The sequence below is a fragment of the Saccopteryx leptura genome, chromosome 2 (assembly GCF_036850995.1).
Source record: "Saccopteryx leptura isolate mSacLep1 chromosome 2, mSacLep1_pri_phased_curated, whole genome shotgun sequence".
Classification (NCBI taxonomy): domain Eukaryota; kingdom Metazoa; phylum Chordata; class Mammalia; order Chiroptera; family Emballonuridae; genus Saccopteryx; species Saccopteryx leptura.
The window spans coordinates 148,209,148-148,353,326 of NC_089504.1; the positions used below are offsets into that span (position 1 = coordinate 148,209,148).

The 144,179-nt window shown below is 38.9% G+C and overlaps 2 protein-coding genes across 5 annotated transcripts; one reads left to right on the top strand and one right to left on the bottom strand.

Annotated features, from left to right (window-relative positions):
- Nucleotides 1-8,455: 8,455 nt before the first annotated feature.
- On the bottom strand, nucleotides 8,456-71,298 carry SLC38A4 (solute carrier family 38 member 4). 4 transcript variants are annotated; one of them, XM_066369031.1, is made up of 18 exons: nucleotides 71,125-71,298; nucleotides 48,254-48,393; nucleotides 47,160-47,217; nucleotides 33,792-34,017; nucleotides 31,665-31,755; nucleotides 31,069-31,184; nucleotides 28,201-28,274; nucleotides 27,644-27,736; nucleotides 23,708-23,789; nucleotides 23,535-23,617; nucleotides 23,377-23,435; nucleotides 21,995-22,270; nucleotides 21,783-21,862; nucleotides 20,403-20,503; nucleotides 18,924-19,048; nucleotides 13,406-13,550; nucleotides 12,142-12,239; nucleotides 8,456-10,703 (listed from the first exon to the last, which is right to left on the bottom strand). In XM_066369031.1, exons 4-18 carry the CDS (start codon nucleotides 33,908-33,910, stop codon nucleotides 10,602-10,604), a joined length of 1,644 nt encoding a protein of 547 aa, XP_066225128.1. In that variant the 5' UTR covers nucleotides 33,911-34,017; nucleotides 47,160-47,217; nucleotides 48,254-48,393; nucleotides 71,125-71,298; the 3' UTR covers nucleotides 8,456-10,601. The 4 variants fall into 4 exon arrangements, with proteins under 4 accessions (XP_066225128.1, XP_066225130.1, XP_066225127.1 ...); XM_066369033.1 differs by having other exon boundaries at nucleotides 33,792-34,022; XM_066369030.1 differs by lacking the exon at nucleotides 48,254-48,393.
- LOC136391599 (basic proline-rich protein-like) lies at nucleotides 71,184-77,553 on the top strand. The gene is made up of 2 exons (XM_066363360.1): nucleotides 71,184-71,333; nucleotides 76,549-77,553. The coding sequence occupies exons 1-2, from the start codon at nucleotides 71,184-71,186 to the stop codon at nucleotides 77,551-77,553; spliced, it is 1,155 nt and encodes a 384-aa protein (XP_066219457.1).
- Nucleotides 77,554-144,179: the final 66,626 nt, after the last annotated feature.

Sequence of the window (144,179 nt, forward strand, 5' to 3'; positions counted from 1 at the left end):
AACTTCAGCTTCGGGACACTTAAACTTAATGTCAGACTAAGTGTAAAAACTGCTGCCCAGGAGCCCATTGCTGACTACAGACATGGAACTTAAAAGACCAGAAGGCCAGTTGCAGTGTGATGACCATTTTGCTATTACTCCTTTGTTCTTGGGCTCTCTATTTCCCTTTAGTGAAATGTATATCATGTTTTCTTCCTATGAGTCTACTAAGCTAATCAGTTAAACTAAAATCAGACTTCCTGGCCTGTGGTGGTGCAGTGGATAAAGCTGCAACCTGGAACGCTGAGGTTACTTATTCAAAACCCTGGGCTTGCCCGGTCAAGGCACATACCAGAAGTAACTACTATGAGTTGATGCTCCTGCTCCTCCGCCACTTCTCTCTCTTTTCTCTCTCTTCTCTCTAAAATCAGTAAGTAAAATAAAATAAAGACTAACTTGGATAAAATAATTCAGATTGCGGTGAGTTCATGCTATATTTGGTCACCTTCTTTAGCTGTCCTTTGGTCTGGCCTGGCCCCCACAATCCCACTTCCAATACACACACACACACACACACACACACACACACACACACACACACAAACACACACACACACACACTGCTATCCTAGAATTAGAGTGGCATGTGGTGACGTTTACCATACTATTTTGTACTAATGTGCAGAGAAATTTTAGAAAAAATGAGCCCCATATCCTTTTGACAACAAACGGCTAGTAAATTTGTTAGTTTTTTACAAAATGTATACTCTAATGAATTTAAAAATTTTTTATTTTAAGAGGAACCATTATTTTATATACCACTGGAAGAGGAAAACTGCTGCCAATTAAAATAAGACACAATGCTTTCTTTTCTCTTTTTATTTTTTTTTCAGTCTTGCCGGAAGTTTATCAATTTTATTGTTTTCCAAAGAATCAGCTTTTGCTTCATTGATTTTCTCTGTTGTTTTCCTAATTTTCTGTTTCATTGATGTATACTCTTCCATGTATTATTTTTTTTTCTTCTGCTTCCTTTGGCTTTATTTTGTTCTTCCTTCTCTAGTTTCTTAATATAGGAATTTAAATTATTGATCTGAGGCTTTTTCTCTTTCCTCAGGTAAGCATTTAGTGCTATAAATTTCCCTCTCAGCACTGCATTAAATGCATCCAACATGTTTTGATACATAGTTTCTTTCATTTATATCTAGGAATGTATGTAAAATTTTCCTTTGATAGCTTTTTTTTATCCTTCTACTCGACCCATGGAGCATATGATAGTATGTTGTTTAAATTCCATGACTTTCTGCTACAGATTTCTAGTTGATTCCATTACAGTCAGAAAACATATTCCATATGATTTCAGTTCTCTTAACTCTGTTGAGATTTCTTTTATCTACAGGACATGATCTATCTTGATGAATTTACCACGTGTGTTTAAAAAAACTATGTGTTCTGCTGTTGGTACTGGAATGTCCTATACATATCAGTTAGCACAGGGATCCCCAAACTTTTTACACAGGGGGTCAGTTCACTGTCCCTCAGCCCATTGAAGGGCCAGACTATAAAAAAAAACTATGAACAAATCCCTATGCACACTGCACATATCTTATTTTAAAGTAAAAAAACAAAATGGGAACAAATACAATATTTAAAATAAAGAACAAGTAAATTTAAATCAACAAACTGACCAGTATTTCAATGGGAACTATGGGCCTGCTTTTGGCTAATGAAATGGTCAATGTGCTCCTCTCACTGACCACCAATAAAAGAGGTGCCCCTTTCGGAAGCGCAGCGGGGGCCTGATAAATGGCCTCAGGGGGCCGCATGCGCTCGTGGGCTGTAGTTTGGGAATCCCTGAGTTAGCATTTGTTGACTGCGTTGTTCACATATTCCCTACCTTTGCTGATTCTCTTTCTGGTAGTTCTATCAGTTTCTGAGAGATAAGTGTAGCAGTCTGCAACTCTAACTGTGGATTCAACTTCCTCCACCAGCTCTGTCAGTTTTTGCTTCGTGTATGTATTTTGAGGCTGTGCTGTTTGACGTGTGTACACTCAGGACTGGTACGCCTTTCTGCTGGACTGCTCTTCTTATTGTTGTGTATGTAAGAGGGGCACCTCTTTGTCTCGAATATATTTTTCTCTGAAGTCTTCTTTATCAGGTGATACAGCCACTCCTAATTTTCTATTAGCATGGATAGCTTTTTCACCCTTTTACTTTCAACCTACCTATGTCAGAATTTGAAGTGAGTTTCTTGCAGTCAGCATATAGTTGGGTCATGGTTTTTATTCATTCTTCCAATCTCTGTGTTTTTTTGTTTGGTTGGTTTTTTGGGGTTTTTTTTGTATTTTTCTGAAGCTGGAAACGGAGAGGCAGTCAGACAGACTCCCGCATGCGCCCAACCAGGATCCACCTAGCACGCCCACCAGGGGGCGACGCTCTGCCCACCAGGGGGTGATGCTCTGCCCCTCCGGGGGCGTCGCTCTCTCGCGACCAGAGCCACTCTAGCGCCTGGGGCAGAGGCCAAGAAGCCATCCCCAGCGCCCGGGGCCATCTTTTGCTCTAATGGAGCCTCGGCTGGCTGCGGGAGAGGAAGAGAGAGACACAGAGGAAGGAGAGGGGGAGGGGTGGAGAAGCAGATGGGCCCTTCTCCTGTGTGCCCTGGCCCGGAATCAAACCCGGGACTTCCGCACGCCAGGCCGACGCTCTACCACTGAGCCAAACGGCCAGGGCCTCTGTGTTTTTTTTATTGGTGTATTTACCCATTTACGTTAAAGTAATTATTCATAGGTTATTGCTTATGTTTACCATTCTATTATTTGTTTTCTCTTTGTTTCTTCTAGTTCTCATTTCTTGCCTTCCAGCGGGTTAAACATTTTTGAGAAATTCATCTTGATTTATACATAGTGTTGTTCTCTCTCTCTCTCTCTTTCTCTCTCTCTCTCTCTCCCCCACCCCTCCTCGCTTTTTCTTTCTTTCCCTATATCTCTCTTCTCTGTTGCTCAGATTAGGTGAGTTCTATTGGTATTCACCCGAGTTCACTGATTTTGTCCTCTGTCCTCTCCATTCTACTACTGAGAACAGCCAATAAATTTTTCTTTAAATTTCTGTTATTACATTTCTCAGTTCATAATTTCCAGTTGGTTCTTTTCTAAAACTTTAGTTTTTTTTGTTGACATGGCCTTTTTAAAAAAAGTTTTTTAAGAACAATTTGTAATTGGTCATTGAAGCATTTTTATGACTGCTTTAAAATCCTTATCAGATAATTTGAATATATGATTTGTCTCAGTGTTAGCCTCAGTTGATTATCTTTTCTCTTTCAAGCTGTAATTTTCTTGATTCTTGGTATGATAAGTAATTTTCAAATGTGTGTCAGTCATTTCATTTAAATCTGTTATTATAGCAAGCAGTCATATTGTTTAGGTTTGGCACATAGGTAATGGCCTACTTTGTGACTGTAGCACTAATTACAGATTAATTTTAAGAATTTTTGTTGTTTTACTTGGTCAGTTTGGTTTACACGGTTCTGCTGGGGCTTCTACTGATCCTTACTGGTGCTAATTGTAAGATAATATAATGTGTTCTTCTTGAATCACCAAGTGTGTGGTAGTTTGTTATACCAAGAAATGGAATCTGACATAGAGTGTGTGGAAGTTATATGCATATATGTATTTGAGTGTATGTGTGGGGTAGGGAATCAATGAGGGTAATCATGTTTTTGTGCATGCTGCTTACCCTGCTTCTCCCCCCCTTTGCCTGACAACTCCAATGTGTCCTTTAGGATTCAGTTTAAGAGACATATGTCAACTCCTTTCTCCTTCAGGCTGACTTGGGCACTCCCCTTAGAGACTCCATGAATCCTAAGTATATAATATAACATTATTCATTTTATATTGTCACCATCTGTATACGTGTACTCCGTCCTCTTAGATGGTGAGCACCTTAAAGATAAGTATTACTCTGTGTTCTTGTACATAGGGAAGTACCTGGCAGATGGTTATCACTGAATAAACATTCATCTATTAAATTACTCAGTCTGACCAGCAAGACAGAGTATTCCTCAGAAGCATTTGACTTTTCTGCTCACTTTCAGGACCAAGCTATTAGAATCACTACTGCAAGGTATTCTTTGTACCTCTCTGATGATCCCTTATTTTGACTATTGCTAAGCATTTGTACTAGAGCTCTGACTATGATACAAGGACCTTCTGATATGTCCAGTGATCCCAAGCTAAATGATCTTAGGAACTGCATTACACAAAAATTACTGCAACAAAAATGAGAAAACTAAAGCTCAACGAAACTGAATGACTGGCTCGTATCTTGGATCTGAGACTCAAGTCCTTGTCTACTGGCTATGCTATAGCATTTTTATCAACAAGTCATCCCTTTCTCTTTCCAGACCAACCTCTGGCTAGGGTCTACCCCAGCTGTTCATCTTCTGCTTCAGTCACTGGTGACTGTTCACTGACTGTGAATTGCACTTTTATCCAATTCTGCCTTTACACTAAGCTGAAAATATAAAAATGTATAGGATTTGGCAGCATGCTTTAGCTCCTTTTCCGAAAATATAAATTAGCAGAAAAAATTTTTTTCCTGAAAAAAATTTTCTAACTATAAAAAGAATATATATAGTCTGTGGAAAATAACAAAAATGTATGAAAATGAAAGCTAGTATCACTCATTATTTTGCTAACTACAAGTATCTACTCTCCACCCCCCAGTTTATTGGGGATTTATTGACATACATCACTATATAAGTTTAAGGTGTACAACATGATGACTTGATTGACATATATTGTGAAATGATTATCCCAAAGGTCAGCTAATGCCCATCATCTCATACAGAGACAACAATAAAAAAAAAAGAAGGCTAGCATCTACTTTTAATATTTTAGGTCTATTTCCTTTTTTCCTATTCCTATTTTTTTATTCATGCATTTTTAATATGTGAAATGGGATAAGAAAGTATTCTTTTTTTCACCATTATACATAGTTTTTTATTTAATTAGTGATTATTCAAAAGCATTTTATTCTCTCCTATGATAATGCTAGAATTTATTCAATTATTTTACAGTTTTGGACACTTGAAGTATTTCCAAATTTTAACCTGTTATATGTTGAAAGAATACATTAATACATAATGATCAATTTACTTCTCTGATTATTTCCTCAGACTAGATTCTCAGAAATTAGTGGATCAAAGAACATGAACATTATATTTCATAGTTCTGTTTTTTCCTTTTTATTGAATGTATGGGGGTGACACTGGTTAACAAAATTATACAGGTTTCACGTGCCATAATTTTACAACACACCATCTGTACACTGTATTGTGTGTTCACCACCCCGTCAAGTGTTTGTCTATCACCATTTATCCCCCTCTACCCTTCTATACCTCCCCATACCTTCTTCCCCTCAGCAATCCCCATACTGTTGCCCATGGCCACGATTTTTTTTCTCTTTTTCTTTTTTGCTCAAACCCTTCACCACTCCAGCTCCTTCCCCCAACAGCTGTCCGCCTATTATCTAAAATGAGTCTGTCTCTATTTTGCTTATTAGTTCATTTTGTTCATTAGATTCCACACTTGCCTTTCTCTGCTTGGCTTATTTCACTTAGCATAATGTTCTCCAGGTCCATCCATGCTGTCACAAAAAGTAAGATTTCCTTTTTTTTTTTTTTTTTTTACTGCCAAATAGTATCCTATTGTGTAAATGTACTACGCTTTTTTATCTACTCATCTACTGATGGCCACAGGCTGCTTACAGATCTTAGCTATTGTACATAAGGCTGCAATGAACATAAGGGTTCATATAGTCTTTCAAATTAGTGTTTCAGTATTCTTTGGGGAAATTCCCAGAAGCAGAATTGCTGGGTCACAAGTTCCATTTTTAATTTTTTCAGGTACTTCATACACTTTCCACAGTGGCTGCACCAATCTGCATTCCCACCAACAGTGTACAAGGATTCCCTTTTCTTTACAGTCTCACCAACACCTGTTATTTGTTCATTTCTTGATGAGCACCATTCTGACTGGTGTGAGATGATACCTCATTGTGGTTTTAACTTGCATTTCGCTGATTATTAGTAACATTGAACATTTTTTTATATACCTATTGGCCATCTGTATGTCTTCTTTGGAGAAGTACCTATTCAAGTCCTTTGCCCATTTTTTAGTTAGGTTGTTTTCTTTGGTGTTGAATTTTATAATTTCTTTAGAAATTTTGGATATTAACCTCTTATCACTATCGATGAATATGTTCTCCCATTCAGTGGGTTCCTTTTTCATTTTGCTGATGTTTTCGTTTGCTGTGCAAAATCTTTTTAGTGATGTAGTCCCATTTGTTTATTTTTCTTTTGTATTACTTGTCGTATTGCTAACAGCTTAAAACTGCACTTATTATCTCACAGATCTGTAGGGTAGGTCAGAAGTCCAACTGGCTCAGCAGCCAGCACTCTCCTTAACCTCAAATCAAGGTGTTGGTGCCTTGGGCTTCTATTTAAAGGCTCAGAAGGAGAATCATCTTGGCTCATTCAAGTTATTGGCAAAATTCGTTTCCTTCTCACAGTTTTCATGTGGTATCCTCCTTCTTCAAGGCAGTAATGACACATCGAGTCCCTATCATGCTTTAAATCCTTATAAGTTCAGCTGAAGAAAGTTCTTGGATTTTTTAAGGACTTGTGTGATTAGATTATTCAAAAAATCACCATATTTTAAATTATTTATTTATTTGTTTGTTTGTTTATTTATTTTAAGTGAATAGGGGAGATACAGAGACAAACTCCTGCATGTACCCTGACTGGGATCCACCTGGCAACCCCTGTCTGGGCTGATGCTCTGCCCATCTGGGGCTGCTGACAACCAAGCTGTTTTTAGTACCTGAGGTGGAGGCTCCATGGAGCCATCTTCAGTGCCTGGGGCCAACATGATCAAATCAATCAAGCCATTGCTGTGGGAGGGGAAAAGAGAGAAAGGAAGAGAAGGGGAGGGGGAGGAGTGAGAAGCAGATGGTCACCTCTGCTGTGTGCTCTGACTGGGAATCGAACCTGGGACTTCCAAATGCTGGGTTGATGCTCTACCACTGAGCCAACCAGCCAGGGCCTAATAATCTTATGTTTAAGATCTGTATTTAAAGTACATCTGTGAAGTCCCATTTGCTATGTAAAGTATCATATCCTCAGGTTTTAGGGATTCTAGTGTTAACATCTTTGTGTGTTGGGGGGGCATTCTGCCTGCTACAAACATTTTTAGGGATCCTTATACGTATTGCCAGAATGCTGTGCAGATAAACTGAGCCAAGCTTTCTGCCACTAGCATTGAGTGAGATCACTCAATCCCCATACTCATTAGCATAGAATATTATTTTTTCTTTATTAATATGACAGACAAAACATGTGTTGTACTTGCATGTCTTTGACTCATAATGAGGTCAGACTATTTCAAAATATTCATTTACTAACCATTTTTCTTCTGTGATCTCACATCCATTGCCCATTCTTCTATTAGAGTCTTAGTATTTCCCTTTCTAATTTTTATTATCTCTTCATGCATTAAAGATATATTAGCCTTATTTTGTCATAGCTAGTTTTTAAAAATTATTTCTTCTCTAATGTACAGGATGACAATCTACCGTTCTGCAGTTATGTGCACTCATCACTGCTTTTGCCTGTTCTTCTCTTATGTTTTGCTTTCACAGGCAGCTATCCAACAGCTCCTGCTAACATGGCTACCGCTTATGTTTTGGCTTTCATATTGCAATCTTTCATTTTAGTGTGTGAAATGAAGAAAGTCTCTAAACTTATTTTTTCTGATTGATTTCTTCAATACTGTCCATTAAATAATTAGTGCAAAATCTTTACTGGGAAAAATCTAGTCACGGGATGCAAGCTTCAGAAGCAAAGGCTAGACACGCTGCTCTGTACATGAAGCAAAATGCAGAGCCAAGAGAACATGGCAGAACTGAAAGAAAGAAGACTCTTATCCTTCAAATTTGAAAATCTAAACATTAATTATGACAATACCATATTTATTCTTGGAAGTTAATATTTGATGACATAAAATAAAGATGAGTTAGAACTAGCTCTGCATTTTGCCTAAATAAGATGGCAACTACTTTTAACAGCTATAGATATTAGTTATATGGCTAGAGCAGTGGTCGGCAAACCGCGGTTCACGAGCCACTTGCAGCTCTTTGGCCCCTTGAGTGTGGCTCTTCCACAAAATACCACATGTGGGCGCTACCTTGATAAGGAATGTACCTACCTATATAGTTTAAGTTTAAAAAATTTGGCTCTCAAAAGAAATTTCATTGTTGTACTGTTGATATCTGGCTCTGTTGACTAATGAGTTTGCTGACCACTGGGCTAGAGTAACAATGAAAGTAGGACATATATCAATTTAAGAAAGACAATATTTATATTTAAAATTTTTTCTTGTACAAATAATTCAGTCTTCAACAATAGAAAGAAAATCACATCATAGTCATTTGAAAAGTCCATTTATTATATACCAATATACACTTTCTGTAATAAAAAAACACCTCCCAATACATTGAACCATCTTATAAATGAAATATGAAAATAAAAGTTTTATCTATTTATAAATGGGATTAAATTAACCAGTACAAGATACCATATGTATGTCTGCCTTGCAGTCTATGTGAATTCATCCTGAAAATGGCCATGAGAAAGAAATGGGGCTTTATTATTTGGCATTGTAATATTGCTCATGAATATTTATATAATTTCACATGTTGATATTTTCAAGTTAGTCATTTCAAAGTAAAACATTCAAAGTATATATAGATTTTACAGTTTTCCTTTTTTTGGATTAATCATTGATATTTACATTTAAATACATTCAGATTAAACATTTTTTAACACTGAGAAAGTACTTTTCCCACTTGCTATCTTTTTAGATGAATAAAAATATATCTTGTTAGGTGCTATTTGGCAAAATTTTTTTCCAGTAATAGTAACTTAAAAGTAATGGTAGTTTCTAGTAATGCTCAATTTCCTTAACAAAGTGCACCATTTTACAGTATTGTGCCCTAGAAAATAATACATAAAACAAATACATGTTTTCTTAAAGCACATTCCAGAAAAACAATTGGACTATCATTTAACATTATCATACTTGTATTTCACACTTGGCTTTACTAAAATATAAAATATATAATAAATGTTATTGCTACTTATTTGAAAAAATAAAAAAGTAGTAAACTCCAGAAATTCCAGGCGATAAGCACTAATTTTTAAATCCATTTCATGTATGTTGTAGAAGTGAGCAAGAATAATAGTTTGCTTCTCTTTGTAGTGTTAGCAATTTTATTTTCATGGAGAATCTCTCAACATTGTATTAAATGACAAATGAATGACAGCAAACAGCTATGTAAGGTAAAATGAACTAATGTTATGTAAGAGATGTTAAATTTAATGACCATTGGTATTAATAATTATTTGCAAATAACTTATTTTCTTAGAGATAATTATGATATTATTGTAAACACTGAAGAAGAGCATTACTGAACTATATATAACTTAGGTTTCAAATTTAAAATATTCCCATTAGACAGATACATACAAATGGATTTTTGAGCCCATCAACTTAATTCCCTGGCCCCACCCCCCAAAATATAAATGTTTTGACTGTAATGAGAGAAAAACTACACATGTAAAAAATAAAAATCAAATGTATCATACATTAAAATTCTGATGACTACAGAATAAGGTTATATACATAAACATATAGCAATCACAGTTTCCTGCACTGAATGTTTATCAAATAAAAATGTATCAAACAATACTGGGTAGTATACCTCCACATGAACTGTGGTCTTCTAAAAATTCTGAATGAGAATGGAAGACGAGAGGGAGAGCATTGTTCAATGATAAAAGTATGACGAGACAACTGGGAATCATATTAAAAAGCAAATGTTTCCAGAACAAGCAGTTTAGCTACAAGCATTATTTTTGTTGTTGCTCTATAATTTAAATAAAACCCCCTCTCTTAACATTTACAAAAAAATCTAGATGAAGAAGTCACTAATTCAATGTCACAAACAGGATGGGCAAAATATTCTTTTACTGTTGGCAATAATTTATCCTAACCTAGTGTCAGATTATTCACATACCTTAACAAGGATAGTTCATAAAGACATGCCTCTTGCCTCTGTTATTAAATAGGGCTAGAGTATTTAATGCAAGATTAAGGGAAGGCAGTAAGTGGTGATAGTTTTGCCACCAGGGCATTTTGTTTGATGTTCTAAGAACATAAGTATTTGGTACTTGGGAAAGAGGAAGAGAAAAGGGAGGGGATTATCTGATGACCATTACACTCAGCTACCCTTATTCTGCTTGAACAGCAGCAAAAATACATCATCTTATACTTCGCTAGCAAAACTTGGGTAGAAATGTGAACCACAGATTTTAAACACATAAACAGCCATTCTTGACAAAATGCTGGCTTTCTCCTCTGAAGATGCTTGATGATGTCACTAGTAAATGTCTTTGGAATCTTCTTGTTATATCCTAGGAATAACATTCCAATCATTGGGGTAAAATAACTCTCATGTTCTTTGGAGCATAATTTGCAACCCCTTCCAGTAGAAAAAAATTTTTCTTTGCGTTAGTGATGCTTGGCATTTGGAGGATTGTAAATCCAGTCAATTATGATGAGTGCCATGCTTCCACTCATGAAGATGATGCCAACCACAAGGAAAATTAAAGCCTGTAAGTCAGAGAGAACTTGTTAGGGAACACAGAAACCATACTTAGCACAGTTTATGCTGAGTAAGCAAACAGTAAATTGTTTACCTAAGCCAGTAACATGATTTGCATATTGAATTATATTATTCTTTTTTTTGTATTATTCTTATAGCTCAGATATCCATGACTAGCAGTTCAGTCAATTTAGAATCCTAGTTGGGGAAAGAGGGTGAATAGATTGGAGATTCAACTCAAATGTTTGAAATACAGTAATGGTTCACTAAGCTGGTATATCAGAACGATGGCATACTGTGAGAGCACTAGAAATCAAGTAACAGAAAAGAATTCAATGACGTAGGGAGACCTCAAAATCCTTTTAGTGAAAAGGGGCAGGTCATAAAAGAGTAGTATGTATGATATTATTAAAATTTATAAAACAGGCTATGATGTATTGCATATTCCCTTAAAAAATAAAGTGTATTTGTATAATACAATATTTTGACATTTTAACACTAAAAATGGGCTTAATAGTAACAGATCAAGTTCATAACTTTATATATGAGGAAGCAACAACTAATTTTTTTCACTAGAAAATATCTAGGATATAATTTTACTTATTTCTATATTTGATAAAGCTGAAAATGGTCACAAACAGGACAGGAAACTTGCCGAGGTCATGCTGCTATAAAAGTCCAGCAGGATAAACTACATAGAGTAGAAATTTGGGGGTGAAAGGATGGCAGGAGCCTTTGTTACCAGGTTGTCCTGAAACCCCTGAACAACCCAAGAGGTAGAACAACCCCAGACAAAATTCATGATAATTGAATAAAAGGTATTCTTTTCAAGCCTTAAGATAAGACTTCATGAAGCAGTCACTGATAATATTTAACTATTGGAAAAGCAATTATTTCTAGTATATTTTTCTGTAGTTCTATTACAGAAAAGAAATACCTGCTGTCTAGTTTAATGAAATTATATTTTATATCTGAAGAGGTTAACTGGAAAACGAATGCTTCTGTTCTAGAGACCAAGGTGACTAGGGAAGGGAAAACAAAAAACAATACATCTTTTCTTACAAAGCTAACAAACATGGCTAAAATGTTTAAATTATTTCTTAAGACTGGGAGGAAGCTAATTCCTTCCTGTGTAGTTACCCATAGACAGTGCGGTAAAAGCTGAGCGACGGAGACTGGTATACATACATGTGTATGGGAAAACGCCATTGGCCTTTGACGAGTAGGAAGAACGCAACACAAGGTGTTTCACATTTGAAGACAAGAAACCCTGGGGTCATCTGAGTGCCCGGAATCCACCCCCTTTTTCTCCACTAGAGAATTCTAGCTCATCTTTGATTTTTCATTCTTATTCTTCAATTCTTTTTTTTTAAACTATGTATATTTTCTGATTTATTCTAAGTCAAAGAACAACTTACAGTAGGGGAAATGGCAAGCCTTACTTACCCCAATCTTTTGGGGTGACCGAAGAGGTTCTTTCTTGACAAGTTTAAGATAAAAAGCTGCTGGGAGAATGAAAATCAGCATAGTGGCTGAAGAAGCCCCTGAGGAGAGAAACACAAGACAGGTCAATGTCTTCTGAGGCAGGTCTGACTCAGCAAGACAGGACCCGAGGGCATGCATTTTAAAGACACCAAATCTAAAGCTACCCTAACCTTAGCACCAAAAACACTGTAAGATCCTCTTTTTCAAGGAAGATAAATTTATAAAAAAAATAAAGTGTGTCTAACATCATAGCTGCATGCTAAGTATACATAACTTACGATCAGTATGAAATGACTGAATGTTACAAATTTACAGGAAATTAGTAATACTATAAATACCTACTAAGGAGACTGAACTCATCATATGCCCTTCTTATCCACTTCTAACTTTTCAAGTTGTTTACTCCTCATTTTTAGAAGCTGTATATGGTATTTCATTTAAAATTGGAGTAACTCTTCAAACAGCAGAACAACAACAAAAAAAATCAAATACATTAATGGGCCACACAGTAAGGGGAAATAATATGCTTTACAAAATCAATCTCCTCCTCCTCCAAAGATATCCTAATGCTCAGCTAACACACTCACAGAACTGAAAGAGCATCCCATGGTAAAATCTATCTTCCTTACTTTTTAATGCAGAGTTAAGAAGACCTAAGTGCAAATCCTGGGTCCACTCCAAGGTACATGACCACTTCTATGGGGCTCCGTTTCCTTGTCTGTCAGAAAAGGCAGCTGGACTAGGTGACTTATAAGGTAGCTTTTGATACTAACATTTTCTGATCCTGTGAATAACTTTTAGGGTCACCTGGGAGGGAGGGGAGGTGACAGCTGGGGCCCCGCTGGACTAATGAGAATCTGTGAGCCTTAGACAGACGGGGATCCTTCGCCTCCCACAGAGACTCCCTGTCTGCCATTTAAGGAGATATCAGCTTGAGTCGACTAAATAAAAAGGTGAAGGGATTAAGAAGTACAGATTGGCAGTTAGAAAATAGTCACAGGGATGTGAAGTACAGTATAGGGAATGTAGTCAATAACTGTAATACCTACGTATGATGTCAGATGGGTACTGAAAATACCAGGGGGAGCACTTTGTAAAGTATATAATGGCCTAACCACTGTGCTACACACTGAAAACTAGTACAAAATAATGTGGAATGTAAACTGTAATTGAAAAATAAATTTTTAAAAAAAAGATGAAAAATGAAATCCTTGCTAAAACTTACCTATGAATCCAAAGATGTATTTTATAGTTGGCACAAGGATGACCAAGATATTATTAAGTGCAAGAAGTATGGCTGCAATCAGGAAATGCCTTACCCAGCTGAAGGGTTTTCTGGGAAATAACAGTGTGGTGACGGACGTACGAATCTGCAACAAGAAAGGCAAGGTCACTGCTTTGCTTCTGACTTTGTCTATTATCTTACATATTCTCATTGCTCTGGAGCATTTTCTTTGTTTCTCCTTTTTCTCCTAGAAAAGATCTCAATGCTGAGTTTTTTGTTTTTGTTTTAGAGGGGTTTTTTTTTATTGTGGTAAAATACACATAACATAAAATTCACCATCAACCATTTTTAAGTGTTTTTGTGTGGTGGTTTTTCATAAACTCGTATTGTTGTGCAACCTTGATGCTGATTTTTGATGTGTTATTTCTCCTTGGAGATATATTTATCATCTGCTCACTTTTTCAGCTTTCAAAATTTTTTCTTAAAAATAATTGCAGTCAGAAAGAGATAAAACAACAGAGTAGAGATAGACTGCAGAGATACCATAAAACCCTTGTTGATTTCTAACTGTGTCTCCTCACACTGAATCAAGTATGTATTAAGGGCAAGCACTGAATTGATTTGCATGGGTTGCATATGGAATTTTTACAAACCTGGGTTTTCCTTAATTTTGCATTGTACTTAACTTTTTTTTCCAACTGATCATATTTTTTTAAATGATGCTCTTTGTGTTTACTCCTTTCTCCCAACTGTTCCCCCCACCCACCTACCCAATTATAAATTATACATGCACAAAAGATAAGAAACAGGACCTAATAATGTTAACACTTCCCAGAGTTTCTAGCCTCGGGTCTTGAACACAGCAGGCACTTAATAAAGGTTGAATTAAGTTGAACAAAACCAATCTCTTCCTTCCCTTCAGGATCCTTGACAGATTTCAGCCCTACTTAAATGACTGAAATAAGTAGGTGGAGGGTCAAGAGAGGCTCCTTTCGCAGCAGCCACTCGAGTTACTCTGGTGTAACTGGAAAAAAGATCCTTGGGAGTAGAGGGAGTGCCAGTTTTGTTTGGACAGCTTAGCAAAGTTGAAAATATTCTTATCTTTGAACTCTTTTAGAAGATACTTTTGACCTAGTGGAACTGGTCTATTGGCTTTTCAATCAGTGGGCACTTCAGTTAAGCTGGGACTTCACATTTTCAGAAATGCTGGGATTGATTTTCACTTTAAAATTTTACTTCTGAAGTCTCTGAACAGCGTGGAGATGGGAATTTATTTAAAAGAGAGAAAAATGTAAAATATATTATTTTGAAACACATGTACGAACGACAGAAACTTCGAACTGAATTGCTTGCAGTTTCTAATGTGACATTCCTTTCATACCACTGCACCAAAAATTAAAGCCATCTGTTCAGGTTTAAAAGGCAGTTTCATTTCCAGAATGGCAAAACAGATAGTCTCTGGAAATGGTTTAAGATCGACTTTGTAAGAGATTTAAAAAATTGGATTAGCAAACATTATACAAGTCGTTGTGAAAAGGACTGAGGAAAGCAAACGCCTGGGTTTTGTTTGCCCTGGCAGCCTATGAATTCTACAGTGTCCTACCATTAGTGCTTGTTTCATATTGTCCAGACTGGTCTAATTAGTAGGCTTAAAGTAAGCTTTCTAGGGGCATACATAGTGCTTAATTAAGGATTTATTTGTCTGAAAGTGCTAAATTTATAGAATAAACAACTAGAATATAGGTCATTCTTAGGCAGAGGTCACATCTAGGTGCTCTTTAGGCTTTTGTTAAAATAATGCATTTAACTCAGTAAGCTGAGTTAGAGGCAATCCTATGTGTATAACATAAATGGTTTCTTAAGGTCATGTGGGTTCCAGAAAGATGAAGGTTTAGCCCATTGATGAAGGAGATGGAAAGTTCACACGAATACGCATTGGAATAAATGGTGAGAGCTTGTGAGAGCTAGCTCCTCATAGTGAGTAAGTAATAACAAAAGCCCAGGCAGAACTGAAGGTATATAGCATTGCCAGGGCATTCCGGGAAGGGCAGCAGGACAAACAGGGGGACAGCAGGTGCAGCTGGGAAAGAATGGAAGGAAACTTGCTGGTCATTCCATGCTGAGCTGCTGCCTTGAGAAGTGAGCCTGGGATCAAAGGATCCGCAGCAATTCTGTTTACTTATGTTAGGATCGAGGCCACTTGGCTTATTACCCACAAAGCATTGCCTGCTGTTCCATGTATCTAAGTGCCCTTATCTCCACAGACACAAACTGATAAGAACCTGCAAATGTGGGTCAGATGCTGTGGGTGGGGGAAGTCCCCAGCAACAGCCATAGCTTTCAACTCAGAATGATTCCAGAAAAGTCTGTTCAGCTCTAGAGAAAAACTGTTATTTCCAGAGAAAGTGTTCTGAACAGAAGGTGCTATGTGCTAATGTAGGTACTCAGTATGAAAGTCAGACACGTGAGGAGACAGTAGAAAGTGGAGCCTTCGGGCTGAATTCTATTGCTTAGGAGTAAATCATAGTTTCACTTTGTAGGATTGCTTAGGACAATACCAGTGGATCACAATTCTATTCCAGTTTTCATAGTAATATCTGTCATATTTCTATGCCCATATCTCCACACACTTAAAGACAGGAGATCTAAGGGCAGAATACATGAAAAGAATGATATTACTACAGTAAAGTGAAATAGAAGTGGCTAGAGAATCTGAGACATGGTCTCTTTTTGTAAGGTGTGGCGGGTGGAATTTGATTCTCTGCATTCTTGATAAACCTGTTGGAAGGGAAGCGTAAACTACTATGGCAGTGTCAGTCCTTGGGGACAAGGTGCGGTCCCATAATAGACACCCTGCCCCATGTCATCTCCCTCCTGTTACTAAGAAAGAGATATATTGGACAGCTTGTGAAAAAGGGAGAATCTTTATTTACTTCACTTATTCATTTGTTCAACAAACATTTCAAGCTGCCATTATGTGGTTTTTACTAAAAAGGAAAAAAACTAACTTAAGTGGAGAAAAGAAAGATAAATGGATTAATCAAAGGAAAAATCACCCAACAGCAACAAACCCCTTCTTATATCTTCCTTGGTTTCTAAGAAAGAGAGCCCAGTTATATACTGAAAGAAGGAGAATACAAAAAATACCTATAACTGACATATATTAATCCAGATTAGGGTTTTTTCTCTTTCTTTCTTTCTTTCTTTCTTTCTTTCTTTCTTTCTTTCTTTCTTTCTTTCTTTCTTTCTTTCTTTCTTTCTCTCTTATTTTTCTTGTTTGTTTTATTATTTGTATAGGAATATCAAGACAAAGTAAATAAACTTATTGGTCAAGAATTTCTTGATACAAAGAAACCTATCCTGAGAACCAAGCTGTGACTCAGCATTCGACATATTGAAAATCTTCGCTCTAAATTGTAAGAAACAAACAAAAACACTTCTAACAACTTTTCTGTCATGTTGTGGGGGTGATGTCTGAATGTAGCCTTGTGTCACTTGACTGGAACAAGGAGGCTGGACCGGCTTTTATGTCATCTGCCACATTCATGGAAGCATGGTTCATTTAGCTTAGATCCTCACCCAAATTGGAATTTTTGACAAATGTCATCAAGGGGAATGGCCTATGTGTTTGCTAGAAAAGGGAGTTTGTACATCTCAAGAAAAGGCAAGATTCATTTGGAGACCGTTTTTTTTAGTAGGCATTGCTGAGATTATCCTATATCAGTCATTGTGGATATTCTCTAACCTCCAGGGATTTACAAAAGAAGGGGAAGGTGGATAAAAGTACAGAGACCACTTCAATGTAGCATTGTAAGGGCAAAACAGAATTGCATGCACGATGTTTCATACATGCTGAGGTTGATTGTAAATGCATAATGAAGGCTAGCGGCTAATTACTTTTCTGAAATTTGTTTCTAATGGTCAATTTTTGTTCTAATGGGGGATATTTTCAACCTACTGCCATATCTGATGGTCAGATTTGTACAAGTGCCTTATCTATCACAAAGCAGAAGAATTTCTATGGAGATGCTGGGATTGTTAGTGTCCAGATGAAATGGTCATCGGTGAATGAAAGGCTGACTTTTACTTTCCATTGTCATGACCTGGCCATCAGTGTCACACTATGAACACTGCATCTGTTCAACTGCTACCAACTAGTTGTGTGACCACAGCCAAGTCTGTTCATCTCCTGAGACCACGACCTGAAAGCACTGTATTTAGGGTTTATGAATAAAGCAATAGAGAAGCACATACCAGACTTCTTTTATAAAATGCTCTAACTCAACAATGATGTACTTCCTGTGTACCAACATTTAGTGAATGATATCTTTGCATACCAAAAGAAGGGCTCCTGATATTCTTTGCCCAGTGATGTTTGCTGAGAAATTTTATTCTATAGTACACTTTCTGTCTACAGCTATCTTTTTTCTTGTACCCATGATGGAGTTGGTTTTAGGCTAAAGCTGTGTGCATGTCATTTGAAATACTTTCATATATCTGAGAGGCAAGACATTATTTAACAGTAAATACTAACCAACATAGAAAATAGGAACTGATTTTATGCCCTCATGAGAAAGGAATGTGCCAAAATATATTTCAGTACACAAACTGCATTTATAGTGACCACAGAGTCATTCTATGAGTAGTCCTCATATGCTTGGCCCTGTATGGGACATTCTGTACAGGACAGTGCTGGTTACTGTGTCACTTATTTTTTCCCCTAAAATGAATGAGTAAATTCAGTGTTTATGAAAGGAGAAGAGTTGGCAGGAGAGTGCAGCCCTATGTTTATCCATAGGTGGTGGTTTTAACTCACGCAGCCCAAATCTCCACCATCAGCCCTGCTCTGTGATCCCGGAAAAACTGACGCCAATGGAAAAATGCCAAGAATGAGCAACCCAGTGAGGACATGTGTCAGGTTTGGGGACAATGCGAAAGCTATATGATGGATAATATAACTTTTTTCAAGAAGTTTGGTTTTAAGGTGTAATTTACTTAATATGAATTCCTTTTCACTAGTCCCCAAGGAATTAAACTAAATAAGGCCACTTGTAGATACTATTGTGGCACAGTAGACTTGGGGGGAAATGAAATACCTTCCAACTACGGTGAAAATGGACTAGGACCTAAAAGTTATGTGGTATTGGCTTTCAAGTTTCAGAAGTTATATGAATTCTTACTCATTTCTACTAATTTGCAAGATAGAAGCTCAAGATATTTTTTTTCAAATTTGAGTTTAAAAATAAATTTCAGTCTCAAGACTGGAAAATAAACAAAAACAAATTTCATGATTTTTTCCCCCTACATTTTAAAAATACTTAACACCTAAATATACTTGCTCTATCTACATATAAAATAGTTCATGTTAAGTGGCTCCAAAATGCTATATAAAAATAGTAGCATCCTCAGGCACTGCAATTAGAAGCTCACATTATAATTAAGTTCATATCAAGTCAGAATATATGTATTGATCTAAGGAGTCAACCAGGATTCTTTCATCAAAGCTCCATGCACTTACTGGGAATAGGACGATAGGCACAGTCAGTGTTACTGCCACAAGGACCGCCAGGCGGACCATGAGGAGAGGGGTGTCAAACGTGTACACTTTGATGTAAGCATGAAGTAATTCATCTTCAACTTCTCCTGCAAAGAGAAAGAATAGAAAGAGTCTGTTTGGTGTTGTCAAGTCGGCACTGGTTACCTATGGCAACCACAGAGGGAACATATTACCATAGGAAAAAACTCAGGCCTGGGAATCCAAACACTTCTGTTTCTACCATGCCATTGAGCTTATTAGCTGTGTGATGGTTGAAGAAAGCGGTCCGGAAGCTTGTAAGTTGCAGAGCTGTTATGAAATTGCTGAGGGGCTTCTCTAGCTCATTGGTATGGTGATATATCTCTGCTCTACAGAGGCGTCACAAACAGATGACAGACTGAGGTGCTCTGGCTGAAGGGCATGGAAGGCCCATACCCCACCAGTCGTCCCTTACATCCTGTCACCTCTCCTCTGCCCCCACCTGCCCAGCCAGCCTTGAGGCAGCTTCTCCTAACCCAGTATGGAAACCCTAGAACAAATCATCTCTAACATGTTTTTGAACTCAACAGTTATGATTCTATGACAACACTGATACACATACATTTGAGCTTTTTCATATTTTTTGCTTGTCTTACGAAACTCAGAGGCAGTATAAGTACCATGCAAGGATGAATTAGTATGAATTTTATAGGGTCTCACAATGAATATCGCTCTAAGATTAAGTTACACATTCATTCAGAATTCCAGGCTCAAATGACAAGAAGATACTGATAGAATCAGATGTAGTCTGGTTTTCTCATTACTCCCCTCAAAGTTAGACAAAAGAGAATAAAAAATATCATCAGTGGTATTGACCTGACTTTCATTAACTCACAACCAACAAGGAGTTAATGCCCAATCTAAAGCAAGTATTTGGTTAATAGCCAAATATTAGTCAAATGGAATGAAATTCAATCAAATGATGCTTCCCCTCCTCAGACTTTTCCTCCCCAACTTGTCTTACAATCAATTTTAATTTACCAAGTCACTCAGAAAAATGATAACTAAAAAGCAGGTTTCAACTCAGCAATGTTATACTTTTCCTGTCATTTTCTCAGTAGTTATTCTACCAGAAGAGCTTAACAGCATGCATCTAGATTTACTCTCATTGTTGCTAGCCTAAGATGGACTAGGAAGTCACAAAAGAAATACTATCTATCCCAGAAGGAAAATCATGAAATTTGAGGGATTTAAAAAATAGAGATGTGTGAATTTAGAAATAGTTGTAACCTGTTAGCCAAGCTGGTTCGGGTTCCATTTATTAAGGTCAAGTGACATGGCTAAGACAGCAGGTTAACCGAGTACTTGTATCTATAGTTCACACTGCTTAAGAGGGTAATTTTAAAAATTATCCCTACCCAGGTCAATGATCTGTTCAACTAGGATTTGCGCAAGGTGAATGACTTTGACAGAGTGACCTACCATAAAAGGTTAGGTAACCGAAGAGGGCAGCAAGCAGGTACATGATGAGCATCCCCGTGATGGAAATATTTGACACTGTTTGCATCTTCCTCCGGGACCGACTGAAAAGGAAGAGATCACTGAGTTTTGTTTTGTTTACATATATGAATAGATCACATTTTACAATTAAAATAAGAAAATAATGAAAGAATACATATGTCTGTGCTGCTCATTAGGAAACCTCATTTCTCATGCAGAAGCAAAGCTTATTTAAATTTGTCTTAGTCATGAAGGATTTGTTTCCATATTTCTAAACCATTACTTCTTCAGTCTTAGAAACAACCGCTTTCTTAGAAGAGGACTAGTTTATTTTGTGTTGATAAGTAAGCTTGTCTACTGAATATTTAGGAAAGTAATTAACATAAAGACCTTATTATTTCATAGTGAGGTGGGTTTAATGAGGGTAAGTACCTATTAGAATCAACACAACCCTGCTTTCAGAAGTTCTGATATTATTACCAGGATGCTTGATATTATTACCTGGTCAGTTTCTAGTAACCATTCTGGAAGGTACCCAGAGGCTTACAGTCAACTGTCAGGCCTCTAGAGTGACTGTACATGTGATTTTCCAAGTAAATCAAAGACATAAAAACAATTAAAAATTCCAAAAATTGTTATGAAGTAAATCAGAACTTATGGGGGAAGTTATTTACTGAAAATGAATACTGAGATCACTGATGTCTGGGTTAAAGAAGTTCAAAATTATTATATGACATTGTCCCTTAAGAGTAAAGAAGGGAGCTGTTAGAGTGGGTTCAGATCTATTTATCCTCAAGTGGATGTTGACAACCTCAAAGGGAAAAGAGTATAATGATTCACAGAATATCAGCTGGAAGAAAGAACATTGTTTAGTCATTGTCTCCATGGTACAGACGAGACAACGAAGGTCAGATATTAGCACATTTCAGTGGTGCGTGTCTTCCAAACAAGGGTTCGGGACTGACCACAAGTAACATCAGTGGCTTAGTAAAGTCACCCTAACCACAATTTTTGGTCTTTATGAATGAAGTAATTTCTAGTTCAGGTGACATCACTTCTTTGCACCAAAGTTCAAATTCAAATTCTCCAAGCTTGCCAAAATCCTTACATCTGTTGGCTCCTCCTCCCCCTTCCCTGAACCAGTAGGATGGAAGAAGAGAAGAGAAGGAAGCAGAGAAGGTAGTGAGTGCAGTGAGGGGTCTGACTCACACCTTTTTGGTTAAAGCGCATTACTAAAGAGTGGGTGTAGCACAGACTTTCTCTGAAGAGAAAGCTATACACCGTGCTTCTGAATAAAGCATCTTTGAATATACGAGGCTATTGTCAAAGCAAATTAGAAAGCTAAAATGATGGCTGCCTTACTCTTTCAGTTCACTGTAGATGGGAAGGACCTCAGGGTGGCATACAAAAGCAAATGCTAGGATAGGAATTGCATAGGCCGTCTGGAAAACAAAGACAACACCGCATGTTTAGCATTCCAACACAGCTGGCAAGGCCAGGCTGTCTCAGCTTATGAACTAAAAACTCAGAAGCCATGTTGCTAGGCCCATCAGAGGCCCAGGGCTCACACTTACCCGCGAGTTGAACACAAAGTATTTGGGTTGACACTTGTCATCACTGTGTGCTTCATACTCTACTCCACTGCCATGAAGAGAGCCCTTGGCCTGGTCGTCATCTAGCCCTGCAGGGTTCTGGTGGGCGTAATCCATCATGAAGTTCACACCACTACTCTCAGAGTTGTTGGGTAGCATTACCATATGCATTGGAATTGTATTGTTGAATGTCAGGTTTCCAGCATTGTGATCCAGAACGGGCAGAGGGCAGGGGATTTGGAATTTCTTGTATATCACCTAGACCCAGTGTTTAAAAAATGAAAGTTAGCTTTTTGAGAAAAACAATGAAATGACAATCCATATGTATGCCTTAGAGGATGAAGGGGAGGGGCCCCTGCCGAGGAGTCCTGTTAGACTGATGAGTGATGGAGACTCCCTCTAGCCTCTGTCCTAAGGAAAGAGCTGGAACTATGGTTGGCAGTCCTGCCCCCTAGAGTCAACAGGACAGTATTTTGCACAAATCCATTCTAAGCTTCATTCCTACTCTTCCTTGAGAAAGATGATCATTTCCTTGCTCTATTGCATGTTTTTTATTTCCTTAAACTAATAATAATATGGGTTATTGAAAATTCCCCTCTCTTCTTTTACCTCTTAGGAGAAATGCTGTATAAAACTTGGTATCCTTGATCTTACAAGAAATTCCCTTTGGCCTGACCTGTGGTGGCGCAGTGGATAAAGCATCGACCTGGAAATGCTGAGGTTGCCAGTTCGAAACCCTGGGCTTGCCTGGTCAAGGCACATATGGGAGTTGATGCTTCCAGCTCCTCCCCCCTGTCTCTCTCTCCTCTCTCTCTCTGTCTCTCTCTCTCTTCCCCCCCCTCTCCTCTCTAAAATGAATAAATAAAATAAAATAAAATAATTTAAAAAAAAAAAAGAAATTCCCTTTGGTGAGGAGTGAGGGGGGTGAGGAGAGGCATTTCTTGTTTAACCTCACTTTGGTCGCCCTCTCCTCATGGGTAGAATGTGTAAGAGAAAATGGCTGAACATGTGGATACGGCTAATTTGGTAGGCTAATTTCTCCTCTGGGACTCCAGTCTTCTTCCCCCACATTTCTCAATACTGGGTTATTGTCATGTCCCTACTGGACGTGTTCCTTTTGCCCCAAAATAAATTGTCTGCCTAAATCATACTATTAGCAATGGTCTTGACATTCTAATTAAGCTAATTTAAACTTGTTACTATTCTTTTCTTGTTCCAGATTAGAATAAAAAAAAAAAAATTGTATGTGATGCAAGAACTATTTCATACTAGTGAGGTTCTTGGACAAAAGAGAATACTAATTCAGGCTTTAAATGCATCTCATGCTTCCCAAGCTACAGGAATCACATCAATAAATCACTTACCACACTGACGAAAAACACCATGCAGGTAAGAGAAAATCCACTGGTATAACCAAGGTAACCTAGGAGTCAGCAGAGAAATTTTGGAAGCTAAATATGGTATCTACAATCAGCTTACTATTACAATATAAAGTGAAAATAAAAATTTTAAATGACTTTACCTAAATTTTTAAGAAGGGAAAGTGGAAGAATGATTCCAACAGACACAAATATGACGAGGTAGTTGCCGTCAAGGTACCATTCTCTAGAGGAGAAAAACCAACCACAATGATGGAACTGGGAAAGACCAACTAGGATGTGTCACTTGACATTACAGAGAGAACACAAGACATACCCAGTACTTTCTTCAAGTCCCATAAATGCTTTGATTACTTCAGGTAGTTCGTATTTTATGATAAAGAGGTAGCTTGACATTGCTGAAATAAAAACACAACAGCTTAGCAGGGTACGAAGCACTAAAGTCACAGGCAAGTTGTGAGAAGTCCTTGCATTTGGGATATATGGTCTTCCCAGTAAGATGAGCATTACTCAGCCAAACAGCAAGCAGAGTCACCCACTGTGTATTTTGTACTGCTTCCAAGTCCTTCTCAAAAATAGGCATTTGGCCTTCTGGCTCTTGCAGATGGAACTTCACAGAGAATATCAATGACGATTCTGTGTTAAATCCTCCTCTGAGGTTTTTGGTGGAGCTGCACTTTGGATGTTTCCCCATTAGTTGTAAGTTATTGCGGACTGTACTGAGTGCACCTGTTTTAGTGTCTATAACTTGAGGAGGGGTCTGGCAGCAAGAGACATGCGCCAGAAGGGAGAGGCCAGAAAGGCCTGGGGAAGCGGGGTAGACTACCTGTCGCTCTGACTCCCCCCAGGTAGGTGCCGTCTAGTCCTCTGTCATCTCCCTGAGCGGCACACAAGACTCAGACCACTGATTATCTAACTTGGAGTCATACTGGACTGATAACAGAATAAAGGAGAGGATGGCTTCTTCCCCCCTTTGTCAATAAAGTTTTTTCTCTACATCTTGGTTTCCCTTTTGCCAAATAAGAAATTATATATCCTTCTGGCAAATTTTTGCTCACAGACACTTTAAAGTGATACTAAGTTGTAAATTGATCTATTAATATTAAATTAATGAATATTAAGAACAGTTCCTTAACCTTGAGCAAAACTAATAATGGTAATAATAATTCTCTACATTGTTTAGTTCTGCACAGTACTCCATTTAAACAGTGAGATGTACATTATTATCTTCATTTCGCAGCTGAGGATATAAAGCTTGCATGACATGTCCAAAATCATAACTTAAAAATAACAGAACACATCCAAATATATAAGTTCCCTGGTTTGAGGCCAATGTTTCTTCTCTATTGTGAAGTAAAATGATTCCTATAATACCTGATGTGTCTTCAGCAAACATTATTTGGTTAATTTTTACAAAGACCTGGGCTACAGCAGAGCGTAAACAGAGAAGGTATTTCTGATTAACTGACTCCGTAAGGTACCATTCAGTTTTAAAGAGCTATTATTGCTGACTTTCATTGATGTCACCACTGTTAATGTGTTTGGTCTTCAAAAATTCAGAGTGATCCAGACCTGTCTGGGTAATGTCAACATTGTCCTGCCAGTGGTGAAATATCTCTGGTAAATGTTCATTTTTCAGGGGACTGAGAAAATAAAACGTTCGAAATGTGGCATTGCTAACTACAGAAATACAAATGATTTCCCATAAGACAAAAAACAAACAAACAAACAAAAAAACCCCACTAATTATGCAGAGTAACCAAAGCAAGAGCACTTCCAGGGGCAATACATAAAATTTCATCTTACTCCTTTAAAGTTATACTGCTTTTCATGTGTGTGGCTTGATCAAAAAACCACTTTATAGTTTATAGCATTATTTAGAAGCATAATAGTTAACTATTCTCTGAGCAACAGACAGTGTTATTGTCACTCAGCCTGTTGGATTCAGGGCTATAAATATGTGTAAGGTTATTTCAGTTGTCCAAACAAGAAAAACAGATCAACTGTGAGGGGATCCTATGAAATGCTTGATACTTTGAATCATGATAAGGCTGAAATTTGAACCAAATATAGAGCAGTCTCTTTGGTGGAGGATGGGGGTGCATAAATGCTTATGGCTCCAAACCAGAAAATTAATGAAGCAATCCTCATGTTATTGCCAAATTCTGCCCAAGATTATAGCCATAATGTATAAAAATATGAGAAGAAACAAATGCAAATCAATGTATGCTTAGATTTTATCTGCTTAACAACTCTCCACTATCAGAAGCAGGTATAATTAGATAAAGGTTATTAAGAGAATTGCTGCATTCCATAAATCCTAGCTAATTCCAGTGATTTTATTTGTCAGAAAATATGACCTATTTGCAAGATCTCTGTGCAAGTTTATTTATTGCAGCATTGTTTGTAATAATGAAACACTGGGAATAATCTACCTGTTCATCAGGAAGGGATTTGGTAAACCAATTATGGTACATTTGCACAATGAAAAACTCAAAAACCATTAAAAATGATATGCAAATATATTCAAGGCATATTGTTAATAAAAAAAAAAGCAAACTGCAAATCAGTACTATAAGACAATCCAATTTAAAAGAAATACCTGTAATATATTTGTTAAATGTGGCATAAAGAAAAGCCTGAAGTTGTTATTTTTAATGGTGATTTTCATAAACAGTTCTTTGTTATTTATATGTGTACATAATGTTTTAGTTTTTTACTGTTAGTATTTATTTGTCTTTTTTTTTTTTTTTTTTTTTTTTTTTTTAGTGAGAGAATGAGAGAGAGAGGGACAGAGATGAGAAGACAGAGAGGGGATGAGGGACAGAGAGGGGAGAGAGATGAGAAGCATCAACTCATAGTTGCAGCCCCTTAGTTGCTCATTGATCGCTTTCTCATACGTGTCTTGACTGGAGAGCTCCAGCAGAGCTAGGGACCCCTTGCTGAAGCCAGCAACTATAGGGTCATGTCTATGATCCTGTGCTCAAGCCTGCAACCCCACACTCACGCTGGTAAGCCCACGCTCAAGCAGGTGACCTTGGGTTTTGAACCTGGGTCCTCAGCATCCCAGGCTAACACTCTATCTACTGCGCCACCACTTGGTCAGGCAGTATTTATTTGTCTTGTAAACCCATTTTTAAAAAATAATCAGAAGGGCTCCAGAGACATGGATCTAGAATCCGAGATCCAGGGAGAAAGGAAGCATGCACTGAATCCTTATTGTGTGCCAAATGTTGTCTTATTTCATTTTTACAATGACCTCATGAGGATGGAATATTACTCTCATTTTCATGGATGGAAAATTAGACTCAGAAGAGTAAGGTGATTTTCCCAAGGTCACAGATAGTGACAGAAACAAATTCAAATTCAGGTACATCAGAATCCAAAAGTCTATTATCTGTGCAAGGGTTTTAAAATACCTTTTAAAAATAGTAACAGACAAGACACCTACCAAAAGGACTCAGGGAGCCCAGAGGAACTAGGGAGAAAGAGAGAAAACGAACTTATGTTATTGTGTGTTTGTGTGTGTTAGGGTAGAAGACTACAAGAATAGGGGAACTGAGTATGGTTTGCTATGGTATGACACAGGACACATATCGGGTAGGTAGGTAGGTAGGTAGGTAGGTAGGTAGGTAGATGATGATAGATAGATAGATTTGAGGGTTGGTAGTAAAGATATCAGAAAGTTGGGCGGAAGAAAGATGATGAAGACCCTGACGTGTCAGACCAAAGAGTTTAAATTTTACCTTGAAAATAATGAGGGAAAGAAAAAAAAAAGAAAATAATGAGGGAGAATTTTATGCACAGGAGAAGCAAGAATAGATTTGAATCTGAAAATGTTAATCTGGGGGATAAATGAGAGATGGGAGCAGGGGAAACTCAAGTTCATTCACCTTATTGAGAACAAAATGAGAGGAAAGACTGAAGTAGTAAGAGACAGAATGAACAGGAGCTGGTTGGTATTTGATTGGATGTTCAGGATTAGAGAGAGTTCAAGGAAAGTTTTACTCTATTATTTTAATTCTAGAATTCAATTGGCAGGGTTTTATATGATATTTTTTTCTTACATATTGCTATTTTTAATAAAAGAGGGACAGCAAGTCTATTTTTAAAACTCATTTTTTAATAAAAATACTGCAAAACAGCTATTTTTCTATACTTAAAGTGCTTGTGTATTGCTGTAAAGGTTTTCTTATATGGTAAACATTCTTTAGAAAGTTTAAGTAGCCTAGTGAAAGCTATATCCTCTTACCTCCAATGTTCTGCATTGTAATAGAAGTAAAAGCTCCGATTTTCCCAGGCCATCCGAATGCCTTTTCCCCTAATTTTTCATAAATTAAAGACCCTACAGTTAAAGATAAAATTATCTTGTTAAAAAAGGTTGCTTTAATGAGTAAAATATTTCTGCTATATAATTCTACACTGGAGTCTCAAACATGGGAATGAACACCCTATACAAATTATAAACTCAAACAGTGTGATCTTAGAAAACAATACAAAACATGTTAAAATAGTCTCCAAAGAAGAAGCAAAATGGCTTCATTCATGTGAGCTCTTGCAGCAAGTCAAAACTCTTATTTGTGTTATTCACTAAAAATCTCTATCTATTTGGCTTCAATTTGAGCCAGTTGACTTTCACTCCTCTCAGTTGTCCAAATAACTAAAAACATTGAGAGACCATGTCATTGGGGTCAGAAGAAAATGAAATGTAAAACTGACCCAAATCATCCTACAGTTATAGAGCTATAGACTGAAATACCCCTTAATGAGAATCAAAATAGAACATTTTGGACTAAATGGACAGCATACCTCCTTCCTTTGAAGTCTTTAGTAAGAGGTGAACTGAATAGAGTGATAATATTGCCACAGCAAGCAGCATGATTCTGTGAAGAGAGTAGAGAGTAGAAGGTAAAGTTTCTATAATAAATAAGACGCAGTAACAGTAATGATCACATTGGTCTTTTCAGTCATTAACTTTCCAAAGGAATGTGAATTTGGGGGAACCTGAGAAATTCTTTTCAGAATTCCACACGTACTCTTTAATGTCACAGAACTGGAATTTGCTATTATTTATGTACCAACGCCTAATGCCTGAAGTTCCTAATATATCTCTTTCTTTTTTTTTTAGTGTTTCCCAGTACTAGAATCTGGTTCATAACTTAGATGCTAAGTATATAACAAAATTAGCAAATACCATGTCTACTTACTCAGCACATGGGTCTACGCACATCATATTTGCACAATAGTTATACCAATATTTATAATTGAAGGCCTATTCAATAGTCTGACTAAATCTTAACCTAAAATCTAGAAACAGAGATGCCAGAGCATGCAGTCTGAGCTCCATGGCTCCCGACGTGGCATGTTAGATGATCAGTGGGTGAACCAGAGGCCAGGCAATCACCTGAGTGACGGAGAAACAGAGAAAGACAAGTAAAAGTGGCAGGAAAATTGCTTTTTTATATTCTGAGAAAACAATTTCTGGTTCAGGAGCTTCCACATGTCCATATGCATGTGTGACTACTTTATGTAGATAGTGATCAGTGTTTCTCCAAAAACAAGAATTCAAGAGCAAAAATAAGATAGAGGCATTTAAATAAGAATTTAAAAAAACTAAACTAAACTTTACCTGACATTTTTTAAAAATCATATTTTTTGTCTGTTTTTACATGATGAGAACACACTGAATATTTTTCCCAAAGTTGATCATATTCTTTGGTAATTCCTCCTGAAGTCAGTGTTGCAACTGTACATTTGGAACATGAGTTATTAATTTTGTAACTACTCTAGCTATATTGGGCCAGAACTGACTAATCAATGACTTGTTCATATATTTTCCCATATGCCTTATGAACTTACCTGTTTTTAAAGAATTATGTAATTCAGATTACATAATTTTGTTCCTTGGAAAACTACTGAGCATTCACTGTATTCTAAACACAGGTTTGCTTTGGCAGGAAACACTAAGGGTAAAACCAATGAAGTCCTGTGTCACTTGCTGTGAATTAAGGGATAGAGCTGAATCCAGGCTGTGCTGCTTAGAAACACAAAACATACCCACAGTGCCTAGCAATTTAATTTCTCTGGCCAAATTAATCTGCTACATGTTTGTAAGCCTGAAATGAGATCCTTAGTTTTGAAAGTGGAATATTCTCCTCCCATGAGAATGATCTGTGGTTCTAGGATTGGGGGGAGCATTTCTTTTTTCTGTTCCTCAGTGATTTATGCTAACTTCCTAATTATTTTGATAGTATGTATAATTAATGAGAAGACAGTGTGTATGTGTATATATATATTATATATATATAATTATATATATAATTACATCTCTGGCCATTAAGATTCAGAGGATTTAAAAAATGAGTTTATTTCAAACATGGCTTATGAAAGTAAGGTTGATATAAAAACTTATTCAACAAAAAACTATTATAACTAAAACACTTCAATGAAAGCACTAATACAATATAAATATGTGTAGTCCTACCTCAATCTTAGCCCTCAAATAGCTGTGTGATTATCTAATCACAAGTGATGTTCAGAACACAAATAGCATATATTTGTAATATAAATGTGGCATTCATAGACAGTTATTTAATGTGCTAGCATTGTGTAAGAGATGGTGATCTGCATTCACACTGATGCCTGGCTAACACTAGACTTTATTCCTGTAAATAACTCCAGTGCTGTCAACTGTGTCTTGGAAAATAACAGGCAATACATAATGTACACAAACATCTGTGGCTGTCTGTCACAGACAATGAATGCAGTATCCATCCTCCAGGTCAGCTGTGTGACATTACTAATGTCAGGCAGCATCTGACCACAATTGACTAAATTGCATAGACTTAGGAGTAAACTTGGGCTACTCCACAAATATTCCCTATACTATACCTTGGAAATATAGACATGCACTAGGTCTTGGGGATACAGACATGTGATGAGTAAAACAGATATGGGCTAAACTCTCTGGAGATTATAGTGTAGCAAGGGAGATAGAAATTAATCAAATGAATCATACAACTATACTAGAATATTAAAACTGGTGTATAATAAGGTGGTTTGTCCTAGTCATGGAGGTCAGGGCAGGCAACACAGAGGTGAAGCTGAGTTGAGATATCAGGAATTAACTACATAAAATGGAATGAGGATTTCTAAGAGCATGTGCAAAGGCCCTCTGGTGAGAGGAAACATGGCACCTTCATAGAAGAGAGAAAAGGATAGTGTGCCCAGTAAATCTGGTGCCCAGGGACATGAGGGGTGAGGTGTAACATAAAACTAAGGCATGCAGGACTCTGGTTTGGGGTGGTTCTTTTTCCTAAGAGTGTTATAAAGTCAGATTTGCTTCTGAGAAAAATCTTTTGACTACTAAACACCAAGTTATTTTAAGCATCCACTGAATAATAAATTACTTTTTTAAATGGTCCATAGACTGGGATGAGGGAGGTCTCCATCACATAAAGTTTCTGCCATTTAGACAGGGATGGTTGATTAAACAAGTACTGTGATTTGCTACTCTGATTATTCCTCAGATTGCTGTTATATCTAAAACCAAGAGGTTTATGCTAATAATTTCTCAGATTATTTCTGTTCACAAAGATCCAACTTCAGATTGTTAATGAAAAGAACACCAAGTATGTGTGGGCTTCAAACCAAATGTCCACATGCCCATTCACTTACATAAAAAGTACGATCCCTGTGTTGGCCATGGCATAAGACAGGCCCAGGATTCCACTGCCCATGATGGCATTACTCAGGTTAAATGAAGACATTCCAAACGAGGTCGTTCCAGGATGCTTCAAGAAAAAGGGATGCATTATAAGCAAATATTTACCAGAGGATGAACCTCTTTGGGATTATTCTTATTTTCTCACTATCTTTACTAGAGGATATTGTCATCCAAGATTGAAGACTAAGATAAAATCACAGTGAATTAAAGCTTTTTATTGACTCAACTTCAATAAAAACATGTAATTTTCAACAAAATGCAGTGCTTAGCTTTAGGTTGAGTAACGTAAATAAGGGAAAGCATGTATGACTGCAGATTCCATTTGGGTTAGAATAATTTCTCCAAAAAACAAATGAATTTCATAAATGATTTATGTAGCCATATGGCGAACAGGAAAAACAAGCCCTTATTCCAGTCAGGGCCTGAATAAACACAGAATGTGCTGATGGAGGCTTGGAAAATTTCAGTCACTGTTTTCCTGCAGAGACTGAGGTAGCTCAGACACCCTTGAGCCCTGTTTATTGCCAGAAAGCAGAGATTCACTTACATGTTCATCGCCATAATCGGCCAGCTTCTTTTTCCCCAAAAATCCATTTGTCAGGAATTTCTGACTTTCAGCATCTTCGTTAGCAAATTGACTGAACATACATATAAAAAGGAAAATAAAAAGTAAGTACATCTAAGTAAATGCTGTGAATCATACACACACACACACACACACACACACACACACACATACACACATACATATATCTCAGACTGGATCGGGGAGGAAAAACAAGACACTAAAATTCTTTCTCTTTTCCTTCATAACTAGTGTTCCTTCCAGACAAATGACTGAGCTCCAGTTATGGGAGGGAGAGAGGAACTTATGAAGGAAGAAAATAATGGTTTTAGTTAGAATTTTTAAAGCCATATTTCTTCTCCCTGTATTAACAATGCACGAAAAAGAATACTTAGAGCTCATTTTGTTCAAGCTTAGTGCCTCTCCAAAGAAAATGTCAAGTTATAACAGAGGTTTCTTAACTGCTACCACACAGGAATCAGATAATTTTATTAATTCAATAAATGTACATGTTAAGTGCCCAGGCACTGTGATCCTCATCTCATGTGATGCGCAAACATCCCTAGGAGTGGGCTTTCCATAGGGGACTGGCTCATTAAGGGAGGTAGCATGTCTGCGCCCACCAGACTCCCACTCCAATGTCGCCCATGTGCAGGCCCAGCATGTATTGAAAACATAAATATAGTGATTCCAAATAAATGCATGATGCTGAATTTCTCACTTAAATGATCAATTTAAGCCAAAAAGAAACAAAACCAGTTTTAAGGTAATTATAAAATTGGGCAATGATGACCCATGTTTGAGCCAGAAGTGGAAAGGTAAGGCACTGTGAGCAGTCCAGAACACGTCGTAGAAAGCTTAACAAAAGCATCCTTGCTCTTAATTTATGGCTTTTAGAGGCAAATAAGCGGCTCTATAGGACTGTTCTTGGGACCGTGTCTCCTTCAGCTGGGCCACCTCCAGACGGAGCAGAGTGAGTGAAGGCACAGGGAGCTGTGAGTGGCTCAGCAAGGACAGAGCAAAGGGTAATGCAGGGAGCAGATGAGAGATAGGACAGGAGATCTAGGTAAGGGACAGATCATGAAGGGGCTCACATGCCAAGCAATGTATAGTCTCATCTTTATCTTGCAGTTAATGGGGAGCCACTGAAAAACTTTACCTAGGGATGGAACAGGAGTCAATTTGCGATTGTAAATGACTGCATCTGCAAAGAGGTGTAGGGCTAGTTGGAGAACACAGTGTATGACAGGGAGATAAATCGTGGCTGTTCTAATAGCCAGGAGAGAGAGGATGGGGGCCTAAAGTAGATGGCAATAGAATGGATGCAGAGAAGAGAGTAGATCTGAAACATTAATGAGGTAGAACTAACTAGATGTGTGGTTTGACAACGGGGTCTGTCGGTTGAGTTGTTGAATGATAATGGTGACTTTTACCAACATGGGAATTACTGGAAGAGGGGCAAAGGTTGAAGGGAACTATTGGAGCTCCATATTAGACAGAACAACTTTGAGTTTATAAATAAGGCAATTCATGCCCCCATGCTAAGAATGAGGGGACTGGATGACATAAGTCATCCAGGAGAGACATGTAATAGACAGGAGATATAATGATTTGAAATTCAGTTAAGAAGTCTAACAGGCTAAAGATCTGGCATGTATTTAGCGGATGAAACCATGATAGTTATGAATGAGCTTGTTGACGGGGCACTTTTATTGAGAAAACAATCTCTACAGAACTCTGGAGATGGAGCAAATTTTAGAGGGTATTCAAAAGAAGAGGACTCTAAGAGAGAATGTTCCAATAGTCAAGGGAAGTGTTTTCTATATTATATATTTCTATATTATATCTATATTAAGTTTTCTGTATTAATGGGGATAGAAGCACTGTAACTTCAACTCTAAATTAGTCACAGGAAGAATGGACATATAAAAACAGTAGAATCATGTGTACTCTTTGTTAATACAACAAAGAGTTGATGTGTTAACATCAAGATCATTATTATGTCTTAAATAAGTAATAAGTCCAGTTCTCCCTAACAAGCACCTTGTTTTCCATGTCCATAAACCTGTCTCGCTGTTCCAGGGGACCTGGCTGTGCTTAACTTCATACCTGCTCATTGCTGCCTTCTCGAGGTTTCCCATCCCGGTGTAGGTGTCTTGAGCGCTTTCTCCGCTGCTGCTCTCGTTATCTGGTCCCATGTTGACATTTCGCAGTTCCACAGGATCCATTTGAGCTGTCAGCACTTTCTTGTCCACACACAAGCTCCTTCAGGGCAAACAATATACCCTACCTTCAGCTTAAGGCTCTTCCACTTTACGTTGATGTTTAGGACACTCTGTTCTCCAAACAGAACAGAAAACAAATCACTGTAATTTTCTTTAAATGAGATAAATGAATAAGAATCACCTGCTTTGTGTGTGCTCTCTATAAAAATATGAAAAGGAAATAAACTCCTGAAAACTTTACATAGATATGTCCAGAAAGATTGAACTGAATTGTAGGAAGAAAGAAAAGTGTTAATAAACTTACAAATCAGTACATGTTTATAGAGTGCCTGTGTATGTGAACATGGCGGGTGCTTTGCTAGTCACCATTGGAAAAAAAAATCTTAAGATGTAGTGACAGTCTTCAAGAAGCTTTAGGTATGTTTTATTGACTTTATTGGGGTGACATTGGTTAATAAAATTATATAGGTTTCAGGTGTATAATTCTATAATACATTATCTATATATTGTATTGTGTGTTCACCACCCCAAGTCAAGTCTCCTTCTGTCAGCATTTACCCCCCCCCTTTACTCTCTTCTATCTCCTAGAAGCTTTAGATATTTGTAAGCAGATTGTGTGACTTAAAAGAAAGTGAGACAAAAGTAAATTGTTGGCAAAGCAAGATCTACCAATACAGAATCTATCAGAGACTTTACCAGCAGTAACATACAACAGTTACTACTTTAATTTACTAATTGTGCGTGAAAGAATTAACACCACCAAAGTGCTTGATAACCTGCAACAGAGGGTAGAATCAGGTGCAGGGAGCCCCTTTCCAGGCACTTGGATCATAAAGCCAAAGAACAGTAACAAAAGGAACTACAGGTTTGTCTTTGAATCAGCATCAGTCACCATTTATATAAAATTAAAATACAGTTTAACAACAAAGAAATTCAGCTTTTAGACTCTTCTCTACCTTTAATTCACTAGATCTCAGCAAATTATTTAACTATTTGCCTTTTATTTTCCTCAATTGTAACTGAAAAGGGGTTGACTGGAATTGTAAAAAAAAAATTGGGTTACGACTCAGTTCCAGTCCTACGACAGTAACATAACTGGAATTTTGGTGTAAGTCAAAACACACTCTAGCCTAAGTCACTTAACCAATCCTAACACAGTTTAAAATCATAAGCTAGAATATAAAAACACAACACAAAAAAGGAAAAGGACATAAGTATACCATACTGTACACTGTACTGTAAAAACAGAAAATAAGTATATAAAAAGGTATGACACTAACGGTATAAGCTGAAACATTCATGTCTCAATTTTTTTAAGTTTTTATGCAAGTGAGCATCATAAACTTGAGATGTTGTATGTTGACACTGTCATAACCAGAGGACCCCCTGTGTTTGGTTGGAATCTATCATGTTGTTGATACAATTTCTTCTGAAATTTTTACAATTAGAATCATTTAATTTGGCCCTGGCCAGTTGGCTTAGCCGTAGAACATCACCTGGAGTGTGAAAGTCCCAGGTTTGATTACCAGTCAGGGCACACAGGAGAAGGGACCATCTGCTTCTCTAGCTCTCCCCCCTCCCCTTCCTCTCTTTTTCTCTTTCTTCCCCTTCTGCAGCCATGGCTCATTGGAGCAAGTTGGCCCCATGCACTGAGGCTAGCTCCATGGCTTTGTCTCAGGCACTAAAGTGGCTCAGTTGCCAAGCAACAGAGCAGCGGCCCCAGATGGGCAGAGCATCAGCCGCAGATGAGGGTGCCCAAGTGGAGCCCAGTTGGGGCACATGCAGTAGTCAGTCTCTCTGCCCCCCTGCCTCTCACTTAATGATAAAAAAGAAAAAAGAATCATTCCATTCTTTTCAAACTCAGTTGAAGGGCGAGTAATGAAATTGGTTCTGGAATGTGCAGCAGGTAAGGAAATTCTGAGCAGAGAAACTAACAAAAACTGCTTCAGAACTCATGTAATTCATAAATCCTCTAACAAAAATATACATATAAACACATGGAAATGTTTACACAATCTAGTGCTGCTGCAACATATCTGTGGAAGGCAACTGACACTCCAAATTACAAAAGTTACAAAATACATATGGAAACTCAGTAGTATGAGTGTCAGTAGTCATTAGAAACAACAAGATTCATACCTGAGTAACTATATAGATAGCAGAGCAATTTAAAAAGGACTTAAAAATTCATATAATACAAATAATAAAAACATTTAAAAGAAGTAATAGCACTATAGAATAAAAACATTATAAAGGAAGAACAGCTAGATTTAAAAGGAGCCAAAAAAATAATTCTAAAAATAAAATATAGTCACTTAAATAAAGAAAACTCAGTTGAAGGGCGAGTAATGAAATTGGAAGATAGATCTGTGGAAATCACCCAAATTATATTACAAGACGATAAAGAAAAATATGAAGTTAGGGGACATGAGTGAAAACAAGAATAAGAAGTTAACACACACTCTAATAGTTATTCTAATATGAGAGAAGTGTGAGATTAGGGAGAGACAAAATAGGAAGACATAATGGAGCACACTGTCTAGAACTGCAAAAGAAGATGGTAGTTCTCAGGCTTCTAAAATAGCACACAGTACTTTAAGCAGAAAGAATAAAAATTAAATATCTATTAATATGAGTATTAATAAGGTAGTGTAAAATATCAAAAATAAAGAGAAAAATCTTAAAAGTTGCCAGAGAGAAGTCAGACATGCATATGGTTAAGAGGAAAAAAAATAAAATCCTGTATTAAACGAGTACAAAGATTTCTCCCACCCATCACGCAAGCCAGCATCACTTCTCAGCAGCAACCACTAATGACAGTCTCAGATTTTAGTTCTTCATTTAAATTTAGTCATTCTAAATTTAAGTTATTCACTAAAACCTCTCTGACTTGGTTTACTAACTCTAGAGTGCTACGTAGGAGAGATAGGGGAATTACATACTTCTTTCTGTCCTTCCTTATCACATACTTCTAACAGTTTTAGTTTATGAAATACTGTGACAAAGTTGAGATTCGTATTTTCATACTCTTCCATAAAGCAAATGAATTTCTTATAATTTTCCATACATTATTTCTACACACTAAGGACCAGTAATTAGGATTTACAACATTGTGATTGTGTAAATAGTATGCCCCAAAGAACTGAGTGGTATATTTGACTAGATAATAAATGAAATATAATCCTCTATTACTCAAATCTTGTAAGTAAACTTGCCATACGTTTTCCTTTCTGAATGGTTTCCTCCTCCACCCTCTGTGCCTCATTCATCTGCCAGTACTTCCTGAATGCCTTTCCATCTTCTTTCTTCAAGTTTGTTCAGTGTGGTAAAATACTATTTGGAATTTTTTTTTTCACACAACATGTCCAAGTTTATAAACAAAATTTCTGACTTGCTTTATGTTGGAAAATGTTTTTTACCTTGCCCTAAAACTCAGTTGAATGAATTCTGGATTCAAAATCATCTCCCTTCGTAATGTTGAAAACATTTGCCTCTGACTTCCAGTTTCTGCTGATGTGTCTGATTCTGATTTCTTTGATTTCCATCTGACTGATTCTAGAATTTTTCTCCTTCTTATCTGAAATTTCTCTAGTCTGCAACTAGATGTGAATAGTTTTAAAAATTCATCTTATTCAGTATGTGTAGAGTCCATTTTATTAAAAGACTTGTATCTTTCTTCTGATCAGAAAAATATTCTGTTATTTTAAAACTGTTTCTTCTCCCTGTATTTATTCCTTTTAAAACTTGTATTAGTTAATATTAGACCATTTGATCTATATCATCGAATTTTCTCCTTTATTTTCTCCCTCTTAGTCTTATTACTCAGCATTCAGGGACATATCCGTGATGTTATGTCTAAAATAATATATTTGATCTTCTGATGCACGATATTGTGATGTAGTAAGAAATATATATTTGGTCTTCTTCTCAGGTTCCCAGGCACAGAGCTCCCAATGAATTCAATACATTAATGTTTGTTTTTTGTCTCCAGTTCCTGAAATAGTTCTGAAATAATAAAGGTGAAAGGAATGTCTTTTGTTACTCCTAGTAAGTCCCTTTGAACCACACTTGAGTTTATGTTAATGATGTGACTTTTGGAAAGCCCTACGGATGGGGCGAGTTGCCAGGGAATCAATCTTGTGACTAGAAGGCTGAAACTTCAGCACCACTCCCCCAACCTCCTGGGTGAGGGGAAGGGCTAGAGGTCGGCTTCATCAATGATTTCATCAATCATGCCTAAGTAATGAAGCCTCCATAAAAATCCTAGCAGAACTGGTGCACACATGGAATTTTGGGGAGGATAGCACACCAGGAGAGGACATGGAAACTCTGACCCCTCCCTTCTTACCTTGCCCTATGCATCTCTGCCATCTGGCTGTGTTATAAATTCTTATAATAAACCAGCAATCTAGTAAGTAAACTGTTTTTCCGAAGTTCTGTGAACAATTCTGGAGAATTATTGAATTCTATTTATAGCTGGTTGATCAGAAGTACAGGGATGTCTGGACTTTCGACTGCATCTAACGTGGGGCATTCTTGTGGGATGAGCCCTTAGCCTGTGAGATTTGACAGTAACTCCTGTAGACAGTACCAGAATTGAATTGAATTGTCAGATACCCAGCTGGTGTTAGAGAATTGGTGAGCGTGGAGAAAACACACACACACACACATTTGGAATCTGAAGGAAATATTGAGAGTAGAGTAGATAAACATTGTTTACTTTAAAACTGTATCTATTATATTTTTCAACCTGTTCACTAATTATTTTTCACAGTCATATTTTTAATTTCTAATTATTTGTTCCTCTAGCTTCCCCTTTTTCTTGCATTACCTTTTTTTGTTTGTTTTCAGATGCACTATTTTCTCAACTCTCAGAATGCTCATTGGAAGTTTTCAAGCATTCCTTTTGTTCTTTAAATTATGTATTTTTTTTTCTGGAGTTAGTTACTCTGTTCATTTTGGCTCTTCTCTTTCATGCTGCTGATTTTCCTTAAATTCTTAGTGGTCCTTGGTTGTCTATTCATATTTATGAATGAAAAGTATACCGGTTAGCTTAGACAGCTGGTACACAGGGTTTCTCTGAAATCCTGCAGGCCCATGTCACTGATGTCACCCTGTAGGTCCTATGTCAGTGGCTTCTCTGCACTTGTGTGTGTGTGGAGCACCTTGGAAGAGCCCAGTCCCAGACACAGCTGGCACTGTGGGAGAGAGAGATTCCTCTGGGAACAGAATGCTGTGATGTATTTTCCTCTGGTGCTTCCATTCCTGCTGTTGCCCATCTGTGTCTGCTGTGGAGACCCTTATACCTATTCTAGCACCCATTCTCAGGTTTTCTTCACAAACTAGACCACAGCCTTATCCTAGGGGCAAAAGTAGCAGGCCAAACTGACCAAGACGTCCACACTGAGGTTGCTTGGTAAATACATGGTCGTTGTCTGCCTGTGACCCAATCCTTCTCTTGGTACAGGGTGGGCAAAAGTAGGTTTACAGTTGTGAATACTTAAAACACAGAGTTTATTCTTGTATTATTATTTATTTATTATTGCATTATTTTCCATACAAACAACTGTAAACCTACTTTTGTCCCACCCTGAATATTGACTTTACTCGAACCGCTACCAGACTCCCTCTGGTACTCCCTCTACGTACTCTGGTTCTTTCTCTCTTTCACAGATTGTTCTAGCCCTATTTGTTGGCTAACTTCTAGAAAGTCTTCAAAACTTCTGTTTGCTAATAACACCACTATTATTTTTCAGAGCTTTTATCTTTCTTTAAAATGTATATTTTGTTGGAAGTTTCATTGCTTGAATTCCTCGAAGTCCTAAGCCTCCCTTCTTCCAATACACTCCTAAGGCTCTCTACACCACGACTCCTCAAGTTCATCTTTAGCCCGGGCCTTGACTCTGGTCTCCAGTTCCATGTGTCTGTGGCTTAACTGATGTATATATACACTTGCATATTTCAAAGGTTGTTTAAATTTAGCCCTTTGAGTAGTAAAAATGTTCATGTACCACCTTCTGCCTCCTGACCATCCAGAGTATGATCATACAAAAATTTTTTTAAAAAAATGTGTAAGGTAACATTAAAAAAGGGAAAATTTAGGCCTTAGCCCAGGGGTACGGAACCTATGGCTCGCGAGCCAGATGTGGCTCTTTTGATGGCTGCATCTGGCTCACAGACAAATCTTTAATAAAAAATAATAATAACATTAAAAATATAAAACATTCTCATGTATTACAATTCATTCATTTCCTACCACTCATGTTCATAGTTGCGGGTTCATAGTTGTGTACAATCACAGCTGTCTTCTAGGGCAACACCAAATTTTTATGCATAATGTACATGGGTCATTGTATGGTTCTCATGGAATTACATTTTAAAATATGTGGCATTCATGGCTCTCTCAGCCTAGCCGGCTGGCTCAGCAGTAGAGCCCAATGTGTGGAAGTCCCGAGTTTGATTCTTGGTCAGGGCACACAGGAGAAGCACCCATCTGCTTCTCCACCCTTCTCCCTCTCCTTCCTCTCTCTCTCTCTCTTCCCCTCCCACATCAAAGGCTCCATTTCAGCAAAGTTGGCCCAGGCACTGAGGATGGCTTCATGGCCTCTGCCTCAGGTGCTAGAATGGCTCCTGCCACAATGGAGCAACACCCCAGATGGGCAGAGCATCACCCCCTGATGGGTATGTGAGGTGGATCCCAGTCTGACACATGTGGGAGTTTGTCTGACTGCCTCCCCACTTCTAACTTCAGAAAAATACAAAAAAAAAAAAAAGGCAAATGTGTGTTCTTCTTGTTTCCATAAATCAGTTATCAAACAAATGTGATTTTAAGTTAATAAAACTGTAACTGAAACATTTCATTTTTTGAAAAAATACTCACTCTCAGGGATCAGCGAGCATGAAAAAACTCACTACTCAAAGGGTTAATGTGTCCAAAATCTAACTTGTGACAGTCCTCTCCTCTTTCAATGTTTCCTATCCAAAAAACATTGTTACCCTTTGTCCACTGACTGGAGCAGAAATATCAGTCTTCTATTACAATGTTTTCTTTCTTTTACCTGGCATCCAGTCCTTTACCAAGTCTGGTTGATTTTACAAGTGACTCAAGTATTTCTCAAATTAGTCTACTTCCATTACTTTCACTAACACTCTTGTCTAAGCCATGATCATTTCTTACATGGTCAATTATAACAATCCCAATTGATGTCCTTCAATCCTCCCTTGCCCACCTACTCAGTTTTCACACAATAGCCAGAGTGAACAAACTTAGATCATTTGCTTAAAACCCTTTATTGTCTTCCTTTTACCCTTAGGATAAGGTCTGAAGTTCTCAACTTGCCCACAAGGTTCTATGTGGTCCGCCTACTTTTCTGGTCTTACCTCCTTCCACATCCTTCCCACCTTGGTTTTCTAGCTGCCTACTCTTCAGAGGCTCACCTTGTTCTCTACCATCTCAGGCCATTCTCAAAATCGGATCGTGGTGCCTGCAATATTCTACCCCTCCAGTGTCCCACACTTTATTTAGTGAACCCCTCTAGAAGGTTCCAGTAGTACACATGTTGGCAGTCCTGGGGACTTCAGTTAAAGTCTCTTTCACTTTGTACTTATTCATAGGAACCATACTGAGTTCATTCACAATAAGCTATGCTAACCCCAGAATTATAAAAAGAAAGACTATCATCAAATGATCACGTGGCACTTACTACACACCAGACATTGTCATAGGGCTTCATGTCTAACAACTGATTTAGTATTCACAGCGGCCCTCTGACGCCAGTGCTATTTTTGTTCTTATTCTCATTTTACAGATGAGGTAATGGAGGCACGGAGAGGTTAAGTAGCCTCCGTGACTTGCCACCTCTGGACAGCTGGCTGTCCCTGCCACTAAGAACTAAAGCCCAGATGGGGAACTGAAACTATGGGTTTGGTGATAAATAAAAGTGGGTAGAAAGCCTGGACAAATTAACTATCTTCTTACTTGTTTGTCTTCCCACCTGTAAAATGAGGAAAATAATCATTTATCACAAAACAGTACTGTGAGAGTTTAAATGATATTATAAGTGTCAAAGTTCGGCATCTGGTAGGCCCTCGATAAGATTAAATCAGTATTTTATATGCATGTCTATACATGCATATAGTTTACTTCAGGCAGTTATAAAAGGGGACTTTTTGATTCTCTTAAAATTTATTCATTGATTTTAGAGAGAGAGAGCAAGAGGAAAAGAGAGAGAGAGAAACATCAATCTGTTTCTGTACACGCCCCGACTGGGAATCAAACCAGCAACCTTTCTGTATCTGGATGATGCTCTGAGCCATCTGGCCAGAGCTGAATTTATAGTTCTCAAAACTTTCACAAACATTGAAGAAAGGTAGGTACCCCTTCACAAATAAGGAAATTGAAACCTAAACTTATGCTACTTTACCATATATAAAATACTTACTCCACTCTCTTTTGAGGTAATATAATATGATAATATGCCCCATGTAGTGGTTTAAGACCTTGGCCCCTAACTCAAATTTTGCCAAGTCAAGAGACATCTTTTCTCACAAAAGTAGAAACACATTTTCAGAGCTCACATCTTAAGTTTTGAAGATTGTATGTTGCCTGCAGCACAAAGTACCTACTTTGAAGCCTTTACACAACACCATAATTCCTAACATTTAATCTCATGATTATCCTTACTATTCTACTTCAGTTTAGAAGTATTGTATAGACTGTATTTATTTATTCACTCAACAAATACTGAGAATGAACATGAGCGAGAAACTATGAACAATAAAAAGTATGAATAACATAGAATCTTTGCACCTGATGAATTTATTTAGTAGAGAAAACAGATTTTTGAACAAACTATTATAATGTAATTTACACTTTTACTTTTTTCTCTGAATAAATACTTATTGAACTAATCAGTGATTCACTGCCTAGTTAGACTAGAAAAGAATGATACTGGCAAACACCATGACTGAAAAGTATAATAGACTAATAGGATAATCATATGTTACATAATAGAATTTTCACGGGCATAGATTCTGTTGCCCCTGCCCATGTCAGTGCCAGACCTCCCTTCACCCACTGCTCACAGTGGACTCTGGCCATCACTACTGACACCTCTGACTCTCTATCCTGACCCCCCCTCAAATCCAATCTATCACCAAATGCTATCAATTCTTCTTTCAAGATTTAAAGAAAAATTTATTTACTTCTCTCTTATGACCATTATTGTTATGCCAAATAACTACCTGCTCAATGTCTTTTTTTTTTTTTTGTGGTGACAGAGACAGCGAGAGTCAGAGAGAGGGACAGACAGGAAGGGAGAGAGATGAGAAACATCAATTCTTCGTTGCGGCTCCTTAGTTGTTCATTGATTGCTTTCTCATATGTGTCTTGACAGGGAGGCTACAGCAGACCGAGTGACCCCTTGCTCAAGCCAGCGACCTTGGGCTCAAGCTGGGAAGTCTTGCTCAAACCAGATGAGCCCGCGCTCAAGCTGGCAACCTCGGGGTCTCGAACCTGGGTCCTCCACATCCCAGTCCGATGCTCTATCAACTGCACTATCACCTGGTCAGACCCTGCTCAATGTCTTAAAATGGTTTTTTCATATCTTTTTAAAATAGAGTCAAATTTCCTAATAGGCTATAAGGCTCTACATACTTTAACCTGACCTAGCTTTTTAGTCCCCTATTGAAACTCACCTCCCCTCACTCACTAGATACACTGGACTCTTTCATTTCTGCACTGTCACCCCAAGACCTTTTAACATGCTGTTCCCTCTGCCTAGAATGCTCTTCCCCACATTCTTAACCCAGGTGTCTCCCAGAGTAACTGAAAGAATCTGAAAATCTTTAACTGCCATGTGCTCAGAGAGGCCCCACATTGAAACTCACTCCCCTGTTTCCTGTTCCCATACATGTTCTCCTCTGCCTCCCAGTGCTTGTCATACTTTGCGCCACGCACAACATGCACAACACACTTTGCAAACATGCACGTGTTTAGTTGGGACTGTTTCATAAATAACTATCTCTGCCACTAGGCAGAAAGCTTCATGAGGGTGAAAACCATGTCTGGTTTGTAGACTCCACATATTCCCAATATCTAGCACAGGGCTTGGTGTGATAGTCCACTAAAACCAATGCATCTTTATATGATGTCATTTTTAGAAAAAAGTATGCATTCTTATTATTCATTTATAGGCTAATATTTCAAAGCGAGATAAAAAGTTTTCCTCTGGTAACCAGAATAAAGAACAGCTTTGTTGCACAGTAAATGTTCAAAATTATTCTAAAAGAAAAATCAAATTTAATTTGACAGAACTTTGTGTAGTCTCGCCTTCCTTTCCAATGAAGTTAAGTTGCTCTGTGACTTAAAGACATTTTGCAGAAATAGACTGGACATTCCAGTGCAGTAGTCTGCATTGTTACTTCAATCACTTATTCATGAAGATGCAAATTGAAACTTGCGACAAAAGTATTTAGAATATTATCATCAATAGAAGACTTTGTATCATCACATTTATTAAAAGATGTCAAAATATCCTAACTAGCTGATTCTTTATATTCAAATTCTTGTTTTTGAACATTATAATGTCTTGTTCTTTAAATAGACTAAGACACTGAGGATCAAAGATTCTCAAAAAAGCAAAATTTCTCAAATTTTTACTTATGTTGTTCAAAGAACATCAACTTTGGAAAGCAAAAGTGTTCTTGAGTCAAGAGGCAAAAGTTATGACCTTCCCTGTTTACTGCAAACATTTATTTTACCTGATAAGCGGAAGTGGAAAGGGAACTAGCATGGCCAGAGCACTTCCCACCACCCCTATCTGTTTTGTCTTTCATGCCAACCTAGTTCTACAAATCTACTCTGAAATCTAGATTAAGGTAGCAGATAGCCTCACTTGTCATTCACCCTTTGGCTGAGCAAGCAGCAAGTAGCTGGCCATGCAACTTCTAAACGCCAGACAACCTGGGATCCAGGGAACTGATTTAAATCCACATACAAAATGTATCTGAGACCAATGAGTGAGCTTAGCTTTGATGATGAAATCAACTGAATATTATTTTTATGTTAAATTCTCTTAATTTCCCAAACAATGCCATTCTAGTCACACATTGACAGGCAGATGGCTTGTTAGTCTCTGGTATGATTTCTCACAGAAATTAACTTCCATAAGAGCATTCACCACAGTCAGTCTGGAGTACATTTTAGGAAAGAAACTGCCAGTAACAGCAGAACTGTGTGTACTTGACTGCTCCCTATTTATTATTGGTGCTAATATTGTAGCATTTTCATTCCTTTCCTCTTCTTAGAGCTTAGAAATAAGATCTAGGGAGAACTGGAAAAGTTAAAATAAATAACCCCATAGCCCTGGCCGGTTGGCTCAGCAGTAGAGCGTCAGCCTAGCGTGCGGAGGACTCGGGTTCGATTCCCGGCCAGGGCACACAGGAGAAGCTCCCATTTGCTTCTCCACCCCTCCGCCGCGCTTTCCTCTCTGTCTCTCTCTTCCCCTCCCGCAGCCAAGGCTCCATTGGAGCAAAGATGGCCCGGGCGCTGGGGATGGCTCTGTGGCCTCTGCCTCAGGCACTAGAGTGGCTCTGGTCGCAACATGGCGACGCCCAGGATGGGCAGAGCATCGCCCCCTGGTGGGCAGAGCGTTGCCCCTGGTGGGCGTGCCGGGTGGATCCCGGTCGGGCGCATGCGGGAGTCTGTCTGACTGTCTCTCCCTGTTTCCAGCTTCAGAAAAAATGAAAGAAAAATAAATAAATAAATAAATAAATAACCCCATATTGAGGTCTTCTGCCTTTGCTAAAAATATTACATGCTTGCTAATATAAGAACTAAAGCAATCATTTGATGAGGTATAAAGGACTATTCATAAAATCTGAATATGTTATTTTGCTTACAAACTTTCTAGATCTGCTCTGAGGAGACATAGATTCTCTAGTCATCTTAAACATTAAAAGACATCTTAACTTTGTGCTTCAATTTTAGTCCCTATTTCCCCAAACAGCAGTTTCCATCAATGTACAGGGATATGTAGCATATATGATATTAACATAGAGAACTCTTTATGCTACACATGTTAATGCATGACTTTAATAAACTTACTGAATTTTGGATACAGTAAATTCCAAAATGTCTACATTTTATATAAGCAATAGTAAATCACCTGTAGAGGTACTTTTTTTTCTGAAAATAAATTAAATAACACAGTTATAGAAAACTCAAGAGTTTAGCTCTCAAAACTATAGGTGCCAATACTTAAATGTTACTGATACACTTCTCAGAAGTATAAACATAAAGACTTTTAACAAAATACCATAACATTATCTTAATATAAATCTGAACGACTTGAAGAGGTCGACTTGTAAAATAAATGACAATCTTTTCTAGAACACACACCTAAATTTTTTAGTTCATCAAAAATAAAACTTTCAGCCAACTGTCCGTGAATATGATCTATATCCTCAGTTCATATGTTTTTCTCAGTGAATTATAAAACACTCTTAGTCTCCATATACTCTGTAAGATACGCCAAATACAAGGATACCTAAATCCACTGAGAATTCTCCCCTGTCTAATTAATAAATTTGAGTGTAGCTCTATATTTAGATAATCGATTTCAGTCCTTCAAAATCTAAAACTATGTTTATATCCTATTCAATTACTCAGTTTCTTCTGGTAAATTTGCTCTAAAAATACACCATTAAATTGATCCCACAAGAAGACAAGGTGAGACACACTCTTTTTCACTTGACAATGATGCAGCTCAAACTCTTAGCCTTTTCACATCTGTTGCATATGATGTTCCTTCTTTAATTACTCCTTTTGTTTTCAAGATAAAGAAAATTTTCAATGTTATAAATTGAGACTGTACTTCTAAAATTTATATTTTTTCTTAAGACAAATTATGTCTACCCTTCACTCTATTCAGCAATTAACAGAGAGATATAAGTAACTAAACCCTTGTTACCTGCCAGCTTTGCAATGTTTTCCTTCCCTGTTATCCACTGTCCTGATTTTATGCTCAAACCTAAAACTATCTGAAAAAAACAACCCCAAAAACTGCAATCAGGATCTGGGTAAATAATTCAATGTCTCACATTATATTAAATTGATCTTTTTTTAATAAGAAATATGTTACCCAGGTCATATTTTCAAACTTTTAAATTTATAATGAACAATCAACACCATACAAACAAGAAAGGAAGCACTATTTTAACACTGCACATATTTAGGTAAAAACAGCTTTACCTTAATTATTCATCCAGTCCTGGTCAGTCTTTCCAGAATTGTTTGGAATGGCAGAGACCTGAAACAGAGTTGACTTAATATGAACCTCTGGGCATCTAGACAATGATTTAAAGACCAGTGGGCGTAAAGGAGACAAGCCAATCACCACCACCACCTTGCCCCAACACCTCCTCTGTCCAACTTGCGTCAGTTCTTAAAAAAAAAGAAAAGCTAAATCAGTTTACTGTTTCTCATTTGGATTAAACATCGGTTACACCAATTTCTATTTGCTTTTAGAATTTTGGCTTATACTCAACAAAATACTCACTTACTGAAAGTTCTACCTTGATCGGTGTCATTCTGTATCAAGATTCTATACTCAGGTTGACTGATAAATCTAGAATGTTAATTTTTCAAAATGTTTATGAACTGAAGTCAAAGTAGTACTACACACTAATAACAGAGGGACTGTTAGAAGAAATATTAGAAACAGAATGCATGGAACAGCAGGAGAATTATTCTAGTTTGGATTGTTGACTTATTTAAGGAAAACGTTATAAGGTATTGGATACTTTCAAATCGGACCAACTTAGTCAAGGTGCCATGAGGTTGGGAATCATAAGCCCTGTCACCACAGCTAACATTCCAAAGGAAGTGCGCTGGGCAAGCAAAACTATTTGGAGTTTTGTAAACAGACATTTTTCCCTTTCAAAAAATAAAACAAAACTACTTGGCTTTCCACAGATCAGAGGAAGAATTAAAATGTGTCGGCAAATAAATTTTTCTGTTATGAAAAAGTATCACATAGACTTATCCTGAAAGTGAAGTGAGAATAACATTTTAAAAATCATCCAGAAGGAGTCTTTGCCTTTTCACCATTTCTTTATATAATGACAATTTCCACATATTTTCAATGTTAAAAATTGAAAATTTATAACTAAAAGTCAATTTTTATAACATGAATAAACAATCTGATAAATATCAAAAGAAATGCTAGATTACAACAGTTGTGTTAATTCCCTATTTCTAGAAAAAAACAACTAAACATTGTTCTTAGCGTAAGAAATTCTTAAGTTGATTCAAGACATTAAACATTAAACAAAATGTCCAGTTACCCATTTCTCTTTTCCTTATCAAATGTGCTCATTTGGTCTATTAACATTAATATGGTGTATTTCCCTGTATTGTCTTTTAGTTGACTTGTTCTTTATCCTGTAGTTTTGTTTGTCCTTTATCAGATGAAAATCATTATGGTCTATGGAAAAAATAATAAGAAATATACTATTTTAATTTCAGGGAAATTTAAAGAATTTTTTTTTCAAATAATTTTCACCATTTAATTGTGAACTTTCCAATTTAAAATATCTTTCTGTTTGCAAAGTTATCAGTTGAGGTAAGATTAAGCAAGTAAAAACTGAAACAATTGTTAGAAAATTAATTACTTGTATCCTAGCAAAATCCCACTAGATAGTGAGTCAACTGAAAAGAAATGTACTACAAACCATGAATTTCATACTATGATATCATATAAAATAGGGTGGAGATAAATGTATAAATGCCCAATCTTTTACTTTTTTAATATTTTACAGTTTTGGATTTCTTATCATTCTAATCTTCAAGTTTACTAAATAATTACAATAAATCAGCATGTTGGATTAAAATAAAAAGCTCACAGAAGAGACTTCTATAAAGGGCATTATATTTCTTTTGAACCTACTTTAATTGCAAAACTCTTATCCTAAATCTTCCCTACCACTGACTCAAAAATCAAATATATACATAAGAAAACTAATTTGACAAAAGCTAGCTGATTAAAATAGCTTAGGAACTTGTTTTTTGTTTGACTTTTTCCCCCTAGATAATCGACATGTTTAGAGATGCCAAATTAATTTTTAAATGTATGGTTTGGTCTTGACAAAACCCACAGTAACTTCCCTTTCATAAAAGAAAAAACATGGACTTTAATATAGTTTACTGATCTGAATATTTCTTTCTTTCTTTTTTTATTAAGTGAGAGGCAGAGAGGCAGAGACAGACTCCCACATGCATCCCTACCAGGATCCACCGGGCAAGCCCCCTACCAGGTGATGCTCTGCCTGTCGGGGCCACTGCTTTGTTGCTTGGTAACCGAGTTATTATAGCTCCTGAGGCAGGCCATGGAACCATCCTCAGTGTTCCAGACCAACTTTGCTTGAACCATTCAAGCCATGGCTGCAGGAGGGGAAGAGAGAGAGAGAGAGAGAGAGAGATTCTAGAGCGGGAAGGGGAAGAGGAAGGGGAAGGGGGAGAGGTGGAGAAGCAGATGGGCGCTTCTCCTGTGTGCCCTGACCGGGAATCAAACCCGGGACTTTAACACACTGTGCAGACACTCTACCACTGAGCTAACCGGCCAAGACCTGAATATTTCTTAATATCATATCATAATGTAATTTCATATACATTTGATAATAGGTGTTTGCTCTTTTAACATTTAAAACATGAAAAATAAAACATATTTAATAGCTAGGCTCCGATTTGCTTTAAGTATCACTGTAGAAAGAGATAATGGACCAAAATATATAGATTTTATAAAATGAAAAATATGTGGGTAGTGAATAATGAAGGAAGTCTGAGCAGTAAGATAACAAATAGTTTACCTGATCCTTCATATAAGAAATTCATAGAAGTGTCACCAAGAACAGGTATAGAGAGGGGCACAGGGCGGTGCCAGGGGATAAGAGATATCCACATAAAGGGATACCTACCTTTTTAGACCATAAAATAATTAATGTTAACTTAATTGAATAATATACCCCTGGTCACCAAAGGAATCCCCAGCGACTGAGGCCACCCAAGAAGCGTTCAGGGAGCCCGCGTTTGTTGAGGAAGGCCTTACAGTCCCTACGAGGTTCCAACAGGTGGAGAGAAAGAGAGAGGCATCCCGGATGAAAAATGCAGACATGCTGAAAACATATTCTGGCAACAAAGAGAACGAATCAGGCTGAAGTGGAGACCTTCTAGAGCAAAATAGAAAAACAGAATGGAATAGTCCAGACTGTAAAAGGCACTAAGTCTAGGAAGCCCATATTTTTTAGTACTGAGGATCTCTTGAAAGCTTGTAAAGAAAATCCAAAAATCAGCAGGAAGGACATGCAGATGGGATGATGGGGTAGAGTTCGAGGCTGGGACCAGGAGGACATGAGAAGGCTGACTGAGAGTGTGGCTTTGGCGATATTAGCCTATCTAAGAATGATGGCAGAGAAAAAGCAGATGAAAAGGATTTGAACTGGGGTCAGTGGTAGTTTGCCTCTTTCTTGCACTACTGTTTCTGTTTATCACTTCCGTTAGCTAACAATACATGCTATAAAAATTTTTAGTGCTCATTAATTCAATGAGAAACAGAAACTTACAAAGAAATCTTAATTTTTATTTACATAGGGAAAGAGAATATATGGTGATACTGCTTGCCTTTCAGCACCCCTTTCATCAATCTGTGCCTATTGCTTTCAGATAGTACAGAATATATATTCCAAAATGTTGTCTACTGAATGTACAAATTTGTTGGCTCATAATAAAGTAAGTGACTCAGATCATACCTATACATTAAAGTAGAATTTTTCTTGCTCATATTTTAAAAATCAGTGATCAACCACCCTGGCCCCATAGTTACAGGTTGATTAGGGTGTTGTCCCCATAAGCCAAGGTTTCAGGTTTGATCCCTTGTCAGGCGTAATCAACCACTGAATGCATGAATAAGTGGAACAACAAATCAATACTTCTCTCTCTTTCTCTCTCTCTCTCTTTCTCTCCCTTCTTTCTCTCTGTAAAATCAATTTAAAAAATTAAATAATTGATCATTTCACTTAAAATTTCTAACTTCAACGATGTCCTCGGAGAGAAAGTGCCAGCTGGATCAAGTCAAAATTGGTCAACAATTAAAGAAAAAGCCCTTAGCCAGACCATCATGGCATTTTGCAATGACGCTGGGAACGATAACCTCTTGTTTTAATCTTGACTGAACCCAAACTTCTAATTTTAGTTATAGAACAAAATAATACTGGTTATAGCAAAATTAGAAAAAAGCGATTAGAAACAGTGATGACTAAGAAACCAAATTACCTAATTTTTATTTTATTTTGCCTTTGTACCTGCATTCCTTTGCTTTTTCTTTTCTTCCACTTCATACTCCCTTTACGTCGCCTACCTTTTCTTCTTGTTTCTGTTTCTTTTTAACTTTTCTATACTACACTGTTTTTATGATGCCTTACTCTCCAAGAAAGGTTAGTTACCTTTTTCATTTCCAGCCTTAGATTTGAAGACTTAAAATCTAATAAAGTGGATCAAATCCCAAGATTATATATGTCTTCATCCTACAGCCTATGTTAGTGCTCCCAAATATAAAAATCACTTAATATTAATCTATTTTTGTAGTATTATAGGTAAAGGTCTGTCTGACCTACCAAGTCATAACTAAAAACAAAAAACACTAGCACAACTGCAGTTAAAAATAAGATTTTGATTACTTCTTTTTAACATAGGATTTAGCCTCTGGCTTTTGGGTTTTAGTCTTACAGTGAGTGATGAAGAGAATTTGTGATCTTTTTTGATGTCACGCTTTGGCACTCCAAATTCTTTATTTCATCTCTCTTAACCTGGGCATATGCAAAAAGAAGGCAGAGAAGGAGAAATCCATACAGAAATGTTACAAAAATCTTCCTAAATCATTCAAAGAATCGAAGCCCATGTTATTCTGGAAGCAAAATTGTGGTCTTACCTGTGTTAACACATCCCTTGCGGAGTGATGAAAGCTTAGCTACACTTTAGGTATCTCTCCTCATAATTCTGTAATTATTAACCTCAACTTACATAATAAAAATATCCAAAACAACATGACTAGATTGTAGTACATTTTCAATGTTCCTACAAAACAACACCTTAACACACATACAATATGAATGACTTTATAAATAACCTCATTTGATGATACCTTCAAAATGTCTAAATCTGGGACCCTCCTGAATAGGAGGCCCCAAAGGGCTTCCCTGCCCAGGCCCCTGAGAGAAGCCTTGCTTTTCTGTTCTAAAACCTTTCCTGACTAAGAGAAATGCAATGACCCAGGTGTGCTGAGGACATTGCTTTCAGTTGGTGGCATTCCCCTCTCTTTAGCCCAGCCTACACCACCTTTACAGTTATACAAAGGTGCATTTGGGAAATGTTTGAATAGTCAATTACTGTGTTACAAAACTAACAAACAAGTTTGGTGCAGGGTGACAACCTTACTGACTTTTCCACAGACCTAAATAGAAAATTCCTTTCAGCCTCAGCTGAACAAAAACAACAAACAAAACAAAATAGAAGACAGCTCATGTTGTTGATAGTTAGTTTTCTGCTTTTTCCTTTTCAAGCAACTCAAATCTTTCTGGCTGGTTTCATTTTTTGATCCCACACTGAAAGGGAGCAGGGGAAAGAGTATCACAAGGTCATTCCCGGCTTCTGCCTGAGCAGATAGATCATGGTGAAGAGGAAAAACATGGTGAAGGAAGAAAGAAGGTTTACGGCCGAGTGTATCTTACGTAATGTACTGATTCCAAATGTTAAATTAGAGCTTTTAGAAGCTTGCTTTAAATAATGAGTCTTCCTGTTTAAAATGCCTGCTTGAGAAAAAAGCACCGCTAAGAGATGTGTAATTACAATGATGATTATAACAACACTTCCTAAATTACTAAATCATCTTGTTAATTTAAGTTCTTCATATATAATGCCGTATTAATACAGTGCTAGGTTGAGCTGATAGTTTTTCTAATTCATGATAGCAACCGATGATTTTTAAAAATTACATCCTTTTGGGGCCACAGCACATTAATTTCTATTGCTCTCTTTCATTTGCTACTCATCTCTTTCCTTTAAAACCAAATTCCCTACTAGAACAATGTTGTAAGGCCAGGGGCTGCTGCCGCAGTTATAACCATTCACGTGCAGGTTCTCATTGAATTCAGGCAGACAGTAAAGAAACAGCAGAGTTGGAGGATGGTGGGCCATTCTGTTTTTGGTGTCTCACCAAGACAGGCAAGCCACAAAAAAAGCCTGCTTTTCCCATGGAGGGCAAGGGATCAGGGAGGAGAGAAAAAGAAATCCTCCTGCACCTCTCGATGGTGGTGGTAGGGGCAGAATCTCCCTTCTAGTAAACATTAGCAAGACACTGGCCCCTCCCAATCAGGAAGGCGACCTGCAACCTCACAGACCGCTATATCTGGCATTGCCCAGCCCCCAATGCAAACCACAAGCGAGCAAACAAAAATCATATTTACAAACTTATTTGACCAACAAATGTCTATGCATTTTGATTTTGTAATTTCATCAGGGATTGCACTTTGTAAACCTGTCATCTTGCTTGAACGGTATCTTGGGCTGTGTGACCCCATAGGCCGAGTGGCTAGACCAGGAAGAGAGAGGGCGCAGGAGAGGGAGAAGAGCACTCAGCAGGATCTGTCAATGGGGAGGGCTCTCTTAAAAGGCAACAGCACAAACAGATGCTGCAAAAGAATCAGTGTCCCTAATAACAAATGATACTCTAGGCTGGCCTTTTCAGGATCCTATTCAGAATGCTGAAACAAGGAATGGATCTCCACCAAAAAATAGTCTTCAAAGGAATTTGAACAGAGCAAGATACATAATAGATAGTTAATATGTACATAATGGACATTAGCATTTCCTAATGGACTTTTTGGTGTCCACAAAGGATTTCCTGAATCATGTCTGGTCAGTTAATGAAGACACAGGGTCCTGCCTGGGACACCATCTCTCCTGCTGGGCTCTGAGCAACTCCAGGGCTGGGCCACCGTGTAGGTGAGGTCAGAGCGTCTTACAGGGCACTTTGCTGCAAGGGTTAGTTAGAAATGCCCAGCGTGGCAAGAATAGCTGAGCTTTTTGGTCTTAATGGGTTGCATGAGAGAGGAATTATAATTCCTGAAGGGGTGGGTATAAAATTGGTAGCACCTCTCTTTCTTTAAATATAGGGAAGCTGACTCAGAAAAAGTAAATGTCTTGACCTCATTTAGGAGGACAAGGGCAGAAGGGGAACATTTGGGCAGTTGGTATATTTATAAGTTTGGGATAGAGTCAAGTATTCCAGACAGTCAACTTAGATTAGTGGTTTAAAAAAGTCTCTTTTGTCTGTTTACCTTGATTAATATTAGGCCATGCCTGGTTCTTAGTAGGTACTATATATTGTAAATATTGAATAAATGAAAGTATTTATTAAAGGTACTGATTCAATCTGTGCCTCCCAAGCAATTCTTTAGAATTTATTTAAGGGTTGCAACAAGAAATATTCTAATACATATTCTAATTGATGGACCCTGCCTTGTATTAAAATGCAGTAGTTCCTTCTATGGTCAGAGCTGACTGTGAGATGGTAAAATGGATGTTCGGGCCATACGCAAGGAGCCATTTGACCCTTTACAGAGAGCTGCATTCCCAAATACTAAGCAATAATTACCAGTCATGTGTTCAAAGAATATTCAAAGCATAATAAAAGTATGGTAAAATTATAATTATAAGGTTTTAAAAGCAAAATACAAAATCAAATAGTAATATTGAGGAGCCCTGAGGAGCCACTGCGCCACCTCACCCGCAGGTGTTGTAAAGTACCAAAAGCTACAAAATCAATATTAATATTTTAAGAGGCTTAAAGAACATTTTATTAATTTGGGTTAAGGTGTGCAGAGAAATTGTGAGAGTAGTCTCTGTACTGTGTGATTGGCATAGTCAGGATGGCCCTTGGCATTGTATGGTAAGTGCAAAGGGGAGGAAAACATGGATCCCCAGACATTCCATCACACCTGTGGGGAAAGGGGTGAATGGCTAGCCAGGTGCAGGAAGAGAAGAGCCAAAATAAACCTTTTCTTATAGTAATGAGCCATTTGCCGGCATTTGTCCCCACGGAAACTACCTCTCCCATCTGAATGCATATAGTTAATGTGTGTGACTCTGGACAGAGAGATGGCGGATAAACATTAGAAAACATAGGAATGTCTCTTAATATGTAAAGAGACATCTTTCTATCATTGTGTTGACTTGTAAATTTTGTTTTCTCCAAAATGATGTATGGTCCTATCATGTTAAAGGGCATATGACTATAACCAATAGTGGTAAAGGGCACCTAATTGCAATTTTTGCTTCCCCGCTTGCAAAACTATAAAAACTAAGTAGAACAAAGGGCCGGTGCGCTCCCCCTCAGATTTCTGTCGGAGTTGCCACTGCTTGGCCAAGCTAGACAATAAAGCTTTGGTGTGTAATCGACAGAATTTGTTCGTGTCTCCAATGTTTCAGGTCCCTCTGGATTAGGCTTAACAATATGATCCTCAAACTGGGTGTGTGTGTGCGTGCGCACGCTTGAGAAACAAAGACAGAGACAGAGACAAGAAGGGAAAGAAATGAGAAGCATCAACTTGTAGTTGTGGTACTTGAGTTGTTCACTGATTGCTTCTTATACGAACCTTGAGAAGGGGCCTACAGCTGAGCCAATGACCCCTTGCTCAAGCCAGTGACCTTGGGCTCAAGCCAGCAACCATGGGGTCATGTTGATAATCCCATGTTCAAGCCAGCAACCCCGTGCTCAAGCTGGTGAGCCCGTGCTCAAACCTGCTACCTCAAAGTTTTAAACCTGGGACCTCAATGTCCCAGAGGTTGACACTCTATCCACTGCATCAACACTGATTAGGCAGCCATGCTACTTTTTAAATTGTGCATATACTATAGAACAACATTTGCAAAGGAAAAATGTCTGAAAGAACACATATCAAAATATGAATAGTGATTATTTCCAGATTGTGGAAATGTGGATAATTCTTTTTTCTCATTAATAGTTGTCAACTAACTTTTAAAAAGTATGAATTACTTTCACCCTGAGAGAAACAATAAATGTTATTAAAAAGACAAAAGAATGAAAATCAAAGAATTCCTCTCTTAGGTTTTATAACAATTTTGTTAATCCTAGACATTAGCCACTAGTTAAATCTCTATTTTTAGACAGAATGTGTTGGGTGCTTGGCCAGCAACAACCAACTCTCTTAAAACATCTCTAATCCTGAATGGACACTTATGAGTTATTTAGAACTTACATGAAATAATGTATGTCCAGTTTGTTCTGGAAGGATAGATTGTTTTTTCCATCAACAAGAGCTCCTCAAATAGATCTCAAAATATTGTTGAGAAAAATGGAGATTTTGCATTTGGGCCCTCAATATTTTTTTTTTTCATAATGCTGTGAGATAGTCAAATTTTATTATAGCATGATAAGGAGTCACCTTCATTTATTCATTCAATAAATATTATTGACTGCCTATGTGCCAGGCGTTATGGTGGAGGGGCTAAGGCAAGAGAGACAATTTAAAAAGGACAGTCTCTCCTGTCAAGCAGCTCTGGACGCTCGTGGGAATGCATTGCTTCCGTAGGCCACAGTGCTATCCTGTGGTGGGTGAGATGCTGTGGAACTGAGCGGGAGGACGTGTGGCACACAGCTAAGACTAATGGGTGAGATGACTTCCCCGGGAAGGTGACAGCTGGGCTCAGACTCCAAGAATAAACAATGCTAGCAAGGAGCAAAGGGGTGGGGTGCAGATCAAATGTTAGAGGGACAGCAGGAGCAAAGGCAAGGAGGAGGGAAGTGGCTCCTGGCCACCTGGTGTCCTTGGAATGCTGAGAAACACAACTGGAGAGGTCACCGGTAGGATCACAGGGCGTTTGGGTGCCATGTCTTTACTTTGTTCTGTTCAGTTCAAATGAGTTCATAAAAAGACCAGCCCAGTAGTGCCACACAGAGCTCAATTTTTCAGATATGTGATGAAAATGTACTTTGTTAGCAACTGTGATAATAAAAGATACTGCAAACAGTAAACACCTCCAGGGTAGCTAGCAAGAGGCCATTCTTGGCTGCACTGAGTGGTGGGAGAGAGCATTTCTGTGGGCTGGGGTCCGCACTTTGTGCTTGGACCACTGGGATTGTTGTATTATATTTAGCTATAAACAGAAAAGTTCAGGTGCATGAGGTACTTTGCTTCAAATAATGTAAAATATAAGAAAAAGGGGCAATTACAAGACTTACAAGAACTGAATTTTTAACTATAAAAAATATTGACTCTTTCTCTAGCCCTTCCTAGATATTTGAAGATTATTTTAAAGTTAGACTCAAAGATTCAACATATTTAAACTTTCCTGAGTTGTTTAAAAATACATCTAAGTAAAGATTGACACTGAAATAAATGAAAAGTAATTTACTGAGTAACATTAATGTCTTAACTTGGAAGCATTTATAACCTCTAATTCTTTTTTATAATGTTCCAGTGTATTGTGATAGTAACAATTGGAAAACTGGCATTTGCTTTATAATGATGTATGATTTTTACGTGTGCATAAGACAATCATACTGATGTACATAATTTTCCTTGTGCCCTTGCGTAGAATTTGAAAGGCTCATAACATGTTCTTTGAAGCTTGCTTAAGATTTTTAACATTAGCTTTTTCAAAAGAAGCCTGAGAGCTCACTTTTTCTTGTAACAGTGTCTCTTTTCGTCCGTCTGATCTATACCTTCCAATATCCAAAGGATCCAAATGGCTGAACATGGTCTTCTTCCTTTGTTATGCTAACACTTAGCATTAGATTTTTGATTCCACAGATTTGGGTTCAAGTTCTAACTCTGTCACTCACTAGCTGTGGAACTATCAATAATTTACAAATTCTCTGGGCCTTCATTTTCTCACTTGTAAACAATATGTAATCCCTGGGTTAAAACAGGACCACTGGGAGAACGAAATGATATTCACTCATTCAATTATTGAGAATCTACTTGTGCCAAAAATATACTTATAAACACTATATAGTTCAAACTGTCAAAATAGTTATTTCCTTCTTCACATGGAGCTCTTTTTGACACTGTTTGGACTATAAAACTTAAAAAATGGAAAGAGTTGGTAACTACACTTAATAGCAGTCAAAGAAACAGCTAAGTGGTTGTCCAATAGAGACACATTGTACATATAATTCTGGTATGCTGCCATACAATTCTGATTACAGTATTTCAAGTTAACTCATTCTCCTCAGCAAAATTTTTGCCAAAGTGAAAAGGTGAACATGGAGTGAATTGTCTTTAGTCTTTTTCTCTTTCCCTTTTCTGTTTCAATCAGTCAATCAAGCAAGTAATACCTGCGAGTAGACACTGAAAATCTAATATGTGTCCAGAATGATGGTCACAAGTGTTTCCACTTTTTTAAAGTTTTCCTTCTACTTGCAAATATCTGGCTCTGTGTTTTCTGACTGGATAAGCTTTAGAAAAACTGGGGAGCTTTACAGTTGCTTTGACACACACGAGTTTTGTCGATATCTACATATATATATATCACATTACATATTATATGTTACATATATGAGGAGAGAGATCAACATGCCTGTATTGATATCTATATCTATATCTATATCTATAAGAGTCATAGACTTTTTCCTATGCAAAAAAGCTTAGCTTTTATCCTTTGGTTCATATGCTATGTTTCTATAAATGCATTTTTTATTTTCTCTCTGTAATTCCAAATTCTTTTTATCAAACATGGGTTTGCCCATTAAATGGAGAACACACTAGAGTTCAAATTCAAGGATCCAGTTCTGAACCTCATTCTGCTGGCTACTCCCTGAGAGACTTTAGACAAGATCAAGTTAATCCCTCCCTCCCCTGTGTTACAAGCTTTGCTGTTGTGCCTACAGTGCTGAACTAACATAACTGTCTATAGGTCTTCCCTTCCAGGCTTTGAATTCCTCAGGACCAGACACCGTGCTTTATTCAGTATGGCACAGGGTCAACTAGGATAGATAGTGGAGCTCAGATGCCTAGACTTCAATCTGATTCCCGTCACTTACTAGCTGTCTGACTGCAGGCAAGTTGTTTGCCATCTCCGTGCCTTAGTTTCCTCATCTGTGAAAAGAAAACAGTAATAGTGCTTATAACTCACACTACTATTATGAGGATTAACTAAGTTAATATTTGTAGAGCATTTAGAAGAGTGTCTGGTATATAGTAAATATTATCGAAGTATATGTTACTTGTGTATATATATTTAAAGAATTGTCTGTAACTTCAAAACCTAATTATACTACTGATTAAGTCTTTATTGAGTAAAGTCATGTAAATATTCTGGAACTCAGTTTTGTCTTTAAAATTAGATCTAATAAAACCATTATACAAAGCTCCTGTGAGGGTTAAATGAAATCATGGATATTTAAGCATTATAAACATAAAAGATTTTTATTACCGTTCATTCATAAGGGCAATATGACATTAACAAAATTGGTCATAGAATTAAATTAGCTTCAACACCTTTTGCCTTGGAAGTATATTGTCACCATTCATTAGACCATTATTTTATTTGTTAAACTATTGATTAGTGCTGTAGAAAAGCTAGAGAAATGACAAATTTTGACCCTGACCTGTGGATTCTCAGATAACATCCACGTAACAAGACATGGTTTGCAATACATGTTTATTTAACATTAACCAAACTCTGAAGCTGAACACACCAAAGTACATGCTCACCCCTGAACCTGTCCTCAGAGCCAGTGTTTACCCATGCAAATGTACTGGGAGATTGAGGAGCTTTGGTTTGGCTTTCTATGGGTTATTTTTCTTTTCAGTCAGACTGACAAACATGAAGACCCAAAGATGCATCAAGGCATTTTTTTTCAAAATGCCAAAGTGACCCACATTTTGCTTACATTCTAGGATTTTAAACTGCTTGCCATTTTAGTACTCATTTTCAAATTGGCCAGCCACAGATTTTTGATCTAATCATAGTTGACTTAAATTAAAGACACTTTTAATCGACTGGCTCTCTTTGAGGAAGCTTGTTGATCAAGTAGAGTTGTGCAATTGATGGGCGTCCTCCATCTCTTAAATACAGGGGAGTCTTGCAAGCATCCATATATGTTACTTCTCATTAATTTGAGGTTAACCTGGATGAGATTGCTTCGAATCTGAGTTGACATTTGAAAATCTGCAATGTGAAATCCTTTATTAGGTCCAGCCAATTCATATTCTTAAGATTTAGAAATGAGGAAACACATATGCAGGTGTTTTCAAAAGAAGGCTTTATAGGAATTAAAAATAACATTAACTAAAATCCCTTAGTGTGGTTATAAAATATTCTTATGCTATTTGAGAAATATACCAGTTTATTGACCTATTAGGTGGTACAGGTACAAATGGGAATAAATATAATGCTAGTAGAAATTGGTGATGGCCACTCTGGTATTTTGCATCCTTTCTATCTCCTCTCCTATCAAACAGTTGGTCTTTGAGTTGCGGATATATTGAGTTGTTCTCACTTGAGTGTAAATATCTGACATGAATGACTACCTATTTTCCTCCTAAACAAAATAATATTGAAGCATATTTATTACATAATGGATGTCTTTAAGCATAGTGCCTATCCAGAGTACTAAGATTCATGGTCTCAACAACCCAGTTTAATTTTTATAAGGCAGATTTAGTTTAAAAGAAAAATTAGTAGCACTATTTGGTGGTAGGATAATAATAACTAGTCTGCTGAACTATTCAGTTTGTCCAATATGCCGTCATCTAGACTAGTTTTCGTGAGGCAATGGGTACGTAAACAAGATTTTTATCACAGCCATGCTCAATTATGAAAAGGAACCAATAGGAGCAAGAACTACAACATGAAATAGAGAAAATGAGTTTCAGTGAGCAGTTGAAAAACCTTCTAGGATTTTACTCAGTGTTTCCCAGCCACAGTTTAGTCACAAGAAACATTATTTAAATACTTCTTAGTAGTCAGTACAACTTATTTTTATCACACTAATATAAGGACTTAGAAATATGTGGTTAAAAAAAGGAAAACATTTTTAGATGTCATCTCAACAGAGCAATCTCCTTACAATGACCTCAATACACTAAATCACCCCAGTTATCGTGAAAACATTGAGGCTCTGAGTATTATTTAGCCCCTAATATCTCAGTAAATAAAGGTATTTATGTGCATTACTACAGATGTTCAATATACCCATGAGAAATATATATTTTTCTTCTATGTGCAGAAATAGATGAGGTCACATGGCTTTGTGACACACAATTTTTCATCTAAAAGCTTTAAGAAACAAATTCTTTCAAAGCTTTGCATTATCTAATCACTGTTATTCTATGCTGTGACTGCTGAAATTCAGAATAATTGACACAAGATGTACATAAGATAGTATGAGTAGATTTGGGGATGGAGTGAGGAGTATAACTTTTCAAGAATTCTAAGTAGTTAGAAGGTACTTATCTCACTCTCTGTTTAGCTCTATGAATCATATGGAGATGGACTTCATTTTATATATTGAGTAGACTGATAAATTAAGACTTCTTTTTTTATTCTATTACTCTTTTCTTCTTCTTTTCCTCCTTCACTCCCTCCCTTCCTCCCTTTCTTTCTTTTTCTTTATTTTTGCACAGAAAAGTACCATATTAAAGAATCCATGTGTATTCTTTATTTCCTTTCTACAAGTCATATAATATATGTAAAGAGCTTAGAACAGGGCCTGGGATATGTAAGAACTAAAATTAATTGTTGGTAGCTGTATGTATATTTCTAAATCAGTGAACTACATAGATTAGCCTAGGTACTTAACATTTTTATGAGAACCTACTCTTAACAGTATATTATTTTTTATTCAGAAGAATAATTATCATCTATTAACTAAACCCCAATTCAAAAATTTCATTCCATATTCTTAGCTGAAAACTAGATGGTAAATTTAATTCTGAGGCCTACGGCAAACATTCCAGAATGGCCCCCAGACTTGTTATTTGCCGTGTTCACAGATCTCCAGGAGATACCACTTCCTTTAGTAGGCCCCTTAAAATATTCATCCACATGAACATTAGCATTTGTTGCCTTGTGTTAACATTTCACACATAGGGAACCCTGAAAATATACATATTTATAACAGAAATAATGACACAGTCTTCACACCTCCAGCACCACCTCAGTCTGATACGAGATTTGTTTACTCTGGTCTGGTATTCAATAAAATATTCAAACTTGCCATAACAGCCACTGCAACATGTATTTTAAGATAAGGAGAACTATATTTTTACATAAACATACAGAAATAAGTTAGTTTTACAGGTACAGATTAGATTTTCTGCAAAATGAAAGTATGTATGATAATTATATTTCATATGAAACCATAAGAATAATTCTAAGTATTTATTATTATTTACAAAAGGAATATTGAAGGTGTAGTGTACTGTATTTAGGTGGATAACAGTGACTCTGGCAAAGAATACACAACCATAGCAATGTAAGAATTTGGGTTAATGACCATCATTATATTTACATATAATTTTTAAAATTTGCTTATTTTTAATTTGCTTATTATTTTCTGAATATGTTTGTTAAAAGTAAACCTTGAGAAACCTGAAACAAAACCACTCTAAACACCTGTTTCTAAGGAACCAAGTATAAAACATTTCTTGTATTTTTATTGTGAGAAAGTGATTTGTGCTTTATTGTCAGCTGGGAGGTGACTGGCTTCTTTTGCCCTCAATATTTGGTATATTTGGTGACCTAAATCCTGTGAAATTGGAAACCCATCACACAGTTGACTATTCCCTTGCTTTCTCTACTCAAAAGTTTGCTACCTTCATTTATTTTTCTCAGTTAATTTTGGTGGAGAATAATGGAGTAAAAAAAAGTACTCACATGGGGTTTTGAATCGTTTTTCTAAATTTTCTGCAAAACTTAAAATATTTACAAATTTAGAACCTCAGAAATATATATTATACATGTATAATATTAGTTTTATTTTAAAAATACAAAGGAGTGCCAATTGGCTTTTTATTTCAATTCTGATCAAAAAATTTAAAAAATAACTGTGCAGGAAATAACAGCTCAGAGGGAAAAGCGGATCTAGAATAGCCTGTCACCAGCTGAGAGGATCCAGTTCCTGAGAGTCCAGGACAAGGGAACTCCAGGTTGAGTAATTTAGCAGTTTATGGGGCGGATATGGCTATGCAGTTGGCGCCAAGCTTGAGTGAATCTGTACAATAACTTCACTTTCATAGAAGTAAAAATATCACCAATGATATTGCTACATATTTTAAATAGGTAATGAGAAATACAATTACATTTCAATTTTTCACCTTTGGTTTACTAACATGTTTGTAGAGTCTTAAATTTTACTGTTGCATAGCTAATTGCAGCTAAAAACTAATTTCTACTAAATAAATTACTTAAATATAAAACTAATGAAGTAATAGAAATTATTAATAAAGCTATAAAGACCCTTTAAAAAGTATTTTCTAGTACATATGGCTAGTGTAAGCATAAGTCATTAAATTTTCCTGTCTTTTCAAGTTGAACAGAATAAAGAGAACTCAGACCAGAGTTAAAAGATGGTAGGCTTTTGGAAAGGTTTACTATCAACTTTCACCTTAGAAAATATGCCCTGCATGTTCATCTGGCAAAGTAGCAGGAAATGCTTGTAAGTGTGACCTTCATAAGGCATCCTTGCATCTTCTCTATGGGATAATGGAATGGTTTGGGTCAGTCATTTCCATTCTAGAAGTCTTTTGTCAGCTATTGGTAGACTACACGGGGCATGTCGATGAGTTTTGCCACAATAGAGCCTTAAAGGCAGCTCAGATAAATCACAAAACTTTAAAGCACCTCGGTATGACTTGTATTTTCAATCATTTCAAACCATGTCCCCAAATATTAAATATTTAATAGAAAATAATGAAAATATTTAATATAAAATACTATTTTAATGCTGATTATTTTTACTTTAAAATTGACTTGTTTTTAGGCAAACCAGACTTTGCAGAATGAGAAAATCAAGTGTTTTTTGTTCTTCAGACATGATTTTTTTTTTGATGACCTTTGTCAACAGTGTTACAATATAGACCCCAAACTACAATATTTCATTACTTAGCTTAGGTAAAATAGTAAATTGTATTTTTATGTCTTATAATGGAGAACTTCAAATTTATAAAGTGTAAATGGAATAGTATAGTGAAACCTCACATATGCATTATCTAGCTTCAAAATCATTAATCATGGCTAATCTTATTACATCTGATTCTGAACTACCACTCCTCCCACCTATTATTTTAAAGCAAATCCCAAATATATAATTCTCTAGTAAATATATCTGTATCTACCAGGAACAGAAAAGTACTTTTTAAAAAGTGGTCATGTTCTCTATGGCCAAGTTCCATGAGTTTAGTACCTATGTTTTCTTCTATGTAATTTATTGTTTCAGGTCTTATATTTAGGTCTTTGATACACTTCGAATTAATTTTAGTACAAGGGGACAAACTGTAGTCAAGCTTCATTCTTTTGCATATGGCTTTCCAATTTTCCCAGCACCACTTATTGAAGAGACTTTCTTTTCTCCATTGTGTTTTTGGCTCCTTTATCAAAGATGATTTGCCCCTATATATGTGCTTTTATATATTTCTGGGCTCTCAATTTTGTTCCATTGGTTACCAGGGGGAGGGGGAAGAGAGGGGAGGTAGGAAGTAGGGGAGGTGGAGGGACAAATATAACATGACAGAGGATGATCTGACTTTGGGTGATAGGTATACAACATAATCGACTGTCTAAATGATGTGGAGATATTTGCCCAAAATCTATGTACTCTAGTTCAGTGATCCCCAACATTTTTTGGGCCACGGACCGGTTTAATGTCAGAAAATATTTTCATGGACTGGCCTTTAGGGTGGGACGGATAAATGTATCATGAGACCGAGACAAGCGTCAAGAGTGAGTCTTAGACGGATGTAACAGAGGGATCTGGTCATTTAAAAAAAATAAAACATCGTTCAGACTTAAATATAAATAAAACAGAAATAATGTAAGTTATTTATTCTTTCTCTGCGGACCGTTACCAAATGGCCCACGGACCAGTACTGGTCCGCGGACCAGGGGTTGGGGACCACTGCTCTAGTCGACAAATGTCACCCTGTTAAATTTAATTGTCTAAATAAAAATTTTAAAAATTGTCACATGGCACAATTGTTAAAATCAAAACAACCTGTACTGTTTACTAGTGATGTCTTGCAATCTTGGAGAAAGCTGAGTAAGCAGCTTACAGTTGGGTAGAACAGTACACGTTTTGAAACATGATTAAAGGGGCACTCCAGGTCAGTCAGGTTCTATCAGGAAGAAGTACTAGATGAGTCATGGAAGATTTACTTAGGAGGAAGGATATTTGGGCAAAATTGGGCAGAATGTAAACTGGAAGATCCTAAAAGAAAGAGGCAAAGTAATAAAAACAAGGTGCAATTTTTCCTTAAAAGGAAAACACTTTTATGGGATTGAAGAAGCAGAATACTGCAGTTTGAGAATGACATTTTAAAGGTTTAAAGGTTGTGTAAATCAACAAAATTCAGAATATGAGAAATTCTACAGGACACACGATGGTTTCATCATCAAATAAATTATAAAAGGAAAAAAATATGAGGGTGGTTGAACTTATGGATTAAGATAGATTTAAGAAACATATCAACCCCTGAGTATGTGAACCCTGTTTGAACTCTGATTGAAACAAAGTAAGGGTGAAAGAGAAAAGAGAGACAATCACAGATATTTGAACACTGACTGGAAATGTGAAAATATTAAGGAAATGTCGGTTTATTTATGGTGTGATGACATTTTAAGTTATTCTTAAAAACTTTATCTTTTTGAGATACACACTGAATTATGTATGGATCAAACTATGTAGTGACTGGATTTACTTGGAAATAATCTAGTAATGATTGTGGTAGGGGTAGCAGGGAAGAGAGGTGTGGGTATAGATGAAATACAACAGACAAGTATTGTGGAAGCTGGGTGAAGATGGAATTTCGTTATTATTCTGTACTTTGAAATATGTTAGAAATTTTTCATATTAAAAACACTTGGGCTTCCTAGTTTAGAACTGCTACATTTATATTTCTTGATATTCCTCCCAAAAGTTTGAAAGCCGAAGGAAGATTCTATATATTCCTTCAGCCGACCACAAATTTCTATTAGCCAGCACATTTGAATTTTGCCATTGTAGCTAATGTTAATAATGGTGAGCCTTAATTACTTTGACACATTAAGAAATTAAATAATGGGCAATATAATTTTAATTTTCAAAAGACTTGCTGTATTCTAATTCTTTGAAAATTGACAATCAATGGCAGGTATAATTTCTTCTTAACCAATGTACAGTGGTCTTTCGTCCATCGCGGGGTTAGGTTCCAGAATCCTGCCCCATGGTAGGTGAAAACCCGTGAAGTAGCGACCTTATATTCATTTTATTATTTATATATATTTTAAGGCTTTATAAACCCTCCTCACACTCTTATAAACCTTTCCCACACTGTAACTAACCTTTCCCACACTCTTATAAACACTTCTTATGCTCTTAAAACACTTTCTGCATTCTTAAACCTACATAATTTTAACAACATATAAAAACCTACATGGGTTCTCACCAGTGAATATACAGTAATATTCTTTTAATATTTTTTATATATTTTAAATATTGTTTTCAATTTTTTTAGGCTAGAAAATGCTTATTTTAACACAAAAATAATTAAAATAATAAATATATGAAAATATCTATATACCGCAAAATTCTGTGATATAGCAAAACATCCATGATACAAAATTAGATATATACAACTTTTATATTCACGATACAGTGAGACCTTGAAAAGTGAACCGCGATATGGCAAGGGACAACTGTATTGCATTCCCTAATTATGTAAAAAAAAAAGCTTTTCTATATTTTTTAGCTAGACAAGTGAGACTTTTGAGCAACATTTCCCTCTTCTGTGCCTGGGAAATTTATATATATTCATGTGCACATGTGCATCTCACCTAATTTTTGAGGACATCTTCAAAAATTTTGGAACACTTAAACACATAAAGCTCCAATCACCTAACAAAGAGTAATTATTTAAGGTGTGGCCTCAAGACAATAAAATCAGGATCTATATGAGACTGCCTCCCTTATCCCAAATCCAATCTACCTTATTATTTATTTAAAGTATTGCTGTTCTGTTTGTAATTGCATGCTGTGGTCTAAACAATCATTTTCAGATCTGCAATTCAAAATACAAAATGGGTTTGTTTAGACATCAGTGTAACCAAAAAAAAAAAGTGTTAATGGTTATGACCTTGATTTGACTGAAGCCACACTTATGTGAATTATCAACCAATTTGTAGAGAAATATGAGAAAACAAATGATTTTATATTTATAGATCCAACAACCAATTAATTTGTTGAAATTCTCACTTTTCTAAGGAAATAGGTTGTGTTTGTAAATACTTCAGGATAGATGACTCATCATCAGGCTATTTTAATTACTCTTTGAAGCTAATATCTAGCATTTGTTCCCTTCTTTATAAAAATTCATTCATCATTTGACTACCTTTTACTAAAATAAAATCTCTGCCAAGCCACGCATATTTCTATTAGATCTAAGAAGGAAAGAATCGTTATGTTTCCATTTGTTCGTGTCCAGTCAGTGGGTGGGTGACTAGAGATCCTCTCTTCCTGGTTGATAGGTACAGAGGCACCCTGCTCCTTCTTATGACAGCAATTAAGGGTGAGAGACACAGAGAAGCCTAGACAATCAAGTTTTGTGGTCTGCACTCTCCACTCAGACCATAATTCTGTTAATTTTGTAAAGTCATAAATCTCATTTTTTGAAGTTCTCATTAGTAATAATCGCATTCATGATAGCCCACACTGTGCCCAGCACTGCACATGCAACAATTCAGTAATATTCTCACCTTTCAGGTAGGTATTATTATTGTTCCAATTTTACATGTGAGGCAACTAAATAATACTCAAAAAGACTGAGTAACTTACCTGGAGACCAAAGCTAGTGAACAAATGGCTGAGCCAGGACTCACACCCCATATCTGACTGCAGAGCCCAGCTTCTAATGATATTCCATCACCACTGAGAACCTACTTTATGTTGGACATTATTCCTAACAGGATCATCATCTTCAAGACATACAGAAGTGAACTGGAGAGCTCAGCATGAGAGCTGGGGCAAATATAGCAGGCTTTATGGAGGAAGAGAGAAGAGGGTACCAGGCAGGAGAAACAGGATCAGAAGTTGAGCCGGGTGCTGAGGATGGCTCCATGGTCTCTGCCTCAGGTGCTAGAATGGCTCCAATTGCAGCAGAGCAACACCCCAGAGGGGCTGAGCATCACCCCCTGGTGGGCATGCCGGGTGGATTTCGGTCAGACGCATGCAGGAGTCTGTCTGCCTGCCTCCCCTCTCCCCCACTTCTCATTTAGGAAAAATTTTAAAAATAATAATGTAAAGCAATTGTGTTTGGTTTCATTCTTTCTAGTGTAAATACTGCTATAGTATTACACAATGGTTTGGAAGTAAAGCTGGTACTTGATCTTTGTCACCATTGATATAATACATGAGGCATTTCTAGTATACTTTTTTTTTTCAAATAAAACTCTATTCTCTTTAAAGATAAAGTTCAAGCAGCAAACCAACCTTCCCATCATCCCTTAAAAAAACAATGCCTACAATGTTGGGAGCCATAGTCCATATGTTTACATTTCCTATCACACCCCGCTAGTGACTGTCATCATTAGTCAAATAAGTAAACAGTATAATGTCAGAGAAGTAAACAGAAATCAGTGGACCTTTTGTTCAGTCTCCTGATTTACAGTGAAATGTGCAATCCCTCAAGATTACGGGCTGAGGTATCTGCCCCACCACATGCTGTGGTACCTCACCATCCACACACAAGGAGGTAGGAGCCAGAAGAGCAGCCTGCAAAGTGATGTGAGGTGTCTGATATTTGCACAAACTAAAATAAATCATTAAAACAGCACATTTTATCCCATGTCAAAAGATTCAGAAAAACAAGTTTGCCCATCAAAGGAGATATAAATTATTTCGATTATGTCAGTTCTTTGCACATTCAGGCTTCAGACCAGTATCCCCTACCTGCTCTATTTTTTGGATAACAGAAATGACTAAAACAAAAACTTAAGGCAGTGCCTTCAGTTTAGATCTGGGTCTGGTCAGGGCTCCAGACTGACAGCTTGTGCTTTTTCGTGTACTGACAATATGTCTTTGAAAGCCCCAAATGTGATATTCTAAAGACTCAGAGGGGTATTTGCAGAGAGCAGTGGCTATTTTGTTCTCTCCTCTGCTTGGGAGAGGGGAGTGCTCTCCAGTGGGAGCTGGCTGAAGGGAGGCGTCGCACCTGACTGTTCTAAGTACTGTTCACAAGTGATGCACTTCCCTTAGCGGGTTATGGCCACCAATGTCCAGGTTCCCCACGCTTGTGAGAATTCAGGTAAAGAATACCATTGTCATTTTAAAACCTGACTTAAGCCACCTCTGGGAGAGGCTTCTACCACCAGCAGGTGGGTTGAAAGGACAGAAAAGTACAACACTGACACTCTCTGGACCCGTGATAGATGCCCTGGGGCTAAAGATGCTGTTTTGACTCTCTGTGACCTGTGTCAAAGTGAATAGACACTTGTCGTTTCCTGCTTCTGTCCCTGACTTCTCATCTCTGTGACTGAACGTAGACTGACAGGGAATTTCCCATAGCAGAAGCATTGTATTTATTAGTTTCAAAAAAATCTGAGTTGTCTTGACTAAAGGTAAAATCACAAAACAGATTATCATATGAGTGTAGAAAATTTTAAAGGTGCCAGATTATACACCTTATTGTCTAAATCCGTCCTATCTCTGCCGTATTCTGTCCCTTCTTTCCGATTCCCCAGTAGCCTCTGTTTCAAATGAAGATGTAGTTTATACATCGTTTTGCACTTTCACACACTAATTGTCATTTTGAAGAGAAAAAACATATTCAAACTTTGTCCTTACACTTTTTACCTCACCAAGTGGCCTCAGCACCTCTTTAATTCAACTGAAGTTCTGAATAAGTATATCAATGGAGAAAGAAAAAAAATGCCATTAAATATAGTCAAGCAACTGGGATACTACTTGACAAAAAAATCAACAACAACTACTGATACAACTTGAATGATTCTCAAAACCATTATGCTTAATGGAGGAAAAAACATCTCAAAAAGATTACATACAGTATGGTCCTATTTTTGAAACATTTTCAAAATGATGAAAAATATAGAGATGGAGAACATCTTTTTGTCTTTGAAGGGAGAGGGAGATGGTTGTGACTCAGGGAGGGACCTGAGGGAGACCCCTGTGGTGGTAGTTCTGTGTCTTGGTTGTGTTGGTGGATACACAAATCCCTGTATGTGATAAAATGACATAGAAGCTCTACATACATATCGTACCAGGGTCAGTTTCCTGGTGTCGCTACTGCAAGAGAATTTTGTCCTAGTAATCGTTAGAAGAAATTGGGTGAAAGGTATTTGGAGCCTCTCTGTTACCTTTGCAACTTCCTGTGAGTCTCTAATTGCTTCAAAATAAAAAGGTTAAATGCATATGTCAACCAACAGCATGGACTCCTCTGTATAGCAAGTGTAAATATAGCATAGCAACACATGTTAAAATGTGTCAGATATATTTTTTAAGTGTGCTTCCTAAAAAATTGCTTCAAAAGACAACAAGTAATAAAATAATGATGACATGTGTTCTCAGGACTATAATCACCCCATTTATGTAATGCTCTGAACCATTTGATTGCTTTCCAGGCATTCACAAAATGAGGCTTGAAACACAAACCCTTCTAGGTAGATCACTTATCAATCAAGGTCAGTCTGGTCATAGACTTTACAGGACCGCTCGCATCCATACACCACATTCCTCCCATGTGGAAACACACCAGAAAATGAGACCATAACCTGCATAGCGATGCACAAAATGTTTCTTAAAGCAGAAAAGGCCCACAGTCTCCTTAAGGACTCCCTCCCTCGTCCCTCCTTTCTCATTCTCTGCTGCTTTCCGTTCAGGGTCATCCCCTCACCGGGCCTCTCTAGCAAAGCCAAACAAAAGCAGACAAACCTGTGAGCGTAGTGCTGCGTCCCCAAGGCGTTGGCCTCCCGTAGTCCTCCCTGCGCCCCATGCACACCCCAGCAGCTGTGCAGGACACGCGTGTCACCCAAGGGCCAGGAGCCACGAGCCACGAGCCACCGCAGGGATGCTGCTGGCGGGAGCACCGACACTGCAAACAGGACGGCAGCCCGGCCAGCTATCGGCCAATGCAGCCTCCGGTCCGGCACATCCTTCTTCTTTTTTTTCTTTAACATTTTTATAGTACCGTGAATGTACCCGGTGTTATAAAATAATGCCAAAACAAAGAGCAAAGTCCTTGTCCTGAGGAGTATGCAATGTAAAAGCTACCAATGACGCAAAGCAAAATGACAGGACAAACACAGGGTAGGGAGACAAAATTAAGCGTGAAAGGTAAGACAGAATCAATAAGACTGTCATTGGATCCAAAAGGGCCCCAATCCTCATAGCAGAAAGTAAAAACAAAGGTTTACGATAATAGCAATAGTAATAGTAACATTTTTTTGAGTGTTTATTATGTGTCATGCAGTATCATTGAACCAATTCTGTAAGGCGGGTAGCATTATGATATCTAATTGGAAAACCAGAAAAGTGTTTAATTTAACAAACATCTCTAATACTCACAAAGTACCAAATATGAATCTAAATGCTTTACATAAAGTAACTCATTTAATCCTCATAAAATCCTTGTGAAATAGAAACTATTTCCCTCATTTTACAGATAAAAGGAATGAAGCAGCCAGGTTCAGTGACTTGCATAAGGTCACTCAGATAGAATGTGGAAGAGCCAAAGTTTGACCACAGGAAGTCCAAGCAACAGAGCCAAAATCTGAATCCAGGAAAGCCAACTTTATGATGATACTAGGATTTGTATCTATACATCCTGACACCCAAGACTACTCACTTAATCTTGTGCAACAATGCACACTGAATAATTTAATTTAAAAATATTTATATTGACTATCAGCAAGGCAAAAATTCACTTTGCAAAGGCCTTAAACAATGCAATGAAAAGGTGTTTAGTTGAAGAATAAGTACTGTTAGGGGAGAAAATAATGAAATATGTTTTTCTTCCTCCATTCATTCAACAAACATGCACAAGTGTCTGTTTATGCCAGGCATAGTAGTGCCCTATGAGGCACTGGGGTGACAGCAGTGACCAAAAAGACAAAAAGGAAACTAGAGATATGTTCATTTTAATGATGGATACACAGTAGACTTATCAAGAGCAATAGGGGCAAATAGGCAACAGGAAATAAAGGAACATTTCGATTTTATTATGTAGGAAATGACATTATTCTGAGTTGGACTGTTCTACATATGTATTGTGTAGTCCTTTTTTCATTTCCTTTCTTATGTTTTCTTTATTTTAGTTATGACAGTTACAGGAAAACACATTATCAAAACACATGGACATATGTTACCATTTCAAATAATGCTGTGGGTAGCAGAAGCAATAACATGAATAATAACAGCTATCACATATTGAGTGCTTACTATGTATCAGACATCAGTCTAAGCAGTTTACACGTGTTGAGTCATTTAATACTTTTAAGGATCCCATGGCATAGATGCCATTATGATCCTGATTTTTTAGATGAAGATATAAAGCTCAGAAAGATTAAGAAACCTGGATATAATATCAAGGACATACTGCTAAAGAGTGGAGGATTTAATCTATTAACTAAAATTAGGTTTGGGATTATTTGCATATTTACCCTTTGAAGTCCCTCCCTAATAACAATAAGACTGACAGTATTTTACACATGTGGAAATGATGAGGCATGCAGACCTCTGAGGCTGGAATGAAAAATTGGTATAGAAGGTCCCTAAAAAAAAAAAGAAACATTGAATGTTAAGTCTTCAAAGTCTATTATCAAAAGCCAGAATCTTAACTGGCATTAGCATATATCTATTATTCCTTACTGCTATTCTATTCCTCTTCTCGCTTTATTTTTTTTAAATACATTTTTACTTCATGATTCCTCTATAATACATTGTGATAAAAACTAAAGTCACTAAAAAATAAGGAGGGAAATTTTCCCTCCAGTTATTCTCCAAGAAAAACACAGCTCAGCATTTGTTTAGAAGGCTTTTTCATGATTGTGTACCTTGTATCTATGCTAAAATAGAATGTCCCCCTAAGAACAAGAAAAATAACTTGCTTTTTTCATACAGAGGACAACAAAATATAGTCTTTCCATTCGAGTATGGCTTTTAATACACTAATATTATAAGGAGTCTGAATAACTATCATGCTCTACTATAGGGCCATAATAAAATGATGAAATAATAGAATGTATTGCTAATTCCTGTACAGCAGGTCCTCAAATAATGTCTTCATTCAATGTCATTTTGGAGGAATTGAACTCTTGTTTATATCAACTAGCCTATAGTAAAACTGGTTTTTTTATATGTCCTTTTGCTTCAAGTTGCAGAACCTATTGACCATAGTAAATGAGTACATACTATATTCTGTTATTTTGTTCCCTATAGCACAGTTCACATCAGAACTTCCTGGGAGGGACAAAGCAATGGGACGCTTGCAGAGAGAATGAGTAATGACCTCCTAGACCAGCCCTCCCTTCCAGCCTCCTTCCTTGAATTCGCCACTTTTCAGTACTGAACTCCTATATTCCCAAGAACTAGAAAGAGAAAGGCAACCACCCTCTCCTTCCTCTGTTCAGACTGGTCTCTCTGTTGAGAATCCTCTCCCCCTTTCTTTGCCCAGATAACTTTTATTTCTGTTCAAAACCTAGTTCAGGCATCATCTAGTCTTTAAATGTTCTCTGACCCTTTTCTAACCCAGATTCAGTGGCAGAGTACTCAAATATGATTTCTTGCTGGCCCTTAACATGCTGTTAGTGCAACTGTTTATTTGTTCTTTCCCCAACTAGACTAATCCATTTATTTAACAAACATTTCTTGAGTACCTACTATTTGCCCAGGACTGTGATAGGTGTTAGGGAAGGAGGGATAAAAGAAACTCCTTAATGCAGTTTTTGGAAGATAATGATACTCAATGATTGTTTGTGGAATGAATGGATGAAATTAGGTCATTATAAAAATCGTGGAAGGAAGACCAGAGGAAGATTAGCAGTCACATGAAAGTGATTTATTTTTTCCATTCTCCCACCTCTCACATCCTACTCTGTTGTGCAACACCTTTCTAAGCCTCTTCCTTCCTTAAGTTTTCTTTTTCTCCTAGTAGTCTTTCTCTTACTGCTGCTGTCTTTACTGGAAGTAAGAACTTTGACATAAGAGGGGCATAGTTCTGATGCCAGCACTGTGGTTTACACGCTGTATGACCCACGACTCCTTCCTAAGTTTCTCTGAGCTTCAATATCCTCCTCTGTGAGAGGGAGAGAACCAGCACACAGAGCATGGAGTACTGTGTGAAGCTTAAATGTGAATTGCATACGTATAAGTCTGACTTAGAGAATCCTCCTTTCCTTCTTAGGTCTCTGCCTTCCACCCCTAACCTTTCCTGCGAGATGTCCTCAGGGCAGCAGTGGCCTGTGAGATGATTCCAAGTGATACATGGAAGCACCTTTTTAAAAACTGTATTATTATTTTGATACATTTTAAAATACGTAGTCATTAAACCCCATTAAATATTTGATTTTTAGAGAAATCATTGCATTAGATGTGCAAAAAGTAAAAAGAGTAGTTTAAGCTTTTTAAAATAGTTAGAAAATATCAGTAAGTCATTATGAAGGATGTGGGGGGGGGCAGGTGCCTGAAAACATTGATGTAAATGAACAAAGGCAATGACAAAAAAGAAGAAAAAAAATTTAACAGAGTCCACATGCTGCTATGTTTATTATGCTTGCTTTCAGCATTTGATAAACTGACCAGTAATCACAGTTGCACTATGCATTTCTCAAGTATCCATTGTTTATTGTTTAAAAGACTTTAATCCTGGAGCTGCAAAGGTTTAGTTTTAGCTGAATGATTATGACATTAGCTTTCTTAAGATAAGATTAGTTTGTAACAGACCACGAAGTCAGCTTTGGGTCCTTAAGAAGTCACTTACTCACTTTTACCCATGAGATAGCACAAAATGAAAAAGAATTGTTCATTTACATTTAGGAATAATTAATGTCCAAGTAGAGCATTCAAAGATGTTCTATGTTCCCCACACTGTGTATCTCCACTTCCTGGCCTTTAAAATAGGTATTATAATGGAAGCCATCTCATAAGGTTGTTATGAGGGTAAATGTGAGCATAAAAGAAGCACTCAATAATATAGAGAGAATATCATACATATATATATGAGCCACTCTGGTTGTTCGTCTAGCAGAGTCTAGCCTCCCTGGAGCCCAGAGCACTGCAAACTCTGGCAGAAGAGCTCACTTCCTATCCCTGCAACCTGGAAAGTTATTTATCCCCTGATGCCAGTCTTCCTGCTGTTTGATGTTTGTGATAAAATCAGCTGAATAAAAGCTTCCTGTCTCTGAACACATACAGTATTCAGTAATTTGGGGAGAGCAGATGTTTTATTCCGTGTCTCTGTCCTTTTAAACTTCTACCAAGAACAGAGATTTTTCTGTAGCTTCATTTATTAAAATTTGAGTTTCTCTCTCTCTCTCTCTCTCTCTCTCTCTCTCTCTCTCTCTCTCTCTCCTCTCTTTCTCTCTCTCCTTATGCTCCAAATGAGAGAGAGTCCACCAACCTCACTGACTCTTTTAAATTTGTTTGCGGGAGAGACAACCTATTGCCTAATTTCCCCACTCCAACCACCCAAAAGTTAAGGTCTACAGAAGAATGTAACCAAAGCAGAAACAAGCCCAAGCTACAACCGCAGCTACCCGGCACTGGGAATGGTGATCTAGGTGTGGGATGCTCGCTTTACAACAGAAGACATTTCAGTCATAATGATGGTCTGCAGTGCGCGGGGGAAGCAACTCACGATGAAAATCGGAAATCAGGAAATCGGAAAACAGGCCGTCCTTGGTGAAAGCCTGGCCGCTCTCCCCTTCCCCTAATTAAAAGTGAGAAGCTACACTTCTCGCAAGTGGACAACAAAGAATGCAGGTCCACGAGCCTTCGGGAAAGGGGCACAGGCGAGGGGACAGCCTTGAGCAGGGCCTGACCCGTCCGTTTAGCTCCAGGGACACAGCTGCCACTTCCCCTCCTTCTGAGGACCCAAGGTCCCCGAGACAGGTAGAAAGGAACCTTTTGCCCTGAGAAACTGACAGCAAAAGGCAACCCCTCCTCCTCGGGGGAAACTAGCTTCAAGTTTCTGCAAGGCTCTGCGGAGGGCTGCGCCCGGGTTCTCGGGTCCCGGCCAAGGATCTCCAGGCTCCCGACCCCTGGCCGCCCCTTCCCCGCACGTGCCCGGCACCGCGGCGACACTGTCTCCCGGCCGGGTTCCCCGGGGTCAGTCCATCCCCTCTCCTCTGACCGAGTCAGCCGCTCGCCGAGCTGCCCCACGGTCCCGGCGCGGCGCGCACAGAGGGACCCTCTTCCCCCCACCTTCCCGCTGAAGCGCCAAGAGGAACGGGGGGCTCGCGGGTCCCCCTCCCGGCGCCTCCATCCGCGCCGGCGCCCACCTGCACCTCGGACGGGCGGAGAGCCCACCCCGCGCGCTGTCCCCGTGAACACCCGGTGGGTCCCGCCCTGCCCTCGGCCTCCGGACTCGGGGAGCTGCAGCTCACCCTCCCGGGGGCTCCCTGCGTCCGCGCGCCCTTCTCTCTGCGCTCCATTCATTCTTTCTCCAGGTCCTTCCCACTCCGCCCTCTGATTTCTCCGGACTCGGATCTTTCTGGCCTCCTCCCCTCCTCGCTGATCTCCTTCTCCACACCCCGAAGTCCTCTCCGTCCACAGGCTCCCCACCGTCGCGCTCGCCACCGCGCCCACGCCGCTTCCTCTCCGACTACGCGCGACGCCCCCTCGGAACCGACGAAGGGCTCAGTCTCCCCACCCGCCCGGCCCCGAGCCGAGGACCCGGCACCCGGCGCTGCTCCGGCCGGCCCCCTCCCTCGGAGACCCCCGGGACCCCCTGAGCCGAACCCCCACCGCACCCGAGAACCCCGCTGGCCTCCCGCGTGGCCCAGCTGTCAAGGACGACGGCTCTATTTTAAGTCCTGCACCCAGTGCCCCAGCCCTGAGGACGCGGGCACGGGTCCCGCGGCTCGGGTGACACCTGGCCAGCTCCACCCGAGGGGCGCGGAGCCAGCTCCCGCAGCGGGTCGGGCCGTGGGCCAGGGGGACGGGGCGGCACGGTCCGCCGGATCGGGATCCAGCGCGGAGGGAACTCTGGCGCCCCGCGCCCCGCCGCCCCCTCCCCGCCCCCAGGACGGGCTGTCCCGGCACAGCCGCCTCTCCTCGCCAAGGGTGTCACTCGGATTCTCCCAGCAAGACTTCTTCACCTCCGTGCGCCTTGGTTTACTTAATTTCTATTCAATCGGTCCTTAGCCTGCAATAACCCACCCAAAGTGTGGATCCTTCGGATAATAAGATAAAGAATTTGTGACTGTCAACAAGTTACGAAGAGCCTCAGGTCTTAACCCAAGTCCCGGACGGTTGGGAGACAGGCTGCACACGTGTGCACGTTCCCCGTGCGCGAACACACACGCACCCATCCCGGCTGGGATGCAGCCACCAGTCTGCACACTGACAAGCCTCTAAGTCTAACAGAACATACAAAAACTTTCACTCACCCGCCTCTTTCTCTACCCTCTCCGTATTGGGATCCAGGGGAAGTATCGGGAAAGGCTGGATTGAGAGACCCTTCTTTCTTTTCTTTCGCCTAAGAGTGGAAATTTCCATCATGTGATAGGGGGCAGCATCCCCAGTGTCGCGTTTCCTGCGGACCCTCCCTTCCAGCCTAGCCACCAATCGCCAGGCGGCAACCTGAGATGCGGACTGGAGCATCCTCCCAGGTGCGGCTGACTTGTCCTCGTCCCCCAGAGCGGAGCCTGAGAACTGCGAGCTCATGCTTCCTCTTTCCTAAATCCCCCCAAACAGGGAAGGTCTTTGTGTGACTGGGTTTTTTTGTTTTGTTTGGACGATGACGTTTCCTCATTAGTCAAGGTTGCACTTATTGGATCTGTCCTCTATGCGGGGATACATGTTGATCTTCATTTTGAAGTCTGTAAAGGAGTCTTTCTGGTAGGTGGCTACACTTCCTCTGGGTTTGAGGATATCACACCAAAACTTAACAGAAAGGAAAAAAAATAAGCTGATGGGGAAGAGTACAAATGAAAAACCTGTCACCTTATGCAAGAGGGAAGTGGGTATAACTTGCTAACACTTAACCATGCATGGGTAGGGGGTTTTATAGGAATGATTTTTTTTTCCCTGGGAGCCAGTATAAGCATAAACCTCATTATATATGAACAAGGAATCAGGATATAATAAATGCATTTCAATTTGAATTGTTTATTAAAGGTATTACCTACCATTTTAAGAAAAAATGTTTATATTAAAACCGTTTTCTATGTTAACTTAAAGTCTTGATCCAAGAAAGCCCTTGTAACAAATACGTTCACATTCCCTGTTTACTTAGTACTCATTTGTCATTGTTTAGGGGGGAATGTTCTCCTGTGGAGACCTGAATACATAGTGCAGCAAACTCACCAGGCACACAGATTACTTTCTGAATTCTCAAATGTTCAATTTAACTTTTTCAGAAGGGTCTCACTCTTTGTTCATAAAATGAATTCCTAGAATTCTCTCATTTTACATTTCCTGTTAACTAAAATTCCAACAGCATCTTAGTATTTTAAGAAATAGGGTAACAACAACAAAAATCCATTCAGATAATGCATAATAGAAACATTAAAAACACAACTAATACACACATCAAGTTGTACTAAAACCATTTGACAATGCAAATTCAATGGAAGGATGAGGAAACAAATATTTTCACTGGAGTTACCATTTTGGAACCTAAAAAACAAATTAATTAATTATTAAAAGGAATATATAAGAAATATTTGTTTTATGAAAGCTGATTATCCCCGATGACTGAACACGGTATATATCTTTAGTTTGTCATAATGTTTCCATTTTGTAAAATTAGAATACATCAGAATAATTTTGAAGTTCCTTTAAACATTTTGAAAGTAATTTCTCTTTCTACTATCACACTTCTACATTTAATTCTTGTTTAATTAAGAATCTTTTATAAAGATTATATAAAGCTACTACAATGTCAAAATTGATAGGCTTGGGAGAGGATTAGTAAGAGCTCAGGACAGATATGTATTTCTTCCTGTCCCAACTGAAATTTAGTAAAAATAAAACCATAATTTCTAGAAGCCCTTCCAGAGAAAACATTAATAAAGATGGAATCTATGCAATTGTAAGACAAATTCTAGTTTACTGTACAATGGCTCAACTTTTTGAAGCACTGCTCATTTAATCAGTTCTTGGTATCTCTATCTTAGCTAGTACAGAAAAGATCAAAAACGGGTTCACTGACTAATTTCCCAGAGAACTATGGTCACTCATCTATATATGATGTTAATATTAATTATTAACAGGTTGTGGGATGAGGTGAAATGAATTGAATTCATCCAGAAAGCAATGGAGTGCTGAGCAAAGTTCAAATTCACCATCTTTTGTAGGTACATCAGTAGAGTTTAGAAGAGCTATGTCTGGGTGGTATGAGACAATTAATAATCCATTATCTTCTGCACTATAATAAAAAACTTAAGCCATTAATGACTATGGTGAATCTACCCAACAATCTTCAAGAGTTTGTTTCAAACTGGCATTTGAAAGAATGCAAAGCAGCCCTAGCTAGCAACATGATTGTCTATGCAGGACCACAATGTGAAACACATTTTGATTCATCATCAGATCATTCTCTGGCTCTGGAGCAAATAGCTTCAGTTTGAACCTCAGAAGCACTACCTACCAACTATGTATCCTTGGCGGGACTCAGTTTCTTAACACATTTTTTTCCTGACTTACTTTCAGAGAGTACTACAGACTCACATAGTAATGGAGGAACATATGTTTGCAATCGAGAGAAAAGCTTACACAGCAGTTAGAAGTTATTACCATTTTGACAAAGCTGAATTGATTGAGCTTTGTCAATCTAAAAACAGCCATATTAAAACACTGGTCCTCGAATTGGTTATTGATTTTGTTGTGGATGCTTTCATTTTAAAAGAAGTTTATATTAAAAATATTCTTAAAATATACATTTTTAAACTAAAGTTAACACTTGAAAACAGTTCTATGGGCCAAGATGTTTGGAAAACATTGTATTAAATGTTATGGGGTTCCTCGGGTTTTAATCAGGCTCTTTAAGTCGAGTGGGCATGTGCAGTATTTCTCTCTGATCATGAGCATTTTTTGGAGGAATACCTTTAAGGTCTAATGAGCTACAGAACAGCCATTACTAATTTTAGGATAAACAAATACCTCAGGAAGGAAATAGAACACAGTTATTATTCAAACACCATATGTGTGAAGTTCCTTGGTTTATGGATTATCATTACAAAGTTTTATAGCAGTGATTTTAGTAGGCTTTATATAATATTTTTTCTTTGATAATAACTTGTAACATGGATTATCTTTCCATTTACTAATTATTACCATAATTAGTAAAATGGCTTTCAGTTATAAAGCACCTTAACATATACTATGCTACTTGATACTGAAATAAGCCAACTATGTAGGTATTATTACTTTTCCTATTGAATGGGACAAGAAAATGAGTTTCAGAGGAGTTAAGTGACTTCTCCAATGGCACAGAGCCAATAAATGACAGACTAGAGCATGAAAGTTTCCTGGCTTCAAATTCAATGTCTCCTTTCCATATATTACCTCTCTTTTCTTTTGAGCATTTCTTTATTAAGATTGATGACTTTTTTTCTTCCCACAGTGTAGCCAACCTTAAATAGCATGCTTCACTATAAAATTATGATTTTTAAAACAATGATTATAAAGTAATTATCTTTTTATAATTACACAAGTCTTTATAAACTTCTAATGTCAGTAAAATGATTTTCTTTTCTCTGAATTTGAGTTTGATTTTTGTGAGAAACTGAGGAATACCATGACTTATGGTTATAGTTGAATGGATGCTCTCTAAATGGGCTATTTCTTACTGACGCAAGGAAAAAGGTACTTGAATAGATCACTCATCATCTCAGTTTCACACATGACATAGCAACTAGATACTGGATCTCAAGATAAAAATATCAACCTAGAATTAAGATGTTAGAAGACCCAACTGTAGGGTCTGAGATTGCTATGTCAAGGCCCAGACTCTCATCCCATCCAGGAGGTGAAAAGGGGGAACAGAGCCCACACCATACCTGATATGGCTCAGAGAGGGGAATGTGCTTCCTATGCAACACTTAGCAATACCAGGTTCCGGGAGGCTGGTTTTTGTTTCTCTGGTCTGGAAACGGCATTACCTGTGGACAGCTGACCAATCATATCTACCTTTATTTTCCATCTTGACACTCACGGCATCAGTCAACTACTGCCCTCATACAGCCCATATTTTAAACCACTCACCATCCCGTGCTCCCCATGACCACTATCTTCAGGGCCTTCATACTTTTGAACACACTGTCCCCACTTCTGGAAGTCCTTGCTACTGCTTCTGCCTGTCAGCGTCACCTTTTACTCATCTTTCAAGCCCCAGCTCACATGTCACCACTTAAGTGAATGAAACTTTCCCCAACTCCTCCAGCTATTTTTTTTCTTGGTAGGCTGGGGACATGGAGTGATGGAGAAGTTTGAAGAAGGGTGGAAAAGAGAACTCGGAGGTATTGGACATGGAATGTAGTACTTACAACTACCCTATGAAGTGGGTATTTGTATCCTCACTCTTTAGATGAGAAAACAGAATGAATGAGTTAAATAGCTTGCAAGAGGCAGAGGCAGAATTAGAACTTAGGTTTATGTGAGTCCAAAGCTCTCCCCATTCTGTCCCATTATTAGAGTTATCCTTGTTTGGGCTCCAGAAGCACATCAAAATACATGATTTTGGCTCCCATTTGACTGGAAGTCCCTCCGCAGCCAGTACTCTGTGTTATTATCTGTGTTCCTGGCATTTGCCATAGCATTTAGCACATAGGAACTTCATAGACATTTGTTGAATGAGTGAGTGAATGAATGAATGAAGAACACCCCTATGATTGGCATATTGTAACACATTCTCTCTGTGCCTGAGTTATTTGTTAAATCAAGTGATTGATCCCTAATGATGTTTTGTATCTTCTCTCTAGTTTTTTCTCTAAGGTTGAGGCACCGTGAGTAGGTGGCTAGTTATCACTTTGGTACGTAGGGCAATAATCTGTGGTGGAGTCTGCCAGGCTACAGCTACTCCGACTCGCTTTGCACAACTGGTGTTTGAACAGAGCTGACATTGATTTGATATTGCCCGGTGACGCAATAGCATGGCAGCTTTCAGAAAATAAAATCACTCTAAAGGCAAGTTTTACCCTTCGTGACATTTCTCTGAGAGGAAGAAGCTTACTCTTTTTGATATTAATTTTATATTTCCTTTATCTGGAAAAATAAAATGAAAGGACTTATCTCCAAAACTAGACACGTGTAATAAGAAATTACTGCATTAAATATATATTTTTTTATTTTGTTTTTTCCAAATGTACAAGATATAAAACATATGAAGTTAAACACTAGGTTTCTGAGTTCCAGAATCAGACTCACTGGGTTCCTAGCTCTTAATTAGTTGTCAGTTATATAATAATAATTAGGCATATTATTACTTCTGTATGTCCCAGTTTACTCATCTGTAATTTGGAAATAACAACTGTACCTTGTTAAAATCTGTATTTATAGATTTGTTTAAAGAAATTAAATGAAATAACTTGACATTGGCATTTAAACTATATATCCCCTTTCAAGTGGAAAATGCTGATTATAAGTACACTATTTGTTAGTGATAAATTCTTGTAATTGCCCCCCAAATTTCATTCTATTCCCCGGGCCCATTTTCTAATTCTTTTTTTTTTTTTCTGAAGCTGGAAACTGGGAGAGACAGTCAGACAGACTCCCGCATGCGCTCGACCGGGATCCACCCGGCACGCCCACCAGGGGCGACGCTCTGCCCACCAGGGGGCGATGCTCTGCCCCTCCGGGTCGTCGCTCTGCCGCAACCAGAGCCACTCTAGCGCCTGGGGCAGAGGCCAAGGAGCCATCCCCAGCGCCCGGGCCATCTTTGCTCCAATGGAGCCTTGGCTGCGGGAGGGGAAGAGAGAGACAGAGAGGAAGGAAGGGGGGTGGAGAAGCAAATGGGCACTTCTCCTATGTGCACTGGCCGGGAATCGAACCCGAGTCCCCCGCACGCCAGGCCGACGCTCTACCGCTGAGCCAACCAGCCAGGGCCCATTTTCTAATTCTTAATACAAGAGAGGAGACTATTTGATCTCGTGTCCCGTGTAATTTTGGCAATTTGCAATTACACAGCTTCTGAATTTTTATTTTTATTCCCTTGTTACCATACCAAAACCCCATTTTCCTATTATTTGTAGTCTGAAAAGATGGAGAACAGGAAACTATTATTAATCTATTTCCTAATATTCACAAGACTAAACCTAAAATAAAACAAGACTTGCAAAGTTCCATGAAAGCACTGAACTGTTAGCCTTCCAACAGAGGAGATGGGACAGTGAGAAGGAGGTCAGACCATGTGCGGATTTCCCCACGTCCCCCGGATCTGGCTGTCTCAGAGCTGCAGCGCTGTTCCGTTCTTCCTCACTGGGTGACCTGTTGTTTGCACGGCTCCTCTTGAGACTGTAAGTTCTGTAGCTACTTTTTCAAAATATATTTTCTGAATAAATGAATGAATGAATAAGTTAGTTGAGGAGTCTCTGTTTTTCAAGAAGTTGAAAAGCTGAGTAATAGTTGTCTTAAGATAGGGATGGAATTTAATCAAATGAAAACATTTCAGATTGAAATACTACTGTGAAGAAGATTTTGGAACTTATTGGCTTTAAAATTATAACTTGGTGTCAATGGGGGCCTAATCTTAATTCAGTCTGGAGGGGGCTCTTGCTAACCTAGATGGGACATTGGGGAAGTTGAACCTTCTTGAGGTCTTCTGTGCCACTCCGTGCAAGAGAGGGAGACTGCCCCTGACCGAGTTGAGGTCCACCTTCTGTTCCACCTAGGAAGCCAGGACTCTTCCAGCCTCTTCTCTAATAAGGCTCTCAGCAAAGCAGGAGGTTCAGGCCCTTCTCTTTCATGCTACCTTGCCTGGTCAACCTTCAAAAGCCCAAAAATGCAGGAATAGAAAGATATGTTGTCAAGTTCTGAAGAGTGAGGCAGAACTCAAAAGGACATTCCAAGGTGTAAGGTTCAAGATTGAAATTCTAACTAATTTAATTGTACAGAGGAAGGCTCTGACACCTTCTGGATGCTACTTCATTTGAGACATCTGCCCCCCACCCCGGACTCTGCATGCCCACAGGGAGCCCCTATTCAAACCCAGTGACTTCATCTTCTCCCTCAGAAAATCCAGTTCTGTCCACATATGTGCACCCTCTGATTTAAACGGGTGTTTTTCAGGTACCACCTAAGAGCTAGATCCTTCCTAGGAACAGAACCATGAGCAAAACCAGACATAATCCCTATCGTCATGGAGTTTATAGTTTGGTAGGAGAAAATATTTTAATCAGAGTGTGACACTGACAAATGTAAAACGACAAGGACTGCAGTGAAAGAAGGATGCACTAGGCAAAGCTTCCCTGAAGATGAGCGAGAGGAAAGTTTTGTTTTTTAAGATAGTAGTGACTTGAGCGTATTTATACGCCTACAGAAAGCCCAGGCCTGCAGTTGAGGCAGGACATGCTGGTGCTCCTGAGATGGTAGCAGGGCTGGATCCACCTCGGGTGGAGGGATTGCCTTATGTAGCAAGCCCTCTTCCCTGCCCAGTGTGCTCTACCCGTTCTTTCCAGATGGGATAAATACCGCAACCTGATTCTAGTTCTGTCTCCCCACCAGTGAGAGCCGTGGGCTGGCTGGTCTGTGTTACTAGGTCTGCTGTCAATCAACACACATGCAGAGATAGCTTCTGACTCTTCCTGTCCTGCCTGAGGCCAGCCACAGGGCACTAACCATCATAATGCACTAGTTGTCCCTGTTTGCTCCCTTTACAGTCTGGAGGGAATGATCTAGCTCAATGAAGTCTTTTTGATACTGGATCTTCTGCTAATGAGCAAGTTTGAGGAGGGAGAAATCTGTTAGTTCAACTTGCCACAAAGAGTTTGGGGAAAAGAAGGGCCTGGTTCTCATAATAAGCCAGATTGTAAGCGGGAGACGGCATCTGAGTGAGTTGGTGAGGAGTGAGCCTCACACACGGAGACAGTGAGTACCGTCATTTTGAGCAGGGTCTGGTACATGAAACACAGAGGGGTTCCTTTAAACCTTAAACAAACAAAAAGTGGGAAAGTCCATTTGAAGATGAGATTTACAGTCAGTCCCCTCATTTTTTTAAAACTTGCATTGATATATTGCAGCATGTAGTGTGTTAGGAAAGATATGTTGCAATATTTAGTGTGTAAAGGACAAAGTCACACCTCGATCCCAGATTCTGGGTCTTGTGTTGTTTACTGTAACCAGCTTTCATGCTAGCACTTTCACTTACCGCATAAAGGGGAAATCCGCCAGATAAACTTGGTTGTCCTGATTCAAGGGTATGAGGTGGTGCCCAGGTTTGTCAAGATGATCATGACATTTGGTTTCCAAATATAAATTCCAAATATCCTTATCAAATTGAGTCTTCACTCATAAACCTAGTATTTTTGCTCACTCTCACTTTAAAATCATCCTATTTCCTAAGGCCCCGACTCTTCACCTAAGCACGCCCCTCTTGACGTTGGCCTTAGGTAGAAGAGTAAATTGGATGGGATGTGACTGTGCACACTGGCTTGTCTCTCCTTGGCGTGTCCTCTGGCCCCTGCATGCCTGTTCACTGCCCTATTCCGATTTTTTGCAGGACTAGCAAGAGTATTCATACAGAAAGACAAACTTCCAACTTTGCTTTCTGGTGTAGTGCCCCAATCTCTGGACACTCCATCAATTGTAATGTCTTTTTTTTTCCGCATTTTATCAGAGGCTTGTTATTATTTAGACACCACCAGACTGAATATTTAGGGCAAGCTAGCCTTTAGGTACAACCTAAACTAAAACCTACAGAGAGTTAACCCTCTGCTTGCCTACAGAGATAGCCCTGGAAAGAGCTCTATTATAGCAGACTAGGTAAAAGGTATCCTAGTACAGGGAAGGCATCATCCATTCTAGAACTGACCTCACATCAAAGACAACCATTTGATGTGTTTAGCATGTTTTCAGCAAAAGCTCTATGGGAAGTGGTGTGGATGTGTGTGTGTGTGGGGGGGGGGTTTCCAGAGTCCTCACAGTCTCACCCTTCTCTGTATCAAAACCTGCTCAGAGGAAAAGGCCTGGTAAACTCACTGGTGTTGAGGTGTAAGGATTTAAGGCACTATCTTGTGTTCATTAAGCAAAAATTTATTGAACATTTACATGCCAGATAATGTCTAAGATACAGAGACAAATTAAGCATTTGCAGTTCAGTGGTGAGGAGTACACATGTGAATACTATGGTAATTATTCTAAATGAGAGTAATTTTGGGGTTGGGTAGAGGACAATGTGGAGGAGCAGTATGAAAAAACGTAGCACTAACTGGCCTGGTGGTTCCAGCTGGGACACTGTTAGAACGCATCCCAGTACCCTCCTCAAAGCAACTTGGTAGTGCTTAATGTTAATTATTTGTATTCTTTAGCATTTGAAGGAGTCCCTTTTTCCTAGAGATGTTTAATATCAGCAGAATAATAAAACAGCCTTCAGGCCAAAAGGCTGCATCTCTAATTGTGGGATTTCAGGTGCCAGGAGGAAACTTGCCGTGTCCCTTACAGTCCCTGTGCACTGACAGGTGCACGCACAGGTTTGTACACATCCATCTGGAGCGTGGGGTAACAGAGAAACCCCCAGACTCTGTTCTGGAGAAGGTGATTCAGTAATGTCGGGCTGTGGCCTTTAAGTCTATAGTTAATCACATACCCAAGGTCATTTTGATGTGTGAGCAAGTTTGGAAACTACTATGGTCTCTCTTGAAATGCCTGAAATTATACCAGGTCTGGGCAGGTCCATTCGGAAGGCCAGCTCTCGCCCTTTCCTAGGACCATCCTTAATGCCAGAGGATGACTTGGGCCCCAAACAGATTGGGTTCTCTGTGTTTCAGGGTCCATACATATTACATGGGTCTGCTTGATCCAGAATCCTGGTCCGTGAACTTCAGTGGGGTGGGGCCAACTGGCATGGGACCTGGACCAAATCAATCTTTTTCAAAGCAGGGTCTCTAGATGGCCACCTGAACAAAAATTCCTCAGGTTACTTGTGAAAAATTCCTTGATTCCACTGCAGGCCTGTTGACCAAGAATCTCTGGACTGAGCAGAAATCCCTACTGACAGATTCCTCAGGTGGTCCTTGCTCCGACTAGGCCTGAGAACATCTAGCCCAGGCTCCCCAACCGAGGAAGCGGATTTGAGGGCTGTGGGAGAGGGGCAGCTCCAGCCGGCCAATACAGCCCCGGCAGGATTTGATGATGACTCGCTGTGGTGTGAAGGGGCAAGAGGGCCAAGCGAGGGGCGTCACTGTGGAGGGAGTCCTGGGGGTGGCGTGAGGAGGGTGGAGAGAAGCCCTGGTGTAGGAGATTCTGGAAGCCCTTTGGTTATGAGGTTCTCTGAGCAGAAGGACCTTGGTTATGGCACTAGGAATGGGAGACAAGACACCAGTCTCTCCAAGGAAACTGGAGTCCACGGCAGTTCCCAAGGCGAAATTTAGATGGAAGAAAGAATGTAGGAATTATAGTCGCTCTGGGTACACAGGTGACTGGAGAGGAAGTCCTTGAATATATGCTTCCTCTGAACTGTGTTAAAAAAATTATTTTATTTTATTTTTTAAAAGATTTTATTGATTCAGGCCCTGGCTGGTTTGCTCAGTGGTAGAGCGTCGGCCTGGCGTGCAGAAGTCCCGAGTTCGATTCCCGGCCAGGGCACACAGGAGAAGCGCCCATCTGCTTCTCCACCCCTCCCCCTCTCCTTCCTCTCTGTCTCTCTCTTCCCCTCCCGCAGCCGAGGCTCCACTGGAGCAAGGATGGCCCGGGCGCTGGGGATGGCTCCTTGGCCTCTGCCCCAGGCGCTAGAGTGGCTCTGGTCGTGACAGAGCGACGCCCGGGAGGGGCAGAGCATCGCCCCCTGGTGGGCAGAGCGTCACCCCTGGTGGGCGTGCCGGGTGGATCCCGATCCGGCGCATGCCGGAAGTCTGTCTGACTGTCTCTCCCCGTTTCCAGCTTCGGAAAAATACAAAAAAAAACAAACAAAAAAAAGATTTTATTGATTCATTTTTAGAGAAGGAGGAGAGAGAGAGAGAGAGAGAGAGAGAGAGAGAGAGAAGGGGGGAGGAGAGGGAAGCATCAACTCCCCTATGTGCCTTGACCAGGCAGGCCTAGGGTTTCAAACTGGTGGCCTTAGTGCCCCAGGTCAATGCTTTATCTACTGCGCCACCATAGGTCAGGCAAACTGTGTTGAAATAGATTCTGCAGGTGGAAGATCAAATGGCCACTAGGAGTGAAGGGTAGTGTAAAGCGAGGAGGGCAGTGATTGACAGCGCAGGATGAATGCTGAGGCCCAGGCACAGGGGAGGGTGGGCGGTCAGAGCGTCAGCTGCTGCAGGAGAATCATGGACCTGAAGTCTGGGGCAACCATTCTATTGTACCATTTGTTCACAATATTTCATTCCTACAAGAAAATGATTATAAGAAAATAGAACCTTGAGTAGTTGCAAAAAAGCATTCATTTCTATTTTTACTTATGAGAAAGCACTGCTTTATATAGCCAGTAAAATTAATTTGCATAACTTTTGCCTATTTAATAACAAAATGAAATGAAATAAAAGAATATATAGGAGAGTATATAACTAAAAGAAGTTCACAGACTTTTGTTAAAAGTTTTATTCTGGAGGTGCTTTAAAAAAATAATATTTTACCACCAATTTGTGTTATGTAAATTGAAACAAATAAAATTTTTAAATGTAAAATTAGGCAAAAGAAGAAACTCGCCTTACTGTCTCTTTCTGCATAAATTTAGTGTATGAAGGTTGCTGGGCAGTGGGACAGACATGAGCAGAGCAAGGATGACAGGCCAGGTATAGGTTTTGAGGGCAGAAAGCCCCACATGCCTACAACAGGCAAAACTGGGAAAGCAAGGATCTTGCCCCTAGAGTAACCATTTCTTCCCTAGCATATCACTGGTCATGCGGTTCAGACTTCCCCTGACCTCTCCTTTCTTGGCATATCACTAGTAATGTGGTTTTAGACCACCCTTTAACAGGGGAGTGAAGAAGAGACAGGAAAATAGCCTTATATGACCCCCATACAAGCCCTGGCATGACCACTCCTTAAGCATTAAGCCCTAAAGACAACATCTGGGCCTCAGTTGTGTTTCAGCTCCAGGCCCAGAAAAGCAGCAAAACCAGACAAAATATGTCATAGCTGACCTCAGACCAGCTGCATTGACTAATGGCCTCTGCCCTGGCACCAACCAATCAGTGGAGACCATGACCCTAAAAGAACACACCTAGACAACTGATGAATATTCTATTGAGACCCCCCCCCCCCCCCGGACTTTCCCTAAGATCCCCACCCTTTAAAGCTCTTAGGACAGACCCAGGTGCTCTCCCTCCCAGGAGCAAGCCCATGCCTTTCCCCTTCTCCTTCTCTTCTTCTTTCCCCCAGGTGAGTTTTCCTTGCCTCTTCCTGTCTCCTAAGAGACCCCAGGAGACTTGCAGCAGGGAGAGCAATGAGCAGTGGCAGCTGGTCTTGATCTACCCCCCTTGAACCTGGCTCCAAGGCCCCCTTTTCTCTGACTTTCTTCTTGCATGACCAATAAATTCTTCCTTTACTTTGTCTCTTGACTGAATTCCTTTCTGCAAGAAGATGAAAATTGAGGTCTTGCCATTTCGCCCATAACAAAGGCATTACACAGAACATACCCTGAAAATGTGTTTTTTTCAGTCGTAAATATTTATTGCCTATTTATTTTAAGATACAAAGTTCTATTCATATATAAGCCTAAATTTACTGGAGGGTAATACAATACAATACGATATGACACAATATTGATATCATATATAATGTAACATCACATAGTACTATATTTATTATTATTTACACATAAAATATATATATAGCTCTCCCATCAAAGTTATATGAGGCTCTGGGATCTGGTTGTTCTCTTTCAGAGTGCTTCTTGTTATTTCCAACTATGTTCAAAGGAGGCACCTCACATGCCTGAAAACCATCACTATGGTCAGCTGCAGTCACCGCCCTGTTTCTCCTCCCCTGCTCTGGTACCCGCTCCACCGCAGCTGTCCAAGGAGCCACTTGGTAAAGCTCAGAGGGGGACATCCTGGTTCATAGCCACAGTACCGTTTCCCGATTGCCCAAGCGTCCGCCAGGGGCTGGATGGGCCGGGGCTGTGGGGGAGAGAGGGACTTCTCTGATCCTGGGGTCTCTGGAAAGTAAGCAGAGGCCACACTAGCTCCTGCATGCTTCTCCTCCTCTTGGTGTAGCCTCCGACTCTCCAGCCAGGAGAGCCTTCCCTGCATGTGTTTGTTTGTTTGTTTGTTTGTTTTATTAATCCCTGCATGTTAATGGCAGAAAATGAGTTGGGGACAAGGGAGAGAAAGGAGCTGACTGACAGCCACCAAGCTTCAAGGGTGAGTTTTTCAACAGTGAAACGCATGCCTGGGTTATGCTTTAGCAATGAAGAGAATAAGCATGTTTTCTATAGAATTTAGGACAGCTACTGAGGATACAGCTATCATTCCTATGGTCTTCTAGCCAAATACTGCCTTTAGGCACATGTTTTACCTCTATATGGGATAGTTAAAGAAGCAAATGTATTAGAAGTGTTTAGGATACCAATACTTAGTTAAATGAACTTTGCTTTTTTGGTAAATTATGTTTTTATACCTTTGAGAAACATCAACACACACAAAATATGATATTACAATCTCAAAGTCACAGGGACTATGGTAATATTGCATATTACCACCTCCCAAGTAAGTACCATAACTGGTGACTTAACTCTGATGAAATAATTGGGACACTTGTGGAGGTGTGATCTGTTTAATGTCGAGAGAGGGCAGGAGAGAAAGTCATCAGCAGGCTTGAGCATCCCCCCACTACCACCCTGCACGAAGGACAGAACACTGCTGCCCCTTTTCAGGGTTTAGGAGAGATGGGATGCCGGGAGAAGTAGGGCAGAGGGAGAAGATGGGAGGTGCTGGTTCTGCTTCCCTGGCCTCATTCTGGGTGCCTTGCGGTCTCTGTGGCCATGCACCACCTGGGACCTCAGTTTCTGGCTCCCTGGGATGATCAAGGACAGGTCCTTCCACTGCAGCTCCAAGAACGTTCACTGTTCTCCACACCCTGGAGCCCACTATGAGACAGCATTTCTCGCATGTTAGGATGACCATCATCAACAAGACAAAAGGCAAGTGCTGGCGAAGATGTGGAGAGAGGGAACTCTGTGCACTGCTGGTGGGATTATAACTGGTGCAGCCACTGTGGAAAACAAACAGTATAGAGGATCCTCAAAAACTTAAAAATAGAACTACTATATGATCCGGCATTTCCACTTCTGGGGAAGTATTCAAAGGAAATAAAACACTAACTTAAAAAGGTATCTACACCTCCATGTTTGTAGCAGCATTATTTACAATAGCCCGAACATGGAAACAGCCTAGTGTCCACAATAGATGAATGGATAAAAACAATGTGTATGTGTGTACATATGGATATAATTTAGTCAGAACAAATGAGGAAATCCTACCATTTGTGATGACATGAACGGACCTTGAAGGCATTACTCAATGTGAAATAAGTCAGACAGAGAAAGACAAACACTGTTTCACTTATATGAGGAAACTAAAAAGAAACCCCAAACTTATAGAAAAAGAGGTCAGAGCTGTGCTCACCAGAGGTGGAAGGTGACAGGACAGTAAACACGATGACTGTAGCTAACACGGCTGTGCGATACGTAAGAAACTTGTTGAGAATAAATTCTAAGAGATCTCATCACAAGGAGAATGTTTATTTCATTTTTCTTTCTTTTCTCCCCTCTTCTTTTCTTTTTATTGTATCCAAGAGATGATGGATATTAGCTTAACCCATTTTGGGAAGCATTTCACACCATATGTAAATCAAACCATCATGCTGTATGCCTTAAACTTACACAGTGATGCATGGTGGTGATTTCTCAATAAAACTGGAAAAATTGATTAATGTATTTTTGCACATGTGCGTGAGTATACTAACAGCCATTGAAATTGTACACTTGAGAGGAAGCATGGTATGTGAATTATATCTCAATAAAGCTGTTATTTATTTTTAAAGTGAAAACAAAATGCTTTACTCAATGACGCCTTCTTGGACAACACCCAAGAAAGTTTGTATGACATTGACATTTAAGCTTGCTTTATCCCAAATTGTTTATCATCTTCAGAACATGATGAATGGGGGCATAAGTAAGGCATACCTATGCACAGCTGTCTGAAGGTCATTAGGATGGGAGCAAAGGGGAAGAGGCTATGGGAACAGGAGCAAGGGGCAGAGACTATCAGAGACACCCCTGCAATCTGTGGGGAGCGTCTCATGGAACCCATGCCTCAGGCTCGCTTCTCCCTTGTATCACCCCCTCTACCATGGTTGCAAAGTGGAGAGGAGTTGGCTTCTGTCTAAGTGTTCTAGCTGACTGCTGGTGCTCCACTCTGCTCCGTGGCCCCGGCCACAGGCCACCACTCACTACGCTGCCCTTTACAGCCCCAAATTCAAGGACTGCAGTATCTTTCCAAGAAATGCTGTCACCTTTGCAAGGGCCTTTGTGGGAGATGAAATTAGTTTGTTAGAGCTTCTGTAGCAAATTAACACAAACTGGGTGGTTTAAAACAAATTTCTTATCTCAGTGCAGAAGGCTAGATGTCTGAAATCAAGTTATCAGCAGGATTCCTCTGGAGGCGTGGAATACTTCCAGGCCTCTCTCCTGGCTTCTAATGGCAGCTGACAAGCCATCACTTTCCTGGGCTTATTGGTCTCTCGGATCTCTGCCTCTGTCTTCATCTGGCCTTGCCTTTTTTTTTTCTTTTTTTCTATTTTTCCAAAATGAGAAGCGGGGGCGGGGAGCGGCAGACAGACTCCTTGCATGTGCCCACCAGGATCCACCTGGCATGCCCACCAGGAGGCAATGCTCCGCCCATCTGGGGCGTTGCTCTGCTGCAACTGGAGCCATTCTAGTGCCTGAGGTGGAGGCCATGGAGCCATCCTCAGCGCCTGGGCCAACTTTGCTCCAATGGAGCCTTGGCTGTGGGAGGGAAAGAGAGAAATCAAGAGAAAGGGGAGGGGGAAGGGTGGAGAAGCAGATGGGCATTCTCCTGTGTGCCCTGGCCAGGAATCGAACCCAGGATTTCCACACATTGGGCCGATGCTCTGCCACTGAGCCAACTGGCCAGGGCACCTGACCTTGCCTCTTTATCTCTGTGTCTTCCCCTTTTCACTCTTATAAAAGAGTTTACACTTTGAAGTTAGGGCACACCCTAGTATGAGATAGTCTTATCAAAGATCTTTACCTTAATTATATCTACAAAGATTTATTCCAAATGAGGTAGCTTTCTGAGGTTTTAGGTGGATGTGAATTATTTTAGGACACTATTCAACTCACTAGAAGAAGAGAATGAATACTTCCATTTTTGGCCTATCTTTTTCCTCTCTACAATTCACTACACAGAATGATGTGGGTTTAAAGAGACTTTGCTGAAAGTTTGGTGAAAATAGAAAGGAAATACAGCATGTAGGGGGAAAATGACTATATGATAAGCATAATTTTCTTGCACCAAATAAAAGAGCCTTGAGAAATTAAACCTTGTATAGCCATCACCCTGTGAATAACTGGACTTCTACTTCAAGCCCATGAGACCTGTAGAAGGACCACCTTCTCCAAAACTTCACAGAGCAACTGTCTCTTCAACCCACCTGGTAGCTAGTGGGACCCAGTCATCATTAACCACTTCCCTGGTTATTTGCTACTAGAGGAACATGACAAGGATGACCTTAAAGGATGGTTCAAGGTGGGCTTGGGAAGCCCCAGTACAGTAGGAAACTCAGGGCTAGGTGTACCATCTGCACCCAGTCCTTTTGAAATGAACACTACCTTGTAAGTTACGGCCATCTCCCTTTCTTCTACTAATTGTCTTCACATCACCATATAAGGACGGTTTCTCAGAGTAGTGGAGTCTGTATTCTTTTAGGTACTGTGAGAACACAGGTCCATCACTGAGCCATATATCTTTTAATATAAGGGCTAGCGTTAGCTGTTAGATAAAGCAGCCTTCTAAAATCACTCCTGCCCCTCTCTTGGGCAGTGAGTGGGAAGGAGTGATGGTGGCTATAGTTGGATCCAGTGCTAGGGGGGAGGCAGTGGAATCATTATTCTCTCACACTAACTACCAAAGCCATTTCTGATTAGAGATCCTTTGCAGATTAGTACTCTTGTTTCCAACATAGTTAGCTTCCAAATTTTAAGTAATATTTCTGTTTATGTTGTCTCTCAGGAGTAATATCCATTCATTAAACCAAACGAATGACTTTTATGCATGGCCAAAGCAAATAATATTAGCCAACTTCTTGCTTCTCATTATCCTGAAATATAAATAGAGCAAAGATTTTGTTTGTTATGGTTTCTACAATATTGGAAATTCCTACAAAATATCAGCAGAATCTTTTAGGGTACATCTTAATACGTTGAGCCTAAAACCTTTCTTTTTGGGGCCAAAGGATTTGTTGGCAATGTCTCTGATCCTTTATTTCTTTTTTTCCTTAACTGCTTCTGGTATTAATTTTCTGACCTGTTTATTAGTTTAGGGTTTAATTCCTGGCATATTTCATTGTTGCCATTGTTGTTTCATTACAAAATATTTCTTTCATATAGAAAGTACAGAGACACATAACAAACATCCCTGTATCCACTTCTAGACTTAAACAAATGACAATATCTTGTGTGCTTTGAAATTAAAAAAAAAATACGTAAAACATTACAAATTTATTTTGGGCCAGATAGGTGCAGGGTTTTTATTTTTTAAAGCTTCTTATTGATGCTAATATTTTTAAATTTGGTTAAGAAAATTTTTATTTTAAGCAGTACATATATCTATTCAGAAAATGATTGTAAAATTAGTCCTTCATATCTTCGTGGCCCTGGGCATTCTCACAGTGTCGCGTTGCATTTCTATTCTTGAACTGCGGCATTCCCTCGACCCTTAACTTGGCCTCTGATTTTCTTTAGCCTGCGCTCACCCCTGAGATCTGATGACTCATTTAGCTTCTCTGGCACCCACCCGCTGTCCTCCTGGCCATCTACTGCCCGCACCCTCAGCTGTTGCAACTCTTGGCCACTCTATGTAACCACCCCGCTGAGACCCCTCCCTGACTTGTCCACGTGGAGGAGAAGTGGTTTCGAGAAGAGATCACAAGAGAAGGGAATTGGGGACTGTGGGGAGTTTGCTTCTGAGGCTGGAGAGAAGGCGGTGAGCACGAGAGCCATGGAATTTACCAGGAAAGGTTTAACATTTCCTTCCATACACATTATTCAATACTATCTTGGTTTTTTACCATAATAATATCTTATGTTAAAAACAAAACTTTTGTTTTTAAAATAAAAACTTAGAAATGAGAAGTATGTTTATTCATTTCGGCCACAGATCCTCGGGAGAGCCTGGTCGGCCGCTTGCTAGGTGCGGGGACGCTGGCGAACAGGCTCCATCCCTGGTCGCACGGAGCTCTCTATTCAGCAGGAGACGCTGCCAGCGTTAAGCAAATAATTACACACCGATTTCCATCAGCACAAAAGCTGGGACTCAGGAGAGTTCGACCTGTTTTCACTGAAAGATAGAAGGCAAGGTCACATGCAGAGAAAGGGATGGAACTGAGCAGGGGTCTTAAAAGCAATGGTGAAGATTAGCAACAGGAGTTGTGTAGAAAAAGAAGAAATGGACAGAGCAGGAGTATGTAAACAAGAGCAGAGCTCAGCATAATTTTCCTTGTGTCTCTCAAGGCCCAGAACCTAATTTTAAGCTGGCTGTGAGTGCCACATATTTGCTTTTAAAAAGCAAATCCTTTTCTCTCAGAATCTGTTAGTGACTGCTGTTTTTTTAATGTTACCACCAACCATTTTCTTTGGTAGAAGTACCTTCACATCACAGTAATTGTACTAGTCATAGATAATCCATGTCTTCAGAACTGTTACATGACAAGATATATGTTTAGACCAAAAGCAATACAACAGTGTCCTTATTAGCTTCCTAATTAGATTTTAACATGCTACTCTTGAGAGTCATGCAGCCCCCTTCCTCTGGGCTTGGCAAGGAGGAAATCCTTGCTTTCCTAGGGCGGAGGCACTAGCCTTACTTAGATTTCAGAAGTATTACCAATGAATTGACTCCAACTGTATCTGGCATATTTCACAACTATAGCTAATTAAATTCTTGTAAACTCTAAGTGCCTCAGGACATTTTTTCTAATCTGAAATACACATTTCTTAATATCATTTACTAATTTATGAGAATATATTTACCAGAAAGATATCCCCTAATATTTTTCTCTTGAATGAAATATAAAATAGCTTACTTTAATTTACCCATAACAGGTTTTATCTTCTATATAGTGAATTTCTAAGTGTATTTAGTTTGCTTTTCAATGGTGCTAAAACTGGGTGTTTTCAGATAATAAAGAATAAAAAGAAGAGTTGTGACAGGGAGAAGTATTGTAGTTTACTGCTATACTGATACTTTATGGATAAACTGATTCATTTGTTTTCTGTGAACCTTTTCTGTATTCCCTCCATTCATCTCATTTGTTTTTTTATAGGGTATCCATCCAGAGCAGTTTGACCAGTTATGAGCTGTGAGGAGGAAAACAAAGAAAGAAAAGATATGTTGCTGAATTTCTAATAATATTGGTATATGTTGCACATAGTAGATAAATAAATATCTATTCAATTGAATTAATTGAACCAGGGTCAAGGATGTGTGGCTGTTGGTTGTGATACATGTTGCTTTGGTATCAGGTAGCATCAATAGTGACAGGGAAAAACGGAGAAAGAAAGTAAGAAAATAAAAGCAAAGTTAAAAGAGAATGATCACAAACATAGAGACTGATGCATATATATAGTATATATTATGTAATATATTATATATACTGTTATATATTATACTGTTACATTCACACATATATAGTACTACTACACACACACATATAATAAATGTATAATGTAGCACTCTATCCGTGTGTGTGTGTGTGTGTGTGTGTGTAGCAATAATATTACAGGGTCAAACTAATAAATAAATAAGGAATTGAGTTAACTTTAATCATATCCAGCCCTTTCATTTTAAACTAACACCTAAATTGTTGCATCTCCTCATGTCAAACAACGAGTTATGTAAATGACATGAATCTCAGTACCCTGAAGTACAGTACAATTATTCGAAAAGCATTATTTTTTCAGTTAAGGTCCTCACTTATCCATGGGCTGACCTCTCTCAACTGATTTCTTGTAGTCTTCTACTGCCGTTAGGCACCATTTCACTCATCTGTGCTTCAGCCAGAAAGTCAAAACAAGGTTAAAGAAGAAGCACAGACAGGACACAGCAACAACAAATCAGTGTTGTTGCATTCTTCTCAGTTGCCCAGACTCCAAGCCCCTTCTTGTATTTGGGAAATGCCTCACCTTTTGAGCCTCAGTGGGTGGTTCAGACACTGCTCATTATTAAAGATAATACATCTAGGACATGCTTTCCCCACCTGCTTTGAAATGAGAGCCAAAAGTGATTCAGATGTTGCCAACACACTTGACTGAGGGACTAGGAAGATGTTCTCTCTCTCTCTCTCTCTCTCTCTCTCTCTCTCTCTCTCTCGCACTAGTGACAGGAATGCCAGTAGCGTGGGCAGAGCCCAGGCTTGCTCTGTCACCCTGCAGGTGGCTGTGCTCAGGGAGGTGGCAGTGATGGCCTCCTGAGGCCAATCCTCTGGTGTAATAGGGTCATTTTCTACATCTGTCACTCTGTATCAAATTGTCCACCCAAGGCCTCAATGAGCCTTTTGAAGCCTTTGTGTGGAAAAAGCACCCCCTTCTGGCAGGTGCAGGGCTCTGCCAGCATATTTGATTTTTATTTCCAGAAATTTTGCTAAACACTTCTTATTTCTAGTAATTTTCTGAAGCTTCTTTTGGAGTGTTTATGTAAAAACTAACATCATTTGCAAATAATCTTGTTTCTACCTTTCTAGTTTTTATAGTTTTACTTTTAATCCTTAATGTAGTACACAAATTCCACCATTATTTGTATCCATTTGCAGTACTTCATTGGTAGTAAATGAAGAGGTAAATATATAATGAAGAATGGACATTCAGCAGCAATCAGCCGGGTCCAAGAAGGAGCCCTAATACTGCATTTATCCCAACCACAGCTTCTGCAAGAGGCAATTGTGTAAACTCAGAATCTACTACTTTAGAACTAAAAGAGCAGGTAATACGAGGGATGGTCGTCAGTATTCTTCTGGAATTTTCTTTATTGTTTACTATTGGCTTTGAGTAGGCCCTCTTCCTTTTGTGAGGGTCACTATTGAAGGTGCGGGTTGATCTGACAATGTGGGTGGGTTACAACGGGTATCTTTAATTTTGCTCAGCTACTGGAAAAGAGATCCAGATTAAACTTCACAAAATAAAGGGAATGAACCAGCGCTGTTTGTAAATATTTTTTCCTACTCCCAATATTATAGATGCTATAGGAATGATTGTGGTGATTTGTGGAGTCCGTTATATAAACCGGAACCTCTTCAGTATGCTAATTATGAGCAGGTCTTATAATGAGCCTGACTCTTTAAACAGGAATATTAGTTCTGCATTTCAAAAGTCAGCATGTATTTGTTCAATTCATACATTCAACAGACATTTAAAAGAATCACCACGTGACTTTTGTTTATGGTCCAAAAAAAAAATTCTATTGGCTAACCCTCTCTGGGTGCCCCCTGGGTTTCACAGGTGTCCCCAGGATGGTGAGCAGTTACACTTCGGGGTCAACGCCAAGGAGACGGAGGCACTTGCTGGTGAGGGTTAGTGATTGCCATATGATTTTAGGTGCGGTTTTCTGATCTCTGGGCTCGTTCTCTAATCTCTGAGAGAGGGTAAACATTTCTCCTTAAACCTTTTGAGAAATAATTACCAAGCTAATTATAAAAAAAACCAACACTTTGTCAAAATACTATGCCACACAAGTGCTCAACAAAAAACATCTCTTTGCAATTGCAGAATGTTTTGGAAGCAGATCAGAGATGATGAGGGTGATGTTAATTTCGGAGTTAAAATTGTGGTTATATTTTTTTCTTTTCTTGTGGGGTGGTCCTGTGACGGAGGACGTAGGCCTAGGCAGCCTGTGGGGGGGGCATTTGACAAGCAATGCAAAGACAGCAATGAATAAATATATAGTTCTTGCCTTCATGGAGCTTAGAGAACAGGGAAAACAGAAAAATATCACAGGTGGTGAATGCTTCAAGAGTATAAATGTTAGTGCTATGAAGTATATAGAGCATAGTAAAGCAGCTTAAAACCTGAAAGAATTATAGAGGGGAGGAGAGTAGAGAAGATGGTCCCAGGAGGAGTGAAGAGAGAGAAAGCCAGATGTCTAAGAACTAAAAGCAGTTCCCGTTTGGCAGAGGCGCAGGGCAGAGGGGTCTCCCAGTGCACTCCTGGAGGGCTTTAATCCGCATCAGGGATTTTAAACTTTATCCTCAGGGCAACATGTAACTGTTAAAAGGTTTTAGATGGAGAAGCAACATAATCAGATTTGTGTTTTAAAAATTCACTCTAGAAAGGCAACTTAAAAGGTCACTATACGATGTTATGTCTATTTTACCACAATGTATATATATTTAAAGGTATAACTATTGGGCCTCATCAAAATTAAGAGCTTTTGCTCTATAAAATCCCATCTTAAGGGGATAATAAAACAAGCTACAGATAGGGACAAAATGTTTCCAAATCACGTATCTAAAAAGATTAGTATAAAGACTATATAAAAAACTTTCAAAACTAAATAGAACAGCAGCAACAACAAAATAATGCAATTAGAAAAGAGCAAGAGTTGAGCAGTCACTTCACTGGGGAGGAAATGCAGTTAGCAAATAGGCACATGAAAAGCTGCTCCATGTCATTAGCCACTGGGAAATGTGAGTTAAAACCCCAGTAAGTAATCACCGCACACCTATCTGAACTACTAAAACAAAAAATGGAAAATCAAATGCTGGTGAGGATATAACAGTGGGAATATAAATGCTGTGGGAATATAAACAGTCTGTCCACTCAGAAAAATATGTACTTTGGGGGCTTCTTATAAAACTAAACATGCAGCGGCCCTGGCCAGTTGGCTCAGCGGTAGAGCGTTGGCCCGGTGTGCAGGAGTCCCGGGTTCGATTCCCGGCCAGGGCACACAGGAGAGGCGCCCATTTGCTTCTCCACCCCTCCCCCTCTCCTTCCTCTCTGTCTCTCTCTTCCCCTCCCTCAGCCAAGGCTCCACTGGAGCAAAGATGGCCCAGGCACTGGGGATGGCTCTGTGGCCTCTGCCTCAGATGCTAGAATGGCTCTGGACGCAACAGAGCGACGCCCCAGAGGGGCAAAGCATCGCCCCCTGGTGGGCATGCCAGGTGGATCCCGATCGGGCGCATGCAGGAGTCTGTCTGACTGCCTCTCCGTTTCCAGTTTCGGAAAAATGAAAATAAATAAATAAATAAATAAATAAATAAATAAAACTAAACATGCAGCTATATACCATCGAGCAATGAAATGAGAACTTCCACTTATATAAAGCCTGTACATGAATGTTCAGAGTCACTTTATTTGTAATAGCCAAAAGTTGAGATTAATCTAGATGTACTTCAACAGGAATAATAAACAAACAGTGGTACATACTTACCATAGAAACTACTCAGCAATAAAAAGGAATAAACTAATTATACATGCAATTTGGATGTATTTCCAGGGAATTACACTGAGTGGCAAAAGCCAGTCCCAAAAGGTTACATACTGTATTATTCCACTTTTGAAACAATGGTTATACAAATGAAGAACAGATTAGTGTCTGCTAGGGGTTAGGAATGAGAAAGGTGGAGTTGTGCTGGAGGGAGGTGGGTATAGTTATAAAAGGACAAACCCAAGGATCTTAATGGCATTGAAATTTAGCTGTGATGGTGGATGCATGAATGTTGTGGGGCAGCTGTGTTAGGCTTGCTCGCTGGTGTACTACCTGCAAGAACAGCTAGTGTGTAAGCGCCTGGCAGAGGCACATGTGCATAGCCTATATAAGGCTATGGGTGCTTGTGCTCGGGAGAGATAGGGGATTGTGGACAGTGGGTTGCCTGCCCGCCACTGTGAGGGACCATTTTTGCTGTTTGTGTGCCAGAGAAATGGTTTTCCCCTGCCTGTGTGCTCATCTGCTGTTGTGAGACTTGATTAAACAGAATGGTCCAACATTTTCCAGCTCTGCAGTTTCTCTACCATCTGCCTGAATCCAATGTGGACCTGCCTGGCCTCGGCCACCGCCATTACATCAATGTACACAGGTGATTAAACTGCATAGAGCTCAATACACACACACACACACACACACACACACACACACACACACGACTAGAAGTCAAATTATGAAAATCTGAATAAATAGGTACATTAGTATAGCATAGGAAATAGTCAATAATACTGTAATAACTATGTGTGGGGAAAACAGCTGTATTAGGCTTACTCACTGGTTTCCTGGCTGCAAGCACTTTGCCTGATTAGTGTGTGAGCACTGGCAGAAAGCCACATGTGTGTCTCTGTGAAAAGCTATGGGTGTTTCCCTCAGGGGCGATTCTCCCAGATTGCTCTCCTGCCACTGAGAGGTGCAGTTCCCTGATTCCCTCAGCTGCCACCACGAGGGGCTGTTTTCCTGACCCCTTGCTCTCCACTGCAAAAAGCCGTTTTCCTTTGTTGATTTGCTTCCCCGTCTTTGTGAGCCTCCAATAAATAGGAAATGGCCCAGTGCTTTCCAGCTTCACAGTTTCTCTACCATCTGCCTGAATCCAGCGCGAACCTGCCTGGCCTCGGCCACCAGCATTGCACTATGCATGGTGTAAATATTGGGGAGACACTCTGAAAGTATATGACTGTCTAACCACTATGCTGTACACCTGACACTAGTACAAAATAATATTGAATATGAACTGTAATTGAAAAAGAATAGGTGCATTTTATCAATGAAAGTCCATGTTATGACATTATACTATAGTTTTGCAAAATGTTACCATTGAGGGGAACTGGGCAAAGTACACAAGGAATCTCCCCCATATTATTTTTTGCAACTGCATGTGAATCTACAATTATGACATAAAATTTCAATTTTAAAAAAGTTTACTCTAAATGAGAGGACACAATATAGAACACGACCAACCGCTCATCTCATTTCAGACCTTGGGTCATCTCTCATCTACTAGAATCCTATTGGGCAAAACAACTCAAATGTGCAAGCCTTAAGCCAAAGCACATGAAAGTATACTTTACCTAGCATGAGGTCAAAGAAAGGTCACACGACAAAGCTCAGTGTGTATGGTCTGGGAAACATACTCTTCCTGTGGACGTGTGTGTGTGTGTGCGCGCGCGAGCACATGCACACACGCCTGCCCACCTCAGGGGGCTAGGAAGTAGCTATTACCTCAGCAATAAGAGGCCAAACTTAATCTCAGTAAGCAGAATCTTTACTGTGTCATATGAGGTCTACCGGAGGTTTTTTTCTGTCAAAATCCAAAAAGACTCTTTAATCTCAGTGTCTCAAAAACAGAAACATTTTGCTATCAATAAATGTAAGTATGAAGTTCACTATTTTAAAAAGCATGCTTGTGTTGCAACAGACATTGTATATTGGCCCGACCATCCCAGACAGCCTCGTTTTCCTTTGTCGTCCTCTCGTGTCCAGTCCCTCAAACTTTCTTTCGGGTAGGATGACTGTGTTATATGATTCTGGTCAACAAAAATTTAACCGACCCATGTTGCGATAATAACTTCTAAAAAACCTAACAAGGAAGCTTTACCCTTTTTCCTTAGCTATATGCTTCTCTCTGCCTTCATCTAACTCAACTGTCATACTTGATAAACCAATAACTGTCTTTCAACCAGGAAGTGAAAAGCTGCATGCCCAAGATAAATATGCTAAAATAAAAGGGCTCTGAATGTTAATAGCATCTTAGAGTTTTTAGACTATCTCACTCTGGGCTTCTTGATACACAAGAAACACATAGATCTCTGTGGTTAAGCCTTTGAAAGTTGGGCTATTACTTGCAGCCTAATGGAGGTGTGTGCAATAAACTACAAGCAAAAAACAGAGGATTTCCATTATAAATGGCTGATTATCTTCAATTAAAAATAAAGATCACCTGTCTGCCTTGTAGAGAGAATAGATTCAAAGCAGTGTTTATCCCACTGCACGCCTGGGGGCTTGGAGAACACAGATGGGCTCCTCCTCCAGAATTTCTGATTCTGCTGGTGTGGGGCGGGGCCTCAGAATCTGCATTCCCCAGTGATGCTGATGCTTCTCATTGGGGAACCACATTTTGAGAGCCACTAAATTAAAGGGTAACTGTGGTTTTCCCTTATTTCTATTTATCTCAAAGGGAAATAAAAACAGAGTTTGGCTTTTCCTCAGTATTTCTTTTCACAAAGCCCCGAGTCTCCATGCTGGGCATCTGCAAGGCTAGTGGCTGAAGACTGCCCGTGCCCTTGCCATCTAGGGCAGCTCTGAGATACTGGTTAGAGCAGTAGTTGCTCAAAGTGTACCCCCCACATCTCTCCTCCCCCCTCCCCGACTGGTAGTATCAGGATCACCTGAGAACTTGTTAGAAATGCACATTTAGGGGGCTCCACTCTACTTAGTCAATAAGAAGCTTTGGGGTGGGGCCCAGCAATCTGTGTTTTGACAAGCCCACCAGGTGATTCTGATGTATGCCAAAGTGTGAGGACCACTGGATTTGAGGGCAGCAAGAGGGGATACTGAGAAGCCATTTAGGACCTTTTTAGTTAAAACTAACACATGTGAAAGGCCTTTCAGGCATACAGAATTTCAAAACAAGATGTGGCCAAGGAAAAGGTCAAGGCGATTGAGGTGCAGTTTCCACAGGATAGTGCAGGACTTCCAGTCCCTTACCAGATGCAGAGACAACAGTAGTTTACCTGATCATTTATTTCCTCTGCAGCCAGTGCTAGGCTAATTAACCAATTAAGGGATCATAAAGCACACAAAAAGAATAAAGGGCAAGATTAACGCTAAGTGGCAATTAGTGGTATTAGGCAGGGCCCATTATATGCTCATAAACATACCAACATGTTGATCTTAAAAGGGAATACAGCCAGACTGTTCATGAACCACCAGGCTTTCAGGTGCCTCTATTTACTGCCAGTCACAGGAGGAACATTTCAGGTGGTTTAATTCTGCCATCCCAGAAGTTAATCTTTCAGTGGCCTATTGAAGACCTACTTTGGTTTCTCCCTTATGCTGCTGGGAGGGTTCTGGAATTGGAGAGCCCTATCTGGTTTCCCGGTTCCCTTCTATTCCTAGCTGGGATTTTAGATGTGGCTGGCTGTCAGCATTCAGAGCCGTGGTAAGTCACTGGGGACCCCAGGTCAGGGTGCATGTGCGAGCGAGTGGGATTACTAACAAGTCTGTGCACATGAGTCATCACTGTTCTATTTGTGGAACGAGAGGCAAGGACCCAGACCATCTTCAATGCCAGACTCGGCTCGGCGGCTACCTAGGTGGATGTTCAGTTAAAATGATTCCACTCATTTATTGTACTGCTTGCCAATTGACCAGGAAAGTGTCTAAAACTTTTAACACTTTTTCAACACATGCTTAGGGCAAAATTGACAGCTCTCAAAAATGCTCCCTTCTTAGAACTTCCTCAAAGTCTTCTGAAATGTCTTACCAACTTCTGACTTCACAGAGAGATGATAGCACAAGGAAGAGGAAAGAACCTGAGTATGGGAATCAAAACAGATTTATGTTTAAGTAACAGAACTGCCCCTCGATAGCTGTTTGACTAGTCAAGTCACTTAAATTCTCTAATGTCAGCTGTCCACCCTCAGCATAAGCTAAAGTGCCTGCCTGATGTGGCTGATTTGAGGGGAAAAAAATGACACGTATACAGTGCCTGGCTTATAGTTGGCAAAAACCTCTTGGTTTCTTTCTCCTAGTGTTAAAGATCATTCTTGATCTTGATTGGAGTTTCTCCCCAGAAGTTTAACAGTGTAGGAAGCAACTCAAATGATTTACAACAGTTTGCTGTCTCTTGTTCTTTTTTTTTCTCCACTGCTTCAGTCAGCATAAAGTCAGCCCTGCCGAGGCTCGGGCGGTGCTGGTCCCTCTGCCAAGGATCCTATCTCTCCTTTTATGGCCTGAAAAGTGATATTCATATCTGGAAAGCATTCTAATCGTAATGATACTTCAGCTCATGTTTGTCAGACAGGACTCCAAAAAACGGACTATTAAATATTAAAAGGAACAGAATTTATTTTCTATACCCTGAAAAGAACCGAACAAAATAACAACTAAATGCTTAAACCAATATGACCAAAATCATGCTATAATAGATATATGAGTATAACAAAATGATAAAGCAGGATACAAATTCCTATTAATCCAATGCTATGAATAAAAATAAACTCTGTGGAGCACATCAGACCTTTCGTAAATCTTAAAGTAAGTCTTCCTTTAAAAGAATATTTTAGCCCTGGCTGGTTGCCTCAACGGTAAAGCGTCAGGCTGGCATGTGGAAGTCCAGGATTTGATTCCCGGTCAGGGCACACAGGAGAATCGACCATCTGCTTCTCCACCCATCCCCGTCTCTCTCTCCCTCCCTTCCTCCCTCTCTCCCTCCTTCCCTCCCTCCCTCTCTCCCTTCCTCCCTCCCTCCCTCTCCCTTCCTCCCTCTCCCTTCCTCCCTCTCCCTTCCTCCCTCTCTCTCCCTCCCTCTCTCTCCCTCTCTCTCTCTCCCTCCCTCCTCTCCTCCGGCAGCCATGGCTCGAATGATTCAAGCAATTTGGCCCCAGGCGCTGAGGATGGCTCCATGGCCTGCCTCAGGTGCTCGGTTGCTGAGCAATGAAGCAGCTGACCCAGATGGGCAGAGCATTGCCCTGTAGGGGGTTTGCTGGGTGGTCACGGTCAGGGCACATGCAGGTGTCTATCTCTCTGCTTCCCTGCTTTCCAACCTCTCATTTAATTTTTTTTTAAAAAGAATATTTTAAATATTTTGGGAAAATGAAAACCAACAGGCAGAATCTAGCTGAAAAATCATCCTTGTTAGGCAGAATAATATTTTGTAAAAAGTAAATCCAAGTGCCTTTAAGTCAGGCATGCATTCTCCAGCAGGCCATACTTCCCCCGCCCGTGTTATTACATGCCCACTGCCCTCTCTGCTGCATATATTATGGGGCTTGCCAAGCCCCTGAAGGCATTTAAGTTTGTGGACCCCAAACCCAACCATTTAGATCAAATTACTTAGTTCCCACTCAGGCAACTGGGCTCCAACAGCAGTAACCTCAGCAGCACATCTGACCTGGCCTTTGGCTAAAGTTTTCCCCTTCAGCATGGAGATGGGAGCAGTTTCCTCTGGTTATTGATCTTTCAGTAACTTGACCTTACTGCCTTTTACTCCTCCAGAATTTCCAATAATCTTGTAAAGAATGTCTATATTAAATTTGATCTGTATTAATCTTTGGAGTCTCTGGTGCAGTTTCTGTTTTCCTGTTTGAACTCTGACTGATAAAGACCCAGCCTGAACACAACTTCAAAAGAAACAAGTTCAGCATGTGCACTTACCAATATTGACACACGTAAGGAGGAGATTGAGAGTCACTAGGCATTTGAGGAAAATAACACCATGAAAGATAAAGACAAAAGTAAACAGAAGAAATGCTAACCCTAGAGAAAAGGAGATGGCTTGGTGAACAAACAAGAACTGATGCTTTAAAAAACTAAAATTAGAATAAGATGATCTTCCGGCCAAAATGAGAACAGGCTGCTATGAAAATGGAACAATTAGAAAATGGGAAAAGTTTTGTTGCCATTAAAAATACAATTTCCCGCCTGACCAGGTGGTGGCGCAGTGGATAGAGCATCAGACTGGGATGAGGAAAACCCAGGTTCGAGACCCTGATGTCGCCAGCTTGAGTGCGGACTCCTCCGGTTTGAGCAAAGCTCACCAGCTTGGACCCAAGGTCACTGGCTTGAGCAAGGGGTTACTTGGTCTACTGTAGCCCCACGGTCAAGGCACATATGAGAAAGCAATCAATGAACAACAAGGAGTCGCAACGAAAAACTAATGATTGATGCTTCTCATCTCTCTCCGTTCCTGTCTGTCTGTCCCTATCTATCCCGCTCTCTGACTCTCTCTCTGTCTCTGAAAAAAAAAAAACCACCAATTTCCCAAATGAAAAAATTAACGAATGGCCTGAATAATGAATTGGACAACTAAAAAGTTGATGATATGGAAGGGAATTCATAGAACTATAGAAAATATAAAAAGTCAATGAGCCTGACCAGGTCGTGGCACAGTGGATAGAGCGTCGGACTGGGATGTGGAGGACCCAGGTTTGAGACCCCGAGGTCGCCAGCTTGAGCGCGGGCTCGTCTGGTTTGAACAAAGCTCACCAGCTTGAGCCCAAGTTCGCTGGCTTGAGCAAGGGGTCACTTGGTCTGCTGTAGCCCCCCCCCCCCCCCAGTCAAGGCACATATGAGAAAGCAATCAATGAACAGCTAAGGTGCTGCAGTGAAGAATTGATGCTTCTCATCCCTCTCCCTTCCTGTTTGTCTGTCCCTATCTGTCCCTCTTTCTGTCTCTGTCACACACACCCACCAAAAAAAAGTCAATGAGGTGGTAAAAATAGTAGCCCTTAATATGTGCCATACTGTCCTGTGTGCTTTAGTTATACTAGCTTATTTCATTTTCATAGCAACTCTCTGCTGAGAACAATTATATAAAGAGAGAGGTCAAGTAATATACCCACAGCTACACAGCTAATGAGGTAGCAGAACTGAAATTAAAATCCAGGAGAACTGACCCCAGAGACCTTACTCTTAACTAGCACTCTACATTGCCTGTTTAAAAAGTAGGATGTAAGAGATATGGAAGATATAGTCAGGAAGTCCAATAGTTACCTAATTGGAGTTCTAATAAAAATAAACAGGGTGAATAAAAGGGGGGGGGATAATTGAGAAACAATAGTAGAAAATGTACTGAACTGAAGAAAGACTTAAAAGGTCCTAAGTTCTGAGAATAATAATTTTTTAAAAAATATTAGAACTCCAGGATAAAGAGAAAAACTATCATCAGTAAAGAAACAACTAGCTAGCTACAGAGGGCTGTGAATCAGGTTAACAGCAGATGTTTCGTATATAGTAATGGAACAATGGTTTGTAAAATCTGAAGTTTTTGATTTAGTATTGTATTCAGACAGATATTAACCAAATTGGCTGGCAAAATAAGGACATTTTTGGACATGCAAGAATTTAGATGTTTAGCATTGATAGCTAGCTATTCAAACAAACAAACAAACCAGCAAAGTATAAAATATGCCTTAGTTTGGGCTATTATAATACAATACCATGAACCAGGTAATTTATAAACAATAGACATTTCTTTTTCTCATGGCTGGAAGTTGCAAAGTCCAAGAGCAAGATGCCAGCTAATGAGTTGTCTGGTGAGCTTTAGTGGCCTCATATAAGCCTGATTCCTGGTTCACAGACAGCCATCTCCTCGCTGTATCCTTACGTGGTGGAAGGGGTGAGAGAGCCTCCCTTTCCATAAGAGCACTAATTCTGTTCATGACAGCTCCACCCTCATGACCTAAACGCCTCCCAAAAGCCCCACCTCCAAATGCCATCACATTGGGATTAGGTTTCAACATATAAATTTGGGGGTGGGGGATTCAGACTATAGCAAAATAATTCTTTAAAAAAAAAAAAGAGAACTTGAGATACAAGAAAAACCAGCAGTTAAGTAGGATTCAGAAGTGAGACCCCAGAAGAAAATTAAAAGTAAAATCATTTGGCTGGGGCTTGAGAGAGGTTCTCTTAATAAAAATAAATAAATTAAAAAAAATAAAATTATACACACACACACACACACACACACACACACACACACACAGCTCTCTGTGTTTGGTGCTACCAGCAAAATATTTACATAATTATAGTATGAGTAATATAATGTAAAGATGTTCAAATTACTTGAGATTTTTTAAATGATGCTCATATAATTTTTAAAATACTTATTAATAAGAACAACAAACACTAAGTACCATTAATTATAAAGAAATTTAAGTCATGAAAACAAAATCAGAAACAAAACAGACTAGAATTACAAAGCAGATTCTTTTTGAGATCAAACAACCTTTCCCCACTTTGGGGGAGGAGGGATGCTTTGCTTCTACATTTTTTTTAGCATAACAGAAACATTTTTTTTTAGGAATAATGTCTCAACTATTTTTGAAAAGACAAGCAACAACACTTCCAGCTATCACAAAGAAATTGCTAGGAAGTAATACAAGACATGGGTTGAGACCAACATAACTATTTCAATGTGCTGTGTATCAAAACTTTATTTGAAACCTTTTTGGCAAGGTAAGCATTTTGAGAAGTCAAAACACCAGCACCTCCTAGTTTGCATTTTCTGCTTCCAGAGTTTGCAAGCAGATTAAATTAAGATGTGGTTAATATGTTGACTGAAATTTTACATATAAAATTATAATCATATATCAAAACATTAACTGCTTAGTTTTCTCCTTCTTCCTCAACTCCAAATAACTTATTTATAGCTATCATGGTGTCTTGATGACCTCATACAGAAAAATATTAAACTCAGAGCAAATGTTTCTAGGTGGTATGAATCTTCACAATAAAATGAAACCAAATCTCACTCAAAAAAAAATATTCCTTTCATCTCTTATATGTTGCAATAGGCTAATAAAGATAAATAATGTTAAAGTAGCATGGGATTATACAAGTGACCTGTTACAGATTTAGTTATCTTTTGTGGATTGAATTTATTAATATAATTTCAGACTCACATTGATGAACAATATCCCTTTGTCTTTTGACATTGGTGGAAGAAAGAATGTGGGAAGATTTATTTAAGAGTATGTTTAACTTGCTTTGAAGTCAAATTTCTTTGAACTAAGAGTATATTCTTCTACTTCATGTGTCTGTGTTGACTTGCACTTGGGTAAAATGCAGCTTAACTTTGGAGCTATAGTTGGGAAGAAAAATAATGTACAGTATTTCATCTATCTTCCCTAAATCAGGATATAGAAGTCAGTCAAAATCAGTGCTGTGCCTGACCTGTGGTGGCTCAGTGGATAAAGCATAGACCTGGAACAGTTGCTGGTTCGAAACCCTGGGCTTTCCTGGTCAAGGCACATATAAGAATTGATTCTTCCTGCTCCCCCTCCCCCACACCTTCTCTAAAATGAAGAAATAAAATCTTTTTTAAAAAAAGAAAGAAAAAGGAGTCTCTCTCTTAAAAAAAAATCAGTGTTGTAAGTGCTGAAGAAAATTATTGCAGAACAGGAGGCTACCAACAATAATTGGAAACTTTGATGGGTGTCATATGGTTACTCATTGATTCTTCCATTCATTTACAAAACATTTGTTGAGAGCTCCCTATGAATTATACACTGTGTTAAACTCTGAGAAATCAATGGTGAGACAAAACGACATGGTATATCAAGGGTGATTAAACTTGTCAATTAGATGTTATCTAATACAGAATATATACTCTAGGAAAAATTATTCTCTGTTGCTCTCTCTCTTTTTAACTGTTAATTTACATTTATTAAATCATATTCTCCTACTTAAATTAGCTATATATTGATTTGAAATGAAGTTCCCTTCAAAGCTTGTGTAATCAGAGCTGAAGAGAAATATCCTGTTGAACGGAGCATACTTATCACTTGGTTGTCTTCCTTTGCTCCTGAACACCATTGACTGATAAATAACCAAAACAAGAAAGGGAGATGAGACATCAACAGACAAAGGCTTCCAACAGAGTTTCAGAGGATAGAAATAAAAAGAGACATGGGCATGACTTAGCAGGGTGAAAGAAACTACAATTGAAGTGCCTGCTGAAAGGGCCATTGACAGGGCAAGAGTCAGTTTGCTCCACTGAAACATCTACAGAATCTGAAGACTTGGAGGCACCAAGGTGTGAATATAGCGAAAGATTAAAATCAGAGTAAGTTGGAAGTCTGTATTTGAAGTGGTTGAACATTAACAGACCTTCTTCAACCCACACTACACAAGTGACAACCTTCTCTTACCCACCTAACCATCACCTCTCTCTAAATGACCATAGGCTAATTCTTAAGAAATTAAGCAAGAGATGTTCTGGACTGGAAGTAGCAGATGCAGTGGGATAAGGTGCAGGGTTGAGGACAGAGTGATATATCTCAGTATATTACCTCTTTAGGGAATTCGGGGAAAAGGCCAACTCACTGCGCAATAACCCTAGATAGAGGAAAGCCTGCCAGTTGATAAGTCCTGTTCATGCATGCATCACTCCCAATTAGCCTTCTAGTATTTCACTCTTATGTACAGATGACTAAGTCTCTTCAGCAAATGATGTTGGGACAATGCAAAAGAAAAATACTGGACTGCTTCTTCACACCACACTAACAAAAAAAACTCAAAATGGATCACAGACCTAAATGTAAGAAGTAAACTATAAAACTGATTTTAAAAAAAGTACAGACTTACATATTTGTGACTGTGGGTTAGACAAAGCCTTCATAGATATGATAACAAAAGTGCAAAAGTACAAGCCACAAAATAAAAGATAATAATAAAGACTTTATTAAAATTAAAAAAATTTGTGCTTCAGCCTGACCAGGCGGTGGCACAGTGGATAGAGCATCAGACTGGGGTGAGAAAGGACCCAGGTTTGAGACCCCGAGGTCACCCGCTTGAGCGTGGGCTCATCTGGTTTGAGCAAAGCTCACAAGTTTGGACCCAAGGTCACTAGCTTGAGCAAGGGGTTACTTGGTCTGCTGAAGGCCCGCGGTCAAGGAACATATGAGAAGGCAATCAATGAACAACTAAGGTGTCACAACAAAAAACTGATGATTGATGCTTCTCATCTCTCTCTGTTCCTGTCTGTCTGTCCCTATCTATCCCACGCTCTGACTCTCTCTCTGTCTCTGTAAAAAATAAATAAATAAACAAATAAATAAAATAAAAAATTTGTGCTTCAAAGGATAGCATCAAGAAAGTGAAAAAGAGAACCCACAGAATAAGGAAAAAAACAAATATATGCAAATCATATATTTGGTAAAGGACTTGTATCTATAATATATAATAAACTTTTACAACTCAATCAAAGAAAGACAAGTAATCCAATTAAAAATGGATAAAGAATCTCAAGAGACATTTCAACAAAGAAAATATACACATATCTAAAAAACACAAGAGGAGGTGCTCAATATCATTCACAATTAGAGAAATAGAAATCAAAATCACAAGATAACACTTCATATCCACTAGAATGGCTATAATCAAAAGAACAAAAAATAACAGCCATTGGCAAAGATGTAGAAAAACTGAAACCTTCATACATGGCTGGTGGTAATGTAAAATGGTGCAGCACTTTGGAAATATTTCTAGCAGTTCTATTAAGAATTACTCTTAGACTTGTATGATCCAGCAGTTCCACTTCTCGATAAAAACTTAAGATAAATAAAAACATATAGCCATATAAAAGCTTGTTATATGAATGTTTATACCAGCTTTATCCATAACAGTCAAAAGGAGAAAGAACTGGCCCTGACTGTCAGCCCAGGATATGGACATCCTGGGTTTGATTACAAGTCAGGGCACACAGGAGAAGCGACCAGGTGCTTCTCCCCTCATCCCTTTCTCCCTTCTCTCTCTCTTCCTCTCCCACACCTTGTGGCCCTGGGCACTGAGGATAGTTCCTGTGGAGCACATCAGCCTCAGGTGCTAAAAATAGCTTGGTACTCAAGCATTGGCCCCAGATGGGGTTGCCAGATGGATCCTGATGGGGGAGCATGCAGGAGTCTGCCTCACTATTTTCCTTCTTCTCACCCCCCAAAACAGTAGAAAGAACCCAAATGTTCATAAACTGATGAATAAATAAACAAAATATGGTATATCTGTATAATGAAATACTATTCAGCAATAAAAAGGAACAGAGAACTAATATAGACTGCAACATACATGAATCTTGAAAACACTGTAAGGGAAAATAGTCACAAAAGACCTTACAGAATGTGATTCCATTTACTTAAAATGTCCAAAATAAGTAAACATAGAAATGAAAAATAAATTAGTGGTTTCCTAGCACTGGGTCAAGGGAGAGCAAATTAATTGAAGGAAAATGGTAAATGACTACTAAGAGGTATAGGTTTTCTTTTGGGGTGATAATATGTTCTAACATTTATTGTGGTGATGTAGTCATACTACACTAAAAGCATTGAAGTGTACACTTCAAATGGGTGAACTGCAGGGTATGTGAAGTGTATCTCAATAAAGCTCTTAGAAAAATGTGAATGGACAGCCACAGATTCCCAAACATCTGTGGAAAGCCTGCAACATGAAAGACAGTAATGAAAACAGACCAGGAAATGGACTTGGAGGAAAAAGATACAATAAAAGAAATAGAAGAAAAGGTCAAATCAAACACACTTTATTAGTATCTTCAGAAAGATATGAGAAAATATTGCATCTCAATATTTTCATTGCAGACCAAGCTACTGAAAATAAAGAGCCCCTGAAATAAAAATACAATTACAACAAAATCAGATGGACTATCCCAGAAAGTGAAACAAAAAGACCAAGAATTGTAATCCATTAGAGAGAACAAAACTAGAGGATCAACCCAGGAAGTTCGATGATAAGATTCTAGAAAAAAAAAAAGAGCAGAGAATATGGAATAAAGGAAGGCAAATAGATAAAGCAATAATAATAGTAATCATGCCTATGACTACAGGACATGAGCTTCCAGATTTAAAAACTTCAGAGAACAATTTGAATAATATATTTAGAAAAATTTATTTCAAGCCATTTTGATATTTAAGAATACCATATATATGTATAAAGTTCTTAGGGAAGATTTATATACCCGGAACACACACATAGAGATTAACATATGTACATATATGAACATATATACATTTCTATGAATATATATATAAAATCAATGGCACATCATCAGACCTGTCAGTTGTAACACTATAAACTATAAGATAATGAATTAATACCTTCAAAATCTGAGGGAAAAAACAAAAAGACCTTAGGCCAAAAGATCTAAACTCATCATGTATGAGGCAAAAGACTTTTCAATATGCTGGGCCTCAGAGAAATAACTACTACATACCTCTCAGAAATGTACTGGAGAATAATAGGCTTTCAAAGTGAGGAAAGACACCAAGGAAGAAGAAATCACGTGACCCGGGAAACCATGGGCCCAACACAGGAAAACAGTCAGGGAAGGCTCAGGATGAGAACTGCAGTCCAGACTAGACAGTGATTCTTGTAAACTAGTTCAGAGACAAAAAGACTGCGGGTGGAGACTTGCGGTAGGGAGGGAGTGGGGTTGGCATCAGTAAATATCTGATGTAAGCATTTGGGTAATTTAATAAATATTTTACAGGTCTCATGGAGTGAAAAGTATATGAAAAACTACAAGAAAGGGCAGGAAAACTAAAGAGCTATTTATACAAGAATGAAAATATGTCAGACTGTGATGTTTAACCCTGCAATGACCAATGTTTATGGAGCTGTAATACATAGTACAGTTGTGAATTAATCATTTAATTTTGGAATTAAAAATTCCAAAATTTTTAATTTTTAATTTATTTTTAATCCATAGCTGTACTGGGAGAACTAGCAAGGGAAAGTGACTAATCTGTTGGGACTTTAAGAGAGCTAAATAATCTCTATGACAAATATTGGCTGAAGTTGAAAAATATCAAGATGGAAAATCACAATTTTAAAACATAAAGATAAACCCCCTAAGAAACAGATAAAGAAATTGAAATGTTTGGGAGAGTAATGAAAAGAGCTGGGTTAACCAAGTGCTGATTTTTAATAAAAACTGTTTATAGTACTGCTTATATTTTTTCAACCATGTACATGTATTAATTTGGATAAACTATTTTATAGTCTATATTTAATGATAGCACTGAAAAAACACTGTGGTACAGAGACAGTCTGTCAGAAATTTTAGTGTGTAGAAAAGACATTCTTTTAAAGACAACCATCAAACCAAAAGTCAAATTGCAATCCTCTAAGTTTTAATTCTCAACTACCCTGGGAAAATCCCTTAATGAAAAGCTATATAGATCTTTTATCAACTTCTTTGTCATCCAAGGATAGTACGCTGCTCACAAAAATGAGAGGCTCAGGGAATGTGCAGATACTCCAGTACTTTCAGCCTTTTGTCTAGTGCATTTGTCTAGCATTGTCTAGTTCACATGCTGTGTCAGTGAACCAATGAAACAAAAGTTGGTTTTGCATCTCATTTGGATATTCAAACAACTTTCTTTGACTTGTCATTTGCTTTTCTGATGTTCTTATTTAATAAAAAAAATCAAATGCTTTTTTTTTTATCACTTCATATTCATTTTGAAATATCCACTAATTTTTGTGAGTAGTATAATTCTACCTTGCAAGAAAAATACTCCCTGAGACTTAAGACCTCTCCTAATACTGGCCTTCCAAATCTGCCTTCTGACCAGAAAAAGACTCCCAGAAGCGGCCCTGGCCGGTTGGCTCAGTGGTAGAGCATCGACCTGGCGTGCAGGAGTCCCGGGTTCAATTCCCAGCCAGGGCACACAGGAGAAGCGCCCATCTGCTTCTCCACCCCTCCTTCTCTCCTTCCTCTCTGTCTCTCTCTTCCCCTCCCGCAGCCAAGGCTCCACTGGAGCAAAGTTTGCCCAGGTGCTGAGGATGGCTCTGTAGCCTCTGCCTCAGGCGCTAGAGTGGCTCTGATTGCGGCAGAGCATCGCCCCCTGGTGGGCATGCTGGGTGGACCAGCGCATGCGGGAGTCTGTCTGAGCGCATGCGGGAGTCTGACTGACTGCCTCCTCGTTTCCAGCTTCGGAAAAATACAAAAAAAAAAAAAAAAGGATTCCCAGAAGCAACCAGTGTACCTGGAAAGGAGGCCAGAGGAAACAAGAGAACATTCACATGCTGTGTCAGAGCCCAGAGCTGCCCAGGAAAAGGTGAGTCCAATTGAATGAGAGTATAGTGGGGCCCTTCTGGTGACAATCCTCTGCCGTGGTTACACACAGAGGATTGTCACTAGGACTGAGTGCTAAAGACACCGAGGCATCAGGACAGAGGCTGGCCTCATCCCCTCTGAACCTCAAAGGATACCATCCAAGGGGGAAAAAAAATTCTCCTTTTTTAAAAATTTTTTTTATTTTCTTTTATAGACTCGAAGTTTATTTTAGCTTTTAGAAATTCTCCTTTTTAAATCAAATTTCTAAGCCCACCTTAGAGAAGCAGTCATGCTATACCTGTGCAGTCCCTGCTTTTATCATATCCCAGTTTATGGACAGAATAAACAATCTACTCTCCTGCGACATTTGAAAACCGTCGCCAGCTAAGCAGAGCATAGGAGAAAGAATTGGGTGTGTGTGAGCTAACACATTCATGTGCCTCTACAAGGCCACGCCAGCCGGTCTCAGCTCTAGAACCTGAAGAGGCCAAGTCCATGCTGCCTTGGCTGAAGAGAAAGTCGTGGCTTCTTCCTCAGCTCCCAAACTAGGAAAAGGTTGTTCTTTTCTGGTTTCTTAGTCCCTTGAATACCATACTCTGTGGACCCCTATCTGCATACCCTTGTCAGTCATATCTTGTCATCCCTAGGGCTGCCTATATTCTTAGTCTCATGCATTTATAATCTCTTGTTGTCAGAACAGGGAGCCTCTCAGACCGGGTTCCCACTTTCCACTTTCTGGGGCTCCGGGTTTCCCTCTTTCAGCTGACCAAGGTTTACATCACTATTAAAAGATGTCAAAATTCCCACGTCAACAGAACCTCATAGCCTGGTTCTTGTCTAAAGTGGAAAGGGGCAGAATTATAGCATGTATGTAATTATCCAGTGAAGCAGAGCACAGGGTTGTTAAGAATCTGACTTAAGGAATATAATTAAGAAAGGGATTTTTAAAAATATACCTCTGTAGGACTGTGGATGCTCTGACAAGAGCAGGTGATGCTCCCACTCATCCACTTCCACCGGTGGTTTCCAAGTCATTCCTGTTAACGCAGGGTTGTGTGTTGTGAATCACATAAGGACCCTAATGTGAAGGGATTTATAAACTGTTGGGAGAGATTGGACAAGGCTGAGGGATTAAAACAGTAGAAAAAGGGTTAAAATAAGTTGTATGAGAGAAGCACTAAATGTATTATATAAGAGCAGGCGGTTTGAGGCAACATAAAATATATCTAGTTGTACAGTATGTATAGTTTATTAAATAATTTTAGGCAGGGTTTGTGCAGCACCTGTTGTGTGCTATACCAACAGCTGTGTCAGAGAAAAGAAAGTACAAAGACCAAGTTCTGGTGCCAGGACGAAAGGTGCTGGGAGAGTGAAGATGTGGGGATCACTCATTCCCCCGGGGGTAGGAGTCGGGGTGGAAGTATCAAGGAAAGCCTTACTGACATTATTGGGTTTTGAACTAGACCTTGAAAATAAGTGGGATACTGTGGGGCAGAAATGCTAACATAGAGCAAGATAGGCATGTGTCACAGCATAAGCAAAAGCTCAGCCATTTACCCTCACTGTGTAACTTCACGCAAATTAGTTAGCCTCTCTGTGTTTTGATTTTCACATCTGTAAAATGGTGATAATAATCCTACCAAACACTTTGACTCTTGTGAGAATTTAATGAGCTACAAGTGAAATGCTTAGAATAATTGCTACCACACAGAAAGTGCTCAGACCATGATGGCTATTATTATCATTGTTGTTTTCCTATAAATATGAAAATGTAAAATGTCAGTGCTGACAAACTTAGTGACTGGCCTATATTTTTAGGGAGAGAAGCAGGATACTTCCAGAACAAGTTTCAGTAAAACAATATAATATTTCTCAAAAATGTTACTCAAAAATTGACTCTTTCTGCTAATAATAAATAACTCATATGCTATGTTTCTGATGCAGTAGTTCACATTAGTCCAAGCAAACATGTTTTCAAAACTATAGACAATTTTCGATGAACTTGAATATAGTAAACTATTCCTTTGATTAAGGCAGTATTAAGATCTGAAGGATACTTCAGCCTTTGGAAGCAGTACTGTGTACATGTCTAGTCTATTATTATTTGCTTTGTATAGTTTTACATGTGATAAAAGTATTAAGTTTTTAGCATTTGAAGCCGTTTATTAAACATTTCATTATTCCTTTTTTTCCCCCCAATATGTTGGACAAAATATGGTGATAAAAATATTGTACTTCACGCAAACTGAAAGGACTGACAGGTTTTCCTTCTGGTACACTTATTTATAACGGCTCATTACAACAGGGCCTGGTTGACCTGGTGGCTTTCTAATTTCAGAAATCCTCATTTTGAACCTGCCTGTGTGATTCTGATCGATGTTTTGCCTAGAAAGTGTTCCCTGATCCTTTTTCTGAGTGTGACTCCCTCTTCTCTCTTGCACTCTTTGGGTCTCTACCTAACCCCCTCTCTTCACCTTCCCTTACCACCTCAATTTGCTCATTATCTCCAAATTGTGTGAAAGTTCTAATTCTATAAGCATGGCCTTTTCTAGCTGCCTGCTGAACACCCTTCTGAATTGCAACTCATGTTTCCACTGGAGTGGTGAAGGGGTGTCCTGCAGGCCACAAACAGCGGGGCCGGGCGTTGAGTGAGGAGGTCTCTGGCTCCGCCTTCTCCTTGGTACCTTACAAACGTTCTCCATTAGTATTTTCACTGAACTCTCTACTTCTTTGTCTCCATTTTTACTTATTCCTCCTTTTTTCCCCTCATCAAGTTCCATTCTCAAAACAGAAGCAATGTTTCCTTAGTCTAGCTACATATATAAGGGTAACATACCCTTTATTTTGGATGTTTTATGACCAATAATATCTGTCAGACTATATTGGGATTGATACAAAGTCTCCTAGAAATGAAACATTTCCAATGGACATGTTACTTAGCTATCCTAACCATTAAGACATTCCTGACCAAGACTTATAAAACATTCTTGTAATGCTTCAAGAGTATCTTGAAAATCTTGAATATGCAATACAGCATTCATATGATAATTACCCATTTGTCAGTCCCTGAGCTATCATAGATGAACACTTTTAAAACTTTATTAATGAAATCAATAGTAACATCAAATGGATTTTAAAATATGTCAAGATTTATAAAAGTCATTGAAATGCAGATTATTAGAATCTCTGACATGAAAACATGGTGAATAACACTTTAACAACTGATTTGGTTTAAATTAAGGAAAATGAAGATAATAATGTGCAAACAAGAGAAATGATGGGGCTCGAGGTATAACTTGAAATATTAGCTTAATAAAGAAAGGGGTTAAAGCAATGGAGACACATGAAATTATTCAGCTAAAGTAAACCCAGGGAGAAGAAAGTAGAAATGAAGATGGGACCTCAGAGAATACCAACAGTAAGGAATGGAAAGAACAATGAATGAGGCTGAGCTGGAGCAGTAGAGAGGGGGAAAGCGGAGAGAGCAACCAGCAGAGTGTCTACCGTCTCTAGGAGACTAAGGGGACAAGCTTGATGCCACTTATGCCTCTTCCAACCTCCAATTACAAGAAGTTACAAAAAGAAATAAATACTAAGTAAATAAAATTTTAAAAACTACCCGTTGTACTATCGATTAAAGATTTTTTAAAAGTTTCTGCAAACTTAAATATTGATGAGCACGAATTGAGTAGGCAGAATTTGAAGTTGGCTGCTAAGATTCCTGCTCATTGGTGTACACACCCTGCATGGTCTCCTCCCCTTGAGGGTGGATGGAACCTGTGAGCTAGATGAATCTCACTTCTGAGATTAGGTTATGTTATACAACAGAGAAAACAGTCATTAAAGCTTTTTTAGATAAAATATCTCTAAGGATAATGTCTATTTTCAATGAAGTCAATGAATGTTACATTTGATTTATATATAAATACATGAACATAAATTTTATAGAGAAAAAAAATCTTGAGGTATAATATTTAACAATCTGGATCCATAATTAGCAAGAATGTTAATTTAAGAGATTCAATAAGTCTGAAGTGAGGTATAAACAATATCATTAAAGAACTCCATAAGTAAGTCTAATGTACATTCTCAATTGAGAGCAACTGATTTAGAAGGTACTACAATACATTGAAATTAAAGAAGTAAGGTTATAGTCAAGTAAAAGTTGAAACAGTAACTGGAATTATAACTGATAACACTATGGTTGCCTAACATCAGGTCATAAGGTAAACAATAACAGGACTCATAAATACAGGAAAACCTGACACCACTCTTTCTTAGAGTTTTGATCAGTGTTATTCCTGACAGTGGAGATGCTGACAAATCTCCAGGGATTTCCATTAATGCATTCAATTTATATATATAAATTCCAAGTGAGAGGAGGGGAGATAGAGAGACAGAATCCCACATGCATCCCAACCAGAATCCACCTGGCAATCCCTGTCTAGGGCCAATGCTCTGGCAATCTGGGGCCATCCTCACAACCAAGCCATTTTTAGTGCCTGAGGCAGAGGCTCCATGGAGCTATCCTCAGTGCTCAGGGTTGGTGTGCTTGAACCAATCAAGCCATGGCTGCAGAAGGGAAAAAAAGAGAGAGAAAGAGAAGGGGCGGGGTTTTGAAGCAGACTGTCGCTTCTCCCGTGTGCCCTGACCAGGAGTTGAACCCAGAACATCCACATGCCTAGCTAACACTCTACCACTGAGCCAACTGGCCAGGACCCTGATAAATATATACTAACAAAGTTACCTATAACAAAGTTAACTTAGGAATGGTTGAGTATCTCTTCTGATTTGACAGTTCTTACCATGCAACTCATCAAACAAACCTTGTTACTTCTAGTACCTTTTTTTTTATAAGGTGAAAGAACCAATATTTGTAATTTTTCAGGGGCCACCTTGGAATTCTCAAAGATAGTTTTAGGTATAAAAAGATAGCTTACAATTTTTGTTTTATTTTCTAGATATTTAGGACTCAATATTTGGAAGACAAATTTATTTAAGTGAGAGGAGGGGAGATAGAGAGACATACTCCTGCATGTGCCCTAACTGGTATACAATAGGCAACCCCAGTCTAGGGTCTATGCTCTGCCTATCTGGGGCCATGCTAACAACTGAGCTATTTGTAGGGCCTGAGGCAGAGGCTCTATGGAGCCATCCTCAGCACCCGGGGCCAAAGTGCTCAAACGAATCAAGCCATGGCTGTGGGTGGGGGAAAAGGAGAGAGAGAGAGAGAAAGAGAGAGAGAAGGGTGGAAAAGCAGATGATCACTTCTTCTGTGTGACCTGACCAGGGATCGAACCCAGGACTTCCACACTATGGGTCGATGTTCTACCACTGAACCAACTGTCCAGGGAAGAAGGCAAATTTAAAAAAAAATGTCAGAGGAAATTTTTACACTTGGTTAAGACAGCCACGGGTACCTTAGAAATAACACTTGGTTGTCTTATTTAATCATAATGACAATAAAATAATTAAGAAATAAATTTAGATGGTAACATTATGATAAAAACCTTAGATGTTTCAAAAGTGAGAGCAAAGAACCTTTGTTCTTTGTCTCCTCTTTCCCCATAAATCAAGCATTCAGGTAGGAGGAGACTTTTGGGAGGTGGGGGTCAAGAGAAAGAAAACCAGGAGCAGTAAGGGGTGGAGTAAGGAAGGAGATAGATGACCACAAAGGCTCGCAGTCTGGGCAGCGACCCAGCATTGGAAGGCGGGTGGGATTAGCTGGACACAAAACTCCCAATGGAACTCTGGTGTTAAGTTCCTCTGGTCACAGCAGGAGTGAATTGTGGAATCAGAGTGTCAGCTATTTGAGGACCTGAACAGTGAAAGCCAAGTTAGAGCATGGCTGGAATAGACCAGCGTTTAGAGAGGCTGCATTATTAACACTTAATAGGTTGATATTAGAAAATTTAATTCACAATAGCTTGTACATTTCCCCCTCTCCTTTAGGACTCATGTATCTCTTTAAAATTTTGACCTGACATATACCATTTCTTTTAAGAATACATTTGTTCATTTCTGTAACAATTTCTGAGGATATCTAGCTTCTCCCTCTAATTAAACTAAATAAGTAATAAAAGTCAGAAATAAAAATTCCTGCTTGAAGAGTCCCCTAAAACAGAAAGAGCAAATCTTTAGGACACAAAAAATCCTTTCCAGGGTGTCAACCTAATAACTTTGGGTAGAAAGTGTGATTTTGGCTCCTGAACTCGGCAAATCTAGCTGCAGCTGTACTCTGCCAACATATCAAGAGCAAAATGAAGCAATTGTCACTGGACGTGTCCACAGATTGGGATGTTTGGCATTATATATTTGGAGCATCTGCACAACTGATTAAATTCTTCATCTGGATATTTTGGCATCATGACACCAACAGCTTTGGAATCCTTCCTTTTTAACTGCTCATTTGGACAGAAACCACACACACACACACACACACACGCATGCGCACACAATTCAGTGCTTGATGGGTGAAAGGTGGTGAGCAGGGCTGCAATCTCATTTGTTTTCCTACTGAAATCTTTTTCAGAAGTTAGTCACAGAGTGAATAAGTTAATATATTTTCACATTTCTCTAAATGAAAATATATCCAAAGCATCTCATTTCCTCCTAACGTTCCCTTCATTTTGTCACTTTAATCCTCCCAAAGATTCTGCTGTGTTGGTGACACAGGTCCAGCACGTGGCAGGGGAAGGGGGAGGGGAGGAGAAGAGAGTCGGAGAATGCACAGGATCACCAGATCATCCCGGATATAACGCATCTGTCCGTAATGGAAGAAGAGGCTTTTGTGACCACGCTAGTGTTAGGTTAGGTGGAGAATACAACAGGGTTTTCTAGAAGAGTCTTTCGGGTCTTTTCCTGTTCTGTTGCACAAACATGATTCTGAGCTGCTTTGAGTCCTAAATTTAGGACATTTAGGTGATACTCAGCCAATCAGTGTTTAAAGAGCTCCTGCTACAATCTCCTTTTAGAGTTTATAATCCAGTGGAGAGTCAGGACTTGCAACAGGCAAGGGTGAGCAACACACAGCTACAGCTCTGTGCCGGACAGTAAACTCAGAGTGTTCAAAGACAATGAAGAACAGTGAAAACCTAGGATTTAAAGAAAGTCATGTATAGAAAAGAATTTTGAGTTGAGGCTTAAAGGATGACCAGAACCTGAAAATGTGGAAAGAGTATTCTGTAATGGACTCACCAAAAGCATTGAAATGGTTAAATCATGAGCTTGACTGAAGAAAAGTGATGTATGATCAAGTGATAGAGAGGCAGGGCAGAGGCTCTTAGAGGCCAGAAGAGAACATTTCACCATGACGCCGTGTAGCACAGGGAGCCATGTTGGATGGCTCAGCAGAACTCACAGACTGTAACATCTGTGTCTCCTCTCACACCTACCCTTGGTAGGTGTTTGGTAAATATTTCTTGAAGTGTGGCACAATGATGGAAGTTTTCAAAGACTTAAATGCCACAATTAGGACCTAAAATTAAATTAATTATTCAAATATAAAAGCTACAACCATTGTGATCATACCTCATTGAATAACTAAATTATACAGGTAATGTCTATGGCACTGCTCTGGGCTCCCAGGACTCCACCGTGAACAAGGGAAGCGAGTCCTTCAAGATCATCCCACCCACTGATAACTGCTTTGAAGACAACAAACAGGTGACAGGAGGATGACTGGGCATGGACGGACTGGTCATTACGAAGGGGCTCTCTGAGTGGAGTCCTCAAGGAACAGAAGGAACAGAGCAAGGGAAGCTCAGAACACTACAGAGGAGGGGAGAGCGAGGGGAAGGCCCTATGGAGGAGACAGCTTAGTATGCTGTCACCCACAGCCTGAAGATGAATTTGGTCTTTGGATGTAAATTCATTTTAAAGTATGCTAATCGGAAGCTGCAGAAAATGTTTTTCTTTTTATTTCTATTCTCTTAGACTTCTCAAAAATAAAATTGGGTCTTTGTAAGACTCTGTAATAAAGGAATACATTTATAACAGCAAAGAGAAGAGAAAGTAGACCAGCGCTGAACAAGGTCTGAAAAAATATCTGGAAGACTGCGAGAAGAGAGAGGCCCAATGACATGCAAAACAGAGGAAGAAGGATGGGGGGGGGGGGGCAGCCAAGGCCAGGGAAGACTCATCCACCAGACAGAGACAGAGGCCCGCCTGCACACGTCCCATGAGTGCACCCTCTGCAACCACATTCCCTTCCTTTCTTCTCCCTTCCTCCGTGAGAAAGAACCTGGAGGTAAATGTAAAAGGTGTTGGGCTAAATAGCAGGACCTCAAAACTGACTCAAAAGGACTTTAAGGAGATCAGCATGCATGGATAGCATATTTGGTTTTGAAGAGAAGAGAATATGGCCAGAGGTAGAGAAAAATACTCAGTTGCAGGAAGGGACTTGATGGTGGTGTGGTTATATTTCAAATAGGACAGGCTTGAAGATGTTGAGATGTTATTGAGAAAGACCAGTGGAAAGAACCTTCCTAACCAGCATTCCCTCTCTTTGCCCTCTTTGCATTTTGTTCCTTCTTGGTTAAACTTGGCTAATTTTTCCAAAACTCAGTTCAATGCACACTGGACTGTTTTCTACAACGCCTTTGAAGGGACCCTAACCTGCTGCTGTTACACCTCTACGCATGCCCCTTCAAATATTAAAAATATCTCTTCCCATTCCTAGCCCAAAAAATGCCAGTGAACTTTAGGCTGCATTTCTTTTCTTTTTTTTTAATTTTTTTATAAATAAATTTTTTATTAATGTTAATAGGGTGACATCAATAAATCAGGATATATATATATTCAAAGAAAACATGTCTAGGTTATCTTGTCATTCAATTATGTTGCATACCCATCACCCAAAGTCAGATTATCCTCTGTCACCTTCTATCTAGTTTTCTTTGTGCACCTCCCCCTCCCCTCCCCTTCCCTCTCCCTCCTTCCCCCCCCCCCCCCGTAATCACCACACTCTTGTCCATGTCTCTTAGTCTCATTTTTATGTCCCACCAATTTATGGAATCATATAGTTCTTGGTTTTTTCTGAATTACATATTTCACTCCATATAATGTTATCAAGATCCCACCATTTTGTTGTAAATGATCCGATGTCATCATTTCTTATGGCTGAGTAGTATTCCATAGTGTATATGTGCCACATCTTCTTTATCCAGTCTTCTATTGAAGGGCTTTTTGGTTGTTTCCATGTCTTGGCCACTGTGAACAATGCTGCAATGAACATGGGGCTACATGTGTCTTTACGTATCAATGTTTCTGAGTTTTTGGGGTATATACCCAGTAGAGGGATTGCTGGGTCATAAGGTAGTTCTATTTTCAGTTTTTTGAGGAACCACCATACTTTCTTTCATAATGGTTGTACTACTTTACAGTCCCACCAACAGTGAATGAGGGTTCCTTTTTCTCCACAGCCCCTCCAACATTTGCTATTACCTGTCTTGTTGATAATAGCTAATCTAACAGATGTGAGGTGGTATCTCATTGTAGTTTTGATTTGCATTTCTCTAATAACTAATGAAGATGAGCATCTTTTCTTTTCTTTTTTTTTTTTTTTTTTTTTAACTTTTTTTTTTTTTTTTTTAATTTTTCTGAAGCTGGAAACAGGGAGAGACAGTCAGACAGACTCCCGCATGCGCCCGACCGGGATCCACCCGGCATGCCCACCAGGGGCGATGCTCTGCCCACCAGGGGGCGATGCTCTGCCCATCCTGGGCGTCACCATGTTGCGACCAGAGCCACTCTAGCGCCTGAGGCAGAGGCCACAGAGCCATCCCCAGCGCCCGGGCCATCTTTGCTCCAATGGAGCCTTGGCTGCGGGAGGGGAAGAGAGAGACAGAGAGGAAAGCACGGCGGAGGGGTGGAGAAGCAAATGGGCGCTTCTCCTGTGTGCCCTGGCCGGGAATCGAACCCGGGTCCTCCGCACGCTAGGCCGACGCTCTACCGTTGAGCCAACCGGCCAGGGCGAGCATCTTTTCATATATCTGTTGGCCATTTGTACTTCTTCCTGGGAGAAGTGTCTGTTCATGTCCTCTTCCCATTTTTTTTTATTGGATTGTTTGTTTGTTGTTGAGTTTTATGAGTTCTTTGTATATTTTGGATATTAGGCCCTTATCTGAGCTGTTGTTTGAAAATATCATTTCCCATTTAGTTGGCTGTCTGTTTATTTTGTTGTCAGTTTCTCTTGCTGAGCAAAAACTTCTTAGTCTGATGTAGTCCCATTCATTTATCTTTGCCTTTACTTCTCTTGCTTTTGGAGTTAAATTCATAACATGCTCTTAAAACCCAGGTCCATGAGTTTAGTACCTATAGCTTCTTCTATGTACTTTATTGTTTCAGGTCTTATATTTAGGTCTTTGATCCATTTTGAATTAATTTTAGTACAAGGGGACAAGCTGTAGTCGAGTTTCATTCTATTGCATGTGGCTTTCCAGTTTTCCCAGCACCATTTGTTGAAGGGGCTTTCTTTTCTCCATTGTGTGTTGTTGGCCCCTTTATCGAAAATTATTTGACCATATATATGTGGTTTTATTTCTGGATTTTCTATTATGTTCCATTGGTCTGAGTGTCTATTTTTCTGCCAATACCATGCTGTTTTGATTGTCGTGGCCCTATAATATAGTTTGAAGTCAGGTATTGTAATGCCCCCAGCTTCATTCTTTTTCCTTACGATTGCTTTGACTATTCAGGGTTTTTTATAGTTTTATATATATCTGATGATTTTTTGTTCCATTTCTTTAAAAAATGTCATCGGAATTTTGATGGGAATTGCATTAAATTTATAAATTGCTTTGGGTAATATGGCCATTTTGATTATATTTATTCTTCCTATCCAAGAACAAGGAATATTTTTCCATCTCATTATATCTTTTTCGATTTCCCTTAACAATGCTTTGTAGTTTTTGTTATATAGGTCCTTTACATTCTTTGTTATGTTTATTCCAAGGTATTTTATTTTTTTTGTTGCAATAGTAAAAGGGATTATTTTTTTGAGTTCATTTTTTAATATTTCATTGTTGGCATATAGAAAGGCTATGGACTTTTGTATATTAATTTTGTATCCTGTGACCTTACTGTATTGGTTTATTTTTTATAGTAATCTTTTTGTGGAGTCTTTGGGCTTTCCGATGTATAGGATCATATCATCTGCAAAAAGTGATACCTTTACTTCTTCTTTTCCAATATGGATGCCTTTTATTTCTTTCTCTTGTCTGATTGCTCTGGCCAGAACTTCTAGCACCACGTTAAATAAAAGTGGAGAGAGTGCACAACCCTGTCTTGTTCCTGATTTAAGGGAGAAAGTCCTCAGTTTTATGTCATTTAATATGATGTTGGCTGATGGTTTATCATATATGGCCTTTTTCATGTTGAGATATTTTCCTTCTATACCCATTTTGTTGAGTGTCTTAAACATAATGTTGTGTTGTATTTTATCTAATGCCTTTTCTGCATCTATTGATAAGATCATGTGGTTTTTGTTCTCTGTTTTGTTGATATGGTGTATTACATAAACCGTTTTATGTATGTTGAACCATCCTTGAGATTCTGGGATGAATCCCACTTGATCATGATATATTATATTTTTAATATGTTGTTGTATTCAATTTGCTAGTATTTTGTTTACTATTTTAGCATCTGTATTCATTAGAGATATTAGTCTGTAGTTTTCTTTTCTTGTGCTGTCCTTGCCAGGTTTCGGTATGAGGGTTATGTTGGCCTCATAAAATGTGTTTGGAAGTATTGCTTCTTCTTCAATTTTTTTGGAAGACTTTGAGTAGAATAGGAACCAAGTCTTCTTTGAATGTTTGATAAAATTCATTAGTATAACCGTCTGGGCCTGGACTTTTTTATTTTGGAAGAGGTTTTTAATAGTTTTTTCTATTTCCTCCCTGCTAATTGGTCTGTTTAGGCTTTCTGCTTCTTCATGACTCAGTCTAGGAAGTTGTATTGTTCTAGGAATTTATCCATTTCTTCTAGATTGTTGAATTTGGTGGCAAATAGTTTTTCATAGTATTCTACAATAGTTCTTTGTATATCTATGATGTCTGTGGTGATTTCTCCTCTTTCATTTTGGATTTTGTTTATATGAGTCCTTTCTCTTTTTTCCTTGGTGAGTCTTGCCAAGGGTTTGTCAATTTTGTTGATCTTTTCAAAGAACCACCTCCTTGTTCTATTAATTTTTTCTATAATTTTTCTGTTCTCTATTTCATTTATTTCTGCTCTGATTTTTATTCTTTCTTTTCTTCAGCTGGTTTTGGGTTGTCTTTGTTCTTCTTTTTCTAGTTCCTTAAGGTGGGAAGTTAAGTGGTTCACTTGGGCTCTCTCTTGTTTGTTCATATAGGCCTGAAGTGATATGAACTTCCCTCTTATTACTGCTTTTGCTGCATCCCAGAGATTCTGATATGTCGGATTGTGATTTTCATTTGTCTGTATATATCTTTTGATCTCTGCACTTATTTCTTCTTTGACCCATTCATTTTTTAAAATGTTGTTTAGTTTTCACATTTTGTGGGTTTTTTCCCTCTTTTTTGCAGTTGAATTCTAGTTTCAAGGCTTTATGATCAGAAAATATGCTTGGTACAATTTCGATTTTTCTGAATTTGCTGATGTTATTTTTGTGGCCCAACATATGGTCAATTCTTGAGAATGTTCCATGTACACTAGAGAAAAATGTATACTCTGTCGCTTTGGGATGAAGTGTCCTGTAGATGTCTATTATATCCAGGTGCTCTAGTGTTTCATTTAAAGCCAATATATCTTTATTGATTTTCTGTTTGGATGAATGATCTAGAGCCATCAGCGGTGTATTGAGGTCTCCAAGTATGATTGTATTTTTGTCAGTTTTTGTTTTAAGGTCAATAAGTAGCTGTCTTATATATTTTGGTGCTCCTTGGTTTGGTGCATATATATATATATTAAGGATTGTTATGTCTTCTTGATTCAGTGTCCCCTTAATCATTATGAAATGACCGTTTTTGTCTTTGAGTACTTTTGCTGTCTTGTAGTCAGCATTATTAGATATAAGTATTGCTACACCTGCTTTTTTTTGGATGTTATTTGCTTGGAATATTGTTTTCCAGCCTTTCACTTTGAATTTGTTTTATCCTTGTTGCTTAGATATGTTTCTTGTAGGCAGCATAGAGTTCGATTTTTTTTAATCCGTTCTGCTACTCTGTGTCTTTTTATTGGTGAGTGTAATCCATTTACATTTAGTGTAATTATTGACACTTGTGGGTTCCCTATTACCATTTTATATATTGCTTTCTGTTAGTTTTGTATCTTGTCTAATTCTTCTCTTGTTTTTCTATCATTTGTTTTTGTTTGTTTGTATTCCATACTTCTTTCCTCTGTTGCTACCTTTTTTAAGTCATGTGCTTCTGTTGTGGTTTTTTCAAGGATGGTTACTATTAAGTAATGAAAAGGGTACCTACTATATTCATTGTAGTACCCTATTTTATGAGTGTTTCTGCACTCCATCATCCTTTGCTACTGTTAATCTCCATCCTCTCCCCTTTTTTTTGTTGTTGTTGTCACAGTTTAAATTTGGTTTTATTGTGTTCTTGGTGGAGCTTTTGTGGTTTGGTTTGGTTTTGTTCTTTGTATCTGGTTGGAAAACCCCCTTTAGTATTTTCTGGAGTGGGGGTTTTCTGATGATAAATTCCCTCATCTTTTCTGTATTTGTGAATGTTTTTATTTCTCCTTCATATTTAAAGGATAGCTTTGGTGGGTGTAGTATTCTTGGCTGAAAGTTTCTCTCTTTCAGGGCTTTAAATATTGGGGTCCATTCTCTTCTAGCTTGTAAAATTTCTGCTGAGAAATCTGATGATAATCTAATAGGCCTTCCTTTATATGTTGTATTCTTCTTTTCCCTGGCTGCCTTGAGAATTTTTTCTTTGTCGTTGGTTTGTGCCAATTTCATTATGATGTGCCTTGGAGTAGGTTTGTTGTGGTTAAGAAAACTCGGTGTTCTGTTTGCTTCTTGAATTTGAGGCTTTAATTCTTTCCACAGGCTTGGAAAGTTCTCGTCTATTATTTGTTTGAATATGTTCTCCATTCCATTTTCTCTCTTTTCTCCCTCTGATATACCTATTATTCTTATGTTATTCTTTTTGATGGAGTCAGACAATTCCTGTAGGGCTTTCTCATTTTTTTTTTTTAATTTTTGAGTCTCTCTCTTCTCTCTGTTGTGCCTGAAGTTGCTTATCTTCTATGTCACTAATCCTACCTTCTATCTGGCCTGTTCTATTAGCTAAGCTTGTTACCTCATTTTTCAGTTCATAAATTGAGTTTTTCATCTCTGTTTGATTTGTTTTTATAGTTTCAATTTCCTTGGTAATATGTTCTTTGTGTTCGTTTAGTTGTTTTCTGAGCTCCCTAAATTGCCTTTCTGTGTTTTCTTGTATATCTCTGAGTATTTTTAGGATTTCTATTTTAAATTCTCTGTCATTTGCTCCAAGGTTTCCAATATATTAAATTTTTTCTCCATTGATTTTTCCACATCTATCTGTGCTACTTCTCTATCTTTTGTATCCATGATATTTGATTTCCTTTTTCTTAATGGCATCTGAGGGTGGTCTTGTTGATAGCACTTTGTTTTCAGTATGTGGGACTCCCAGACGCTCCATGGATAGATTTTTCTGTCTCTGGTTGATGAAATTTTGGGGAGATTTGTCGGTCGCGCTCCTCACGGTGCCATTTCTCTGACGTCACTTAGGCTGCATTTCAATTGTAGCCTTCTCTTACATTTTCCTTGAAGACAAGCACTTGGACTTATTTCATGTTTGTTTGTATTTTACATTCTGACTACCTAATAGATATTTAGTGAGCCTTTTTGATTCTTCCTCCCCAGAGGCTATCACTTTTCTTAGTGTCATTTTTTGAGTAGTCATCCACATCTTCACTTCCCACTTACCACCTTCTGGCTGCTGCACCCAACACAGCCAGGAAGTGGTGTTTGGAAGCTCTCCCATAAGTTCTTTATAGTTAATTCAGAGAACACTTCTCAGGCTACTTACCCTATGTCAGATTTCCGCAGGGTTTGAGTCTCCAGACCACAACTTTTCCTTGAACATCTCTCCTCTTGACTCCAATAATACATGATTTTCCTGGCTTTCTTCTGACCTCTCTGCTTCTTTTCAGTTGAATTTTCAGGATTTTCCCCCCTTGTCTTCTCTTCAATGTTATACTCAGGGCTCTAGTCTAGGTTCCTTCTTTGCTTATTCTGCCTGCTCTGCTTAGGTGTGTTCAATCATGACAACATCACCAATTCCATCCTTCTCTCCAGCCTGGGTCTTTCTCCTGAGTACCAGACCAACAAATATAATTTACTTCCTGACACCTTGTACTAGACATCACAATCACACTTCAAATTTAATACATCCAAAATGAAACTCATCATGGCTACTGTACTCTTCCACTGCCCCTACTCTCACAAACGATTTTACCCTCCACTCTTTCCTATCCCAGTGAGCTAAACTACCAGCTGTCTAGTTTCTTAAATCAGTTCACCTGGGCAGCACCCTTGATTTTCAAAGGTCAGTCAACTTGTATACCTTGGAGAGCAGTGGTGCCCTTTTAATGGTGACTGACAACTTTCAGAAAAAATTTTGCTTTGTTTTGCTTATTTCTTTGGAACAGACAAGGGAAGAGTACTTTATTTGGATTATCCAGGTCAAGTTTGAAGTCATTGGGATCCCTACGTAAAAAATGTTGATTGGGCATTTGGAAATGTAGGCACTGGAGTTATGAAGAGATTTTAGAACTGAAGTTAGATATTTGAGAATTATCTATACTACGTAGAGACAATAATTGAAACCATGTGTGAAGATGAGATCATCATGGAAAAGAGTACATAGAGACAGGGATGTGTAGAAACAAGTTGTGGGAGCAGGTCATAACTCTTTTAAAGCTGATAGAACCTTACAGATCATTTGGCACAAAATTTTTTTCATCTGAAAATTATATTGAGACTAAGGGAGGAAGAGAGAGAAAATAGATTCTAAAGGAATATTTACTTAGAAGGTCTTTGTTATCAAGTTACTTTAAAATTTCAAAGCTCAGACCAAGAAAAGATTCAGAGTGAGTTAACTCTACTGAAGTCAAGACCCTCAGATTCAAACCAAAGTTGTTGTAGGCAGAAAGAACTTGGGTCTTTTAGAATTCTATGAACCAATAGAAAAGAAGACCCTAACTCTCATCCTACCTCCAGATTTTCTGTAATGTAAACCAATATCTCCCCATGTGGTATAAGCCAGTTTGATTTGTTATTTACTGTAACTGACAGTAAGTACTGGAGCCAGCTCATGTGGGCTCACTAGAGCTGATAATGCATGACTCTTCTCAATTCTGTATTCAGTGACATCATGTTATAGGCTTGAAATTAGCCATGATGGGATGGGTACGGCTTGGAAACTGCCAAATGCTGTGAACTGGGGGTGTTTCCCTCACTGAAAACCTGGCTGTTAACCCTTTGAATAGTATGAACGTTCATGTATGTCCTCATGCCTCCTGACCATCCAGAGTACAATCACATAAAACTTTTAATTTTAAAAATGTATAAGGCAACATTAAAAAAAGGCAAATGTATGTTCTTCTTATTTCCATAAACTGGTTATCAAACAAACATGATTTTAAGTTGATAAAACTGGAACTGGAACTAATTTCATTTTTTGGGAAAAAACTCACTCCCAGTGATCAGTGAGCACGAAAAAAACCTCACTACTGAAAGAGTTTAAACATTGTTCAGCACATCACTAGTTACAACCAAAAGTACCATTACTGATACACATGTTGAATAAAAAAACTGCTGGTCAGTGTTTGACAATAATTCACTTGGAAAAGTATCAGTCAATGTCATGCAGCTATCATCCAGTTACTACAATATATCTATCTACATTTTATAATAAAATGTTAAGAATTGATTAAAAGGTTGGAAATTTCGGAGTTTGCATTTCCTTGGAGGGGTTGTTGGTATGAGGAAACTCCTCTCCATGGGGGTGCAAATAGGGATGTTACTCTCTTACCTCAAGTCAAATTAGAGGTTTCATGAGACCCACTTGGAGAACCTTATGTGAGTCCCATAGAGATTGAAGGACATAGAGAACACACTTGAAAGTTTAGAGGGACGACACTGTGTGACTGAAATTTTTGAGAAGCAAAAAGATAGTCATTTTGAATGGGCAGCAGTTCAGGTGCATTTCCCATGGGCCTGAGTAGAGCCTTCAGAAGGGAACTGATCAGATAGATCATCTTGAGAAGGATTCTGGCTATGAGGGTGGTATGGTGGGCCAAGGTAGCCCAACATGTAGACTGCCTGGGATCCATGGAGCTGCCAGGAGAATGGCAGTGGCCAGCTAAGGAGGCATCTTCATCTGAGATAGAGAACTATAGGTGAGAAACTCCTTGGGATGGTGTTGAGTAAAGGGAAGGTCACATCACAGGAATACAGAATTGTGCATCTGATACATCCAGAGAACACTAATACCAGATTATGACTGTACTAGTAATTAGAATAGATTCCCCCCACTATTTCTCTCTGTTCCCATATAAACCAACCCTAAGGGGTCCAAAAAGGCAGCTAATATTAGTGGGTGAGGAAGAGGGACTAGAAGGAGCAGGAAAAAGATGCTCAGATAGGTCTCCTAACCCCACAGATTTCCCAACCACAGACAGGACTTGATGGGGGAGGCTCAGGCTTTAAAGCAGGGGTCTCAAACTCAACTCAGCATGTGGGCCGCAGAGCAAGATCACAGCCGTTCGGCGGGCCGCACTAGGTCTACAAAAGGCAACTGTTACGCAACACTTTTCTTGAACTTCGTGGATTAGTCTGTGGGCCGCACAAAATTGTTCGGCAGGCCGCATGCGGCCCGTGGGCCGCGAGTTTGAGACCCCTGCTTTAAAGGATAAAAGGTGGACATTTCAAGGTTAGATTGGAAGGTACTTTTCAAAACTACTGAATGAAAGTATTCTTGTGACTACAAGAGACTAGAGAGGCTGTGGCATCTGCTTGGTGTTTCCTCCAGGGGCAGGGGGAAACTGGCAAAGGAGCAGGTTTTAAATGTCCTTGGGGAGGTAGAATAAAGAGAATCTCTGTGCTCTATAGGCTAATTAGAACACAGGGCTCTTAGGGCCCAGAAACCCAGCATCTGCCCTGTCTAAAACAGTAGCCATTAGCCACTAGCCACAGGTGGTTATTTCGTTTACATTTGAATTTAAATTAATTAAAATTACATAGAATTTAACATTCAGTTTTTCTCTTATACTAGATATATTTTAAGTGTTCAATAGCTACATGGATTTAGAACATTTTTATAAGAGAAAATTCTATTGGACAGCACTACTCTAGACCTTTATTAGAGAAAGACATAAAATATTTTTTGAAATAAATCACCTGGTGTGATTCAGATCCATTCGAAAATTTTTTTGAAAGAGATAAACTTTCATATTTAAACAAGTCAAGGCAGTAAATTTTAAAAATTGTCAATTTAAGATTTCGGCATAGATCTAAACTGACTTTGACAAAAGTGGTCCTTTGTGAGATTTTTTTTTTATAGGGACAGAGAGAGAGTCAGAGAGAAGGATAGATAGGGACAGACAGACAGGAATGGAGAAAGATGAGAAGCATCAATCATCAGTTTTTCATTGCAATACCTTAGTTGTTCATTGATTGCTTTCTCATATGTGCCTTGACCGTGGGGCTACAGCAGACCGAGTAACCCCTTGCCCGAGCCAGCGACCTTGAGTCCAAGCTGGTGAGCTTTGCTCAAACTAGATGAGCCCGCACTCAAGCTGGCGACCTCGGGGTCTTGAACCTGGTTCCTCCGCATCCCATTCTGACGCTCTATCCACTGCAGCATCACCTGGTAAAGTGAGTGAGTATATTTTATTAAAATGCTTTCATGCGACTGTTTGAGTAACTTGTCAGTTTGCTGTTTGCTTTGTAATCTTAAAATGTGTCTTTTGGGATCATTCCCAGAGAGCCCATCTCAGTTTTTATAAAGCACTTAATATTGACAAAGAGAAATTAAAATTGTCTGCACTTAAAGAATCTTTACATGCACCACTGCTAAAATCTTTGGACAAATCTGGACAAATTCATTGATCCTAACGGGGATATGAAGACTGAGGACTGCCTAGGTCCCGTCTCTGAATGGCAGCCATAATTTCCAGCAGCTTCACTTCCAGTTCAGAGCTGGTGACTGGGAGAAAACGGCTGTGTCAGAGAGGGGCCCGTTGGATTTAGCATATAGTAGCTTCATAGAAAATCATTACAATTGATAAAGAACAAAAAATCTATTGAAAATCTATTTGGCTTTTTCAGGAATTGGACAATGTCCCATCTAGTAAATAGAGAAGCTATAGAGTGTGAAAGGCTTTTGAGAGGCAGAAACTGGGCTGGACAAGAATGTTGTTAGCAAAAGAAAAGAAAGAATACAGGTCTTGTCAGACAAATTGCCTCAGCTTCCTTTGGAGGGTGGCAAGGGCCCCAAACAGATCACCTCATTCGTACTGTCCAGAAAATTCCGGACCTACCTCTTACATTACATTTCAGAAGAAGGTTGAAATGGAAGTCAGGTCAGATATTAAGTCTAGATTCAGTGTCATGAGCTTTAGCACAAGTGACTCCATTTTGTTTCCATGATTTTTTTAACACAATGAAGATAATTATAACAATTTTCCAAAGCATAAGAATCACCTGTGGAGAGGCGCCAGGATAGATGAGAGGAAGGTTCATAAGTGTTGGGCAAACAAGTGTGTTAGACTTGCTCACTTGTACTTTGCCTGATTGGTGTGTGAGCACGGGGCAGCACCATGTGTGTATAGTCTCTGTAAGGCTGCAGGTGCTTGCCCTCAGGGCAGCAGATTATAGATTTTGGATTGCCTGCTGTCTTTGAGAGGAGCCATTTTTTGCTATTGTTTGCTGGAGAAGGGATTTTTTCCTCTCAGCCTGTTTGCTTGCCAACCCTGAGAGAGAGAAGGTTGTCCCTGCTACTTGATTGTCGCTGTTGCAAGACTCTAATAAACAGAATAGCCCACCAATTTCCAGCTCCACAGTTCCTTTACCATCTGCTCAAATCCAATGGGAACCTGCATGGCCACAGCCACCGGCCTTACAGTGAGACTGCCATTTTCATCAGCATGAAGGCCCCATGAGAGCAGGCATCTTTGTTTTCTGCTACATATGCCATCGAGTCTAGAATATTTGCACATAGCAGGTGTTCAATATTTGTTAAACTGTTATTATTACCATTTGTCAACTTACAGTTTATAGAATATTATCGTCTGCATTATCTCATGCTCTCTGAGGTATGAAGAGAAGATTTTATTAACCCAGTTTATAGATGACAAAATGAATAGGGAGGTTATGTGACATAGCAAGTTGGAAAGCCATGACCTCAACACCGCTTTGCAAAGACAAAGGAAATGCAGTGCCTTCCTGCCTATTCAGGGTTAAACATTATAATTTTTGTTTGTTTTCTTCTTTGGAGTTTGGAGTTGTAATAATAAACTTGTTACTAATTGCCTAGCTTGGAGTGAGTAGATAAACAAATAAATTAAGATTAAAAAAATATTTTGTCCTGAGGTAGAGTGAAATTCCAGGTATCAAGCCTAAATAAGTGTTAGCTCTGTATATTTTACTTTTTTTTTTTTCTTGAAATGTCTGGATATCTAAAGTCTGATTTCTTTAAACTAGACTTCTAGACCAGGTGTTGAGAAAACTTTTCTTGTAAAGAGCCAAATAACAAATATTTTAGGCTTTGTGAGCCAGATGGTCTGTTGCAGTTACTCAGCTCTGCCCCTGGAGTGGAAACAGTCTGGGTAACACGTAAACGATTGAGTACTGCTGTGTTCCGATAAAACTCCAGTGTGGGCCCTGAAATTCTGATTTCATCTAATTTTTATGTGTCACAAGGTATATTCTTCTTTTGAAAAATTTCAACAATTTAAAAATGTAAAAGCCATTCTTAACTCATTTGTGATCGGCTGGATTTGGCCCGTGAGCTGTAGTTTGCCCACCCCCGCTAAAACTCCCACCTTGTAAGTAATATCATCAAAGGAAGCTTTTCTGAGCGCAGCTCTGACAACATTCCACTATTCCTTTCCAAAAGCTCCCACTCACTCCATGTAGACTATGGGCTGAAGTATAAACTGTTTGGCAGGAACACAACAGGTTGATAACCAAGGCCCAAACTGCCCTTCCAGCCTTCTTCTCCCTTGCCTTCCAAGGTCCAGCAACCCAGCCTCTCCCTGAACATGTCTGCTTCTTCTGCCTGAATGCCTCCTTTATCCCCATTGCTATTTCTTCCTGTCAAAATTCTGCCCCTCCTTCAACCTTCATTTCTAAGTCTTCCTTAATCCTCAGCCCTCTCCGCAGCTGGGCTGAGCATTTTTCTTTGTGTTCCACCTGTGCAGTGTGTTCTCCCTCCCCTCCTCCTAGTATTGAATAGATGCTGTCTTCTATTATAACTGTGCTCCTAGCAAGTTACTGTCTATTGAGGTCAGACCTGCACTGTATGTTCTATATATGATAGGATTCCATGAACATTTGTGGAATTTAACTAAATAACCTGGAAAGGGTCAAAATGGAATCGTGTAAAGTATTGTTCTTTGCAAGTTCAGAAAATAAGAATAGATAACTTTGCTATTTCATGGCAGCCGCTAAAATAAAACTACTGAGAAATAAAACTATTGGAAACTTGTCTTTTGCTAGAGTTCTGTTTCATTTTGTGAAAAGGGATTTTAAAAATCAATTTATTGAAGCTTACTGTTATAATTGGACATAAATGAAAGGCTCCCAATTAACTGTAAAATGAGTGATACCAAAGGAATCTTCTTGTTAAGATAGACTTGCAGGAACTTAATAACACCTGGAAGCATATTAGGCACACCTAATGATGAGACAAGATAGAGAACCAAGCTGAGCAGATGAAAGAGCAAACATTGAAACCTGCAAATGGAGACTGAGAAGGCAGGAATATTAGTTAAAGCAAAGAGGAACTGCGCCTGGTGTGAAGGTGTAATTGTGGTAAAACTGGCCTTTCATTGAATGTATCTTATCTTCATATACAAGGTTTCACATAGTATTTTCTTACACCACAACTATTTGGAAGAGTTATTCATCGTTAAAACCCAATTAGAGCTTAAAAGTAGGCTATCTTACTGCTGAAGACAACTGGTGGCCAGCATGTGATAATTTTGCTAGGGCTACAGTCTCCCTGTCTCAGTACCTGAGAGCTTTTACCAAAGCAAACTAAACAGGTGTCTGTACCCTCTTTCACCTTCATCCAAAAGGCAGGGTGGCCATGGATGGAAGTACAGCGATATGCAAAGAAATCTCCAAGATAAAACATGGCACTCACTAAATGGCACTCCAAACTGGTTAAGCAGCACTTTCAGGTGGACTAAAGTCAGGGTGGAAACAGTTCCAGTCTTCTAATAATCAGAAGAAAGTGTTCACTGGGAAGAATGCTGAAAGTTTAACTTGCAGGTTGAAGGTAGGTGAATGCCCACCCCCCTCCCCCGCCCCAAACATGCAACCTAACATAACCTAGGTAGGAATGTGGTTTGGGGAGTTGAGAATTATGTAGAGATTTTCCTTGGAAGGGAAGACTGATTTAGAAAATAAAATGTTAATTAGACCCTTGGGGAACCCTGGCACGAGCTTTTGAGAGTTTTGGTTTGGCTATCTTAAACCAAAGTTATCCTTTAAATCAATAGTCAGCAAAGCCTTAGTATGATCTGATGGTTAAAAAAAATGGATGTGTGCAAGAAAGAAAACCTAACCAGATTTGAAATGTACAGTTGACCCTTGAATAACACAGGTTGGAACTGTACAAGTCTACTTATACACAAACTTTTTGCAATAAAATGCTCTTTTCCATCTGTGGTTTGGATCTGTGGCTGGGAATGTGGAAATACTGTTTTCCATCTGCGGCTGGGAATCAGAACTGGGAAACCAAGGTAGGGAATGTGAAAGTGGTATTTTCAATCTGTTTGGTTGAATCTCTAGACTGCAAATAGGAAGGACCAACTGTATTTACTGAAAGAAATCTGCCTATAAGTGGACCCGTGCAGTTTAAACCATGGTGTTCAAGAGTGAACTGTACATTTAAAATCTGGAAAGCTTTCCTGTTTTGCACACATCCATTATTTTTAACCTTCGGTGGATAAGACTTTGTTTTTGCTGACTGTAGATTTAAAAGGTGACCTTGGTCTAAGATAACTAAACTGAAACTCTCAAAATACTGTCTTAGGTCTGCAGTTGGCTGAATCTGTGGATGCAAAAGGCCAACTGTAGAGTCAAAATTAATACACAAATTTTTGACTGAGGTAGGGAAGGGTCGGCACCTCTAACACCTGTGTTGTTCAAAGATCAACTCTATTTTCAAAGTACTGTACCTTTTTAAACTACTTGTGCATTTTACTTATTATATATAATAATTTGACAGTGGACAAGTTCAGCTGGTAGACAAAAGTTATTTGCTTATTGTTACCCTACAGCATAGGAACCTGGAATAAATATAACTATATGCGGGTAGTAGAATAGGATTTTGAAATTTGAACAATCTTTTTCTCCTACTCTTCATAACTATTTTATTTTCCTCCCATTCAAAGAGGAATTAAGCCCCATTGCCTTGGGACAGCAATGTGACAGAGTGGGAAACACAGGAGGCAGCAACATACAGCAGGGCAGGAGCAGGAGTGCTGGTGGGCGGTGCGGTTCAGCGGAAGGAAGAATGGCGGGTGGGGAGATCCAGAGTGGCTTAGGAAGAAAGCATCCCTGGGAATGAAAGGTGTCTCCAGTTATAAGATAGAGGAAAGAAGAGGGGGATGGAGTTTCCAGGGAAGAGGAGGCCGAATTCCAACTCCTGGAGGTGCCTCAGAGACTTAGCAAGACAGCTGAGAGGGAGGAAGCCTGAGAGCAAAGGTGTCTTCAGGAGCCTGAAAGTCAGTGTCTTCAGGAACATGACAGTGATGCAACTGTGTCAAGTGCAGTGTGAGCAGTAAGGTGTGGTGACAACTGTGTCTGACTAAAGGCAAAATATTTGGTGTTTTTGTTTTGTTTTGTTGTTTTTTGAAGGATTGGGGGTTGTAAAAAGCTTTGCTTATTTAAAAAACATTTTGGAACCAAATTTACCTCTCCTGGGCTCCAGGACAATATAGAGACATGATTTGCTTCACAATCAAATCCTGTGATCCGAAAGCCACAGGGAGTCATCAACTTGTATGGATCATGGGAACAAAGATAATTGTCACCTCAGTGGTAAGGTGCAGACAAGAAGCAAACACTGGAAGAGAAGAATCTCATCTCCCTTGTTCCTACCATTAGTTACACATCCTTGGACACTATTTATAATCCTGGATTCTTGATACAAACCCAGGCAAGGGGTAGGAAGTTCCACAAATACCTGCAGTTAGGTTTCTTAATTGTCTCCATATTACTTTGGACGTGGTGAGTCAGAATGCTTCTGTGGTGCCACTTAAGATGAAGAAGTGTACACGACTTAGCAAACTTAATAAATAATGAAAGCCTATTGTCAATGAGACAGATCAGATTCCAAATGGACAGGTGGCCAAACAATGAAACAGAGCCACTACACAGGAGGGCACAGAGGCTGAAGATGCAATTGGTATGTTCCAACCTCATCAGACAGGAGGTGCTTGCTGGATGGAGAGCCTACTCTTTCACTCCAGGACTTTGTTCTTATAGACCAAGAAGACATTCTCAGTTAGAAAACTGCAATTTGGTTTCACAATATCTGGACAACTACAGTATAGTTTTCTTCAATATTTTTTTTCTTTCTTTTACTGTATTTAAAATAACTCATGCATATGCACAAACATATTGCTTTTTTTTTTTCAACCAAATGACCAAAGGTATGTTTTGATCAACATCAAATGGAGACAGGATGGGGAAAATATACTGGTTCTGTGAAAATACCCCCTTTACCCAATAGTGGCATGCTCATTCAGCTCCCTATGTTCCAGTTAATTAGTTTGCTCTCACAGTTTAACAATAACAACAACAACAACAGAAAAATCCTTGCATACTATGTTTGATTAGCGAATTTTGGTATTTTCATTTATCATTGTGAAACCAAGGAGAATTTTATAACTCTTTTGTGCGTAGCTGTTACAAATAGGGCAGTCTGTATTTAAATAGAATAAATTACTCTAAAAGAAGTGAGTTCTAAACAGTTTTCTTTTCAAGTCAACAGTTCTTTTGTCTAAATAAACTTTTTTAAATGAAAAAGAAAAGAAAATGTAATGTCGCAAGTCTTGTAATCTATTTTAGCAAGCATTCATCAAGTGTCTAATAATCTAACAATCATATATATGGTCTAGGGCAGTGGTCCCCAACTTTTTTGGGGCCACGGACTGGTTTAATATCAGAAAATATTTTTACGGACCGGCCTTTAGGGTGGGATGGATAAATGTATCATGTGACCGAGACAAGCGTCAAGAGTGAGTCTTAGATGGATGTAACAGAGGGAATCTGGTCCCATTTTTAAAAAATAAAACATCATTCAGACTTAAATATAAATAAAACGGAAATAATGTAAGTTATGTATTCCTTCTCTGCAGACCGGTACCAAATGGCCCACGGACCGGTACCGGTCCGTGGACCGGGGGTTGGGGACCACTGGTCTGGGGGATAACATTTTAGTAAGATGAAATTTTTGCACCCAGGAAACTTACGCACTAGGGGGGGAAATCAGTAAGTACATTAAATATAAGGGAACATGATAAATACAACTTGAAAGGAACACAGTCCTCTGGGAACACAGGAGGGAAGGAGTTTTATCAATGTGGAAGGACTAGATGATTGGGGAAGGACCAAATGTACATCAGTACATCAGTACATTTTGAGAATGTAATGTATTCAGTATCCATTTAAGAACTAGACTTAAATTGAATAGAGCTTGATGACAGTTTATTACCCTTTCATCCCTTGTCTTTCCTTCGGTCTTGTCACCAACCTTCCCCACATTTTGACATCACCATTTGATTTGCCCCTTGCAGAGTTAAAAGATTTTTTTCCTGGTTGCTTTCTGTTCCTATCCATTAAAAGCATATTCAGCCTTAAAAAAACAAAGGTCTATATATACTTGACCAAAAGGAGTCATTCTCAACCTTGGCCACATGTTGGAATCACATGGGCAAACTTAAAAAACATGATGCCTGTCATTTGCTTCTTGGTGATGATGTACTGAAGACAGAGCATCACTCTGGGGTAGTTCTGCCAAAAATGCAGAACCTGAAGTTAATCATAAGAAAATATAAGAAAAACCCAAATTGAATGAGATTTTTCAGAATTACTAAGCTGTTGGTAGTTACACAATAGTCACAGGAATGTAAAGTGCCTCATAGGGAATCCAGTCAACAATATTATAATAATTATGTATGCTGCCAGGTGAGCACTGGAAAGTCAGGGGGAATAATTTTGTAAAGTATATAATTGTCTAACCACTCTGCTGTATACATGAAACTAATACAAAATAATATTGAATAAAAAATATAATTGAAAAAAAGCTTTTAATAAAAAATAACTAATTTGTTATATAAATTTTCCCAGGTCATAAAAAATATGAGGAACAGTTAAAGAAGACTAAAGAGACATGCTAGCTAAATGCGAGAGTGATCTTGAACTGGATCCTAGACTAGAAACTGGACAGAGAAACGACGTCAATGGAACATTTGGAGAAATCTGAATAAGGTTTGTGGATTATATAATATATTTTTATCACTGTGGATTTCTTGATTTTGATAATAGTACTAGATTATATAAGAGAATGTCCTTGTATTTAGGGAATGCACACTAAAATATTTTCAAGTAGCAGGGAGTCATTTCTTTACTTTCAAATGTTTCAGAAAAAAAAGTATATTTATAGAGAGAACTATATCTATTTAGAGAGATATAGACAGAGAAGAGAGAGAGAGGGAAAAGAAAAGAATATAAAGGTACTGTAAAAAACACCTGGATTGATATATATAGGAAATCTTTGTACTTCTTTTGCAACTTTTTTTTGTTATGTTATTTTAAAATTAAAAAAATATCATTTTAACATTTACAAGAAAGACCACTACTGCCCGGTTCCCACTCCCAGGGATTCTGACCCACTTCATCGAGGCTGTGAGCATCAGAACTTGGAACTCTTCCCACTTTTTCTCATGTGCCATCAGGGCTGGGAACCACTGGCTCATGCAGACCTTTGTGTCTAGGGATACAGGATCTCTGAGCTACCCATCATTTATGTAACTTGTTGGAGTGAAGGGAGTAGTGATTGGAGATTTTTTAAAAGAAACATCTCTAAGTAAAGCAGTGTATTAGAGTCCAAAATACAGATACCTCAAGGGCCTAGCAAGTCATATAACTATGTAAAGCGGCAGAACACAAGATATCTGGGAATGATAGGAATGTGTCTGGGTTCAAGTCTTATAGATCAGACTTAAAAATATCCTCCCTGTGAACAATCCATTATTGGCAGACTGATTTGGGGGCAGTGGGTCATCACATTGGAACCTCTGAACCTGGAAGAACAGAGATTTATAGGCATAGAAATTAGTGCCTAGCGTCCTCTGAAAATAGCCATCTTGTGGACCAGACACTATATTTAGGCATTAAGTTTATAGTAAATTAAAGAATATATTTAAGA

Bases quoted from the DNA above. Each gene is read 5' to 3' on its own strand.
- SLC38A4 (XM_066369030.1), bottom strand. From the start codon at position 33,910: ATGGATCCTGTGGAACTGCGAAATGTCAACATGGGACCAGATAACGAG. The intron at 21,863-21,994 runs GTAAGTGTGAGC...TTTGTTTTCCAG, and splicing joins ACTTTGTGTTCAACTCGCGG to ACGGCCTATGCAATTCCTAT. The intron at 10,704-12,141 runs GTAAGTAAGGCT...TCTGACTTACAG, and splicing joins GGTCACCCCAAAAGATTGGG to GCTTTAATTTTCCTTGTGGT.
- LOC136391599 (XM_066363360.1), top strand. From the start codon at position 71,184: ATGCACACCCCAGCAGCTGTGCAGGACACGCGTGTCACCCAAGGGCCA. The intron at 71,334-76,548 runs GTCCGGCACATC...TGACCGAGTCAG, and splicing joins ATCGGCCAATGCAGCCTCCG to CCGCTCGCCGAGCTGCCCCA.